Source organism: Hylobates moloch, unplaced genomic scaffold (genome assembly GCF_009828535.3).
Source record: "Hylobates moloch isolate HMO894 unplaced genomic scaffold, HMol_V3 SCAFFOLD_4, whole genome shotgun sequence".
NCBI classification, from domain to species: domain Eukaryota; kingdom Metazoa; phylum Chordata; class Mammalia; order Primates; family Hylobatidae; genus Hylobates; species Hylobates moloch.
The window spans coordinates 100,913,490-101,057,668 of NW_026652279.1; the positions used below are offsets into that span (position 1 = coordinate 100,913,490).

The 144,179-nt window shown below is 45.4% G+C and overlaps 1 protein-coding gene, 1 long non-coding RNA gene, 2 other non-coding genes and 1 pseudogene across 4 annotated transcripts; 2 read left to right on the forward strand and 3 right to left on the reverse strand.

The window, feature by feature from the left end:
* The first annotated feature begins 5,278 nt into the window (after nt 1-5,278).
* LOC116467725 (small nucleolar RNA U13) lies at nt 5,279-5,377 on the forward strand. Its single transcript, XR_004247928.1, has one exon. It is a non-coding gene; the product is annotated as a small nucleolar RNA U13 (small nucleolar RNA).
* A 3,473-nt stretch (nt 5,378-8,850) lies between these two features.
* Nucleotides 8,851-98,561, reverse strand: LATS2 (large tumor suppressor kinase 2). The gene is made up of 8 exons (XM_032150719.2): nt 98,221-98,561; nt 81,536-82,081; nt 27,229-27,361; nt 23,843-25,254; nt 19,158-19,740; nt 17,398-17,580; nt 15,593-15,699; nt 8,851-11,176 (listed from the first exon to the last, which is right to left on the reverse strand). The coding sequence occupies exons 2-8, from the start codon at nt 81,875-81,877 to the stop codon at nt 10,682-10,684; spliced, it is 3,255 nt and encodes a 1,084-aa protein (XP_032006610.1). The 5' UTR covers nt 81,878-82,081; nt 98,221-98,561; the 3' UTR covers nt 8,851-10,681.
* On the reverse strand, nt 74,067-74,201 carry LOC116467764 (U4 spliceosomal RNA). The gene has a single exon (XR_004247948.1). It is a non-coding gene; the product is annotated as a U4 spliceosomal RNA (small nuclear RNA).
* Nucleotides 98,562-106,466: 7,905 nt separating the features above from the next.
* LOC131383297 (uncharacterized) lies at nt 106,467-112,114 on the forward strand. Its single transcript, XR_009213223.1, has 3 exons — nt 106,467-106,626; nt 109,551-109,587; nt 111,971-112,114. It is a non-coding gene; the product is annotated as an uncharacterized LOC131383297 (long non-coding RNA).
* Nucleotides 112,115-132,087: 19,973 nt separating this feature from the next.
* Nucleotides 132,088-132,503, reverse strand: LOC116466408 (small ribosomal subunit protein eS12-like; annotated as a pseudogene).
* Between the last annotated feature and the right edge of the window lie 11,676 nt (nt 132,504-144,179).

The following is a 144,179-nucleotide window of genomic DNA, read 5'->3' on the forward strand; positions in this document are numbered from 1 at the left end:
GTTGACCACACTGGTCTTGAACTCCTGATCTCAAATGATCTGCCTGCCTTGGCTTCCCCAGCACTTTGGGAGGCATGAGCCACCACGCCTGGCCTGGTCTCAGGCATGTTGAATAAGGGGCACTCAACCTGTGCAAAGTTGGGCTTAGAATCAAGGCCCTGGATTCCTCATCGGGGACTTTTTCTCTTATATGGTTCTGCTTCAGGAATTTAAAAACAAAGGGGACAAAGGCATCAATGAAAACTAAGGGACAGGACAAATATGGGTACCTTCGATCATATTGGCGTAGGAGTCAGGGGAAAGTGAAAAGAAGTTGAGGCTTTCACAGGAAATGGGAGATAATAGGGTCACAGGAGGAAGAGGGAAAGTTAACAAGTTGGCATGATTATGCCAGAAGTGACAGGTAGGTTTTATCTCAAATGCTCAGCTCAATCAATTGAAAAGAACTGCTTGACGTGCTGAGTTGGATTTTGAGGCTGAATCTGGGTTCAGCCAGAATGCGTGCCTTGATTGAGTGCTGCTGTCTTAGTAGAGAGGTGGCATTGTGGCAGGCATACCACTATCTGCTATTCTTGTTAAATCTATAAGCAGTCATGACTCTTGTTTGAATGTTCATCCCCTCCAAAACTTATGTTGAAATGTAACTGCCATTGTAACAGTTTTAGGAGGTGGGACCTTTGGGAGGTGATTAGGCCATGAAGGTGCCTTCCTCATGGGTGACATTAAGGCTCTTATGAAAGGGCAAGTTCAGTCTCCTTTGGCCCCTTTGCCCTTCTGCCTTCCACCATGGGCGGATGCAGGAACAAAGCCCTCACAAGATGCTGGCACCTCGATCTTGGACTTCTCAACCTCCAGAACTATGAGAAAATAAGTTTCTGTTCATTATAACTGACCCGTCTGTGGTATTTTGTTATAGCAGTGCGAAACAACTGAGACAATCTTTTTGGAGGCGTTAGTCACCAGCCTAAAGAGACAATCAGAAACAGGTGGTTCTAGTAGGTACCATATAGTCAGAGCAGTGAGGCAGGAAAGGACTACAGCAGTGAGGCTGCTGAGCCATGGGCAGTGCTTGACACACCCTAGGTATTGCCGACTCTGATCCCTAAGGAATGCAGTGTTCTCTCCATTGCCCAAGCGTAACATGACACGTAAGGGAAAGATGAAGACTACTTACATGAGTCCCAGAATTCAGCAAGATGTTTATCAGTGCAAGGATTCATGCAAAACTTGACAACTACCCTCCCATACCTGTGCTATCCCATATGGTAGCCATTACCACATGTAGCCACTGAGCATGTAAAATGTGGCTGGTGTGACTGAAGAATTGAATTTTGAATTAAATTAAATTAATTAATTAATTAATTTTATTGAGACAGAGTCTCACTCGGTCACCCAGGCTGGAGTGCAGTGGCGCGATCTCGGCTCACTGCAACCTTTGCCTCCCGCGTTCCAGCAATTCTCCTGCCTCAGCCTCCCAAGTAGCTGGGACTACAGGCTGGAGTGCCACCATGCCCAGCTAATTTTTGTATTTTTTAGTAGAGATGGGGTTTCACCATGTTGGCCAGGCAGGTCTCTAACTCCTGACCTCATGATCCACCTGCCTTGGCCTCCCAAAGTGCTAGGATTACAGGCGTAAGCCACCACGCCTGGCCTTTATTTATTCGTTTATTTTGAGATGGAGTCTGGCTCCGTTGCCCAGGCTGGAATTGATCTCAACTCACTGCAACCTCTGCCTCCCGGGTTCAAGCGATTCTGCTACCTCAGCCTCCTGAGTAGCTGGGATCACAGGCATGCGTCACCACACCTGGCTAATTTTTGTATTTTTAGTAGAGATGGGGTTTCACCATGTTGACCAGGCTGGTCTCAAACTCCTGACCACAAGTGATCCACCCTCCTTGGCCTCCCAAAGTGCTGGAATTACAGGCGTGAGCCACGATGCCTGGCCTGAATTTTGAATTTTAATTAATAGTTGCCATCGAAATTGAAATTGAAACCCACTTCCACTTCCAGGAAAATGGAGTGCGTGTACTGCTCCTTATTTCTCTTGCTAAGTACAACTAAAACTCCTGGATATTACATATAAGACAAACCTCTCACTGAAAGGTGGAGAGAAGGCAGACCATTTAGGAACCTCAGTGGCTAAGGAAGTACATGGTGGAGAGTGTTCCCTCTAGAACACTCTCCACCGTGTAATTTCTTTTTGCCTCAATATCCCAGACTTGGAATAGAGAAACTGGAAAATCAGAGATAGCAACAAGCAGACAAAAAAAGTCCCCATGAAAGACTGCTTTCTCTAGCCAAAGGACGAGGAAAGAGGTAGAGTAGCCAGGCAGCTCTTGGACAATTACTACTGTACTCCAGGCAATCACCGCAGAGAAAACTGTGGCTCCACCCAACCTGTGCCATCAATGACTGAGTGAGGACTAGGATTCCATCCTTGTAAGGCTGCAATAAAGCACCCTGATGTTCCTGCCTAAGTGATGTCAGAGAACCCCTGGTCGGGAGCTGGGATTTTCCTCCCCATTGGCTGATGATACCTTTCCTGCCCTGTGGGGAGCCTGGACTTCTAGTCTACCCGGTAGTTATGAGATGCCCCTCCCACTCCCTGCTAAGGCAGCAGCAGAGGGGGCCTAAGAGAGTCAGGACTTCACTGACCATTGCTCACTGGCAATGAGGCCACCCCATGGGGCGAACACAGCATGGAAAGCAGGCACTCCCACCCTGGCTCAGCAGTAACAAGCAGCCTCCCCTAACCCTGAACATCCAAAGAGGCTGAGTGGGGACTTTACCTTCCTAGGGAATAATGAGGCAGCATGTCCACTTTCCCTGCCAAAGCAATGTCAACAAAAGTCAGCTACAACAAAGATAAAAAATATACAGTTTTCCATCAAGAATCATTCATCACACCAAGAACTAAGAAGATCTCAAAACTAAGTTAAAAAAAAAAAAATTCAATAGAAGCCAACACTGAGATGACAGAGATGTTAGAATTATCTAAAATTTAAAGTCAGCCATAACAGAAAGATTTTGATGAGCGATTACAAACACTGCTGAAACAAAAGATAAAAAGCGCCAGCAAAGAAACAGAAACTAGAAGGAGGAATAAATGAAAATTTTACTTTTTTTTTTTTTGTGAAAGGTTCTCATTTTTGAGAAACGGTCTCACTCTGTTGCCCAGTCTGGAGTACAGTGGTGCAATCATAGCTCATTGCAGCCTTGAACTCCTGGGCTCAAGAGATCCCCTTGTAACCAAGTACCTCAGTTTAAAAAATATATTTTAATCACTCACTTTCTTTGTTTTCCTTCCTTCCCCTCTCACCCCTTCATTCCTTCCCTCTCTACACTCGCCTCTGGCAATGCATGCTTATCTAATTACATTCTTGCTTAAGAAATCCCAGAGGCTAATCTCAAACAAACCAGGCATGAAGCCCCCACTGCAGAATCCTCCCGCTTAGGGGGAGTCATGACAATTAGTCCACCATCAGCAGGCTGAAGTCAAGATAACGCCAATCAGACCTTTGGACAGGTGATTACCCAAGATAGCCACCAGAACAAGACACATAGGACCCTGCACCCTGCACCATTCCCGCATGTTTCCCATACCAAGTTTCCCTTTGAAAACCCCGTGGTAAATTTTAAAATTTAAGCCGGTACTTTGGAATGCTATTGCCGTCTTCTTTGTTTGCTGGCTCTCCGGTTAAAACTGCTTTTCCTCCCACCTACCCCAACTCCTGTATTTTGGCTGCTGCTTCTTTTTTTTTTGAGTCTTACTCTATCGCTTAGGCTGGAGTGCAGTGATGCCATCTTGGCTCACTGCAACCTCTGCCTCCTGGGTCAAGCAATTCTTGTGCCTCAGCCTCCCAAGTAACTGGGATTACAGGCGTGCACCACCATGCCTGGCGAATGTTTTGTATTTTTAGTAGAGATGGGGTTTCTTCATGTTGGCCAGGCTGGTCTTGAATTCTTGACCTCAAGTAATCTGCCCGCCTCAGCCTCCCAAAGTACTGGGATTACTGGCATGAGCCACCACACTTGGCTCCAAAAATGGAAACTTTAGAACTAAAAGATGGCCAGGCATGGTGGCTCACGCCTGTAATCCCAGCACTTTGGGAGGCTGAGGTGGACGGATCACCTGAGGTCAAGAGTTTGAGACCAGCCTGACACAATACAATGAAAGCCCAACTCTACTAAAAATAAAAAAATTAGCCAGTGTGGTGGCATGTGCCTGTAGTCCCAGCTACTCGGGAGGCTGAGACAGGAGAATTGCTTGAACCCGGGAGGTGGAGATTGCGGTGAGCTGAGATGCACCATTGCATTCCAGCCTGGGCAACAAGAGCGAAACTCCAACTCAAAAAAAAAAAAAAAAAACCTAAAAAACTAAAAGATACAGTAACTGAAATGAAAAGCTCAGTGAATGGGTTCACGAGCAGAATAAAAGGGTCCGAGGAAATAATTAGTGAACCGGAAGCTAGAACAATAGAAATTATCCAATGTAAACAACAGAGAAAAATGGAGGGGGCTCTGGAGGTGGGAGAGCCGAAGCTTAAGAATTACAACAAAAGATCTAGTATTTGTATCAGTAGAGTCATGGAAGTAGAGTTCGAAAGGAGAGGTGTGAAAGAAAAAGCTCTGGAAATAATGCCTGAAAACTCCCCAAATACCAAATTTGGCTATAAAAATAAACCTACAGATTCAAGAAGCTGAGTGAACCACAAACAGTAAAAACCTAAGTAAATCTAAGCCAAGAATCTCCTAATTAAACTTCTGAAAAGTAAGCAAAGAGAAAAGCTTGAAAGCAGCCAGAGAAAACACCTTATCTATCCATAGGGGAAAAATCATTAGAATGACTACAGATTCTCTTGAGAAATCACGAGAGCAGGAGGAAGTGGCACAGCATTTTTCAAGTGCTGAAAGAAAACTATCAATCTGGAATCCTGTAGCCAGTGGAAATATCCTTCAGGAAGGGAGGGGACATGAAGACATTTTCAGGTGAAGGAAACCTAACAGAATGTCACCAATAGACCTCCCTTAAAAGAACAGCTAAAGGAGGTTCTCTAAAAAGAAAGAAAAAGATAAAAAGAAAAAGCCTTAGCACATTAGGAAGAAAAGAAAGAACACGGTAAGCAAAAATATCAGTAAATATGACAGACCTTCCTTCTCTTGAGTTTTCTGAAATGTTTGATAGTCAAAACAAAAAAATTCTAACAGTGTCTGATGTGAACTGAAAAAGAACAACACTGCCATTCGAGTGGTTTTCACTCTGTGACAATAGCCTCCAATCATTTTGTACTTTTTAAGCATGACGATTGGGTTTTCACACTCATGTGGGAGGTGCCTCCCTCAAACTTTGTTACATTGGCACATTACTCATCTGATGTGAACTTAGGAAAAAACTCACAATGACCCATATGCATTTCATCCCAGTGTCCAATAAGATTTTTCTTCTTTTCTAAGGTGAATAAGCTCATTTTGTCCACTCAGTGTAGGCTTCTGTTGGAAATGGAAAATTCTCTTATAAAGGAAAAGCTTTTTTTACTGATGGAAAAAGACTTAACAGGATTAATAATATCAGCATAAGGATCACTTGAGCCCAGGAGTTCAAGACCAACCTGGGCAACACAGGGAGTCCCTGTATCTACAAAAAAAAAAAAAAAAAAAAAAAATATGGCGGTGCACACCTGTAGTCCCAGCTACCCAGCTACTTGAGAGGCTGAGGTGGGAGGATCACTTGAGTCCAGGAGGTCAAGGCTGCACTGAGCCATGTTCATGCTACTGCATTGCAGCCTGGGTGACAGAGCAAGAACCTGTCAAAAAAAAAAAAAAAAAACCAGCATAGTACTACTTACAAATATTGACTTAATATCAAAGATTTTTTTGATTATGCTAATTTTTTTTTCTTTTTTTGAGACAAAGTCTCACTCTGTAGCCCAGGCTGGAGTGCAATGGCATGATTTCAGCTCACTGCAACCTCTGCCTCCCAGGTTCAAGCAATCCTCCTGCCTCAGCCTCCCGAGCAGCTGAGGCTACAGGTGTGTGCCACCACACCCAGCTAATTTTTGTATTTTAGTAGAGACTGGGTTTCACCATATTGGCCAGTCTGGTCTTGAACTCCTGACCTTAGGCAATCCACCTGCCTCGGCCTCCCAAAATGCTGGGATTACAGGTGTGAGCCACCATGCCTGGCCTAATTTTTGTATTTTTAGTAGAGATGGGGTTTCCCCATATTGCCCGGACTGGTCTCGAACACCTGGGTTCAGGCGATCCGCCTGCCTCAGCCCCACAAAGTGCGGGGATTACAGGCATGACCCATGGTGCCTGGCCTTCCCTACTTTTACAAGGCAATAAGTTAGCCTGTTCTTTAGTAGAATGGTCCCCAACATTTTTTGGCACCAGGGACCAGTTTTGTGCAAGACAATTTTTCCATGGATGGGGGAGGGATGGTTTCAGGATGAAACTCTTCCACCTCAGATCATCAGGCATTAGATTCTCATGAGTGCACAACCTAGATCCCTCATATGTGCAGTTCACAATAGGGTTTGTGCTTCTATGACAACCTAATGCACTGCTGATCTACTGATCTAACAGGAGGTGGAACTAAGGAGTCATGCTCACTCACCCACCACTCACCTCTTGCTGTGCAGCCCTGTTCCTAACAGGCCATGGACTGGTACCAGTCAGTAGCCCGGGTGCTGGGGACCCCTGCTTTAATGGATGCTGGACTAAGACAAAGATTCCTGGATCAGAGACAAAGGACTTTATTTTTCATAGCATGGCAGGCAGCATGTTTGCATCAGTTTCCCCTTGTTCCCAAGTCCCACTGGGGCAATGTGGAAGACTCAGATGGGTTCTGCTGAGGTATACTAAGCTTGGGGCATCTTTTTTTATATCAAGCAGCAAGCAAACTTGCTCTTTGTCTTGGAGAGAGACATCATCTTACCCCTTAAAGTTGCTCACTACAAATCCAATCCTGAGAAATGGCTCAGAGAAAGAGCAGTCAGGCCTTATCTTCTTGGCATATTCAGCAAAGTGTGCACGAGGGAGCTGGGGAGAAACTGCTCACATCTGCACAGGGAAATGTGGCAATAAACCTTGCAAATACACCTTACTTTTGACCTAAGAATTGCACCTCTAGAAATCTGTCCCACATAATTACTTTCACGTACACAAATGATGGTTATAAGAGGTTATTTATTCTAACATTGTTTATAATAGCAAAAGGTCAGAAACAACTAAATGTCTAGCCATATGGGACCAGTTTGATTATAATACCCTCACAATGGAACACTATGCAGTAAGAATAAAAAAATCAATTTCTTTATGTGCTGCTATATAGAGTGCCAAGACATACTGTCAAGTGAAGAAAACAAATGCAGAAAAATATGCATAATATTCTCATTTCTGTAAGAGGCAAAAAGTACACATATACATTTTTTCTTGTACATAAACTTTCATTCCTCTATATGTTTTGATTTTTTTTTTTTTTTTTTTTTGAGACAGTCTTGCTGTCTCCCAGGCTGGAATGCAGTGGCGCAATCTCAGCTCACTGCAACCTCTGCCTCCCGGGTTCAAATGATTTTCCTGCCTCAGCCTCCTGAGTAGCTGGGATTACAGGTGCACACCACCATGTGCAGCTAATTTTTGTATTTTTAGTGGACATGAGGTTTCACCATTTTGGCCAGGCTGATCTTGAACTCCTGACTTCAGGTGATCTGCCCACCTTGGCCTCCCAAAGTGCTGGGATTATAGGTGTGAGCCACTGTGCCCGGCCAGTGTTTTGATTTCTAAACCATGTGACTGTACGTATTTAAGGTATACAAACTCTTACATTTTCCAGATTTCTAATACCATCAATCTTTATCATCTATCTATTTATCTATATTCTTTGAGACAGTCTGTCTCTTCTTGCCCAGGCTGGAGTGGAGTGGCACAATCTCAGCTCACTGTAACCTCCGCCTCCTGGGTTCAAGTGATTCTCCTGCCTCAGCCTCCCAAGTAGCTGGGACTACGGGCGTACACCACCCACAACCGGCTAATTTTTTTATATTTTTAGTAGAGACAGTTTCACCATGTTGGTCAGACTGGTCTCGAACTCCTGACCTCAGATGATCCACCCGCCTTGGCCTCTGAAAGTGCTGGGATTACAGGCATGAGCCACTGCACCCAGTCTATTTTTTTAAGACGGAGTCTTGTTCTGTGGCCCAGGCTGGAGTGCAGTGGTGCAAGCTCAGCTCACTGCAACCTCCGCCTCCCAAGTTCAAGCAATTCTCCCTGCCTCGGCCTCCTGAGTAGCTGGGATTACAGGTACCCACCACCCCACCCAGCTAATTTTTGTATATTTAGTTATTTAGTAGAGACAGCGTTTCACCATGTTGGCCAGGTTGGTCTTAAACTCCTGACCTCAGATGATCTGCCAGCCTCAGCTTCCCAAAGTGCTGGGATTACAGGTGTGAGCCACCGCACCAGGCCTCATCAACAATTTAAAATGAAAGGTCAGGGGCTGTAACTGTCCTCTCAGTTTAACATATTATGCTGGGGAATTAGCTCTTATTCATGATTTATTTGATCACCCGCCATATTTATTTGATATCCCACTTAAGCCACTCAGTAATCCTAAGGAGGCATATTTTGTTCCCATTTTACGTTACGTTGGTCACAGAACCACAGCCTGATTTGGACTTCATGTGTCTACCTGGAAAGCCTGCTTTTCCACACCCCAAGCCATTCCTGAGACAGCCCTGTCTGTGCTGTGCAACCCTGGCTCATGTGTCACAGGGGAGGCATGGGAGAGTCACAACACGCTGAGAGGCAAGGACTTACAAACTCCAGTAAGACATGACACCAACTACGGGATTTGGATTCAAAATTTTAATAATAAATTGTGCCAGTAGAAGCTTTTCAAAGGCAATGATATATCAATAAATAATAGTTAAACTGAGTTCCTGAGAAAGAACCTAGCACATGAAAGTATGTCAGAGCGCTGTGAGTAACAACATGGCACGACTATAAAATAGCGAGAATACTGACAGTCACGATGACAGGCACAGCAGACTTCAGAGTATGCCACTCACACAAAATGTAAACCAGTACACAGGAATCTTTATTTTTTTAGTTTAAACATTGATAAACTTCTAAGTGTTGTTGCCTAGATATATACTAAGTAATGGATACATTATGCTAAGAACTTCAAGGAAAAATATGTGGAATAATATAATGAAAATTATGAAGCATCAGATTTTTTAAAAAGCAAAAAAGAATCGAACTTTTTACTCAAATATAAATCACTTTAAATAGGAATCATACTAATTTGAAATAAGGAATATTGTGTTTATCTGTGTGTGTGTGTGTGTGTACACGCACATACATCTATACTTCTAAGAAAATACGTATGGCTTTTTATTCCAATGTCATTTTGAAGAATCTTTGCTTTCTTACAAAGGTTAGAAATATGTATTGTTTAAACCAAGTTAAGATTTGATACTTCAAAGCACACTAAAAGAACAAAAAAAAAGTGAGAGAACCATTAGATCACTCAGTTTCCTGACGGTAACAGAAGAAAACAGGACTAAGAACGTTCACTGAAGCTTTCAGTGTGGGCAGTCTGTCAGTAAAAAGGTAAGTAGTAGGGTCAGAGGTATGGCATTCCACATACCAGCTCTACCAAGAATGAAAGAGCATACGGACTAGAGAAATGGACATGTGTCCGTGATTAAACTTTTTTGGCATAGCTGTATTAATCCCTTTTGATGTACATAAGTTCAGTATATGACAAATGTTTCAGTCCCCCCACCCCCCACACAGAGAATCCAATCACACCCAAGACACACACACAAATCACTTCTCAGTTACACATCTGCATTTCTTTAACAAAACAGTAAGAGATACAATCATAGCGAAGAGGTCACCCGCACAATACATTATCAGCACACTGTCTAGAACACCTCATTTAAAGACACTCAGTAAAAACATATTCACAGGACCTGCTGTGAATGGCAAGATACGGTAATTTTATAATAGAAAAACTCTGCTCATGCAGTACTCTCCACACACCAGACGTCGGAAATCACAGCCACATCATCACCTTGCTCACACTTCCTATTATACTAGATATGCAAAAAGCCAAAAAAAAGCAGCTTTTAACATTGTATCATTATATCACAATTTTGAAATGTGGGAAAAAAAAAAAAAAACCATTGTGTGGATAAAATGGTCTCCGTGACATTGAGCAGAGTGTTATCTTTTTTTTTTTTTTTACATTATTGCACAGAGATTTCTCATCAAATGTTCTTCAGTTTTTGTCTTTTCCTAAACGTGAATAAGTGCTATGGATAAAATACAAATGTAGAAAATAACAGCAGCATGATTTGTCAAAGTTAATCCCTATAATTTAGTAAGAAAAAATGGATATAAACAAAATAAGTGCTCTTTCTAAACTGTATTAAATTTTCAAAAATATTGTTTTAATGCAGTGAAGGTCCTGAAAAGCCTATTGAAAGCAACGCTGAGTCCTGTTTTCAAAAGTGTCTTATTTGGGTTTTCTTGGTGAAGACCAGAATTTCAAGTGAAGTAATCGACGGACTAATTTAAAACAAAACAGCCCTGGGCTTCCCTATTGGCCTGTGAGGGCACCGGCTCCGGGACCCTGACCTGGGAGCAGCGAGTGGTGGGGGTGCCTGGCCCCCATCTACACGTACACAGGCTGGCAGCCTTCAGTCTGATCCACCAGATCAGAGGTTTCTAAATCTGAGTTCTCAGCCTGTGAAGCTTCTGCTCCCGAAGGCTTTGGGCATCGAAAGGGGTAGCCATTGTCATCAAAGAACCTTCGGAAGGTGAACTCGTAAAATGCGTGCTCTGGATGCTTGTTACTGGGCGAGGTGAGTGTGTCCCAGGCCTTGGCGCTACCTTCGCTGGCATCGTTCCAAGGGCTTTCTTCATCTACAGGGTCGAAATTCGAGGTGTCCATGGGGTGGCTGATGGTGGGAACATAGGGGGCTGGCTGCTTCCGGATGTCACTGGAGAAGTCAATGGTGCTGAAGAAGGGGTGGGCCTTCAGGTCATCCGCCCCATTCCGCCCCAGGCGGTGGTCTGCAGAGCAGCACAGCTTCGTGATGAGGTCCCTGGCCTCAGGGCTCAGCTTCACCTGGGCTGGAATGTGGAGCGTGTTCTCCCAGTTGATCACCTGAGGAAACAACAGAACCAACAGGTTAGCTTCTCCTCACACCTTGGGCAGTTCTGGGACAGCATGTGATGACGTGACTTTCAAATAAGTTTAGTTTCACAATAGGAGAGGAGTTAGAATAGACACAAGCAGCAGTTGTTGATCTCAGCAGCCATAAAAAGTGTCATTTCAGTCGATGGCTCACAGCCTGAGGCCAGGATGACCAGTCAAATACAGACAAAAAGATACTGATTTTCTTCTCCCAGAAATACTGTTTAGCCAAAGAATTTTGTGCTTTCCACAAAAATGAAGAGAATGATGGTCTACAAGTTATTTTCTTTATTTTTATTTTTTTGAGATGGAGTCTCGCTCTGTCGCCCAGGCTGGAGTGCAGTGGCGCGATCTTGGCTCACTGCAACCTCCGCCTCCTGGGTTCAAGCGATTCTCCTGCCTCAGCCTCCCGAGTAGCTGGGATTATAGGCGCCCACCACCACACCCGGCTGATTTTTGTATTTTTAGTAGAGACAGGGTTTCACCACATTGGCCAGGCTAGTCTTGAACTCCTGACCTCAGGTAATCAGCTAAAGTTATTTCTTTAGCTATGGCAATGGCTTTCTGTCAAACCATCATGGCACTCATTCAAATACTTATTGTGGTCAAAATATGGCCAACCGGGGTTTTGAAAAACAAAAAGGAAAAATCTCATAGAGAAGAATAAAGCTGACTGACCCCATGTGACCTTACATGCTCAACTGCACAAACCAGCCATCTGGACGTTCAGTAAATGCACTTGTTGTAGAGATGTGTCTACTGTGAAGACAAAACCTAGGGGACTTCTTTATTGTTTACACTTAGAATCAGGAGGAAACAAGGCCAACATGACTGGCTACCAGCTGGGGTGATGGGACAGCGGATAAGACATGGAAGTTAGTGGGTGTGTGGGTGGGAGGCTTGGTTTGAACCTAAGTAGTTGTTTTCATAGAGCTAAAACTGTAGAGCTCCTAGAAGAAAACATAGGGTGAAATCTTCATGATACTGAGTTTGGCAATGGTTTCTTAGACATGCCACCAAAAGCACAGGGAATAAAAGAAAAAAATTGGACTGCATAAAAATTTAAAACTTTTGTGCATCAAAGGACATTACTGATAGCAAAAAGGCAACAAAATGGAAGAACAGATTTCAAAACATATATTTGAAAAGGGGTTAGTACCCAGAGAAAATACAGAACTCCTACAACTCAACAACAATAACAAAACCAAATAACTTGATTTAAAAAGGGTAATGGACTTGAGGAGATATTTCCAAAGATATACAAATGACCAATAAGGACATGAAAATAAGCTCAATATAATTAATCACTAGGGAAATACAACTCAAAACCACAATGAGATACCACCTTACATCCCCTAGGGTGGCTACTACTTAAAAAAAAACAAAAACAGGAAAATACTTATTGAGGATGTAGGGAAACTGAACACTCAGCCACTGCTGGTGGGAATGTAAAATGGTGCAGCCACTATGGCAAACAGTTTGGGAGTTCCTCAAAAAGTTAAACACGGAACGACCATATAATCCGGCAATCCCACTTTCTGGTTTATATCCAAAAGAACCAGAAGCAGGGACTCATACAGTGGAATATTATTCCACCTTAAAAAGGAAGCTACGACATGGATGAACCCTGAGGACGTTACGCTAAGTGAAATAAACTAGACACAAAAAGACAAATACTGCATGACTCCACTTACAAGACGTCCCAAGGCCAGGTACAGTGGCTCCCACCTATAATCTGAACATTTGGGGAGGTCGAGGTGGGTGGATAACTTGAGGTCAGGAGTTTGAAACCAGCCTGACCAACATGATGAAGCCGCATCTCTACTAAAAATACAAAAATTAGCTGGTGTTGTGGCAGGCACCTGTAATCCCAGCTGCTTGGGAGGCTGAGGCATGAGAACCTGGAAGGCAGAGGTTGCAATGAGCCAAGATTGTGCCACTGCACTGCAGCCTGGGATACAGAGCAAAACTCTGTCTCAAAAAAAAAAAAAAAAAGAAGTCCTGAGCATAAAACCAAACTCACAGAGACAGGAAGCAGAAGAGAGGCGAGCAGGCGCTGAAAAGGAGAGTGGGAAGTTTCTGTTTAATGGGTTTGGGATGATTAACACATTTGAAAATAGAGGGCGGTAGCCGGGCGTGGTGGCTCACGCTTGTAATCCCAGCAGTTTGGGAGGCCGAGGCGGGCAGATCACGAGGTCAGGAGATCGAGACCACGGTGAAACCCCGTCTTTACGTCTGGTGGGGTCCCACTACTGAAGGCTGAGGCAGAAAAAGGCGAACCGGAGGTGGACTGCCCACCGAGATCAGAAAATAGAGGGTGGTGATGGTTGCACAATATTGTGAATGTACTTAATGTCACTGAATTATACACTAATTAAAAATGGTCAATAATTAAATAATTATCAAATAATTAGTGATTAAAATAATTAAAATGGTAAATTTTAATTTACCATTAAAATAATTAAATGGTAAATTTTATGTTATGTATATTTTACCAGAATAAAAAAATCTGAATTATCATGTGGGCAATTTAGTGAGTAGCTCAGCAATTCAATTAGGGTGCAGACAATGCCAGATTCCAATTTTACTGTTCCTAGAGTGAAATTAAGCCTTACTTTAGGGTTTTTCTATTTTTCTTTTTTCTTTTTTTGAAACAGTCTCACTCTGTCGTCCAGGTTAGAGGGCAGTGGCGTGATCTCGGCTCACTGCAACCTCTGCCTCCTGGGTTCAAGCGATTCTCCTGCCTCAGCCTCCCAAGTAGCTGGGACTACAGGCGCCCGCCCCCATGCCAGGCTAATTTTTTGTATTTTCAGTAGAGACGGGGTTTCACTATGTTGGCCAGGCTAGTCTCGATCTCCTGACCTCGTAATCTGCCCGCCTCCACCTCCCAAAGTGCTGGGTTTACAGGCATGATCCACTGCGCCCAGCCTTACTAGACAGTTTTTCTAATTAAAGTTATTAATTTAGGCTCCCTGGTGGTCATGGCCACCACGGCATGTGAAAACTCCTAGGATTGTGTGTCAGTTGGTATGTCCACAGAAGACCACAGATTCTTAATTCCAATTCTCAATTCAATCCTTACTAACTCATTTCAGAAAGCAAATGGCTGTCATTTTAAAACTAATAATTTAGTATTAAATGACTGACAGTTATTTAACTACTTTGAATAAATATTAGGAATATGCATAACTAGCCTGACCACATAGCTGACAGTTTGCGAACAATGATATAATATCCAAATAAAGAAACTGATTTCTTTAGATACAGTTGACCCTTGAACAACAGTTTGAGGGCCACTTACACTAGCATTTTCTTCCACCTTTGCCACCCCTGAGACAGCAAGGCCAACGCCTCCCCTTCCTCAGCCCACTCCACATCAAGATGACAAAGATGGAGACCTTTATGATGATCCACTTTCAATTATTAAAATAGTAAACCTATTTTCTCTTCTTTATGATTTTTTTTCTTTAGACAGAGTCTCACTCTGTCACCCAGGCTGGACTGCAGTGGTGCGATCTTGGCTCACTGCAACCTCTGCTTCCTGGGTTCAAGTGATTCTCCTGCCTCAGCCTCCTGAGTAGCTGGGATTACAGGTGCACACCACCATGCTGGACTAATTTTTTGTATTTTCAGTAGAGATGGGTTTCACCATGTTGCCCAGGCTGGTCTTGAACTCCTGACTTCAGGTAATCTGCCCACCTTGGCCTTCCAAAGTGGTGGGATTATAGGCATGAGCCACTGTGCCCAGCCTATGATCCTCCCAAAGTAGTGGGATTACAGGCATGAGCCACTGTGCCTGGCCAGCATTTTCTGTTCTCTAGCTTGCTTTATTGTAAGAATACAGGATCTAATACATATAACATACCAAATATGTGTTCATTGACTCTATGTTACTGGTAAGGCTTCCAGTCAACAGGCTATTAATAAAGTTTTTGGGGAGGTGAAAGTTATACGCAGATTTTTGACTGTGCAGGGGGGTTGGCACCCCAACCCCCCCTTATTGCTGAGGGGTCAACTGTAGTTCCTGGAGTTACATGTGTTCTCTGCAGGGCAAGTGTGGGTGGGGGAGACAGTGGATCTGCAGCACACCTTTGCTGATCCTCACTGTTCTTGCCTGGAAATAACAAGGTGGCAGATGGCCAAGGGTTTAATAGAATTTCAGATATTAAAATGGGTCCAATTCCATGGCTTTGCTTATCAAAATAGAAAATTTAAAAACAGATAATAATTTAAAAAATAATGAGATTTCTTTTAAAAATCCCATCCTATACAACTGCCATTCCTACCCTACTCAGAATAAGAGGGCAAATGCTGACCAAAGATTCATGGGTACATGAGAAAATCAGACGTCTACAGCAAGCAGATGCGAGGTTCCTCTCACATTACCTTCAGCTGGGTTTCTGTGGGAGTAGGTGCCAAAAAGGGCGGCTGCCCCACCAGCATCTCGAAGAGAATCACTCCAACACTCCACCAGTCACAGAGCTGAGTGTACCCTGCAAGACAAAGTTCACTCAATCCCTACACAGGCATGAATTGTCCTCCGAGGTGAATTTCATCAAGATGCTGAACATACAGATTTCCTGTTAAGTGGGAAAGTGCGTTGAAGCATCACACTGTGCAGAGGATGGACCTATGTGAGTACCTGGATACTACTGGGTGGAGTGGCGGGGGTGGGTGGCGGCCATGGCCGCTTAGGTTTTTGTATTTTTAATCATTGTAATAAGAAAATACTTTTTAATTTAAAAAGATTATTTTTATTGTTAGCAAATAGTTACTATCCAAAATTTTATGTTCTTAAAGATCACAAACAGAGGCACCAATTAAAACAACAAACTGAAAAACATAAAGTGCTATAACTCGTGAATAGTCAGGTGAGGGTCCAGGAGGGCTTGCTGGGGGGCTTCTAAGTCAGTTTTGGATGAAGCTGAAGAATACGGAGATGAGGAGGAGGTGGGCAAAACCCACCGGACAATTCACTGTAAGCCAAACACTCCTTGTGTGAGGCCCCTACGGAGCCGGGCCTTCCTCACGGGGCTCCCAGATGTGCTGGGTCAGGGCTGGCCTCCGGGAGGCTGTAGGCTAGGCTTGTTTACCTTTCATTTTCTCCCACTTTTCCTTCAGAGCCTCATGACCTATCAAGCCAGGCTTGTCTTCATGTCACCTAATCCTTGCTAAGTACAAACCGGGATGTTAAGAGGTCAGTCCGGGGGTGCCTGTAGCTGCATATGCCAGGGTAGACCCCTCAGGCCCCTCTGTTATCTCTCCATCCCACCTCTTCCTGTCCAAGTTTGGCAACAGAGGCTGCAGAAAAAACCCAAGCAATGGTTTCTTGAGAATGCTGCACGTGGCAGAGGGAAGTAGACCTTCAATGGACACTAAGGTTATTCACAACCTCTCAAGGTCGTTATTGCTGTGTCTGTGGTCTGAGAAGTTAAGTAACTTGTGCTGGATTACCACAGCTAGCAAAGAAAACCCAGACTTGAACTGGGTCTGGCTGGCTCCAAAGACTTTAAACAACATGTGACGGCAGGGGCTGCCTGTCTCTGGATTAATTACACAGAATCAGATCAACACCCCACCATCACTGTGGACCATGCAGGATCACTGAAGGATTCCTCCTATACTGAACCAGATGTTATATTTGATAGAATGAAGCATCCATCCAGGAGGCAAATGTTATGAGCACTAGTCATTTTACACAACTGGCACCTGCCACTTTTGCTTATGGTCTAGCAGGGAGAATGAGAGAAAAAGGATCTTCCAATGCTGTCACATAAGCACCCAGCTGCACACGGCACAACTCAGCCAGGAGCCTGAGACAGAAGTGAAAGCTAGAGCCCGGAAATATGTGGTCTGGGCAGACTGAGCGGAGGTCCTGTAGCCCTCAGAGTGGTTTCCATCATTTGACTGTGAAAATCAGGGCTAGAGTCATTCCCTTGGGTCTAGATAGAGCCCGAGGGCCAGCAGACACTGGTCTAATGGTGCATGTCTTCCAACCCCCTGAAGCAAGAGCACTTCCAGAACAGGAGGGAGGCTTGTATGTTGCGGAAATTAGTAGTTTTCAGGCTTCCATGAGGACAAAAATATGACTGGAAGCATTAGGTCCTGGAAAGCTAGAGCCAGGGAGACTCAGCTCACAGGTCTGAAGGGAAGGAGACCTCCCGCGGGGTGGCTGGCCGTGGCGCATGTACCTTTGCGGAGGAGCACCTCGGGTGCGATGTAGTTTGGAGTCCCCACCAGTGAATGTGCCAGGCACCTCTGGTGCTGCTTCCGCGCCCTCTGCTCTAGGGTCTTCAGCCTGTCCCCACACCGACAGTTAGACACATCGTCCCAGAGGTCGCTGGGCTCCATGCTGTCCTGTCTGACATGGCTCCCTTCACCCAGGAATCAGGGGTGGTGAAAGAAGAGAAGAAAATATAAAGTGAATTTTCACTCTTCAATAACTCAACACATCCACAGCTTAAAACAGCAAAGTCATTCCAATTAGCTCCTGACATATCAGGACATAAGTCCCCACTGAGCTGCTCCGTACGGACAGCCTGCTGTTCCTAGTTCAGAGACACAGGTGGTGAGGTTGGCGCTAGCACCAAGGTAGAAATGATGGTGAAGAACCATAGGACACCAGGCACCGTGCTGAGCTGGCAGGAAGGCACTGCAGGCAGGAGAGGCCGGAAGAACTGCGGGGACAGCACCCCTAGCACTTAGGCCATAATCAAAAGGTAACAACTGCCTGACACATGTTTTAAGATGAACATGGAAAACTTAGGAGGATTTAAACAACATGAACAAAGGTTACTTCAATGCCAGAAAATGAGAGTGAATTAAACGATTTAGAGTTAGTTTTGAGTTAGAGAAAAAAGACTAAGTGATGATATTAAAATAACTATTTCAAGAATCTGAGCCATAAAGAAGATAATAACCAGCTGTTTTTGGCTTTTCCAAATGGCAGAACTATAGGAAATGGAGTTCAATGATACACTACATAGATTCAGGTTGGCTATAAGAGAGGACTTCTTGGGAGGCCGTGACTCTTTTATTTATTTATTTTATTTTATTTTATTTGAGACGGAGTTTCGCTCTTGTTGCCCAGGCTGGGGTGCAATGGCGCGATCTCGGCTCACCGCAACCTCAGCCTCCCGGGTTCAAGCGATTCTCATGCCTCAGCCTCCCAGTAGCTGGGATTACTGGCATGCATCACCACGCCCGGATAATTTTGTTATTTTTAGTAGAGACGGGGTTTCTCCACGTTGGTCAGGCTGGTCCGAACTCCTGACCTCAGGTGATCCGCCTGCCTTGGGCTTCCAAAGTGCTAGGATTACAGGCGTGAGCCACCATACCTGGCTGAATCTTTTATTTTTTAAGGCTTGCTTTAATGAGGCAGGTGATGGTTCCCCACAAAGGCCCTGTGACACCTTGTAGCCTACTGTCTTAAAAATATAGTAGGCCAGGCACGGTGGCTCACACCTGTAATCCCAGCACTTTGGGAGGCGGAAGCAGGCGGATCACCTGAGGCTGGGAGTTTGAGACCAGCCCGACCAACACGGAGAAACCCTGTCTCTACTAAAAATACAAAATTAGTCAGAGGTGATGGCACGTGACTGTAATCCCAGCTACTCGGGAGGCTGGAGGCAGGAGAATCACTTGTACCTGGGAGGCAGAGGTTGCGGTGAGCTGAGATCACGCCATTGCACTCCAGCCTGGGCAACAAGAGTGAAATTCTGTCTCAAAAAAAAAAAAAGTAAACCTGAAATCCACTAACTTAAAAAAAAATGCGTGTATCATACTATTCCTTTTGGAAGGGAAGGATGTCACACCAATTTATAAAATAATGGGGTGACAGACAAAAATTTCAAAATGATTAGGAGCCACTAGGATGGGAAGTTTAGTTGCTTGCAATGGGGTTAGTGACATCTACACATAGAAAGTGCATGTGGCACACTTAAGACAATACCTTTCTGGTAATATTTGGAATTGTGAGTCCACCTGAACCCAGTGCAGAGGCCGAAATCTGTGAGTTTAATGTGACCATCCAGATCTATCAAAATGTTATCAGGCTTGATGTCTCGGTGGATGAAGCCCATCTTGTGGACACTCTCAATGGCCAAAGTCAGCTCTGCGATGTAGAACCGGGCCAGGTGCTCGGGGAAGACCTCCATCCGGATCAGCAGGCTCATCATGTCCCCACCAGGAATGTAGTCCATCACAAAGTACAGGCTGTCTTTGTCTTGGAAGGAGTAGTAGAGTTTGACCACCCACTCATTGTCTGCCTCGGCCAGGATGTCCCTCTCGGCCTTGACGTGAGCCACCTGATTCCGGTTCAGGACATCCTTTTTCCTTAGGGTCTTCATGGCGTACAGGGCGTGAGTGTCCACCTTACAAGCAAGGCACACTTCTCCAAAGGCACCGATCCCCAGGGTTTTGATTTTGACAAACATAGACTTGTCCATCTTGGCCCTCTTTAACCTGTTGTAATTAGACTCTTTCTGGTAGAGGATCTTCCGCATCTGCTCCTGCTCAGCTTCACAGAGTCCAGCCTGTGTAGAAGGAAAGGAAGGAGGAAGAATCACATTAGAGAAATCCCACGATAACAAATGACTGGGATGGGGATGCCCTGGAACTGAGAGGAACCCAGCTCGTTTTACAGAAAGGAGAACAGAGAAGAATGGGTCTCATATACTACAAAACAAGGTAACAATTGGTTTTGTTTTGTTTTTGAGACAGAGTCTCACTCTGTCGCCTAGGCTGGAGTGCAGTGGTACAATCTCAGCTCACTGCAGCCTTCGCCTCCCGGGTTCCAGTGATTCTCCTGTCTCAGCCTCCCGAGTAGCTGGGACTACATGTGCCTGCCACCACGCCTGGCTAATTTTTGTATTTTTAGTAGAGACAGTGTTTCATCATGTTGGCCAGGCTGGTCTCGAACTCCTGACCCCAGGTGATCTGCCTGCCTTGGCCTCCCAAAGTGCAGGGATTACAGGCGTGAGCCACTGTGCCCGGCCAGTTTTGTTTTTTTATATCCATATATAGACATGAATCTGGAATGAAAAGTTAAGACAAAAAAGAGAGTTCTTTCTCTAGGAGACTTTTGGCTCTAAAAACTAAGGGAAACTTCTATTAACAAAAATCTGTGGAAAAGGGGACCACAGCATTCCTAGAACTCCAAGAGCCATCTAATCTTTCAGTAACTCAGGGAAAATGGGAAAGCAGGAAGAAAAGTCAATGATCAGCATACAAAAATCAGTAGCATACATTAGATAGACTTGCATACGGTGAGAGATAGGGTCTAGTTTCATTCTTCTGCATATGGATACCTGGATTTCTGTACACCAATAATGAATGCCATTTACAACAGCTATAAAAAAAATCTAGGAGTAAATTTAACCAAAGTGAAAGAGCTCTACAAAGAAAACTACAAAACACTGAAGAAAGAAACTGAAGAGGACACGAACAAATAAAAAGAGATCCCATGTTCACCAGCAGAAAGATTTAATATTGTTAAAATGACCATGCTACCCAAAGTAATCTACCAATTAAATGCAATCCCTATCAAAATACCAATGATATTTTTCACATTACTAGAAAAAACAATACTAAAGTTCACAGGGAGCCCAAATACTCAAAGCAATCCTAGGCAAAAAGAACAAAGTTGTTACCTGACTTCAAAATATATTACAAGCCTAGAGTAACCGAAACTGCATGGTATTGGTATAGACCAATGGAACAGAATAGAGAACCCAGAAATAAGTCCACGTATTTACAGCCACCTGATTTTTGACAACGGTGCCAAGAACGTACATTGAAAAAGAGACATGCTAGGAAAACTAGATATCCATATGCAGAAGAATGAAACTAGACCCCAATCTCTCACCATATAGGAATGTCAACTTAAAACAGATTAAAGACCTAGAAATAAGAACAGAGGCTATGAAAATATACTCTAGGACATTGGTTTGAGCAAAGATTTTTATGGCTAAAATCTCAAAAGCACAGGCAAAAAACCCCCAAATTAGACAAATGGGACTACATTAAGCTAAAAAGCTTCTGCAGAGCAAAGGAAACAACAGAGTAAAGAGGATACCTGTGTTGAACAGGAGAAAATATTCACAAACTATTCATCTGACAAAAGACTATTATTCAGAATATACAAGGAACTCAAACAACTCAACAGCAAAAAAAATATCAAATAATCCCATTAAAAAGTGAGCCAAAAGGCCAGGCACGGTGGCTCACGCCTGTAATCCCAGCACTTTGGGAGGCTGAGGCAGGCAGATTACTTGAGGTCAGGAGTTTGAGACCAGCCTGACTAACATGGTGAAACCCTGTCTCTACTAAAAATACAAAAATTAGCTGAGCATGGTGTTGCACACCTGTAGTCCCAGCTCTCAGGAGGCTGAGGCAGGAGAATAGCTTGAATCCAGAAGGCAGAGGTTGCAGTGAGCCGAGATTTCACCACTGCACTCCAGCCTGGGCGATAGAGCAAGACTCTGTCTTAATTAAAAAAATAATAATAATAATAAGGCCAGGTGCGGTGGCTCACACCTGTAATCCCAGTACTTTGGGAGGCTGAGACAGGTGGATTATCTGAGGTCGGAAGTTTGAGACCAGCCTGACCAACATAGTGAAACCCTGTCTCTACTGAAAACATAAAACTAGCTGGGCATGGTGGCGCATGCCTGTAATCCCAGCTGCTCGGTAGGCTGAGGCAGGAGAATCACCTGAACCCGGGAGGCGGAGGTTGTGGTGAGCTGAGATCGTGCCATTGCACTCCAGCCTGGGCAACAAGAGTGAAACTCTGTCTCAAAAAGAAAAAAAAGTGAGCTAATGACCTGAATAGACACTTGTCAAAAGAAGATACACAAATGGCTAAGAGGTGCATGGAAAGATGCTCGTTAACCATCAGGGAAATGCAAATGAAAACCACAATGAAATATAATCTCTCCCCAGTTAGAATGACTATTATCAAAAAGGAAAAAAAAAAGAAACTAAAAATAGAACTACCATACAATCTACCAATCCCACTATTGGGTATTTATCTAAAGGAAAGGATATCAGTATATCAAAGGGATACCTGCACCCCATGTTTATTGCAGCACTATTCACAACAGTAAAAATATAGAATCAACTTAAGTGTCCATCGACTGATGAAGGGATAAAGAAAATGTGGTCTGTGTACACCACGGGATACTATTCAGCCATAAAAAAGAATGAAATCCTGTCATTTGGAGCAACATGAATGGAACTGGAGGTCATTATGTTTAGTGAAATAAGCCAGAAACAGAAAGTTCAGTAAGAACACCACACATTGTTACTGATAATGTGGGAGCTAAAATAATTGATCTCATAGAGGTAGAGAGCAGAATGTTAGTTACCAGAGGTGGGAAAGGGTGTGTGTGTGTTAAGGGGAGATGAGAGGTTAATTGGTGCAAACATACAGCTGGATAGAAGGAACAAACTCTAACTAGCATGACTATGGTTAGTAAAAATGTATTCAGTACTTCAAAATAACTAGAAGAGAGGACTTGAGATGTTTCCAACACAGAAATGATAAATACACCAGGCAATGGATACTCTAAATACCTTGACTTGATCATTACATATCCTATGCATGTAACAAAATAGCACGTTTCCCACAAATATACAAATACTATGTATAAATAAAAAATAAATGGCTGGGCGTGGTGGCTCATGCGTGTCATTCCAGCACTTTGGGAGGCCGAGGTGGGCAAATCACCTGCGGTCAAGAGTTCGAGACCAGTCTGACCAACATGGCGAAATCCCATCTCTACTAAAAATAAAAAAAATGGCTGGGCGTGGTGGTAGGCACCTGTAATCTCAACTACTCGGAACGCTGAGGCAGGAGAATCGCTTGAACCCAGGAGACGGAGGCTGTAGCGAGCCAAGATCGCGCCATTGCACTCCAGCCTGGGTGACAGAGCAAGACTCTGTCTCAAAAAAAAATTAAAAAATAAAAAATAAAAATAAAAAAATAAACACAAATGAAAAGTGTATCTTTAAAAAAATCAGTGAATATGGGACACTGAAAAGAACACAAATCTGGTTTTTAGGCTTTGGAATTACTAGCTTTGTGTGATTTAAATCTGTTACATTTTAATTTAAATAATTTCATCAATAATTACCTTCTTCAGCACTTCAGTGTCAACTAAGGTATACTTAAATCATTAGTTACTAATTAAACACTTAAAAGAATAAATGGAATCACTACTAGATACATTTTTCTTCCAAAATCCCACAATATCAATTTACAAAATCTTAAACTTTGTTTCTACTCATTCAAATGTTCTATTTTTAATCCATGATGAATTTTGTTAAGCGAGGACATACCCTAAAACTTAATTTGCTAATTTACCTACAATGTAAATTGTAGATTACCTACATTACGCTGGCTACATTATGCACAGCTATCTCTGATTCTTCAGAAGAGTCAAGGGGAAAGGAGAAAGGGAGGTCACACCATTTGCAACTTCTCCAAGTTGTTGGCCCCATAACCAGACTGTTGCCCGTTAGCCATGTTGATGGTAAGGGGTATACAGTCGAATCAGAAAAGGGATTGTGCGTGCTTCCTATCGCCAGTAGAGGGAAGAGCCGGGAACAAATAGTAAAAACGAAGTGGGAAATTACTTTGGCCATTTCTTGCTCCAGCTGCAGCCTCCGGTTAACCTTCTGCTGGTAGGTTTTGATGACATTCTCCACATGCTGCTCCATGAAGAACTTAAAGGCGTATGGCGAGTAGCTCTTGATGCGTGACTCTCTCTTCTCTTCGTCTCTGCTGTTTTTGCGGACGGGAACGGGAGAGGTCTGAATCTGCTTTTTATCCTTTCCGCCTTTGTCCCCCTTGGCGCTTTTACGGCTCTTGTCGCCGCCCTCGGGATCGCTGGGGCCCGCACGGAGGCTCTGCTCCATGCCCGCGCACAGGCTGTCCAGGTCGTACTGCTCGGACTTGCTGCGCAGCAGCAGGTGCTTCGGGTAGGGCGGAGGCGGGCACCTCCGGTCTGGGCCTCCGTACTCCACGTCCAGCGGGTAGGCGCCTGCGCCGCCCAGCGCCAAGGCATGCTCCTCCTTGGCGTCCAGGCCCTCCGCGGCCGGGGCGGGGGCCGGGGCAGGCGCGGGCACCCAGGCGGGGTGCGAGGGCCCCACAGCCGTCTGCGGCTCCGGCCTCAGCACACGCACGCTCTTCACCGGGTGCAGGATGTGCGCGGCCGTGACAGCCGTCACGGTGTTGGGGGCGGGTAGGGAGGGCTCGGCCTTGCCGGGCGCACCCGGCCGCGGCTGGTGGCTGTTGAAGGAGTTGGTCCTGCTGGGCACTGGGCAGTCAGGCCGGAAGGCCACGTGTGCGCGCGGCGGCGCCTCCAGGCCCGGCTTCTGCAGGGAGTCCCGGCGGGCCAGGGTGGCAGCCGGCCACTGCTGGACGGAGGTGCTGCTCAATTCATACAGGTCCACGTTGAGGCTGTTCCGCGAGGGAGTGAGCAGGCTCTGCGGGGGGCTGTCGCTGGCGAACACCTGGCTGCGGGAGCCCAGCACATGCAGCTGGTGGGCCGCGGGGCCGGCCTGCTTGTGGTGTGGGTGCGGCACGTAGAGCCCGGCGGCAGGTGGTGGGAAAGCGAGGCCGGCACCTGGCGGTCCTCCCTGGCCCTTCGCGGGCAGGCTGGCGTAGCCCCCGGTCTCCGGCGGCGTCTTGCTCTGGAAGGAGGGGCTGCGCTGCACTCCGTAGCCCAGGGGTTCCCCAGGCACCAGCAGGTGTGGCCGGCCATAGTGCGCGCCCTGCAGCGGGAAGTGTGCCCCTGCTGCCTCTACGCTGGCACCGTAGCCCTTGGGTGGGTGCTGGTGCTGGTGGCCGGGCCCGTGGGGGCCGACTCCGGGGAAGAGGTAGTCCACGTATGGCCGCGGCACCTCCTCTAGCGCCGTGGGGCCGTCGGCGCCGAAGCTTGGGCCCTCATAGGGGGCACCGCTCAGCTGGTGGTAGGACGCGAACGAATCGCCGGTTCCTTCGAAGCTGGGCCTCCGCGTCACCGGGGTTGGCATGAGCCCCTTTCCTGCAGTGGAAAAAACAGGAAGACAGCATCAGAGTGGGTGTGATCAGTGGGTTCTGGCACTTTCAGGCTGGTCCCCACTCTAGCGCTGCCCTCGGGGCTAAGGGTCTTGAACCCTGGGCCCTGACGTGCTGCATTCTGCCTAGCACAGGGTCACTGGACTCCCCTCTGCCCTGCCAGCAGGACCAGTTGCCCTAACGTGTTAGCAGAGTGGAGACAAGCTGGAGGGCACATGGGAGGGCCAAGGGCAGAAGAGAAGACCGCGTCCACATCCTGAGGTGCATCCTTGCCCCCTGGGGACCGCACTGGGGTCACTCTCCTGTCAGGCTAGGGATCCGTCTGCATAGCCAGCTTTGTTTTCAAAACCCTTTCATGCCCAAATTGTGGGAGGCTGAGTTTACCACCGCATGGTTCCCAAAGCGCTGCTCCCTCACAGAAAGGGCAGAACTGTATCCACTGTGCAGCAGCTGCTCCACTTCTCTTTCACCTCTTTTCCAAATTAAAAGATTTTCTAGTTTTTTTGTCTATATTAAAACAAAGCAATATATACACAATAATAAAAACCACACAAAACCCCTCTACAAATATCCAGATTTCATCTGCTGCTACCTTAATCCTGACCTCCATTTTCAACATTTCATCTGAAACAGACACCGGAAGGAAGGTCAAAGGCTCCTTTCATTTCTTTAGGCCAACTGCTCCACTTGGCTCGACTTAGCAGACGGTGCTGAAGGGTAGAAAGGCTGTGCCTTGCCCACAGGAAGACCACCCCGATACCTGGCAGAGTGAAGGCCCTGACAGCCTGGCACTGAGCAAAGGTCACAGGCACACCAAGGCTTTGTTTTCCCTGGGCCCAGAAGACGTCAGCGAATAGACACACCAAAGGCAAGTGCAGAGGGAAATCAGCACGGAACATGGGCCTGGCCTTCCCTTTGAGCTATGCTCTAAGGCCTCAAAACTGGAAGAATTCTGACATGGATGGCCAGCTGGGGGCTATTTAAGGAAGTTCCTTCTCTTAAGAAGAAAACAAAAATGTGTGTCCTTTTAACAAGGGAGATATAACTTACAAAGGTGAGATTTTTCTCACCCACCACATGAAGTAGGTTTTATCCAAGGTCTTCCACAAAATAGGGAACACTCTTGCTAATTACTAGGAATTTGTTTTTTTTTTTTTTTTTTTTTAAATACAGACGAGGTCTCCCTCTGTTGCCCAGCCTGGTCTCCAACTCCTGCCTCCATCCTCTGGCCTCAGCCTCCCAAAGAGTTGGGATTACACAAAACAAACAAAACAAAACAAAACAAAACAACACCAGGCCAGACAATGTTGGGATTACAGGCTTGAGCCACTGGGCCTGGCCATGAATCCTTTATCACACCCCAGGGGCCTCAGGTACCAATCACAGGGCCCATGTGCTTGCTCCATCTTGGGAAAGTAACATTCATCCATAGCCCGTAAAAGGCAGGGATTTGGTGCGGTGCCTCAGGCCTTTCACAGGGGATGCTAAGGGGGACCCAGCGCTCTGCCCACACTGCCTGCCATTGAACCCGCACTCTCAGAGGCTACGATGTGAGAGAGGTGTGTTTTAGAATTGAGGAAAGAAGCCACCCTTGTCAAAGATCCCTCCACAGGCCCAAGAGAAAGTGAAAAGACCATTTTTACACCCACTTTGCTGACCTTTTTGATCTTTCATAAAACAAGCACACACTTTCCCCTAGGTAGGACGTACTAAGGTAATTTCAGACAAGGCTGGATGGGGCAAGCGCCAGGTGTGTCCCATGGTCTACTACTTGGGGCTGCTCCCGCCAGGGCCTGACTGTCAGGGCAGGGCAGGCTCAGCTTGCCTGTTAACTGAACGAGGCAATGTGCCAGGAGACTGGCTCTGGCCAGGCCAGGCCAGGTTGGACCCCTCTACACATGGTTTTGTGTCCTTAAGCCACAAACCATCTTTGCCCACCATGCTGCAGGCCTGAGCTCACCTGGGGAGGTCTGCTTAATGACCCGCACGATCTGCTCATTCCTCGGGTCCAGGTAGCCCATCTTGCTGATGTACTCCAGGGCGGCCTCGATGCTCCTGCTGCCGGTCTGCTTGAGAGCTCGGCCAGCCATCTCCTGGGAGGGAAGTAAGGGAGAGGTAAGTGCATGTCATCCTAAAAGCCACCAAGGACTCCCATCCCCACTCTGTGCTGGGACACTTCGCCTCTGTACTGCTGAGAACCTGCGCTATGCTGCAGGAGACCCTCAGAATGAGTGCCGGTGGCTGTGTGCCCTGCCGGTGCCTGATGGCAAAAGCCTAGCACAAGCCACACCATAGACTATTTAGCCTTATGTCAAGGACATACGGGAATTTTGATGATGGGCCTGAGACTTAAATTCTGCTTCTCCTCAGAAAACTTCTGTGGTTGGACTGGTGAGTTCAGGATGAACCTAAACCTAGAAACGTTTAAGGGGAAGAATTGTGGGAGTCAGGGAACCTGGCTTTAACCTCAGCTCACCTCCAGGCTAACTTTGGGACTAGGAAACCTGTCCCCAGGGAGAGGGTGCAGCTGCCGAAGAGTCATATATTACACGCCTACTGTTTACAATGCCCCGTGCTGGCTATAGCAGCAGAGGACTGGCCCTTAGAGATCTGACTCGTACAAGAAAGAAAAGAGACACAACAGGAGCCCATGGAGCCACACCGGCCCAAGGACAGGCCCCTCAAACTGCTTGTGGGAAGAACACAGAGACTGGTGGCCACCACGGGAGAGGGCAGGTAAAATGGGAGAGGGCCACAGGAGAAAGCCTCCTTCCACCCGAAAGATGAGGTGGTGGCATGGCTAGCTGTTCCAGACTTTGGGCAGGTGGAGAGCCCTGGGAGAGAAAAGGCATTCCTGGCAGATGGGACAGCCAGAGCAGAAGCCTGGGGAAAGATGGGCCCATGGCAGCAGCACGCAAGGGTAGGTAGAGATGGGGGGATAGACCCACAGATGGGGGCCAGGCTCTCCGGGGTTTTGCTCCTGTCTGCAGGCATTCGAGGAAGCTTTCAAACTGGGACATACAGCATCAGCAGGTCAGGCTGGGGGCAGCTGTGGGTGCAGAGGTAGAGGCACAGATGGAGGAGACAGAATAGGCAGGAGGGTGCAGAAGAGATGCAGCCCAGTGGGGCGGGGCGGGGCAGTGAGGCTCTGATGAAGGTGCCCCCTTCACATTTCAGGACAGCTCTGCAGAGCTGTAGGCAAACAGGGAGGGTGAGCACAGAGAAAAGAACACCATTGAGGCTGGCTCTGGGACAAGGGCAAAACAGGCAAAGGCCACAAAAAGGGCTTCGGCAGGAGAAGGGAAGGCTGAGCACTCTGAAGGTCAACGAGGAGGGCAACCAGGCAGGAGGAAACTGAAAATGTAGAACGGGGTCCGGAAAGGAGTCCACAGTTACCCAGACAGCAGAGAAGAAAGGGGTGGAGATGGCTGGGCGTGGTGGCTCACGCCTGTAATCCCAGCACTTTGGGAGGCCGAGGCAGGTGGATCAAGAGGTCAAGAGATCGAGACCATCCTGGCCAACATGGTGAAATCCCGTCTCTACCAAAAATACAAAAAATAGCTGGGTGTGGTGGTGCGTGCCTGTAGTTCCAGCTACTCGGGAGGCTGAGGCAGGTGAATTGCTTGAAACCTGGGAGGTGGAGGCTGCAGTGAGCCGAGATCACACCACTGCACTCCAGCCTGGTGACAAAGTGTGACTCCAACTCAAAAAAAAAAAAAAAAAAAGAAAGGGGTGGAGATGCAGAAAGACCCCGGACAGTGGGGGAGGCTGTCCAGGGCTGCTCTGCAGCAGAAAGCCTGGCCATGGTCACAGAGCCACTCTGCAGAGAGAGACGCAGCACTGAGTGTCCCCCACCTCTGGACAGGGCATTGTGGTGCCCATGATCTGAATCACACTCAGCTGTGTGTCTGTGGTTCCCTTAGGACAAGAAGAACCTGGCAGAGCCTGAAACCATGTTACTCATGGTTGCATATGCCCACTTAACACAGTGCCTAGAACAAATTAAGCACTTATTGTCCATATATGATGGTCTAATACTGAATCAAGCTTTCCAGTCCTGGCCATACGCCAGCAGAATGGCTGTAAACTGTGCCTGTGTTCTTAGCGATGCAGGCAGGGGCATGGCAAGATGGCAGGGACAGGGAAGGGGCTGCAGAGGAGCATGAAGTGGAAGGCCTGGGGAGGTGCCGCCACATGGGCAGGCCACGTTGCAGGGGAGGGACATGAAGTGACAGATTGGAAAATGGTAATAAGAACAGACCTGTTTGTTAAAGTGGCGCCTGGACTACCAGAAAGGGCAAGTGTTTACAACCTGGAAGAGTTGTAGAGAGAAGGCAGCGGCAGTTCCGAAGGGAAGTGCTTCCTGGCCTCACCTGGGACAGGAGATAAGACTCCCACCACCGCCTACTTCACAGCTGTGCTATGCGATGAGATCATGTCTGCGAAGACTCAACAGCTTGGAGGAAGACATGATATAAGACCACATCTTTGTGGGATCACCCTGGAGCTTTTGGCGCCCATTAAAAATATGTGCCAATTGGGGCCGACTCTAACCACAAGCCTTTCCATCAGCACTAACTGTTCAATTGCTTCGTCTGAAACGTGACCATCGCTCTGTCTCCTGCAGGGTGAATCACCAGCCTGTGCTCATTAACCCAGTACCTGCTGACTGCCAAGGAAGGGACACCTCCAGGACAGACTAGGTCAATGTGGATGTTCTCAAATTCTCTCCCTGTTTATGGAGCACCCACTACTCAAGATGTGTATGTTTATTGTGCATCAAATCTAGGAACTCAGAAAAATCAGCAAGGAGACCACAAGTGAAGACTCATGTTCAGAAGGGAGTTTGAAGTCCTAAAAGTGAACCATACTCATGAGCCAGCTTGTTTATAAATAAACCCTTCAAATAACCCATGTCCTTTGAGGCTTGCCCTTGTTATCTGTCCATCAACCCTTCTTTAGCAAGTAAGTAGTTCCTATCTGTATATTAACTCTCAGAAGATGCTACTGTACATATACATAGAGCTATGTTTTAAACACTGAAGGAAATGGGAATCCACTTCTAAATCCATCAGAAATACATGACCTCTGGGCACAAACAAAGTACATGCAGAGTCACAGAGTGAAGACAAGCGCACAGTCTGGGGAATGGCAAGAGGTCAGAGCCAGGACGCGGGAGGAGTGTGTCAGAGAGATGCAGCTGAAGCCTGGCCAAGGAGCTTGGCCACTCACCTTCCTTTCTTAAGAATGTATGGAGACCAAGCTGGATGTGGTGGCTCACGCCTATAATCCCAACACTTTGGGAGACTGAGGCGGGAAGACTGCTTGAGCCCGGGAGTTTGAGGCCAGACTAGGCAACGCAGTGAGATTCCGTCTCTACAAAAAAATAGCTGGGTGTTGGTGGCACATGCCTGTAATCCCAGCTATTCAAGAGGTTGAGGCAGGAGGATTGCTTGAGCCCAGGAAGTAGGGCAGCCTGGGCAACAAAGTAAGAATGTGTCTCAAAAAAGAAAAATAAATAGAATAAAGTATTTTTTAAAAGAAGAATGTACAAAGATCATCATTTAAGGGTCCTTATCTAGAATCGTCGGTGGCTATTCCAAAAGATGGCAGGATGGCGCAGTGGTACAGGGCGCAGATAGGGAGGCCACACACCTGGGTTCACCCCTCCCCTCTGCCGCTTAGCAGCTGTGTAACCTTCAGCAAATCATTTCCTTACTTTGAGTGCCTGTTTCCTCATCTGGGAAATAAGGCTAATAGGTTGCTCTAGGGATGAAAGGAGATGTCATGCTTTGGCATCAGCATCACTTAAGGGTTAGCTGTTACAGTTCACAAAGGTATCTTATGTGTTTCTGGGAAAAAACATAAAGACTAATTGTAGATTTTATGCATGTTTGATATTTAATGGCTCTAATGTTTTACTGTCTATTCTTCTTACAATAATTATACAAAGAAATGTAATGAGTTCTTTTCACCAAGCCTCAATAGACACCTCCAATTTCTTCCAGCTTACCTCAGGCTGCTGTGTAAACATTATCCACATCTATGCATGCCAAGATGTGGAAAGGCTGAGCAGCCCTGCCCCAAAGCAAGAGTGAAGCTGCAAGCCAACTGAAGGCGAGGACAGTTCAGGTATGTGTTATGGTGTCTAGCGTGTAGAAAGAGATCAGCAGATATCTGTTCAACGAATGACTGAGTGAGTGACTGAGTTAGACTGTGACATAGGATAGATGAAAGGAAGAAAGAGCTGCAAGCAGGGAGTGAGAAGATACTGCCTGTTCCACTGGGCAGGCTGCCCTGGTGTGTGGAAGATGGAGATAAGGTACACAGCAGAGACACACCAAGGCACAGGCTAAAGGGAATTTCAAATCAACATTAACAACAGCAGCAACTTCCAAGTTTTACTCCATTATCTAGTTTGCACATGTGCCATTCTTCAGGACAGCCTCTTCTACAGAAGTTCACAAAATCTTAATGCTCTTTGAATGTGTGTGTCATGCACTATTTACCAATTACTAATTATTTACAGAGTAATGTGGTAGGCTAACAAGACTTTGATGACTTTTTGTCACCTAGCCACATGCAACAAGAAAATCCCTCACACACTAAATTTTTCTCCTAAAACCCTTAAGAAAGCTTAATTTAGGAAAGCTTAATTTAGGATTGGGCTAATGTCTCATAGAAAAAGGATGCTAATCCATTGAACTTGGTTACCACGCCCATAAATTAAGCCTTCTCTTCTAGACAGATATCAATGCTGGAGTTGAAGCCATCATATGGGCACCAGATTTGGCACAAGATACCCGCAGTGTTCAACACTTGCTTCATCACTCCATGCCACCTGCTGCAAGAGTAAGATGACTCAACATGTGCAAAACCCAATCTCCTGCCTCCAACTTACCTGTTCTCTCAGGGCTCCCAACCTTGGAAGCATCTTGACTTTGAGATTTCATTCACATCTCACATTCAGTCCAGAAGCATTTTTTTTCTACCTACATTAGAGTGGTAGAAGATTCTTTTTTCTTTCCTTTTTTTTTTTTTTTTTTTGAGACAGAGTCTCGTTCTGTCCCCCAGGGTGGAGTACAGTGGCGTAATATTGGCTCACTGAAATTTCATCTCCCAGGTTCAAACAATTCTCCTGCCTCAGCTTCCCAAATAGCTGGGATTACATGCATGAACCACCACACCTGGCTAATTTTTGTATTTTTAGTAGAGATGGGGTTTCGCCATGTTGGCCAGGCTGGTCTCAAACTCCTGACCTCAGGTGATCCACCTGCCTCAGCTTCCCAAGGTGCTGGCATTATAGGTGTGAGCCACCGCGCCTGGGCTGATAGAAGATTCTGGATACTTTGAAGGCAGAACTGATACTATTATTCACACTCCATATCAAATTCAGCAAAACCTACCATGGCATAAACTCTATGCCTTACAGTTTGGGGAGCCACAATGGTTATAAAGTAAGAGTCTGACAGGCTCTTACCTGGAGCCCTTATCTGCTACCCTGTGGGCTATTCTTGCAGATTCATAAATATTAAATGAAAAAGTATTTTGTCAGACTTGCTGTAGAATAGAAGCTAGTAGGGCCAAATACTATGGCACAAAGGACAGATACCCCGAGGGGCCTGGCAGCCTCATCTCTTCTGGAGAGCAGTGACATGCACTGCAGTGGGCTATTCTCAGCTTGGGGTGGTGGCCCTGGACCAGATAGAAGGAATTCTTCCCACTCCATGAAAGCAGAGCTCCTCAAGAGGTTTTCTGCCTCATGGCTAAAACTAAGAGATTGGGGAGGGATTGAGAAGGGCAAGACAAACTGAGGTTTCACTAGTTTACTGCTGCTACTGACAGCTCTTGTAAAACTCCAATTTAGGTGGTGAATTACATATGAATAAAGCAGTTTTGAACATCTGTACCTTAGGTATCTTTCCCAAGAGATTTTTCCTCTTACATTTTGTCAACAAATTGGTGTTCACTTAAAACTGGACCTAACCACTACGAAGCCTAGAAAACATGAGATTTGCCCATATGCTATCTGATATAGAAAGGACTGCGAAAGAGGCACTTTAACAAAACGGCGAGGTGGCTGAAAGGTGGGACACCTGCCAGTATCAGGCCCTGCCAGTATCTTAAGGCTGGTCCTCTCAATTGCAAGGACCACACCCCAGCTCCAAACCTCCCCATGGGATGGTCCAGGCCTCTGTTGCAGGTACATTACCATTTAATGATCTCTGCTGTCCCTCGGGGAAGCTAGCTAGCCTCACCCAGCTCTCCAGCTGCTGACCAGCTGCCAGACAGCCTAGCATGGGCTCCTGACACACCCTCTGCTCTCTTGGCTTGGTCCTCCTCTACTAGGCACAGGGCTTACGAGGATGGGTGAGAATTGGAAGACACTCCTTCAATCTACCGCTCAGCTCTTAGCAAGGCAGGAGCTGGGCTTGCAATGTCTAAGCAGCAGAAGTATTTCACGTGCATTGCCATGTGAATGCAAGTAATTTAAATGCAGTGACAATTATTATGTATGAGGGAAGGAATTTCCTATGGAGATCCTCCCCCACTCAGCCCTTCCTGGTAAGGAAGCATTTTTCAAGCCTTAGCAAAACCATATCCTAAAGTTTTAACATTCCAACTATGAGGTTTGGCTGAAAAAGAAATGGAGCACTCTGGCCCTATCGTGTCTGCGTGGGCCTCTGTCTGTGTCTGCCTGTCTCTCAGGCTTCCTCAGGTAACGTCCACTTCAGTTGTAGCTGAGGCCTGTAATCCCAGCGCTTTGGGAGGCCAAGGTAGGATCGCTTGAGGCCAGGAGTTCAAGACCAGCCTGGGCAAGACCCGCATGTTTGTAAAAAGTAAGAAAATTAGACAGGCATGGTGGTGGGTGCCTGTAGTTCCAGCTTCATGGGAGGCTGAGGCAGGAATCACTTGAACCTGGGAGGTGGAGACTGCAGTGAGCTGAGATCATGCCACTGCACTCCAGCCTGGGAGACAGAGCAAGAGAGCCTGTCTCAAACAAACAAACAAAAATTAATTAATTAAATTAAGAAAAAACAAAGACTGAGGGAGAGAAGAGGAAGAGAGGGGCCAGTTGGCTGGCAGAGGAGGCTGCACTGTCTCTGGAGGGATCCTGTGCCTGCTTGGAGGATTGCCAGCGGGCTGGTCTTCAAAAGAATCTCTGACCCAAAGGCCTAGAATTTTTGACGAGAACATACGAGCCGAGGAGCTGGAATTTCCAAAGGGTGTTCCAACCCCACCCCCACGGAAAGGCGCCTGGAAGAATGAGGCCCCTCCTGGCCCAGGGCTCCTCTAACCGCCCCACCACTGCGTGCCCCTCCCCTGAGAGCGGCGTTCCCGGGGATCTTAGGCAGGTGGGACCCCAGGACCTTGTCAATGCAAGGCGGGGCGGGGCCCAGCAACCTTGGGCTGGTGGGGCAGAGCCCTGTGACCTTGTCCACAAGGGGTGGGGGCCGCAGCGACATTGTGCACACGGGGCCCCGCGACATTGTCCACAACCTTGTGCATGCGGGGCGGGGGCCCTGGAGACGTTGCCCACGCAGGGCAGGGGTCCCGGTGACCTTGCGCACCCAGCGCAGGGGCCCTGGCGACCTTTTCCACGACCTTGTCCACGCAGGGAAGGGATCTCCGCGACCTTGTGCACGCAGGGTGGGGGTTCTGGCGACCTGGTCCACAACCTTGTCCACCCGAGGCAGGGGCCCCGGCGACCTAGGGCAGGCGCAGCACGTGCCGTGTGCGAGCCAATTGTGGCTGGAAAACAGGTGGAGGACAAATGGAAGAAGTGGCCTTTGGAGTTTAAATGTCTGTGTGCTTGAAGAAAATGAGTCGCCACCTTGCGCGGATGCAGCAGAAGCTCCAGCCCCAGCCGTGGCCGCCTCTGACTGCTGGTGGTGCCGCAGGCCCCCGAACCTTGGTACACCAGACACGCGCCCGGAGGACACCTGCTAGGCACATATAGGTATAAACCATACGTCTTTTTGAAACGAATGAAGAAGAAATTTGGCATAATGTCTTTTTTTGTTTTGTGTATTTTTAAGGGCCATGCTAATCTGTGTATCGTTCCAATTTTCATATCTGCTGCGGAAGCGAGCACTTTTTTTTTTTTTTTTTGACAGGGTCTTGCTCTGTCACCCAAGATGGAGTACAGTGGCTCGATCAGGGCTCATTGCAGCCTGGCACTGCTGGACTTAAGCAATCCTCCCATCTCAGCCTCCTGTAGTCAGGAGCCAGTATGCTCGGCTAGTTTTTTAAAAAAATTTTTTGTAGAGATGGGCTCTCACTGTAACCCAGGCTGGTCTCAAACTCCAGAGGCCAAGCCATCCTCCCGCCTCAGCTTCCTAAAATGCTAGGATTATGGACATGAGCCAGGGTGTCTGGCCTTAAATTTGTTCTAAAATAAAATGAACATGAAAAATCCCTGGCCTTGCCAATGATCATGAGACCAGCCTGGACAATGTGGTGAAACCTCATCTCTACTAAACATACAAAAAAAAAAAAAAAAAAAAAATTAGCCGGGCATGGCGACACACACCTATATAGTCCCAGCTACTAGGGAGGCTGAGGCAGGAGAATGACTTGAACCTGGGAGGTGGAGGTTGCAGTGAGTCAAGATCTTGCAACAGAGCAAGTCTCCATCAAAAACAAAACAAAACCAAGAAACACTGATAAAATAAAGAGCATTTTATAACTATTGTTAGCACCAAAATAAAATCAAAAATTACAAAGATAGGCCGAGCGTGGTGGCTCATGCCTGTAATCCCAACACTTTGGGAGGCTGATGTGGGCAGATCACAAAGTTAGGAGATCGAGATCATCCTGGCTAACATGGTGAAACCCTATCTCTACTAAAAATATAAAAAATTAGCTGGGAGTGGTAGCATGCGCCTGTAGTCCCAGCTACTCGGGAGGCTGAGGCAGGAGAATCACTTGAACCCAGGAGGCGGAGGTTGCAATGAGCCGAGATTGCGCCACTGTACTCCAGCCTGGGTGACAGAGCAAGACTCTGTCTTAATAATAATAATAATAATAATAATAATAATAATAATAAAGATAAATGGACTGGTAAAACTATTCTTGGTCATGTATAAACCAAAAATATTCAGGGGTGAATATTTACTATCAAAAGTTATTAAATTTTTTGTATCCCGATTTAGTGATTTTACTTCTTGAAATTTATCCTCAGGCTAAAATAATTCAGTTTTAAAAAACTGATTTCCATAATGATGTCTGTCAGATTTAGGTATATCAGCCCCTCAAATAGGAAAGTGTGGGATGGGAGTTGGAGGCCACATGGCCACTACTAAACTATAATTATAAGTAATATAGTCCTTAGAATACACTTACCACAGCCAGAAATAATACTTTCTATAAGTAAAACTCTAACAAATCTACCACTGTTCTAGATGCTGAGTATGTAGCAAAAATAAGTAAAAACAAAATAGGCAACTTTCAATAGTGTAAACAACATGAAAAAATGGTGATTGTATAAAATGTTACATCTCTTGGTAACTATGTACACAAATCAGTTATGCCTATCAACAAGGGCTTGATTAGAACACGAAAAAAATTAAAGTATGACTTAATTTTATGTTGAAAGAACAGCAATTTCTTTTTGTTAAAGAGAGTATGACAATAAGATGCTTACACATATATCAGATTCCATTATAACAAAACTGCCTGTACTATCTAGCTACATAATTGTGGACAGATCACAAAAATTCTCCAGGTCACAGTTGTGTCCAATAAAATGGCAAGATAAGAATATACAAGCTAATCCCAAAGTTCCTTTTATCTGTAAAATTCCAGGATTTTTTTTTTTTTTTTTTTTTTTTGAGACAGAGTCTCCCTGTGTCGCCCAGGCTGGAGTGCAGTGGCGCAATCTCGGCTCACTGCAAGCTCTGCCTCCTGGGTTCACGCCATTCTCCTGCCTCAGCCTCTCCGAGTAGCTGGGACTACAGGCGCCCGCCACCACGCCTGGCTAATTTTTTTATATTTTTAGTAGAGACGGGGTTTCGCCATGGTCTCGATCTCCTGACCTCGTGATCCGCCCGCCTCGGCCTCCCAAAGTGCTGGGATTACAAGCGTGAGCCACCGCGCCCGGCCAAAATTCCAGGATTTTGAGGGATGTTTGCTAAAATAAGACTTTTGTCACAATTGAGATAGGTGAACAGAGGTGAGCATATTCCACAGAAACTTAATATACCCAAAATTCCCTATTAGTACACACACATGGCATGGTTTCAGGGGTCCTGGATCCTATATTTCTATTCATGTGTAACAGTGCTACCAAAAAAAGGGCACTAAAAAATTTCTCCCATCCCTGTATGTACGGGCTGCAGCTCCCAGTGTGAAGCGGAATCTACTTCCCCTCCCTTGAATACTGGCTGGCCTGTGATGTTCTCTATCAATGGAATGAAGCAGAAGTGCTGCTGTGCCAGTTCTGAGCTTCACCCTCAAGAAGCCTGGCTGCTTCCATTTTCAGTCCTCAGATCCCATCATAGCTGGAGACAGATCCAGTTAACTGTGTTGCAGTTCTAACCCATGAGTGAAGCCCTCTTGGGTATTCAGCCCCAGCTGAGTTCCCAGTGGAATGAGCTACATGGAACCCCAGCAGATACCACATGGAGCAGAAGAACTGCCCAGCTGAGCACAGCCAACCCACAGAGCCATAAGAAATAATAAGCCATTATTTCACTGGCATGCGCCTGTAGTCCCAGTTACTCCGGAGGCTGAGGCAGAAGAATTGCTTGAACCTGGCAGACGGAGGTTGCAGTGAGCCGAGATAGCACCACTGTACTCCAGCCTGGGCAACACTCAGAGTGAGACTCTGTCTCAAAAAAACATTAATAATAAAATAGTAACAAATTTTAAAAAGCCTTTTTTTTTTTTTTTTTTTTTTGAGGCAGAGTCTCGCTCTGTCGCCCAGGCTGGAGTGCAGTGGCACTATCTCGGCTCACCGCAAGCTCCGCCTCCTGGGTTCACACCATTCTCCTGCCTCAGCCTCCTGAGTAGCTGGGACTACAGGCGCCCACCACCATGCCCGGCTAATTTTTTGTATTTTTAGTAGAGACGGGGTTTCACCATGTTAGCTAAGATGGTCTTGATCTCCTGACCTCGTGATCCGCCCACCTTGGCCTCCCAAAGTGCTGGGATTACAGGTGTGAGCCACTGCGCCGGGCCAGAAAGCCATTATTTTTAAGTCACTAAAAATTCTGGGATGGTCTGGGATGGTTGGTTACACAACAGTAGATAATTGATAACTGGTTCTACTTTGCTCTCTGCTATGTATAATCTGGATAAATATGCCCATCTTTTTAAAAATTAATTAACTTTTTTTTTTTTTTGAGACAGGGTCTCACTCTTGTTGCACAGGCTGGAGTGCAGTGGTATGAAAACAGCTCACTGCAGCCTTGACTTCCCAGGCTCAGGTGATTCTCCCACTTCAGCCTCCAGAGTAGTTGGGACTACAGGTGCGTGCCACCACACCCAGCTAATTTTCTGTATTTTTTAGTAGAGATGGGGTTTCGCCATGTTGCCCAGGGTGGTCTGGAACTCCTGAGCTCAAGCAATCTGCCTGCCACAGCTTCCCAAACTGCTGGGATTACAGGTGTGAGCCATGATGCCTGGCTCCAGCCTCTAACTCCTGGGCTCAAACTTCCTGCTTCGGCCTCCCAAGTAGCTAGGATTACAGGTGCAGGCAATCACAGCTGGCTAACTTCATTCTTTAATTTCTTTTTCATTTTTAGAGAAAGGGTCCCACTATATTGCCTAGGCTGGTCTCAAACTCCTGGCCTCAAGCAAACCTCCCCACCTCGGCCTCCCAAAGCGTTGGGATTATAGGCATGAGCCACTGCACCCGGCCTATTTTATCTTAAGTTTTGAATGGTTTGGTCTCCTCGGTTTTTTTTTTTTTTTTTTTTTTGAGACAGAGTCTCGCTCTGTCACCCAGGCTGGAGTGCAGTGGTGCGATCTCAGCTCACTGCAAGCTCCACCTCCCGGGTTCACGCCATTCGCCTGCCTCAGCCTCTCCGAGTAGCTGGGACTACAGGTGCCCACCACCACGCCCGGCTAATTTTTTGTATTTTTAGTAGAGACGGGGTTTCACCGTGGTCTCGATCTCTTGACCTCGTGATCCGCCCACCTCGGCCTCCCAAAGGGCTGGGATTACACGCGTGAGCCACCGTGCCCGGCCAAGGTCTCCTCAGTTTTTGTTCAAATAAACTCAATTGCTGTTAAGATCATCAAGTTTTCTGAAAAGGTAAATTTTCATAGGTAAGATGACAATTATTAACACAAAGATTTAACAAAATGCTTAGAAATAATATTTCTTCAAAAAATCAGACTGTTCCATTATTGATTGCTGGTGTGATCAGTGAATTTTGAGAATCTAAATAAATACATATTTTTAAATTTATTATTATTATTTTTGAGAGGGGTCTTGCTCTATCACTCAGAGTTCGGGATGGAGTGCAGTGGGCCCAATCTGTGGTCACTGCAAACCCTGCCTCCTAGGTCCAAGCAATCCTCCTACCTCAGCCTCCTGAGTAGCTGGGACTACAGGTGCGCCACCACACACAACTAATTTTTGTCTGTCTTTTTTTCCTTTTTTTTTTTTTTTTTCTTTTAAAAAAAAAAAAAAGACAGAGTCTTGCTCTGTCTTCCAGGCTGGAGCGCAGTGGTACGATCTTGGCTCAATGCAACTTCCACCTCCTGGGCTCAAGCAGTCCTCCCGCCTCAGCCTCTCAAGTAGCTGGGATTACAGGTGCCTCGCCACCACACCCGGCTAATTTTTGTATTTTTAGTAGAGATGGGGTTTCACCATGTTGGCCAGGCTGGTCTTGATCTCCTGATCTCAAGTGATCCAGCCACCTCGGCCTCCCAAAGTGCTGGGATTACATGCATGAGCCACCGTACCAGGCCTAATTTTTGTCTTTTTGATAGAGAGAGGGTTTTACCATGTTGCCCAGGCTGGTCTCTCCTGGGCTCAAACAATCTGTGCATCTCAGCCTCCCAAAGTGCTGGGAGTACAGGCATGAGCCACTGCACCTGGCCAGGAGTGTCTTTTTAAATAATCTTATATCTTTTAAGGCCCTAAAGTAAATAATTGGTTGGGTTAGTATTTGACTACAAAATTACTGTTATTAATGTTTAAATGCTTTTGTTTTAAAGTGTGCTAAACTCTTAGCTATGGCTATTATTACTAGGTCAAATCTCCCTGTGAGAAAAACATACCCCAATTTTAAAAAGCAGCACACAAAGAACTTTCAAATGAATATAACATACAAAAGAATATAACATTCAAAAGCACTTTAAAATGCTTCTGTAACGGTGGCCGGATGCGGTGGCTCACGCCTCACCAACCCGGCACTTTGGGAGGCGGAGGCAGGTGGATCACCTGAGGTCAGGATGTGAGACCAGCCTGACCAACATGGTGAAACCCTGTCTCTACTAAAAATACAAAATTAGCCGGGCATGGTGGTGCATACCTGTAATCCCAGCTACTTGGGAGGCTGAGGCAAGAGAACCGCTTGAACCTAGGAGGCGGAGGTTGCAGTGAGCTCAGATTGCACCATTGCACTCTAGCCTGGGCAACAAGAGCGAAACGCTGTCTCCAAAAAAAAAAAGCTTCTGTAATGCAAGGGAGAATCAAATTTTAACAGTATACATCCTGTTCAGTCCTAGTCTAGTGTTTTGTACAGCATTACTGGGCACTGACCAGCACATGTGTGTGTCGGCATGAACTTGGGTGTGCACACAGCATGCTGTTCTGGGCGTAGGAAACCAGCAATGCAGTGGGCTTCCTGGCCCCCTGCCTCCAACCTGGCAGGCACACGTCTGCTTTGGCAGGAAGCGCTTTGCTCTAACGGCACCATGGGGCTGTTCAACAGTATCCTGAATCCAAGGGGTCTGAGAGCCAAACCCAATGTGAGATTGCACAACAGCTTCATGAGGAAAGATTTTCTGTCTCCTTCTAAAACCTATACCAACCAAGACATTGCTGTTTTTAAGGACAAAAGGTACACTAAAATTTGGTTTATACAAGTCACCAGGAAAATAAGTAATTACACAAAATCCACAGAGGGAGTCATCATGTGCCAGGCCATGAGCATGACTCCAAGGGACAGAGACCAGCCCCGGCATTCTAAATGCTGGGGGAAAGCAGCATAGCCAGGAAGCCTTCAGCAGAGAGCACAGGAATGGGGCACTTCATGGGAAGGACCATGTTGGTCCCACAGAAGATGCAATTCTAGGAAAATTCTGGGAACCATCAGTCAAGAGGGTGTGGTGTCATGACTAGGTAGAGGCCCATGTTTTCCCAACACAAAAAAGGCAGCCCAGCACTAAGTTAGAGAGACACCCACTTTAAAAGAATGAGCTGAAGGTGGTCAGATGGAGGGCAGGGCTGCGGGCTGGGGTAGAACTCAAAAGGAGGCTCAAAAAACTGTCTGGTGAACAGAAAAGATTGCACACAGAGAAATCGGAGAAAGAAAATCACTTGACCTTGACAGGGTGTAGTGTAAGCCAGAGGGATGCGGCCTCTAGCACTCCTACTGGGCAGGGCTCATGCTGGCCAGGGCTACACTGACCCAGGCAGAAGTGGGGCTTTCTCTGCCTTCCAAGGTAGGTTCAGGTCCAGGGTCAAAAAAGGGCTTGCCAAGTTCCTCTGCAAGCTTCATTCTGAACTTCCAGTGTTTTTCTGACAGGAAGAGTAATAAGATATGGGTAAGACAAAGCCCTGTCTGCTGGAGCTCTAGCAGCAGAATTAAGAAAGGAATTAGTTGGGGTTTTAATTCACACTCTTAGAACACTACCTTAGGAGGAAAAAGATCTTCATAAAGGAAAGGAAAACCTGTAACCAGAGCGCTTTGGGAGGCCAAGGCAGGAGGATCACGTGAGGCCAGGAGTTGGGAGCTGCAGTGAATTATGATTGTGCCACTGCACTCCAGCCTGGGTGACAGAGTGAGACCCCTACTCTACTTAAAAAAAAAAAAAAAAAAGGAGGCCAGGCGTGGTGGCTCATGCCTATAATCCCAGCACTTTGGGAGGCCGAGGCGGGTGGATCACCTGAGGTCAGGAGTTCGAGACCAGCCTGACCGACATGGTGAAACCCTGTCTCTACTAAAAATACAAAATTAGCCGGGAGTAGTGGTGCATGCCTGTAATCCCAGCTACTCGGGAGGCTGAGGCAGGAGAATCGCTGGAACCCGGAAGGCAGAGGTTGTGCTGGGCCAAGATCATGCCATTGCACCCAAGCCTGGGCAACAAGAGCAAAATTGCATCTCAAAAAAAAAGAAAGAAAGAAAAGGAAAAAGGAAAGGATTCAGCTTCTGCCTCAGCTTATCATGGACGAGGGAGAAAAAAAAAAAAATCACAGCAAGCAAGGTGGTGGGCCAGAGCCTGCAAGAGGCTGGGACAGCTGTCATTAGCGAGCAGAGGAAGAAGACCAGGCCCAAGACACCCATGCAGCTCTAACAGGTGGCCACTCCCCCGGCCCTGATCTCCAGCACCCACTGTGTACATACATCCCTGAAAAAAGCGAGCAGACAGCCAGCTTAGCCCTGCGGAGACTCATAGTGGCACCTAAGTTATATGCTATGATGAGACTGAGTTTATAAAGGACTAACTTGTGCCATAATTGAGCATTAATAGTTAGCCAAAAAATAAGCCAGAATCATCAGAGCTGAAGCATGAACAGCTTAAATGTGACTCCAGAAGAGCAGACTTTTTCTGTTTGGGCTCCAAGCCACTCCTGGCTCCTGAAATTAAGTAGGCTGAGTATGTGTGAAGACGCTGCTCTTCACTTCCACACAAAGGCTGCCTGGAAAATTCTGCCGTTGTCTCCAACAAAAAGATCCACTTACTCGACAATGGCACATAGGCGTGCCTCACTGCACACACCGGTCTCTGACTGTGGGGCTTTAGGAGAGTAGCTGTGCGTGTTTGGGACTTAAGAGAGTAGCTGTGCATGTTTGGGGGCTCTGGGGCTCTCCGTGCCTCCCACAGCTCGCTCTGCTGTGGACAGGCAGCCCGTGAGTGCCCAGGGAAAGCGACATTTGGATGCAGACTGAACAGAGCTTGCTTCCCTGTGGTTATTTTTTAAATGCTGTCAAGTAGGTTGGAAGATCTGGCAAATTATAGGTTCACCCAAGAAGGAAGACAGTAATCTGCTACTTTCACAAAGTGCCCTCAAAGAGTCACTGACAAGGTAATTTGGTAAAGTATATAAATATTTTAGTTGTGAAGTATGGTAGCAAAAACTGAAATTCCCTGGCTATGCAGTTTTTATGTATTTTTCTGAAAAAGTTACAGTGTAACTTTGAAATAGATACATATTATGGGTTTAATTTTTAAGTTATATTTCCAAAGGCTCAGAATCTCTGTAACAAGTTTCCATTTTCCAACAATGCTTTAAAATCCAACCATTTTGTTTAAAACTTGGCTGTTACCCTATCAGTTAGAATTTATTCTTTTAGTCTATGTTTCTGACAGTGGAATGTCAGGACATGCATCCTCCATACTGATTATAAACCAGCAGGCTTTTTCTTTCTAAATGCCAAAAATTGTGTCTACAGACCACAGCCTGTTTTCCAGGCACTGAGATATAAGGAGGCTGAGCCAATAATCAGGTTTCTTCCAATCAGAGCCAAGGATAAGGGAAGGAGTAGTTAGTCGTAGGGGTTATATATATATATATTATTTTTGAGATGGAGTCTTGCTCTGTGGCCCCAAGCTGGAGTGCAGTGGCGCAATCTTGGCTCACTGCAGCCTCCACATCCCCAGTTCAAGCAATCCTCCTGCCTCAGCCTCCTGAGTAGCTGGAATTACAGATGTGCATCATCACACCCGACTAATTTTGTATTTTTAGTAGAGACAGGGTTTGCCATGTTGGCCAGGCTGGTCTCAAACTCCTGACCTCAAGTGATCCACCGACCTCAGCCTCCCAAAGTGTTGGGATTACAGGCGTGAGCCACCATGCCCAGCCCTGACTTCTGTTTTAAAAGGCCCACTCTGGCTGCACCGTGGGGAGCCAGGTACGAGGGGAGAGGTAGGCGAGGAGCTGACAGGCCAGTAGGATGCCACAGAGGCGCAGTGGTGCTCACTGCTGCATTGCCAGCTACTGTGGGACAGACACTCGGGCGCCGCATCCGGGGTGGGTGGCGGCAGCTCTCCCGGGACTCCTGCTGGGGTTCTCAAGAGGCACCCCCTGCTCTCACAGGACCTCTTTGGCTCCTACTGCTCCAGACTACAGCCTTGGGTGCGGGGTGGGGTGGGGTCTCCTCAGTGGGGACGGGCAGCCTGCTGGGTGGTGTTGGTAGAATGACTTCAGACTGAGACACAAACAGCCAGGAGCCATGCGTGTGGTCCCTCCTTCTCAGAATAATGCTAAATGTAGGTATTTATGTTTCACCAAACCAGGAGACTGGTTTGGTCTCCTGAACATTATGAACATTTATGAACATTTCCCAAGTTCATAAAGGCAGTGGTAAAGTCTGAATTCAAAACTTAAATAGTCACAAGAAGTCCAATGTCACCAGCAATCATAGAACTTCACTGAAAAAATAAGGGAGCATTTCACACCCATTAGATTGACAAATACTTTAAATGTCTGACAACAGCAAGTGTTGGCAAAGTTAGAGAGACACTGCATTTTGATAAACTGAGGAAAGGTGTGTAAATTGGTACAATCACATAGGAGAATATTTTGACCTTATCTAGTAAAGTTAAAGATGCTGAAATCCTACAACCAAGATTCCACTTCCACCCCCTAGGTAAGTTCCCCAACTTTGCAAGAGGAGACAAAAAGAATACTCACTGTACTTATGTCTGTAGTGGAGAACTGGAAACTATCTAAATGTCCATCACCAGGAAATCGCAAAATCCATAATGAATGGAAAAAGCAGGTTGCAAAATCACGTTGTATAGAGTTTTAACAGCACAACAAAGGCTCAGGTTGTTCATCCCACCGCCCATGCTCTTTCTTCACAGTCTTGCCCCCTTGTCCTGCCAGCGATTTGGGCCAGACACTGAGTGCATATTCACTGTGTCTGGCAAATAGAAACTGCTCAGTCACGTGTGGTGAGTGATGAATGAACAAACGAACGAATGAATGAATGAAGAAGCAAATGTGCAAAGGTACAGCTCTTTTGTGTCTTGGCTCCCCCACCACGTGGTCAGCTCTTGGAAGGCAAGAGCAAGCATGCTGCACATCTGACCCGGAGCCTTGGAGCACTTTGCAAAGTGCTGAACAGCCATCTCTCCCCGACACCTGCTCCTCTCCTCTCCTCTCAGAAGCTTTGCAGAAACTATTCCTGCAAACTGATTCCAATTTGCTGCTGGACCATTGGTCCCAAACGATTCCCATACTCTTTGGGCCCAGCAAGTCATGTCTGGGAATTTATACTTATCCTAAGGGTAAGCTAAAACAATTAACAGACTGTTAAGTAAAAATAGAACAACAAAAATGTAGGTAACAAACACATATATGTGGGATTTCCAGGTATATGTGGTGCATTAGCCACACCAAATCACTCTTACTATTCTTAATTTTTCATCATAGCTGTTACGTAACAATCACAGTGTAAGAAGAAAATTCAATACCTTTTAAAATACGGAAACCAGATGGAGGAACAGCTGCTACCTCCACATAATAGACGACAATACACCAAGTACATGCTGTGAGCCCACAGGGCGGTGAGGATGAGGTATGGGTGGAAAAAGAGGCCTCCCTGGAGGTCTGTATGAGATCAACTGGGTCCTTAGGTGTCCCCAGGCCCCCGCCAACACCAAATCAGACCACAACACAGTGAAGGCAGACAGCAAAGAAATAACGCAGAAGGGCCAGGCGTGGTGGCTCATGCCTGTAATCCCAGCACTTTGGGAGGTCAGGTGTTCAAGACCCCAGCCTGGCCAACATGATGAAACCCTGTCTCTACTAAAAATACAAAAATGAGCCAGGCGTGGTGGTGTGTGCCTGAAATCCCAGCTACTTGGGAGGCTGAGGCACGAGAATCGGTTGAATGTGGGATGCAGAGGTCGCAGTGAGCCAAGGTCGTACCACTGCACTCCAGAGTAGGCCATGGAGCTAGACTCTGTCAAACAAACAAACAAACAAACAAACAAATAAAAAACCCACAAAGGAATAACACAGAGAGTTAAGTGAGCATGGAAATACTAAATCAACCACACTGGCTTCAACTCTCCTCCCCTGCCAACCCCCACACACCCTAAAGATCTGAAGATCTCCTCTGGTAAAACCGAAGGGCCCCAGGGACAAGCCTCCAGCCCTCCACCTGGTCACCCTACAGCAAAGCCCCCACCCTACAGGCCCCACCCTATAGTCCTTCCAATCAGCTTTTAGTACATCACTCCCAAACATGAAGAGCCAAGAGTGCTGAATATTCAAGGAAGTTTTCCAAACAAAGCCGGAACAAACAAACAAAAAATCAAACAGTGCATATAACATGACTGTGTTTTCATAAAATTACAGCAGTAAAAAAAGCACTGTCAAAGACACTGTGAACTCTGGAAGAGCCAATCCCTCAAGATGAATCCTGAGCAGCTAACTGGGCCTTAGTTGAAATTAGAACCAAGTGGCCATTTGCTGACTAGTCATCACACATGTACTTTGAATTCCTAGAAAACCCACACCTCTGCTTAACTTGGGGACTTTCATAGCTGCCTGTTCCTGTTTACCCTGCCTGAACCAATCAATAAGGTGTGACTTACATTGACCAATCAGAGCTCAGCAAACATCAACCAATCAGAACTAAGCAAGTTTGACTCCTTCATTTGCATAAATGGACCTGAGTGAGAACATGGACAGAAACTTTATAAAACACAAACACTCCTTAGATTCTCTGGAATGTACCTTCAGTTTACATTGAAGGTTTGCAAACTGCTCATTGGAGTAAAGTCTTTTTAAATTCCTTTCCAGAAAACTTTTGTTCACACATATATCAACATGGTAATGGTAGCTACCTCATAGTGATGTTGGCATGTTGATTTTTGCAGAAATGCATGCCAATTAACCATGAAATCATCTTAAATCAGGACCATGGCCCTTCCTACCTCCTCTCATCTCTTTCTTGGCAGTATTTTGAAATACCTGCTTTTCCTCACTTGTCCTGAATCAAAAACTGAAACTAGCTACCAAAGAAGGTGAGTATGTATCAACTTCTGGATGAAAGTTGGGATCCACAGGTCCCCTCCACCCAGTCCACAGGCCTTAGACCTCCATGAAATCTGGACTCTGATACTTTGCTACAAATGATCTAGACGTATATTTCTCATGCTAGGAAACTCATGTTTTTAAACTGGTCACTGTATCCACAGGTGGCAGAGAGCTAGGAAACTAAAAAGCAGAAAATATACTTTACAGTTCCTCAGGTCCAGCAACACTTTCTCTGAGAAAATGGTAATTTTGCATGGCTGAGTGACACCATGTGATGGATGACTGAACAGTGTTCTCATCACATGCTACTGGTGGAGACTTTGCCTTGGCCTAGGAATTTAAAAAATCTATTCTGCTTCTTTCCTGACTCTGGAAAATATAGGAGCAAAATACCAGCTGGCTGTTGTAGACTTAACAGTTTCAAAAATGATAGAATGTATTAATACAGTCATGCATTCCTTAAATATGGGGATGTTTTGAGAAATTCATCATTAGGTGATTTCGTTGTTGTGTGAACGTCATAGAGTACTTACACAAACCTAGATGCTACAGCCCACTACACACCTAGGCTAGATGGTATAGCATATTGTTCCTGGCTACAAACCAGTACAGTCCTCACTTAACATCGTCATTATGTTCTTGGAAACCTGCAAGTTTAAGCAAAATGATGTCTAACAAAACCAATTTTACCATACAGAGGAAGAATGTGCAAACTCCACACAGTGGCCCTGGCCAGGAATCATTTTTTTTCTCATCAATGCTATAACAAAATGATCTTAAATGAAGCATGTTATTCAAACACCTGTTGCACAGCCTGAGATTGTAGTGAATACTGTAGGTAACTGTAACAGAATAGTGTCTGTGTATCTAAACATCTCTAAACATAGAAAAGATAATGTAAAAATATCATATAAAAGATAAAAAAAATGCATGTCTATATAGGACACTTAACACGAATGGAGCCTGTAGGGACTGGAAGTTGTGGAGGGTGAGTCAGTGAGTGAGTGGTGAGGGAATGTCAAGGCCTAGGACATTACTGGACACTTTAAAAGACCGGCAGTGCCCAGCGCTGTAGGTTTGTTTACACCAACATAAACCACACATGCATAAGTATGAATTGGGCTATGATGTTACGGCTACAAAGTCATTAGCTAACAGGAATTTTCCAGCTCCATCACAATCTCATGGGACCATCATCATACATGTGGCCCGTGGTTGCCTGAAACATCGTTATGTGGCACTTGACTGTATTTATTACCAGGTGCTTCATTCAACTAGGACCTTTTCTAGTCAAATTTTCTACCTAGTAGTGTTCCTATCTTATGATTCTTGTCTCCTTGAAAATGCTATTCATGGCTCTGTTGGATGGTAAACAAGTATGGTATAAGCTCTTTGCAGATTTTTTAAGGGAACAAGCAGAATGAGAGGAAGATGGAATGAACAGCGCTAGCACAGGGCAGGAGCTGTGCGAGAAGCTGTGTGTGATTGGGTGAATCACAGCCCCACCACCTCCTAGGAAATAAGGGTTCCTAACCACATTTCGAAGATGAACAAACTGAGACTAAAACAGATTAGCTTTTTACCTAAAGTTACAAAGATAACATGGATGAAAATGGAGAGGTAAGGAGGTGGGAAGAGATAATGCTCCAAGCACTTGTTTCTATTGCAAAGCAATTAGTTAAGGTATTGAGACCTTTTCCAACTCAGTAACTTCGTGGTCTCTGATGTAGTATTTCCTTCATTCAGAACTGGTGCTGAGGAATACCAAGCAGTGGAAGGCTCTGTTCTAGGCACTGGGGATGCAGTGGTGACAGAGCAGATGAACATCCCTGTGCTCATGGGCATGCCACCCTGGTGCTGGGGTATGTTCTTGTATATGAAAGTTCTCATGTGCTTGCCTGCTTGGGTGAGTTAGGCCCATCTGCTGCGGTGACCGTGAAGCAGGCTGCCTCCCAGGTTACCAACAGCTGCTCACCAGTTACAGCCTTGCATGTTCTGCCCAATCGGACCTGACAGCTGTCCTGGCTCAGTACTTATCCTGGCTCGATGCCTAATAATAATCTCATTTCTTGGACTATGACTAATGTGCATGAGGGAATATTAATGATTATACCTTATAAAAGTAAAAATTAGTGTTTGCTGATTCCAAAGTCTGTGGAAAAAGTCCAATTTTCTGTAGACAAGATCCAAACGGCCAGGAAAGGCAATGGTAGGGTTACTTGGAAGGCTGCACACAGCAAGGTAGAAAGTCCTGGCCTTTGTTTAAAGGGCTTGACAGAGTTCCATGTTATCTACATCCCTTTCCCGTTTATGTTGGAACATTCTCTTTATTTACTCTCTTAAATGTCCTTTTTCTTGTCCTCCCGTTAAATTTGTACAGATCACTTAAAAATAAAATAAGGGCCGGGCACAGTGGCTCAAGCCTGCAATCCCAGCACTTAAGGAGCCTGAGGCAGGAAGATCACTTGAGGCCTGGAGTATGAGGCCATCCCGGGCAACACAGCAAGACCCCATCTCTACAAAACAATTTAAAAAGGAATTAGCCAGGTGTGACCACACATGCCTGTGGTCCTAGCTACTCAAGAGGCTAAGATGGGAGGATCGCTTGAGCCCAGGAGATTGAGGCTGCAGTGAGCTATGATTGTACCACTGTACTCCAGCCTGGGCAACAGAGCAAGACTCCCAACTCTAAAACGAAAGAAGAAAGAAGAAAGAAGGAGAAGAGGAGGAAGAGGAAGAAGAGAAGAGGAGAAAGAGGAGGAGGAGGAGGAGGAGGAGGAAGAAGGAGCGAGAAACAAAGAGAGGGAAGGAAGGAAGGAGGAAAGGAAGGGAGGGAGATTAAAATGCCAAAGAATGTAGGAAAAACAGATAAAAGTTTTTTAAAAAGAATAAGAACAGGGTAATGTGAGTTGGGGGCAGGGGGAAAGGTGCGCAGGTCACTCCAGATGGACGACAGGGCTCTCCCAAACCCAAGGCCTTTTCTTCTTGTTCTCCCACAGATGACAGCAAACCAGGGAGGACAATTAGCAATGCAGCCAGCCACTCTCTCAGGCTAAACCACATCTCAATACAGACACATGAGCCAAAGACAGCCCTGACAACCAGGGTCAACAAACCAAAGGACCCACTCCTCACTGCCACCGTGGTTTGGCTTAGCCGATCCTGAAGTATGAATAAAGCACGGCCTTAGCTAAGGAACTGCCATAAAGGAAGGATTTCTGAGTGAAATGTATATGCTAGATAATATTTTTTTAGAAAACTACACACCGGGAAGGTTTTATGGCAATGCTGAGGATGGATGCTAGGAGGACATGAGAAGGAACGACGCTGACCATCCATGCAGCAACTGAAACAAGCTCTGCTGATTTCACTGAAGTGGAAAAATCTGTTTATGCAGCCAGCACTGCTGCCATCAGCGTTAAAGTCCAATGTGAGCAACAAAAATAAATATCACAGGGTCAAGGAAAGAAGAAATATGATACCTTTTTAAAAAAGAATGTTTGTTGAGTGGTTTAAGTTCACAGATTCAACCAAATGGAAACTCCTTTCTCAAAACTCACAAATACCATGCAACATTCTTTTTCCAGCTGGGATGATTTAAACTATTCTAAAATCTTGTCTGTTTTATGACAAGTTAGTTTTGAAAGAGGTACTGACAGCATGTTTGTTGGCAGGTTGATGAGCCTTGACTGTGAACTCCGGGAGGGCAGGCCAGGCCTAGTGCGCTCACCGCCGTATCCCTGGGGTCCAACACATGGCCTGGCACTGCTGGCACTCATGTGTGGGCTGAGGCAATAACTAACACTGATACAGAATTCTTCTTGAGTGTCACATGTACAGTGTTCCAGGGAAACTGTGTAACTCTCTTGGTCCAGTAATATTTAGATTCCTATTAAAATGAGCCATCTTGTACTTTGTCATGAATGGTTAGATACACATTTTCTTACTCTTCTTCCAATATCAAATCTTTTGTTCTGAAGGGTCCTGACATCAGCCTCTGGTGTGAGTGGGATTTGGGCTGTTTTGTTGTGACTGTCAGGATCCCGCCCTGGAAGAAGGCTCACATTGCAGACACAGGAAGGACAAGGACCCTAGTGGAGACTGGACATCATACTCCCTTGTGGCACAATTTCTGCTGTGTATTTAAAGACATGTCCAATACATAGTTAAGAACAGCTAACAGTATAATTATCCACACTACACACACTGATTCACCACAAAACCCAAGGAAAACTTACTCATAAACTTGTCATAAGAAGATAAGCAAAATAATTTGGCTTCACTAATGCCCAACTTTTAAAAGTTTCCTAGGTAGTTGTTTTAAATAGGATATGGGGAACTGTGAAAAATTAGTTTGATTTTTCACAACCAGCAGTTTGCAAAAAGCTCCATTTACCTCTTTGTATCAGTTCATCCCTTACTTTATTTATTTATTTATTTATTTTTGAGGCAGAGTCTCACTCTGTCACCCAGGCTGGAGTGCAATGGTGCAACCTCTGCTAACTGCAACCTCCGCCTCCCAGGTTCAAGCGATTCTCTCATCTCAGCCTCCCGAGTAGCTGGGATTATGGGCACCCAGCATCATGCCCGGCTAATTTTTGTATTTTTGTAGACATGGGGTTTCACCATGTTGGTCAGGCTGGTCTTGAACTCCTGACCTCAGGTGATTTGCCCACCTCGGCCTCCCAAAGTGTTGGGATTACAGGCGTGAACCACCATGCTTGGCCTATTTTTATTTTTTTGAGACGGACTCTCACTCTGTCACTCAGGTTGGAGTGCAGTGGTATGATCTCGGCTCACTGCAACCTCTGCCTCCTGGGTTCAAGCGATTCTCAAGCCTCAGTCTCCCGAGTAGCTGAGATTACAGGCACTCGCCATCATGTCTGGCTAATTTTTATATTTTTGTAGAGATGGGGTTTCACCACGTTGGCCAGGCTGGTCTTGAACTCCTGACTTCAGGTGATTCACCTACCTTGGCCTCCCAAAGTGCTGGGATTACAGGCGTGAGACAGCGTACCCGGCCTATTTTTATTTTTTTTGAGACAGACTCTTGCTCTGTCACCCAGGCTCAGTACAGTGGCATGATCTCAGCTCACTGCAACCTCAGCCTCCTGGGTTCAAGGAATTCTCTTGCCTCAGGCTCCTGAGTAACTGGGATTATAGGTGCATACCACCATGCCTAATTTTTGTATTTTTAGTAGAGACAGGGTTTCACCATGTTGGCCAAGCTGGTCTCAAACTGCTAACCTCAAGTGATCTGCCTGCCTCGGCCTCCCAAAGTGCTAGGATTACAGGTATGAACCACCGTGCTCAGCCAGTTCATTCCTTTAAAAATGGCCAGAAAGCTCTCTGAGACTTGATATGAAATTTCTTACACTTCACCCCAGCCAACCCCCAGGAAACAGCAGCTCTCTGCTGCAAATACCGAGGCGCCAAGAGCAGCCTCTCAGGCAACCCAGAGCAAAAACCAAGTGCTTCTCCAAACCAAGAGCAGGCGACTGATTTGTTAATTTCCCACTGTGAAATTCATCAGAAAATCTCTCACTAATAAAACTCCACAGAACACCTGAACTAACTCTCTTTATCACGGCAGAGTCCTTAACTGCCTATCTTGTTCCCATTGTTAAGTCCGGTTCCCCAGAGATAAGTAAAACCAACTTGCCCGATCCATGGCCATGCATCTGTTCTCAGACATAAGAGGGATTACAGCATCAAATCACTTATGAGAAAAAAAACATTCATAACAACTCCCACAGAGGAAAATATGGCAGAACCAGAAACAAATTCATTTTCATTAGTGTTTCTTACCCAGATTTCTAAGGACTGGGAAGCATCCCAGTGGTGGTTACTGGAGGTGACCAGCCATGAACAAAGCGCCTGGCACTTGAATGGCAGCCGGCACAGTGCAATAAAACGGAGGATGGCCATTAATCATCCAACTGTGCAGAAAAAGTTAGCATTCCATCTAGAGCTGTGTTTTATTGATGTTTGGTAGTTTTTTTTCTTTTGTACTACGACTCACAATTTCATAAAAACACTTCCCTTACATAGAGTGATGTGATCCTTTTTCTTTTTTTTGTTTTTAATTTTTGTAGAAATGGGGTCTTGCTATGTTACCCAGGCTGGTCTCAAACTCCTGGCCTCAGGTGATCCACCAGCCTCAGCCTCTCAAGGTACAGGGATTACAGGCATGAGCCACCACGCCCGGATGATTCTTTACATTGTTACGTGCAACCCACAGAACTGATTATTTGATCTACTGAAGGATCTTACTGTGTAGTCTGAAAACCACTTCACTAAAAAATGCTTGGGTGTCGTCAGCAACCAGTACCTTCCCTTCAAAAGATGACTCTTTTTTTTTTGAGATGGAGTCTCACTCTGTCGCCCAGGCTGGGGTTAGCGGCATCATTTCAGCTCACTGCAGCCTCCATCTCCCGGGTTCAAGCGATTCTCCTTTTTCAGTCTCCCAAGTAGCTAGAATTACAGGTGCCCACCACCACACCCGACTAATTTTTATATCTTTAGTAGAGATGGGGTTTCACCATATTGGCCAGACTGGTCTTGAACTCCTGACCTCAGGTGATCCGCCTGCCTTGGCCTCCCAAAGTGCTGGGATTACAGGCGTGAACCAGCACGTCCAGCCTGATTCATTTCTTCATACTAATAATGTGAGACTATCCCTTCAATTAGGTGCCATGGTTTTCTTTATATCCTCTAAATTTAAAGCTACCATGTGGAAGTGGGAAATGTGAGGCCAATTTAGTTTCATTCTTCTGAGTCAACGTCACTCAGCTTCAGTAACACGTAGGATCACTGGCTAGTTTTGATCTGAGACTTTTAGGTAGAATATATGTAAATTGACCATTCAAGAAGGTCTCTAAAACCTAAGGCATTCCTTCAGGCAGGTGTAAAATACTTAGAATTCACTTAGAAAGTAAACACTTAATTAAAAAATACTGTATGAAAATAAGTGAAGGCAAGTTTCCTTCACACTTGGGACAGACCACACTACCCTACACAGGACATTTGTGACGTGGGTGTTGGGCGAGGTATGTGGCAATACTGACGGGCATGCTACTGTCCATCTGGCAAGATGAGGAGACAAGGCGTTGACATGGAAAAACAAAATTCTGCCCTGAGGCAGATGAAAAGTACTGCATGAGGCAGCTAGAGTTCAGAAGGTGAAGGGCTGGCTTCAGCTGGGTCCACCTGGCCTTTGATGAAAGGACAAGCAGGACCACCCTGGCAGACCACACCCTGCTTGCGCAACAGGGCCAGGAAGACTGTGGTCACTTCCCTGATGTCCTTCACCCAGGTGCCTGAGAGTGACATGCTGTTTCATACCAAGACTCTCAAAGCCTTCTTTTCTCAGAGTCCCTCTTTTTTTTTTTTGACACGTTGTCTTGCTTTGTCGCCCTGCCTGGAGTGCAGTGGCTCGATCACGGCTCACTGCAGCCTCCACCTCCTGGGTTCAAGTGATTCTCCTGCCTCAGCCTCCTGAGTATATAGGCATGCAGCACCATGCCTAGCTAATTTTTGTATTTTTAGTAGAGAAAGGGTTTCAGCATTTTGGCCAGGCTGGTCTTGAACTCCCGACTTTATCTGAAGTCTTGGCCTCCCCAAGTGCTGGGATTACAGGTGTGAGCCACTGCGCCTGGACCCGAGTCCCTCTTTACGACTAATTTTCCTTTCTAGTCTTCTGCAGCCACTCTCTTACGCCCCTGTCCTGTAAGTAGCCCAGTAGCTCTGTGCGTGGGAACCAGACATCCTAAGTTTGAATCCTGGACCAGCTACCTTCTCCCTGTGTGGTCTAAGGGAGTTCCCTAATTGCTCTGTTTCCATTTCCTCCTGTGTACCTAATTTGTAACACATCTTAAGCACGTAAGACAGTGCTTGTTACCTGGTGGGCACCCAGTAAATGTTAGCTATTATATAGTCACAATATACAGCTGAAAGGTTTTAAAAAATGAACTGTACATATTAAATCACTTTGTATTCTCACTTGGATTTGTTATTATTATTATTAGAGACAGAGTTTCACTCTTGTAGCCCAGGCTAGAGTGCAGTGGCGCAATCTCAGCTCACTGCAACCTCTGCCTCCCGGGTTCAAGCGATTCTCCTGATTCTCCTGCCTCAGCCTCCCAAGTCGCTGGAACTACAGGTGTGCGCCACCACACCCAGCTAATTTTTTTTTTTTTGTATTTTTGTATTTTTAGTAGAGACAGGGTTTCACCATGTTGGCCAGGCTGGTCTCGAACTCCTGACCTCAGGTGATCTGCCTGCCTCAGCCTCCTAAAGTGCTGGGATTATAGGTGTGAGCTACCGCATCCAGCTGGATTTGTTATTATTTTTAATCTCTCTCAAAAAAAAAAAAAAAAAAAAAAAGGCGGCTGGGCGTGGTGGCTCATGCCTGTAATCCTAGCCCTTTGGGAGGCCGAAGCGGGTGGATCACCTGAGGTCAGGAGTTCCAGACCAGCCTGGCCAACATGGCAAAACCCCATCTCTACTAAAAATACAAAAATTAGCTGGGGGTGGTGGTGCACTCCTGTAATCCCAGCTACTCGGGAGGCTGAGGAAGGAGAATCGCTTGAACCCAGGAGGTGGAGGTTGCAGTGAGCTGAGATCATGCCACTGCACCCCAGCCTGCGTGACAGGAGTGAGACTCCATCTAAAAAAAAAAAAAAGCCCTAAACTCATTTGTCTTCTCATTGGCATACTTTTCTAGAGAACAGGGAACACAGATTTTCATGCAAATGGCACTCCACTTTACGGAAGTGGTTGAGGAGAGTGGATGTACATCCTTTCCTTTCTAGACAGCTCCTAAAGTCAGTCAGTTCACATGAAATATACCTGAAAACACACCACCAATTCCTACTGTGACATAGGGAAGCCTGGCAAGATTCTTCATCAAAGCAAGGAGCTTCTGACGTGAGCAAGTCTAGCTCTCTACTACATCAGCCAAGTGAATATCTGAAAGTACATGCCCCCTTTCAGAGCCTGCACGAACAATTCTATTATTATTCTATTATTTGCCATTAAAAGTAATGACAAAAACCTCAACTGCTTTTGTACCAACCTAATACAACCAGAAAGAAAGCCAAAGCCTCACTGCACTGCCTCTAGGCACAGGGCAATTTACCCAGGAAGTACCCAAGGGAAGTTAGGCCAGGAAGTAAACTTTTGTAACCAAAATAGCATTTTTAATTTACGAGACCTTACATCTACTTACTAAGGAATGTTAAGGGAAAAAAATCACATTAATTCCTCTCAAGTACAGCTAGATGGCCACAAATGTTGTCCTGCTTAAAACGCAGGACTTCAGACTGCCTGCATGTAGTCAGAATTCCTGCCATCCATCAAACAGCCAGGCCAGGTCTGCCTCTCTCCATGTAGGGACGCTGTCTGTCCAGGGGCTAAAAGGTTGAAAATGGCTTTTTTCCACTAGGAAGGCTGTGGGGCCATAAGCTGACACCTACCCTACATGGACCAGGCAACCCTGTCATGCAAGCAGGCCTCTCTCCCAAAGGCACTACCATCCTGCTGTTATGTGGCACAGATGAGCACACCTACTACGTCACAATGCAGTGTAGCCACGCCAGACTGGACCAAGGACACACTCTTAGCCTTCTCTTCTCTCCTCTCCAAATTCACTTTATTATCTTTAAGCCACACATCCATGGTTGGGAAAGTGTCCTTGATTCGTCAAAAATCAAAAGGCATCTCCTGGTATGCTGTCTGGGATTTATTTTAAGAGTCTGAGAGGAAGAGAGGTGGGAGGGGTGTAGATGAAACAAGACAGGCCGTGTGTGGGTCACTGTCAAAGCTGGTCAGTGAGCATCTAGGAGTTCATTATTTCATTGTTTACTTGTGAATATGTTAAACATTTTCCATAATTAAAAGCTTTCTTGGTCAGGTGCAGTGGCTCACACCTGTAATCCCAGCACTTTGGGAGGCTGATGCAGGTGTATCACTTGAGGTCAGGAGTTCAAGACCAGCCTGGCTAACATGGTGAAACCCCATCTCTACTAAAAATACAAAAATTAGCCGGGTGTGGTGGTGCGTGCCTGTAATCCCAATTACTCAGGAGTCCCAGGCAGGAGAGCTGCTTGAACCCAGGAAGCAGAGGTTGTAGTGAACTGGGATTGTGCCACTGCACTCCAGAGCCTGGGCAGCAGAGTGAGACTCTGTCTCAAAAAAAAAAAAAAAAGCTTTGTAAAAGGCATTTCTGATATGCACGTTTAAGGTTCCAGAGAAAACAAAACCCTCTGCCAAGTTCTAACTCCAGTGTGTTTAAATTTCACATTGTTAAGACGTTCAGGTTTCTTGTCAGCATTGTTCAAAGCTGCCCATGGTCAGCAGCTTAATTTTTGAAGAATTGAGGACACCTTCCCAACCACTGATGTGTGGCTTAAAGATAATGAAGTGAATCTGCAGAGAACAGCAAGGCTAAGAGCATGCCCTTGGTCCAGTCTGTTGTGAACAGTGCTGCTCCTGGGGTCCACACTGCAGTTACGCACTGTAGCCCTCACAGAGCCCCAGGGCACCTTTCACAGTGCCACAGAGACCAGTTCTGTCACCAAGCAGCACAGGGTGAAAGCTCCTCAGACTTCTCAGCGCTACAAACTGTTCTGACAGAGAAAAAACAAAAATCTTTACATGGACTATCTGTTTCCACACTTTCTCCTTAGAGGAGCTGATTTTTTTGTGACTGAACTGAAAGTATAGTGGGCCCTGGGTGAAATGGAAAGATGAAATAGGAGAGAAGACTATTTTCATGGGTTCTCAAACTTGTGGAGGAGCTTTGAAAGATACCAATGCCCAGAATCCACCCTGGACCAATTAAATCAGAACTTCTAACAGATGTGTATGTGTGCCTTTGTGTGCATACATGTGTACATGTGTGAAACTATGTGTGTGAATATGTGCATGCATGTGTGCCTATGTGTGTGGACATATGTATATGTGCGCATGCATGTATTTGTGCATGTGTGTGTGCATGTGTGTGAATATCTGTATATGCCTAAGTGCATGTACTGAGTCAGGACTGAGAACCATTGCTCAAGGCCATGCATGTACCTAGATGGTCTCGAATTCCTCAAACACAACCCCCACTAGCCCCGAAAGCCTAAAATCCCTAACATCTCACTTTTGGGCTGCACAGTTAGAAGGTTCTTCCTGTATCCTGCAAAGATTGGTCCAGGTGGACCTTGGACCCACTGGCCCTTGTTCTAACCACACAAAACACATCTTGTCCCTCATTCAAAATGTTTGAAAGATCAAATGAACTGTACTAAAGTCAGAGGAAAGCTTTTTGTTTATCGTCAGGGTGCTTTTAGGAATCCCGCGTTTACTGCCTGAGCCGCAGAAATGTAATACTGAAGGGGGAGAGAGATGAGGACTATGAAGCAAACACACACAAGGCCAATTTAGATATGAGAGTGGGGATTTATGTGTTTTTATAAAACTGGAGTGGATATAAACAGAGCTATCTACCCTGCAAGAGAATAAAAGATCCTCATTATGTTCATGAAGGGATTTTGCAGATTATTTCCTGCTTTAAAGGAAATAATCATGTTTCCTAGAACACATCTATAATCTTGATCATATACAAATAAGCAATAAAGATTCCCCTTCTTCACTCTCCAGTGGACACTTGGGCAAGGGCGTTTTGATTTTCTCTAATTAGCCAGGAAAGAGGGTGTGGGGGAAGCCGCCCTCACCCTGTAGTCCAGCCCAGCAATCCTGCTGCATGCACGCGCAGAGCCCCAGGGGGGCAGTGTCGCTCGAGCCGGGGACTCCTTTCCAAAGATCGCTCCCGGCATCCATAGCGCTGCACTGAGGGCTCTGAAGGCCAGGGAGTGGGACCAGCTCCCATACAGGAGACGCAGCTCAGGGCTTCTACATTTCCAGGAATGCTAAAAACCCAATTTTCTTAATTCTTTTTTTTTCTTTTTCTTTTTAGAGATAGGGTCTCACTACGTCCCATCCTCCTGCCTCAGCCTCCCGACACACTGGGACCACAGGCGCTCGCCCCCTCGCCAGGCCCAATTTTCAATGTGAAAGCTCTTGGTTCTTAAAAGTTGGAAACACATTTTTAAAAAACTTGTAAGACACTGTGTGGGTAGAATAGAACCCAACTGCAAGTACACGGACCCCTGCACTTCCCGTCCTTGGCCTCTGTTCTCGAGGCGGGGCCGGGACTCTCCACGCTGCCGGAGAGCCCAGACAGCATCTGAGATTGAGGATCAATAACACAGCAAGGTCTTAGGATTTCAAAAGGATGGGAGGGAGGTCCACCGAATGACACATTTTCTATGATTGGCTTAAAAAAAAAACAAAAAAAAAACTCGGCCGGGTGCAGTGGCTGACGCCTATAATCCCAGCACTTTGGGAGACCAAGCCGAGTGGATCACCTGAGGTCAGGAGTTCAAGACCAGCCTGACCAACCTGGAGAAACCCCGTCTCTACTAAAAATACAAAATTAGCCGGGCATGGTGGCGCATGCCTATAATTCCAGCTATTCAGGAGGCTGAGGCAGGAGAATCGCTTGAACCCAGGAGGCAGAGGTAGCAGGGAGCTGAGATCGCACCACTGCACTCCAGCCTGGGCAACAAGAGTGAAACTCCCTCTCAAGGAAAAAAAAAAAAAAAACACATAACTCAGGGGGCTTTGGAAAACAAGCAGGCTTCCTCAAGAAGGGCCTCCCAGGGAGTTTACAGACCTTCCCCAGAAAGGTTAAAGTGTCTCGCTGTGCAAAAAAAAAAAAACCCAGCTTGAAAAATAACAGGAATGGGCTGGGCGTAGTGGCTCATACTTGTAATCCAAACACTTTGGGAGGCTGAGGTGGAGGGATCACTTGAGGTCAGGAGTTCAAGACCAGCCTGGCCAACATGGTGAAACCCATCTCTACTAAAAATAAAAAAAAATTAGCTGGGCATGGTAGCACATGCCTGGTAATCCCAACTACTGAGGAGACTGAGGCAGGAGAATCATTTGAACCTGGGAGGCGGAGATAGCAGTGAGCCGAGATCGCACCACTGTACCCCAGCCTGGGTGACAGAGTGACTCTGAATGATAATAATAATAAATGATAATAAATAATATAAAAGTTAACCCTTTTTAGGTTGGCTTAACTTTCTCAGTGGAGTTCAGTGGCGGTTCTGGCCAGGGCATATCTAAAAGTTGAGGACGGCCCTGCGGGAGCTCTTCCTGCATAGTGCCTCACTGATGACATCTCACCTTGAGGGTCATCACTGACCAGCACCATGCTGTCCCACAGAAATATAACTCGAGCCACATGTGGAATTTTCCATTGTCTTATACCCACATGAAAAAAAAAAAAAAAAAAGAGTACTGATGTTAAAAGATGTATATTTCAACCCAATACATCCAAATATTAACAATTCAACAAGTAAGCAATGTTAGAAATACTGACATTTTATATTCTCTTTTTTGCACTATGTCTTCCAAATCGGGTGTGTATCCTATACTCACTGCACACCTCAATTGAGATGAGCCCCATCTCAAGGCCTCCACAGCCATGCATGGCCTGGGGCTGTCCCCACAGGCTCAGCCAGGCCCAGAGACACACACATTTATGTACAGCCCTGTAGACCAGGCTTCCCCCACCATAACTTTTTGCCTGGTTTTGTTTTTTGATTCATGGATTTTTATATATTTAACAGGTTACTAATTATAATCAATATTCCTTTATGGCTGATCTACTACTTGCTACTCCCATGAAGTCTGTAAGACACTTTTAATGAGGTATAATTTATGGTCATGGGGCCAGGTACGGTGGCTCACCTGCGGTCAGGAGCTTGAGACCAGCTTGGCCAACATGGCGAAACCCCGTCTCTACTAAAAAAAAAAAAAAAAATACAAAAATTAGACGGGTGTGGTGGCAAGCACCTGTAATCCCAGCTACTAGGGAGGCTGAGGCAGGAGAATTGCTTGAACCCAGGAGGCGGAGGTTGCAATGAGCCGAGATCATGCCACTGCACTCCAGCCTGGGCAACAAGAGCGAAACTCCGTCTCCAAAAAAAAAAAAAAAAATTATGGTCATGAGTGAGGAAGAGTTTCTGGTTGGCATCTGAGGGGCTCGGACATGGACATGGGATCATTTTCTGGAAGACCTGTGGAGGGTTTCTTGAAAGGAACAGTACCAGCTTGTTCAATAACTCTATCTTTTGGTGTCATGTAGGATGGATCACTTAGGTTTTATCCCTCTTCGTGACACATGAGGTAGTATGCCATGAAACTCTGTCTCATCGTCATTAGGTCTGCACTCATTGACCCAGACAGGTTCAGATCTTGATTGACACTGCTCACAACATTATCCGGACATACTAAATGTATGCTGGTCAGCTGGTTCACACATGGTGAGGTCTCCCGTCCTCAGCACAGAGGAGGAAATGAAATTCTTGCTGTGACCCCTCAGTGTTCCAGGCCAGACAAAAGCAGAGCTGTGGAGATGCTACTGATGGCCATGCGGCCCTGTATGTCTGGGTTGATTTTTTCACCAACAGTGACTCTCTGACTAGGACTAGATTAGGAACCCTTGTTACAAGGTTTGTTTAAAGTACAGCCTGGTTTTGGCCTTGATTTTGCCTGATGTTTTAGAAGAGGCTCTCCACCCAAGACCTAGCCTGACCATCCTTAAGCCACCTCTGAAAGCACTGGCCATAAAGAGGGCTGCCCATGAAATCAACACCAATCCCTGGAATACCCATCGGATGCCCCACCCTCCTCTAGGCATAAGAAAGAAGGAAACGAATTATTTGCATCCACTGTAACTGGACCGTTCAAGTATGAAACATGTATACACCAGTAAAATCACCATCACAACAAAGATACAGAATATTTCCATCAATCCCCAAATTTTCTTAGTGCCCTTTTATAGTACTCCCTCCCTCCACCCCAACCTAAGTAACTAATTATCCACTTTTTGTCATATGAGTTACCATTCTCTAAACTACTAAATACATAAAACTGTGCAGTATGTACTTTTTGTGTTCAGCATCTTTCATGCAGCATGATTTTCAAGTCCATTGATGCTGTTGTATAAGTGGTCCCTCAGGTTTCTTTGTTTTGGTTGGTAGTATTCTATTGTAGGGATGTGCCAAAATTCATCCATTCAACTGTTGATGGACACTGGGGTCGTTTAGTTTTTTGCTATTATAAATAAAACTACTGTAAATATTTGTGTACAAGTCTTTTTGTAGACATGTTTTCATTTCTCTTAAGTAGATACACAGGAGAGGAATAAATGAGACATATGGTAGGTATGTTTGACTTAAATTGTTTTGGCCTGGCACCATAGTTCATGCCTATAATCCCAGCACTTTGGAAGACAGAGGCAAGAGAATTGTTTGAGCCCAGGAGATGGAGACCAGCCTAGGTAACATAGCAAAACCTCATGTCAATTTTTAATTTAAAAAACATTAGTAAATAAACTGCTTTACAATTCTATGTGAATTTTAAGAAAATTCCAATTGCTGCACATTCTCACCAATACTTAGTATTATCAGACCTTTATACTTTAGCCTTTCTAATGAGTATATAGTAGTGTCTCATTGTGGTTTTAATTTGCATTTCTCTGATGATGAATGATGTTGCGTATCTTTTCATGTGCTTATTTGACATTCCTGTATATATTTTTTGTGAAGTGTCTACTCAAATCTTTTGCCCATTTTTAAAGGTTTGCCTTTTTATTATTGAATTGTAGTTCTTTATATATTCCAAATGTGAGTCCATTGTCAGATATATGTATCAGTAATATTTTTCTCATTCTGTGGATTGAGTTTTGTTGTTTTAATGTCCTCTGAAGAGTAAAGATTTTTCATTTTGTAAACATCCAATCTACCAGTTTTCCTTTTATGTCCCATGAATTTTGTGTTGGATCTAAGAGATCGTTGCCTTTCTCAAGGTTGCAAGATATTATCCTATGCTTTTTTCCCCAAAGTTTTTAGCTGTAAGTTTTATATTTAGTTCTACAATCCATTTTGACTTAATTTTTGTGAATGGTGTGAGGTCAGAGTAAATGTTAATTTTGACTCATCAGGCTATCCAGTTGTCTCAGCACCATTTGCTGAAAAAACAAACAAAAAACCTCAACCTCCGCCCTTTTCCTCATTGAATTTTCATGGTACTTGTGTTGAAAATCAATTGTAGTAAGTCCCATTAAGTGTAGGTCTATTTTTGTACTCTGTTCCACTTACCTGTCTATCTAGTCTTATGCCAATGCCACACTGTCTTGCTTAGCTTTAGAGACTACCCACAATAGTCTAGTCCAAAGTCAGGTCTAGCAGTTTTGAAAGTAAGGTAGTTTAAGGACTCTACCTGTGTTCTTTTTTAAAACATTGCTTTTGCTATTTTAGGTACTTTGCAGTGCCATATGAATTCAGAATCAGCTTGTCAATTTCAATTTAAAAAATAAAAATAAAGTAAACCTGCTGAGATTGTATTTGGATTCTGCTGGGTCCATAGATAACTGTGAGAACTGCCGTCTTAACAGTATTGAGTCTTCTGATCTGTGAACATTCTCCATTTATTTTGATATTTAATTTGATCGGCAATGCTTTGCAGTTTTAAGTGTACAGATCTTGCACATATTTTGTTAAATTTATCCCTAAGTATTTTGTATTTCTAAATACTACTGTAAATGAAACTGCATCTTAAATTTCAACTTTCTGGAGTCTCGTTCTGTCACCAGGTTGGAGTGCAGTAGCGCGATCTTGACTCACTGCAACCACCGCCTCCCGGGTTCAAGCAATTCTCCTGCCTCAATCTCCCAATTAGCTGGGACTACAGGCATACACCACCACGCCCTGCTAATTTTTGTATTTTAGTAGAGACGGGATTTCACCGTATTGGCCAGGATGATCTCGATCTCTGGACCTTGTGATCCACCCACCTTGGCCTCCCAAAGTACTGAGATTCCAGGTGTGAGCCACCACGCCCAGCCAAATTTCAACTTTCAAGCGTTCGTTGCTAGTTCACAAAAAAACTACTGATTTTTGCATACTGACCTTGTATCCTGTGACCATGCTAAATTATTAGAGGAAATTATTAGTTCTGGTAACTTTTAAAAATAGATTCCTTAAGGTTTTCTATAAAAAGGATCATGTCAAATGCAAATTGTTATACATCTTTTCCAATCTGTGTACTTTTATTTCTTTTTTCTTTCTTTACTGCACTAGCTAGGACCTCCAACAGAAGATGAAAGAGGACATCACACTTTATTACTAATCTTAGAGGCAAGTTATTTGGTTTTTCACCATTACATGTTGATGTTACCTGTGGATTTTACACAGATGCCCCTCAGCAAGTTGAAGAAGTTGCCTTTTTTTCCTAGTTTGGTGATAGTTTTTGGTACAAATGGCTGGTGGATTTTTCTGAAATGCTTACTTACTCTATCTATTGAGATGATGAAATGGTTTTATTCTTTATTTTGTTGATATGATGAATTATATTGATTTTCTAATGTTTAACCTTGTATATCTGGGATATATCCCAGTTGATCCTGATGTATCATCTTCTTACCAAATGCCATTTACTAATATTTTGGTAAGGATGTTTGGATTTATATTGCATTTATAAAAGATATTGGAACGCTGGGTGCGGTGGCTCACGCATGTAATCCCAGGACTTTGGGAAGCCAACGCAGGCGTATCACGAGGTCAGGAGTTCGAGACCAGCCTGGCCAATATAGTGAAACCCCACTGCTACTAAAAATACAAAAATTAGCCGGGTGTGGTGGTGCACACCTGTAGTCCCAGCTACTCAGAAGGCTGAGGCAGGAGAATCACTTGAACCTGGGAGGCAGAGGTTGCAGTGAGCCAAGATTGCACCACTGCACTGTAGCCTGGGCAACAGAGCGAGACTCTGTCTCAAAAAAAAAAAAAGAAAAAAAAAAGATATTGGGGCTGGGCGTAGTGGCTCACACGTGTAATCCCAGCACTTTGGGAGACCGAGGTGGGTGGATCATGAGGTCAGGAGATGGCAGGCAGATCATCTGAGGTCAGGGGTTCGAGACCAGCCTGGCCAACATGGTGAAACCCTGTCTCTACTAAAAATACAAAACTTAGCAGGGCACGGTGGCACGCACCTGTATTCCCAGCTACTCAGGAGGCTGATGCAGGAGAATCGCTTGAACCTGGGAGGAGGAGGTTGGACTGAGCCGAGACTGAGTCACTGCACCCCAGCCTGGCGAAAGAGCTAGACTCTGCTTAAAAAAAAAAAAAAGAAAAAGTAAAAAAATCCACCCCCATGATCTAATCATTTCCCACCACGCCCTATCTCCAACACTGGGGATTACATTTCAACATGAAATTTGTGTGGGGACAAATATCCAAACTATACCAACAATCTACTTAAATGTTAATTTTGAGTTACGCTAGAAAAGGAACTCTGCTGGCCGGGCGCGGTGGCTCATGCCTGTAATCCCAGCACTTTGGGAGGCCAAGACGGGCGGATCATGAGGTCAGGAGATCGAGACCATCCTAGCTAACACAGTGAAACCCCATCTCGACTAAAAATACAAAAAATTAGCCAGGCATGGTGGCGGGCGCCTGTAGTCCCAGCTACTTGGTAGGCTGAGGCAGGAGAATGGTGTGAACCCGGGAGGCGGAGCTTGCAGCGAGCTGAGATCGTGCCACTGCACTCCAGCCTGCGCGACAAAAGCCAGAGACTCTGTCTCAAAAAAAGAAAAGGAACTCTACAATAATATATTTCCATTTAACTCCCCCAACTGATAGAGTTGTATATCAGATCTATAGGTATGATAAACCTATCAATAAAGTATTGTTTTTACTTCAAATATTGATGTCTTTTACGGAGATTACAAGAAAGAAAATAAAAAATTAGTATTTTATACTTATTGATATCTACTGTTTCTAGTGCTCTTCATTCCTTCCTGTATATCCTTTAGCATTTTTCCCCCCATATCCCCACCCCTTTAGTATTTCTTTTAATATAGGTCCCCTGGTGACAAATTTTCTCAGATTTTTGTTCCCCCGGAAATGTCTATACAACACTTTCATTTCAGAAGGACAGTTTTGCTAGATATAAAATTCTCGGTATATTTTTTTCTTCAGCACTTTGTGTCATTTCAATATTTGCAGCATTTATACTGTCTGATGAGAAGTCAGCTTTTAATCTTATCATTCTTCTGTATGTAACATCATTTTTCTCTGGGTGCTTTCAAGATTTTGTCTTTGGCTTTCATTAGCGTAAATATGATAGGCCTAGGAGTTGTTTCCTCTGTGTTCATCCTGCTCTTCGTTTATTAAGCTTCTTAGATCTGTACATGAATGCTTTTCACCACATTTGAGAAGTTTTAGCTATTATTGTGTCAAATGTTTAGGTATTTCCTTTCTATTTGTCTTCTTGGATTCCAATTTCACATATACTGGACAACCTCATATCATCCCACAAGTCACTGAGATGTCTGTTCAATTTTTTTCTATGATTTTTGGATTGGGTAATTTCTACTGATTTATATTTCAGTTTACTGGTTCTTTCTATTGCCATACCTAATGTTATGTTGAGACCACGTAGCCAATAAAAATTTTTTCACCTATTTTGCTTTTCAGCTTAGAGTTTCCATTTTTGTAGTTTCCATTTCTCTGTAAAGATTTCCTGTCTGGGGCTGGGTGTGGTGGCTCATGCCTGTAATTCCAGTACTTTGGGAAGTTGGGGAGGGGGAGCAGGGGATCACTTGAGCCTAGGAGTTTGAGACCAGCCTGGGCAAAATAGTGAGACCCTATCTCTACAAAAAAGTTAAAAAGTGAGCTGAGCATGGCGAAGTGTGCCTGTAGTCACAGCCACTTCAGAAGCTGAGATGCGAGGATTGCTTGAGCCCAGGAAGGCTGCAGCGAGTGAGCTGTGATGGCACCCACTGCACTCTGGCCTGGGTGACAGAGCAAGACCCTGACTAAAAAATAATTTTCTGTCTGTGCAGCACTAACCCTGCATTTTCTCTTAATTCTGACACATTTCCCTTTCATTGTCTGAACATATTTTTAATAGCTTTTTAAAAAATTGTTTAAAAAACTAACAAAATTTGTCATTTTAACCATTTCATGATAGCTGTTTAAATTTGCTGTCTGCTAAAACCAACATCTGGTTCCTCCTGGTGCTATTGACTGCCTTAGTTCCTAAGGGTCTCACTTTCCCTTTTCTTTCCATGTGCAGTAATGATGGATAAAAACAATATTGTTGATAATACGTTGCAGCAACACTGCATTCTAATGGGTTAGGTACTCTGTTTTATAAGTAAGAGCTATGTGCTGCAATTTGACTAAATTCACATACAAACTGATCTCTGCTCTGTTCTTATGGCTTACCACTTTTTATTTTATTTTATTTTTTTGAGACAGAGTCTCGCTCTGTCACCCAGGCTGGAGTGCAATGGCGCGATCTCGGCTCACTGCAACCTCTGCCTCCCCTGGGTTCAAGCAATTCTCCTGCCTGAGCCTCCTGAGTAGCTGGGATTACGGCGCCCGCCACCATGTCTGGCTAATTTTTGTATTTTCAGTAGAGACGGGGTTTCGCCACGTTGGCCAGGCTGGTCTGGAACTCCTGGCCTCAAGCAAATCGCCCACCTCATCCTCCCAAAGTGCTGGGATTATAGGCGTGAGCCACTGCACCCAGCCTTTTTTTTTTTTTCTTTTTAAAGCCCATCAGCTATCATTAGTATTAGTGTATTTTATGTGTGGTCCAAGACAATTCTTCTTCTTCTAATGTGGCCCAGGGAAAAGATTGGACACCCCTAATAATCCCTAAGACCCTGAGAGACCTACCATGGTTCCCTGGATGGTACCGACACAAACGGGAATTCAGAAAAGAAAGAACTTAGCGGGCACTGGGATGAATGGCCGTAGAAGGCCACAAGGATGGGTCGTGAAAGTGGGACTCGAAGGGTGGACCACGGCTGGCTGGGGAACGCACTCCAGGGGGCGACAGCATGAGCGAACCCAGTGTGGGAGAAAATCTCACAGCCTGGTGGCAGGGGAGGTGCAGAGGGCAGACCCAGTGAGAACAGGGAGGCTGGGCCGGTACAAGAAATAAGTGGAGATCAGATTGGAAGAGGATGGTGAGGACAGTGGTTACCAAGACACTTGCCATTCAGGAAAAGTTCACCGGGGGAATTGCTGGGTCAGGGAGAATACAGGTATAGTAGAACAGGGTGTTAGCAACAAAGACACTTAAGAGAAAAAAAAAAATAGCAGGCCACTGGAGAAAGTACTCATTAACAGAAAGACTGGAAGTGGAGCCTAGAGCCAAAGACAACGTAAGCTAGGAACCTTTTGTTAGACCAGACCTGGTTGAGAAAGAGAAACAGGGAGGATGGGAGAGAATAGGGGGTAGAGGGGAGACAGAACACACCTTCCTGGTGTAGAGGAAAGAATCTGGAAACTACCAAGGAAATCCTGAAAGGAGGACTCAGCTGAGTCCCTGCTGACTTGGTTTCTCTTTCTACTGTGACCTCAGACACAGAGGTAGAGATGTGCACGGGAAGACTGGAAACAAACACACCAAGCTCAATGCAGAAATACCCAGTCACAGGGTGGGGCTCCTTACTCTAACAGTTCCATCCTAAAACGCCAGAAAAATAGTGGCAACACCAAAGCAGGAGAGTTGAATTAAGCCACTTGGCATGGAGAAGGTGACAGACACACACGGTATCGCTGAAGGCTCTTGTAAGCATCTCCAAGGTTGACAGCCGGCACAGAGTACAATTTGTTCCACTACACTTGGCCACATTCTTGGGCCTACTAGATGCCAAATGCCACTAGCTTTACAACAGCTCTCTGCTGACTAAAAGCTTTTATAAGCCAAATGAAGTTGCTTCCAATTTACATTAAATGTGTACTTCTTGGCTGGAGAAATTTGTCACTGTTAATCATTTACTTTTGTACAAAACAACCTTTATTTCTATGACATGATTAATAATTCTTCTAATGTCATAACCACCCAAATATATATCAAAACCACAAGGACACACACATTCCACAAGTTTGAGCAAATCTTCTCCATGTGATTTCTGTGGGACAGGGGACCAGTCGCACCCGGGCTGGTAGGACAATGATCTTATTATTAAGTAAAGCACGTCACAGCACCAGGAAGCCCAGCTCTCCAGCAACTTCACAAATTTCTGAGCACTAATGACACATGGCATTGTGGTCAGACTGCCACCTCTGCATACCAACCACGGACCAGTTACTTTACATTCTTTCTGGTCAGGGGGACGACTCATAACATAAGAGCAATTATCATCCCAAGTGTGTGGATGAGGACTCCTGAGGCTTAGAAGTATGCCCTGGTTGACACAGCCAAGGTGACACATGGCTACACCATGCTTTCTAACCAAGGTCCAGCTTCCCTTTCTTCCTTACTAACAGTGGCCAATTGCATTAGGGGTGGCCATGTGCCCAGCTGAAGTACACATTTCCAAGGCTGCTTAAACCCCTGTGACCAAGTAACTGGGTCCTGACTGGGGAGGTGTTGCGGAAGCTCTTTGACAAAAGAGCCAGAGCCAGAGCCAGCGCATCCTTCCCTGGCTCAGACCTGGAACACCACTGCAGAGGTGCTGTCTGGTGCACGCCAAGATGGAGTCACTTGCTAAGGGTGGCAGACAAAGAGAGAAGGTGCCTATTCCTGATGACGCTGTGGACTGCCGTGCCACCACAGCCTGCTCATCTCCAGCATCCTTCTTATTCTACCTCTGGGGGTTAGGCCTCTGCAGTGGGATCAGCTACCAGTAGCTTGATTTAGTGCTTCTGTCTGCTTCTGACACCTGGGGCCGCTGCTGAGCCTACACAGCTAGGCTCCTTGCTGGGGGAGGATACAGGGGGGAGAATTTCCTGCCGTTTCCCACAGTACAGGAAAGTCATCAAGAACTCTTAGGAAAAAAAAGGCATCCGCTAACAAATAAGTCAATTATAGAAGATTACAAATTGTAAAAATTTAACTATGAAAAAATCTCTCTTCTAAATACACTACTACAAAATAACTATATCTAAGATGGGGTTGAGCACAGTGGCTCACGCCTGTAATCCCAACACTTTGGTGGGCCAGGGCAGGAGGATCACTTGAGGCCAGGAGTTTCAGACCAGCCCGAGAAACATAGCAAGACTCTATCTCTATTGACAAGAACAAACCAAACCAAACCAAAGCAAAACAAAAAAAGCAAGAAAAGAAATAACGAGTAAAACCTAATATATAAAAAATTGCATGATGAATGTGGCTTTAATTCAAGAGCTATGAATTTCTGGCAAGTAAATTTTAAGGCCAAAATAAAGAGAAGCTGGGTAGTGACTATGATAATGGATGTGGCATTCTTTTTTTTAATTTTGAAATTCATCATAACCCTATTAAAAATAGTTTCTAAAAGAGAGCATTGTTAAATGTCATAAAACATTCTATTTCCTTGCTGGTTTTTCCCCTATTTACATCCTTGTTGGTTTTCTCTATTTACATCCACAAATGGTTTGGCAATGACAGAAACAGTTTAAATGAAGCCCCCACACAGAAATGCATGCAGACTGGAGACCCAGAACTCGGAGCCCCTCTCCCAGGGCCCCATCCATCAAGCCAGGCAAAATTGGGGTTCCAGGCAACAAAAACCATCAATCTTGACTGTACACGAGTTCCCGCCTAGATCTCTACAACCACATGACAGCAAATAATCTCAGCAGTAAACTGTTTGGTGTGACACAACAGGTATTAAGTGAACAATATTCATGATCTCCAATATTTTTCACATTATAGCCCACATAAAAAATGCTGATATCTGTACTGCACACTGGGATAGAAGAGCAGGTTGCTCGCAGTGGAGGGACCCAGCTCCCAAAGGGCTGCAGGGACCAACACCACAGCATACAAGTAGCCAGTGATTCCTAGAGCCCACCTAAGGACCTGCGCCACTCACAAAGGTAAGTTATTCAGGGAGCAGAGAAAAGGTATTTCCTCAAAAGCCCTCTCCCCCTTTTTTCGGGGAACAGAGTCTTGCTCTGTCGCCCAGGCTGGAGTGCAGTGGCGCGATCTTGGCTCACTGCAATCTCTGCTTCCCAGGTTCAAGTGATTCTTGTGCCTCAGCCTCCTGAATAGCTGGGACTACAAGCATGTGCCAGCACAACTGGATAATTTTTGTATTTTTAATAGACGGGTTTCACCATGTTGGCCAGAGTGGTCTCGAACACTCGACCTCGGATGATCCACCCCTGCCCCCCCAGCCTCCCAAAGTGCTGAGATTAAAGGCGTGAGCCACCGCACCTGGCTTAATTTTTGTATTTTTAGCAGAGATGGGGTTTCGTCATGTTGGCCAGGCTGTTATCAAACTCCTGACCTGACAAGATCCATCCGCCTCAACCTTCCAAAGTGCTGGGATTACAGGCGTGAGCCACTGCGCCTGGCCAAAAGCCCATTTTAACAGGAAAGTGGGTCCAGTCTCAGGCACTTAATAAGAGTCTCCCCACTCACTGCCAAAATGAGAGCTTTCTAGTACTTAAAACTGGAGAACCATTACCACTTTCTATTATGGCACACACCCATTACTGCAATTAAGAATACAAAGCCCAGCCCTTGCAGTGGCTCACACCTGTAATCCCGGCACTTTGGGACGCTGAGGTGGGCAGATCACGAGGTCAGGAGTTCAACATGGTGAAACCCCGTCTCTACTAAAAATACAAAAATTAGCCCAGCATGGTGGCGCGTGCCTTAATCCCAGCTACTCAGGAGGCTGAAGCAGGAGAATTGCTTGAACCCGGGACACAGAAGTTGCAGTGAGCCGAGATGGCGCCACTGCACTGCAGCCTGGGCAACAGAGCAAAACTCCGTCTCAAAAACAAATAAACAAGCAAACAAACAAAAATGCCAACTATTAAACTGACAGTTGCTTCTAGTTTTTAGTAGTAGTAGTGATAATATTCATCGTTGGCAGGGTTGGAAATATAAATTCAACTGAATGATTTTTAAAAACCCACTTGGCAATACAAATAAGAATGGTAAAAATGCTCTCAACATTTACGCTGGTAATTCCATTCCAAAAATGTATTCCAAGGAAGTCAGTAATATCCATAAGAATGTGTGGAGAAGAATGTTCATGACCAGCTCTTTACAATAAATTATGGGACATCTATTTGAACAATGGAATACAATGTAGATGTTAAAAATCATATTTTAGGACTGGGTGTGGTGGCTCAGACCTGTCAGCACTCTGGGAGGCCAAGGCAGGTAGATCACCTGAGGTCAGGAGTTCAAGACCAGCCTGGCCAACATGGTGAAACCCCATCCCTACAAAAATACAAAAATTAGCCAGGCATGATGGTGAGTGCCTGTAATTCCAGCTACTCAGGAGGCTGAGGTGGGGAGAATCACTTGAACCCCAGAGGGGGAGGTTGTAGTGAGCCAGATCGTGCCATTGCATTCCAGCATGTGCAACACAGCGAGACTCCATCTCAAAAATAATAATAATTTTATAAATCATATTTTAAAAGACTATTTAATGGAATGAAAATGTTTATGACATAATGCTTGTCTCTGTGCTTCTCTGTCAGGTGTTTTTGAGAGCTTGCAGAGTTCTGGGTCTTAGAAAGTGGCGACTAGAACAAAGCCACTCTCACAGGCCTTAAAATCTACACAGGGAGACACACAACTACTTAACAGCAGATTCTGATAAACACTGGGGGAGAAAATTATGGTGTCATGGGAGAGAATGAGGGACCTAATTTTGACTGGGGGCTCAGAAAAGGGTTTTCAGAATCACAGACCCAAAGATGAGCCCTGAGGGAGAAGTGGGCCTGGTCCCGCAGCCGGGCCAGCACTGGGCAGCCTGAGAGACAGGCAGAGTGGGCAGGGCCAGGGTCTGCCAGGGCAGGCAGGGCCAGGGTGGTCAGGACCAGGGCGGGTGTAGGGCCAGGGTGGGCCTGCCAGCAGCTGGGATCCTGCAGGACCCAGGTGGGTCCTGCCTGCCAACTCCTGGGCACCATCCTGAGGCCTCTAGAGAAAAGGTTTCCAGAAGGGAAATGACAGAATCTTCCCTTTTCAGAATGAGGGGGGCCAGACACGGTGGCCCACATTTGTAGTTCCAGCTACTTGGGTGGACTGCTTGGGCCCAGGAGTTCGAGGCTGCAGTAAGCCATGATATGCCACTGCACTCCAGTCTGGGTGACAAAGCAAGACCCTGTCTCAAAAACCAAAAACCAAAACAAAACAAATCAGACTGAGGAGGGTACTGTGCAGGGAAGGCCGGAGAAAGATGCAGAAGGGGCAGCCAGGAGCCACCAAGATCCCAGGAGCAAAGGTGGAGCCTGTACCGGGGGCAGGAGAGGCCAGTGCATGAGGTGCTTCCAAGGAGAACTGACTGGGGTGATCTGATGGGCCACAGGACCTCAATTCTGTTACACAAAATGTGTGTGTGTGGTATATGTATTATATAGTTTAATATATAATTCCATCTTTTTTTTTTAATTTAAAAAAATAGACAGGGTCTTGCTGTTGCCCAGGCTGGCCTTGAACTTAATAAGCTCAAGCAATCCTCCAGCCTCAGCCGACCAGAGTGTTGAGATTACAGGTGTGAGTCACTGCACCCCACCTATTATATCTCTCTTTCTTTTCAGTCTCTGTAGAGACTGTCAAAAATTGCCAGTGCTGACTACATTTCAAGTTGTTATGGCGAGGTATTGAAAAGTTTCCAATTAGCAATAATCGCACCTTGGACCTCATTGGCTATGATACTGCCACTGTGCAAAGCTTTATCATTTTTGTAAGTAGAAAAAAGTTGTCCAGTTTTATACCAACATGTTAACAGCAGTCTTACCAGAAGGCCGAGGCGGGCAGATCACCTGAGGTCGGGAGTTCTAGACCAGCCCGACCATCATGGAGAAACCCCATCTCTACTAAAAATACAAAAAAATTAGCCGGGCGTGGTGGCGCATGCCTATAATCAGCTCCTCAGGAGGCTGAGGCATGGCGGATTGCTTGAACCCGGGAGGCGGAGGTTGCAATGAGCCGAGATCGCCCCACTGCACTCCAGCCTAGGCACAGAGCGAGATTCCATCTCAAGAAAACAAAAACAAAAACAAACAAACAAAAACTAGGAGCAAGGCTTAAGGGGGGAGGGGATTATGATACAGAGGGGTATGCTTTGCTTGTGTCTTGTCCAAGTAATTTAAATTCCTACATTAAAAAGGTATGTGGTGTGCCTTTTGGAAGAGCCAAATTTAATTTGAAAGCCACTAAGAAAAAAAAAAGGGGAAAAGGCAAGGAACTGCTACACCCAAAAGCCATTGTAATACAATTTCCTGTTACATGACCGACATTCCTAAACTTAAGTGTTTCTTTCTTCCTTCTCCTCTTATTAATATTTCAGCCCGAGTGTTCAGTAACACCAAACGGTGGTTCCCTTTCAAGAGGAAGTGAGAAAGAGGAAAGGTACATGTTATCTAAATTCCTTTTATCTTTTTCATTAGCAAAATATCTTTAGTACAATGAAGCAATCCTGTGGCAGGATCTTGTCACCAAGACGAAGGGCTGGGAGATTAGTGTTACCATTTCTCTATTGCTTTTTTGGTGATGCATATTGTTAGAATTAAGCCAAATAAATATCCCGAGGAGATCTGCATTTCTGGTTAGCATCTTTTCCAGTGTCTGACAACTGAGGTGAGGGTTTTGGCTGGACTAGTAGACAGAACTTTCACTGGTGAGCAAGCACTGATTGAGCACATGCTCTGCAGCAAGGGAGGCCTCGTGGGCACAGAGGGATAAACTCCCAAGATCCAGGCCTCCAGAGACACCGCCTAAGACAGGGAAAGCAAGACAGGAACGTGACAATCTGCCAACACAATGCCCAATGAATGCATGGAGCATCCTTGGGGTTAGAAATAAATTTCTGAGGCCAGGCCAGGCAGTTCACACCTGTAATCCCAGCACTTTAGGACGCTGAGGTGAGTGGATCCCCTGAGGTCAGGTGTTCGAGACCAGCCTGACCAACATGGTAAAACTCCATCTCCACTAAAAATACAAAATTAGCTGGGCATGGTGGCGCATGCCTGTAATCCCAGCTACTTGGGAGGCTGAGGCAGGAGAATCACTTGAATCCGGAAGGCGGAGGTTGCAGTAAGCCGAGATAGCGCCATTGTATTTCAGCCTGGGCAATAGGAGCGAAACTCCGTCTCAAAAAAAAAAAAAAAAAGAAAAAAGAAAGAAATTTCTGGCCAGGCATGGTGACCCACACCAGTAATCCTAGCACTTTGGGAGGCTGAGGCGGGCGTATCGCTTCAGACTAGGAGTTCGAGACCACCCTGGGCAACATGGTGAAACCTCGTCTCTACAAAAAATAGAAAAATTAGCCAGACATGGTGATGTGCCCCTGTGGTCTCAGTTACTTTGGAGGTTGAGGCGGAGAATTCCTTGAGCCCTGGTCAAGGCTACAGTGAGCCGAGATTGCGCCACTGCACTACAGCCTGGGCAACAGAACTTGTCTCAAAAAAAAAAAGAAAAAGAAAAAGAAAGAAATGTCTTTGCTGTGGAAGTTTGAATAGGAACAGCTCGTATCCAGGTGGAAGAACCAGGAAGAGCCTGTGTAAAAAGGAATCTGAGTGGAATCACAGCAGATACTAGAATCCAGATAGGTGGTGATACTTCCAACCAACAAAATTGTATGTCAGAGAGCCCCAAAGTAAGCAAGCGGAAGATCTGTCTGGGAGGCCATGCTGTGTGGCTGAGACACTGCAGAGAGCTCCTCTGTAGAGGGGAGCATGTGGGGAGGATAAGACCAGGGTCTGGGAGGCCCCGGAAGCTGCAGCAGAGCCGAGGCGGGAGTCGGGCTGGCCAGCTGCCAGGGACGTGGGGGGCAGCCATGTATGGATGCCCAGGGAATGAGAGGAGGGGAGAGGGACCCTGATAAACTCTATGCCCCATAGACATGAGGGAAAGGAGAAGCAACCCCTATGAGGATGGAAATGAGAAAAGAATTCTTATCTGAGGAATCTGAGTCCTTTTAAATTATTAGGCCCAGAGAGACATTAAACTGAGAGAACAATCACATTCTACTTCCCCCTTGAGGCATGTGTTCACCTTTTTTTTTTCTGAGGCGGAGTCTCGCTCTGTCGCCCAGGCTGGAGTGCAGTGGCGCAATCTCAGCTCACTGCAAGCTCTACCTCCCGGGTTCACACCATTCTCCTGCCTCAGCCTCCTGAGTAGCTGGGACTACAGGCGCCTGCCACCATGCCCGGCTAACTTTTTGTATTTTTAGTACAGACAGGGTTTCATCATGTTAGCCAGGATGGTCTCAACCTCCTGACCTCGTGATCTGCCCGCCTCGGCCTCCCAAAGTGCTGGGATTACAGGTGTGAGCCACCATGCCTGGCCCACTCCCTTTTCTTATTAAGCAGATCGCCCCTGATTCACTGAGCGGCTGGCATGGCCACTATTCTCAGGAAGGCTGCCTCTCAGTGCACATCCTGACCACTGGCTGTCTTCTTTATGCCCTTCCTTATTTGATATAATATAATCAGTTTATCAGTTTGTTTGTTTACATTTCTTCCCTATCCTCATTCCATTAAAGTTCTAAATCACTTAAACATGATAAAACGGGGGGGGGGGGAGGCGGGGGAAGAACTGGATTAATCAGGATTAGGAAATTACAGCTGACACAATATTCAGGACGAAGAAAATGTATCAATGCTGAGCCACAGACTGGGCACCCCTCAGCAGATCAGAGGGAGGGTGGACAGGCAGGATACAGGTCATCCACAGAGAAAAAGCACACGCCAGTTTCTCAAGGAAAGCAGAACCCTTTCCTAGCACTCGCATCCAAACAAAGTTCTCACATAAGTCTTCCTAGAGGGGACACCACGTGATAAAGTGCTTTGCTATTCTAATGGGTCCAGGGGCCATGGGCCTCCCCTGGGAGTTACTGAATTGGAACCTCACTCTCACAGGACTCATAGGAACCATCTTGAGTGCTATAATTAAGAGCAGTGAGTGCAGTGAGCTGATGATACCCCCCCTACACACATCATGCAGATGTTCCCCCTATAACCCACTGCAACCAGGTAGAAAACAAGTCCCAGGCTTCCGTGGAACAGAAATATTTTTCATATTTAAATGCAAATTTAAATGATCACTTATGCCAATAACTATCCAAATGCTCAAAATATGATAACCAAAAAACTTACCTTTCCAATTCCTTAAATCTATATTTAAAGAGCAGCTCCTCCCATAAGAAATATTAATCCAGTGGCCTAGTTTTTTTCTACAGGAATTTTTGTAAGTTTTCAGTAATTAATGTGCAAAAGATTAATAAACATATCATTTGACATACACATCATATCCTTACACAGAAAATACCCTTGTCTTTTACTTTTTCCAGAAATTTCCATTTTAAAGTATTTTAATTAAAAATATACCCAAACATGCTAGTTACATGGGTGGGTTTAATATGTAAAAATCCACTATGCTGTGTGCTTAGAAATTGTGCACTTTTAAAATAAATTTTACTTTAATAAAAAGTTAAGGTTGGGTATGGTGGCTTGAACTTATAATTCCAGCACTTTCGGAGGTTAAGGCAGGCAGATCACTTGAGTCCGTAAGTTCCAGACCAGCCTGGGTAACATAGTGAGATGCCATCTCTAGAAAAAATTTTGAAAACTGGCCAGACGTGGTGGCACGCCTGTAGTCCCAGCTACTTGGGAGGCTGAGGTAGGAGGATCGCTTGAGCCTGGAAGGTCGAGGCTGCAGTGAGCAGTGACCTCACCACTGCACTCCAGCCTGTACAACAGAGCAAAACCCTTTTAAACAGACAAAACAGTAGGAGTGGCTGGGCATGGTAACTCAAGCCTGTAATCCCAGCACTTTGGGAGGCCGAGGAGGGCGGATCACAAGGTCAGGAGATTGAGTCCATCCTGGCTAACACGAAACCCGTCTCTACTAAAAATACAAAAAATTAGCCAGGCGTGGTGGCACGTGCCTGTAATCCCAGCTACTCAGGAGGCTGAGGCAGGAGAATTGCTTGAACCTGGGAGGCAGAAGTTGCAGTGAGCCGAGATCGCGCCACTGCACTCCAGCCTGGGCTACAAAGCGAGACTCCGTCTCGGAAAAAAAAAACAAAGAACAGTAGGAGTGAAAGGGGTAAAGCTGCAACAATAAGAACTCTCGGCCAGACGTGGTGACGCACGCCTGTAATCCCAGCACCTTGGGAGGCCGAACGAAGCAGGCAGATCACTTGAGGTCAGGAGTTTGAGACCAGCCTAGCCAACATGGTGAAACCCAGTCTCTGCTAAAAATACAAAAATTAGCCAGGCGTGGTGTTGTGGGCCCCTGTAATCCCAGCTACATGGGAGGCTGAGGCAGGAGAATCGCTTGAACCCAGGGGCCCAGGTTGCAGTGAGCCAAGATGACGCCATCGCACTCCGGCCTGTGCGACAGAGCAAGACACTGTCTAAAAAAAAAAAAGAACTCTATTATACTGAATTCAAATCATCTTTTTAACAAACTGATACATACAACTCTAAAGGTACTGTTATCTTTTTCTCTCTTATTATTTGGGTTCACATAATGACTTTCCTACCTGAATTTTCTGAAAGCAAATGCATTTTTTTATCCAGACCAAGAAAAGTGTGAGGGGAAAGGTGGAGGGGAACGGTGGAGGCACAGCTGTTTTAAGTTATAAAGTAACACCACACACCAAACTGACTCAATTATTTCAAGGGCATTAAATATGGTAAATGGAGGCTTTTCTGCTAGCAATTAACATAAATTAAATGTTGATGGAAACTTCATCAGTGTCATGATCCTTACTTTTATTATATTTGTGTGTTTCTGTATTGGAAACAGCACTGGCTTTATTACTTCTTGCACTATAATTATCACTAATGGATTTTACCCTAATAAGATCCCACCTGTATATGGGATTATTTGCTTGACTTGTTTCTTTTTCTCACAGCTGAAACATAACTGCAAACAACACAGGGGCTTGGCTTGCCTCCTTTGTCTGCAAGTGATTTACAGGAGAAGATTTTAAGCTCTGCTGTTGGCCTGAAAGTTTCTCTGCAATCTTACTCCAGATTTCCCCAGGACTGCTCCTTCCCTACTTTCAAAACTGCTGGGTTCTGTATGTCAAGGGATAATGCTTGGCAGCATATTTAACTTCATGCTTTCACAATGAGAATGGCTGTGCCTTTGCTGTCAGCTTCACTGCTGAAACACTCTGCACCACATTACTCATGACCCTGTGCTTTATCAAAGCAGCTCGACATAACAATCCTCACTATATACAAGTTAATCCCAGTATGGCCCAAAGTATCAAGGAAGCCCTCTACAAAACAGCAGGATTCATTTCACAAACATCTCCTCTGAGAAATGTAAATTCCCTATTTAAGGTCTATGGTAATAAACTACAAGAGGACTGAGAGTGGTTTTGGAAATAACAAATAACACTGTTAGCCTTTTCCTATGACTGTAACACCAGGAGTATGTAATTAGGTTATTTCTAAGAAACCAGAAGTGCTCGGGCCATTCTGATGTGCTTTGAGCATGAAATCTTACTACTTTTCCAAGGTACCAAAAATATTTAGCTTATTTCCGCTTCAAGCAACTGTAATTTTTTTTTTTTTTTTTTTTTTTTGAGACGGAGTCTCGCTCTGTCCCCCAGGCTGGAGTGCAGTGGCGCGATCTCGGCTCACTGCAAGCTCCGCCTCCCGGGTTCACGCCATTCTCCTGCCTCAGCCTCCCCAGTAGCTGGGACTACAGGCGCCTGCCAACACGCCCGGCTAATTTTTTTTTTGTATTTTTAGTAGAGACGGGGTTTCACCGTGTTCGCCAGGATGGTCTCGATCTCCTGACCTCGTGATCCGCCCGCCTCGGCCTCCCAAAGTGCTGGGATTACAGGCTTGAGCCACCGTGCCCGGCCAAGCAACTGTAATTTTTAAGATGACAGATTGTAATAAAGCACTGGCTTTCATGAATCATTTCATAATGCAATTATGTTTTACTTGTTACATTTCACTAATTACATTTTTACCTGGTTGGACACTAGTTCCATTTTATATGATCCTGTCCCTCAATTTGGATTGTATTCAGGTATATGAATTGCTAAGAGATCATAAATGTATGGCTATGAGGTGTAGGGGTGTGTGTGTGTGTGTGTTTTAGAGATAGGGTCTCGCTCAGCTAACCAGCCTTGGAGTGCAGTGGCTATCATAGCTCACTGCAGCCTCAAACTCCTAGGCTCAACGATCCCTCCTGCCTCAGCATCCCATGTAGCTGGGACTACAAGTGCACACCACCACGTCCAGCTTTTTATTTTTTGTAGAGATGGGGAGTCTCGCTATGTTGTCCAGGCTGGTCTCAAACTCCTGGCCTCAAGTGATCTTCTTGCCTGGCCTCCCAAAGTGCTGGGATTACAGGCATGAGCCACCACACTCATCTCTGTAAGTTGTGTATTAATGTATAACTGGTGCCACCTCCACTAATGTATCCTTTAATCCTAAACAACTGAAAAGCGAGACTGTGTTGCCACAATTTCGACAATTTCTCAAGCTTTTTCTTTCTAGTTTTTCCCATTTCCTGAACATGTTCATAGTTACACCCCCTGTAACAGCATATACACTATTTTTTTAAATAGGAGAAAACCGAGTCAGAGCATAGCCAATGCATGTTGCTCAACCCTCCCATTTCTAGAAAAAAAAAAAGCACAAACCAAAACAAGAAAAGGGAAGCCAGTCTCTTTCCATGATAGCTCAGAATAACCCGAATAAACACCAAAAAAAGGGGCTAAGCATGAAAGCCCTTTTCATCTCCACAAGAACAGATCAGAAAATACATGTTACAATTTCAGGAGACCTCGGCAACTTCTGGAACTTGCCTAAAAAGGAAAAGCAGCTCAAAAGACCCTTTTAGAGAGAAGGTAGAGAACCTTCAATTGTGAGTTCAATTATGTGTTAAAAGGGCCTTGGGTTTTTAACCTAGAAACACTTGTATAAGTAGTAACCAATTCAAAGCCTTCAAGTAGTTGCCAAACCATTCTGACTGCCCCAGCTGTCCCATGGCTGCCTCTGCACATGGCCCTACGGAGGTCTGTACCCACCTGGTCGCATCCTGCGTTCACCAGTTCCTGCAGCATTTGCCGGTTCACTTCTGCAGCTGCAGAGGTGCCCGATTCATTAGCAAAAGGCAACAAGGAATATCTGATTTCCCTCAAGGCTTTCTGATAAGGTCCGAACTTCGGGGTGGCTCTCATCTGCTGCTGCTGCCTGGTGGCATCTTTGCTTCCCAGGACTTTGGCATCCAGGGAAGTGTCACTGTTTGGTCCCGCGGGTAGCCCCTGAGCCGAAGACTTGGATGGCTGCTTTAACCCCTCACGAATCTCCTGCAGTCGCTGCCGGCTATTTCCAGAATAAGTCGTGGCAGGAAAAGTCTTTGGCCTCATTGTTAGTCCAGTTTCCTTTTACCATAAATACAATCTTCTTAAAGTGTTTTATTATTTAAAAAAAAAAACTGTCAATAGTATCAGTTTGTTGTAAACATACTTTCAAAATAATTTCCTTTTGAAAATGTTCTTTCCTTCCATTTTTGTAGTTCCTATAGAGAACCTAAAATTTCCCAAAGTCTTCATTTTGAAGATCATCACTCTCTGAAAAAGAAAATAAATGGGATAGAAATGTTCATTTGTCATTTTCACGCAATGTTAATGCTACTTTTCAGAAATAAACAGTGATCGTGGAAGTATATACCGCTTGGAAAGAAAAGAAAGAATGCATCACCTCTCAGAAATGACAAAAATACTGTTCAACCATGGTTAGAGCACATGACATCTACGGCTGTCCCAAAATGTTTCCTGTAATACGTAATCTGCAATAAAGTAAATTGCTATAAATATTCAACTCAGGGCAAGAACAGTAGTATTAACAACTGACAGCTCATTTAAAATACTTCATTATAATAAAATTTTATTTTGAAACCCACAGCTTGAGGAGTATTTAAATTTTCTACATGGGATCTTGGATTTCTGGCTTGTTCCTAATAACTAATCCACTCCTTGTCCTTCATCCCCATGGCTTTACTAACCTCTCCCCCCTCACATGAGATGTGGTCCTTCCATATCTTCAGAAAACTTTCTGAACTTTTCCTTATAAAACCCTCCCAATTTTCCTAAAAGACACCACAAAGCCTGTCACATTAAAAATGTCCCATGTTGCAAATGTTTCAATTGCAGTTTCCACACACACATTATGAGACTTTGAAGGTAACTACTTCCTTCGTTTTTTACAAGGTGGCCACTTACCAGCATTTTGACCTAAATAGTAAAATTAAAATATCTTTCTTGTAGCAATTGATACTGACATGGAAGGGGACTGGTAACAGCATGTAGGCAACTTCTCAGAGTGCACCACGGCCACATGAACATCAAATGATCATGTGGGTAAGAGTTATTAGTACAGAACTACGACTGCAGCATGGAAATGGCCTCGTTATATGGAACGTGATGTCACAAAGGCACTTTCCAATAGTAAATTCTACCCACCCCAGGCCTAGTTCATGGCCTACTCTGCTGTTCTTTGATTCAGAAAGCAAAATCCAGCCCAAGTCGACACCGCCCTCAGCAGCCAGCACAGGTCACTTGTCACAAGGGTGGGTGACCCTGGACCAGTCCCTTCACCTCCCTCAGCCCCACTCCCTGCTATGTAATAGAGACGGATGCTTAGGGCAGTGGTGAGCACTGGGTCAGATGACAAGGGTGCCAGGCCCTGCAGTACTTGGAACACACAACATCCTCCCTATTCTTCACCCCATGATGACTGTTTATATAACCAGGTGCTCTAACCCAGGCAAGGTGCCCGCTGGTGGGAAAGGCAGGGCCAGCACCCCACACCGTGCCAAAGCCCCTAGTGGCTGCCCCTTCCCTCACCCACTCCCCATTACTCCACAGAACTCAATGAGCAGATTTTGAAGGATAATCATTTTGAGTTTTAATAAACGAAGAACAACTGATCCAAAAAGAGTACCCCTTAAACGGGGATGGGCAGAGGGATCTGGATGTTTAACTTCCGTAACGAACTTTATAACTGTAAACCGTGACCCTGCTTCACAGACTTTTTCAAGTGGATTACAAAAAAAAAGGATAGCTAATATTCACCCAGCCTTACTATGTGTCAGGTGCGGTTCAAAGAGTTAATTTACATAGATCTATTGCACAACCATACGCAGTAGCAAACACTAAGAGACGACATTTGAATTCCTAGTCCTTGCTTAGATGGGAAGGGGATTGTAAGCGTTTTAACTATCCCCTTTCTCAACATAATTGTGAGAAGATTCCATTTAGAAGGTAAAAGAGAGACTAAATTTCTCCACATGAAATCCCTATTTTAATACACAATATAATATAGTAAAGTCACTGAAATGACAGTGTTAAGACTGTGCAGATATCAAGCTATTAGATCCAGGGACAGCCGAGATCCCCTGGGGCCTGTACTGGCCACATACCAGAAGCCTAGAGCTCTGCTTAATTGGTGTAAAATGGGGCATATTGCAGCCACACTCATTTCAGTGACTTTGTGCTCTAAGCATCTGTTTTGAAATACCTAACTTTGTAAAACCGTAACTTCACATTCCGACAAAACCGGAGAGGTTCTCAAGGTGATGCCAAGCAGTATGGAGGATCCTAGGAGTGACTCGGTATGTCTGGGAAGAGGCAGTAGAGTTCTTTCTTTTCCTATAGGAATTCACACAAATCACTTTGTTTCCAATCTTAAGTTTTCTTCCCTTTCTTTGGAAACTCAAATAGAGAAAACACAGCCATACTATCTTCACAAGAACAATCAATGCAAGGGAGGGCCTGACAATATGCAGAGTTTCTTCATGCTCAAAATACATTCACTCGGCCATGTACTCATCTAGCCCATCCACCCTCTATCTACCATACAAACATTTATTAAATACCTACTCAAGGCTGGGCGTGGTGGCTCACGCCTGTAATCCCAGCCACTTTGGGAGGCCAAGGTGGGTGGATCACCTGAGGTCAGGAGTTCGAGACCAGCCTGGCTAACATATAGTGAAACCCTGTCTCTACTAACTAAAAATAAAAAATTAGCCAGGCATGGTGGCGGGTGCCTATAATCCCAGCTACTTGGGAGGCTGAGGCAGGAGAATCACTTGAACCAGGGAGGCGGGGGTTGCAGTGAGCCCAGATCGCACCATCGCACTCCAGCCTGGGCAACAAGAGCAAAACTCCGTCTCAAAAAAAAAAAAACAAAAAACAAAAAAAAATAAAAGAAACCTACTGAATCTCAGGCACTGACAGGATAAATGAAAACAAAATCTTGGCTTCAGCAAGTTTACTGTCAAGTGAAAGCTGGGGTGAGGCAGGCAAATAAACAGCTTCAAAAAAAGAGAGATGCCCGGAGAATAAAAAAGAAAGAGCTCTAAGGTAGAAATAATTAGACCTGAGTGTCAGGAGGAATGGAATTCCAGCTAGAGGGAACAGCATATGCAAAGAAGCCTTTAGGCTCCACCCACCACATTCAGGTCTGTGCAATGCAGGCTCTTCCTGGAGACACAGGAGGTCAAAGGACTGGGGGGTGCTGGGGGTGTCTCGTGGGATGAAACCATGGAGGTATCCAGAGGCTCAATTCCTGGCCATGTTGAGTCTGGACTCAGTGCAGAGGATGGGCAGCCACTGCCTATGATTCAGCTAAGGGGTGACATGGCCTGAGTGGAAGGTGAGCTCAGAAGGGACAAGTGCAACACTTCCTGGGTGAGGAGCAGCAGCCCCGGGGAGCAAGGGGAAGGGGTTTCAGGTCTGGAATGAAAGGCACAGATGGGGGATGGTGGGGAGGGGTGCTGGCATCTGCATATAGGACACTTGCCTAGCCAGTGGCCTGCCTGCTCAGCCATGAAATGGAGCTACCAGGTGAGTGGATGGCTGAAGGCCCTCCCGGCTCACTCACATTCCTTAGAGGAGCAGCCACCTGTGATATGTCTCTTTTTACCAGCAGTGACATTAGCAGGGCACAGAAGGGGCAAGCTGCTTTTCCCTCAGCTATGAAAGGGCAAGAGCCACAAGAGACAATGCAGACTGAAGAAAAAGAACCATGAGAAAGTTCTATGTTAAAGCCAGGATGCAGGGATGTCCTCTCCCCCATCACATAAGCAGAGCGAAGGGAGTTGGGGGTGGCTGAAGGAGGTCCTGGTTGACTCTGAGGCTGGAAAGCTCTCTCTGGAATCTGCTCTAAAGAAGGGAAGATGGCCGGGCGCTGTGGCTCACGTCTATAATCCCAGCTCTTTCGGATGCCGAGGCAGGCAGATCACTTGAGGTCAGGAGTTTGAGACCAGCCTGGCCAATACAGTGAAACGCTGTCTCTACTAAAAATACAAAAATTAGCCAGGTGTGACAGCACACCCCTGTAGTCCAGCTACTCGGGAGGCTGAGGCAGGAGAATCCTTTGAACCCAGGAGGTGGAGTCTGCAGTGAGCTGAGATTGTGCCACTGCACTCCAGCCTGGGTGACAGAGGGAGATTCTGTCTCATAGATGGATAGATAGATAGATGATAGATAGATAGATAGATAGATAGATAGATAGATAGATAGATAGATACATATAGATAGATGGAAAGCTGCTGAAAGCCAGGAGGAACAGTAAGCCTTTTGGGGGTGGAGGGGGTAGGAGCAATCCACTTATTTAACATCTATTTTTTCAAGTGCACAGATTGTAAGATTGACATATGTTCACCAAGAGAACACACTCATGTAAACAGCATCCAGATCAAGAAGTGTATCATTATCACAACATCCAGATCAAGAAGTGTAGCATTATCACAACATCCAGATCAAGAAGTGTAGCATTATCACAACATCCAGATCAAGAAGTGTAGCATTATCACAACCCCAGAAGCCCCCAGGCCCCCACAGACCAAGGGGAACCCTCAAGGGGAACCACCTTCATGTCATCTAACACCAAGGATTAGTCTGACCAGTTTTTGAACTGTATATCCAAGGAATTACGCAATCTCTACTCTGTAGTTGAGCACATTTCGTTCAACACTATATTTGCAGATTCATACACGTAGTATATATATAGCAGAAGCCTGTCAGTTGTCATTGCTGAGTAATATCCCCTTGTATGAATACACCGTAACTTATGCATCCATTCTACCTAATGGACGTTTAGGTTGCTCCTGGTCTGGGCTATATAACAAATGGCACCGCTGCCATTCAGGCTGCCATGGCTCCAGACCCAGAGCTGTGAGGAGCTGCAGCGTGGGTGCTCAGCTCAAGGCCTTGCTTCTACCGCCGTGCCAAATACTTCCCAGTAAAAATACTTGCTGAACAGTGACTGGCAGAGCCCCTGGAGAGACTGTAAAAAGGCACCCCTTCCTCAAGAAGTTTTTTGTTTCTATATTATTGTACAGCACCAACAACTCTCCCTGGGGAGCTTTCCGGAGCCCTGTGGGCAAGAGGCCCTGGCCCACGCATAGACGTGCCTTGATACCACAGCCACGTGAGGGGGGGTGGGAAAAGGCTGAGTCAAATGGAAGGCGTGAACGGGACCTCTGAGGCATAAGAGAGAAAGAAATGGTCTTAGTGCAAGTCACAGAGGAGGGTGATCATGTGTGCCCTTTAGAAGATGTGTGACACATACGCCATGTCAGGGCAGGTGAGTCTCTACTGCCACCCAGGTCTTCTCTGAGTGGCTAAAAGTCTCCAAGCAGACTGCACATGCCCTCATATAAATGTGTATACATGTCATGTGAGACAAGCCCTCTTATATGTAGGGCCCTTGAGCAGTGCACAACCTGAACACCCACACAAGGTGACCCTGTTACTTGGTCCTGAGGATGCAGAAAGACTGATTTGCCTCTGACTTTAAGGAGCTCATAGCTCAAGATGGGAAGGCAGAGGAGAAAATTAATTATTTAAATACACTATAGGGTATGTGTCACAGTGAAAGTTTGCCCAAAGAATTATGGGGATCTGAAATACAGAGCAGTTACAGGATAGAGAAAAGTGGGTGCATTTAATAGCACTAAAAGGTAGAACCCATAGGAGTAAGTAACGTTCACTGGAATGGACTGATATGAAAGATGAGCCCAAGTTTCTGGTTTGAAAATGGGGCCAGTGGTGGTGCCATTCTCTGAGCCAGGAAACCTCACCTGTCTGGGCAATGCGGCCCACCAGGAGAGCAGCGTCAGTGGTGGAGGAGGAAGGCAGTGACCGAAGGTGAAAAAGCACAGGGCAGGCTGGGTCCAGTGGCTCACACATGTAATCCTGGCACTTTGGGAGGCCAAGGCGGGAGGACTGCTTGAGCCCAGGAGCTGGAGACCAACCTGGGCAATACAGGGAGATGCCATTTCTAAAAGTAATTAAATAATTAGCCAGGTGTGGAGGCACACCTATGGTCCCAGCTACTCAGGAGGCTGAGGTGGGAGAATCACTTAAACCCAGGAGGTAGAGGCTGCAGTGAGTCAAGGTCACACTACTGCACTCCAGCCTGGGAGTCAGAGCAAGACCCTGTTTAAAAAGCACAGGGCAGGGAAGCTCACTGAGAACTGGGTGCGCAGTGCTAAAGTGGCTGGAGGTGGGAGGCTTGGGTCCTTCCCCAGCTCTGGCACTGAGCGTGTGGTCTGAGCCTGTCACTTAACCTTGCTGAGTTTCGAGCTCCTGCACGGTACCAAGGGTCTAACACCCGCTACTGTCTACCTGACAGGCTTGCCTTGAGGATCACAGTGGTGCTGTGTGTGACAGCAGGCTCAATCTGTAATGCATGATATACTGATCAATTATCATCATTACTAATTAAAGATTTATAATAAGTTAGGCAAAAAAGGTTTAATGAGGCCAGGAGATAAGACCACGGAAAAATTACCAAACTGAACACAGAAACAGGTATTTCATGCTTGCTTCAAGTGACTCCTCTTTTTTTTTTTTTTTTTTTGAGAGAGTCTCACTCTGTCACCTAGACTGGAGTGCAGTGGCTCAATCTCAGCTCACTGCAACCTCCACCTTCTAGGTTCAAGCGATTCTTGTGCCTCAGCCACCCGAATAACTGAGATTACAGGCGTGCACCACCACACTCGGTTAATTTTTGTATTTTTAGCAGAGATGGGAGTTTCACCCTGTTGCCTAGGCTGGTCTCGAACTCCTGATCTCAAGTGATCCACCTGCCTCAGCCTCCCAAAGTGCTGGGATAACAGGCGTGGGCTACCGTGCCCAGCCGGGTGACTCCTCTTTAAATCAGTGTTTGAGAATGATGCTTAGAAAGTTAAAGTAGCTTTCTTTTAACTGTAAAGACAGAAAAGCACAGAGAAGAAAAGCTTAAGTCATTCCTCTCTGAAACGTGCCTGCAGCCAGGTGCCAGGTTGCTCACTTCTGAGCAGCATCTGAGCCTCAAGATGCTGACTGCAGCTCAAACACCAGGTCTGGGTTGACTCTATGATCCTGTGTATGTCAAAGGCACCAATGCTTCCTGTCCTCCCCAACTTGCAAAACCTTTCTCTCAGCTAGAAAAACCCAACCCTGGGCCGGGCACGGTGGCTCACGCCTGTAATCCCAGCACTTTGGGAGGCTGAGGCGGGCAGATCATGAGGTCAGATCAAGACCATCCTGGCCAACACAGTGAAACCCTGTCTCCATTAAATATACAAAAATTAGCTGGGCGTGGTGGCACGAACCTATAGTCTCAGCTACTTGGGAGGCTGAGGCAGGAGAATCGCTTGAACCCGGGAGGCAGAGGATACAGTGAGCCAAGATCATGCCACTGCACTCCAGCTTGGCGACAGAGTGAGACTCTGTCTCAAAAAAAAAAAAAAAAAAAGCCCAACCCAACCCCACCCGCCTGGCTCACTCCTACTCCTAAAACCTCAGCCTAGAACCTCTCCCACAGAAGGACCTTCCTGACCTTCCCAATCTAAGGGACCATACATGTTCACTCCCAGCGCTTCCCAAAGCACCATCACTGGCTGGTGTGCTTCCTCTTGAAGAACCTGATAGCACCATGAGGGCAGGAGCATCCTGTTTGGTTTACCCCCATCTACTCCCAGGCATGCGCACACAGGCCCACGCAACATCTGTTGAAAGACACAGGTAGTCACTCAGCACCGAGTCTGCGTCCTCTGTTCCACACTGAGGACAAAGCCCGCCAGTGCCACCCCAAAGGTCTAAGGTGATAAAGGAGAACGAAGCCTCAGTCAACAGCAGCACTTTCTCTGAAGTTTAACATGCAGGTCTAAATGAAATGTGGCCGAGGGAGGTTCACATAGAACAAAAGTCACAGGACTATGGCATATTATTCAGCTATAAAAAGGAAGGAAATCCTGTCATATGCAACAATAAAGATGCACCTCAAGAACATTATGCTAAGTGAAATAAGCCAAACACAAAAAGGAAATATTGTATGATTCCAGTTATGTGAGTTACCTCCAGTAGGCAAATTCGTAGAGACAGAAAGAAGAGAGATTACCGCCGGGCGCGGTGGCTCACGCTTGTAATTCCAGCACTGTGGGAGGCCGAGGCGCGCGGATCACAAGGTCAGGAGATCGAGACCACAGTGAAACCCCGTCTCTACTAAAAATACAAAAAATTAGCTGGGCGTGGTGGCGGGCGCCTGTAGTCCCAGCTACTCAGAGAGGCTGAGGCAGGAGAATGGTGTGAACCCGGGAGGCGGAGCTTGCAGTGAGCCGAGATTGCGCCACTGCACTCCAGCCTGGGCGACAGAGCAAGACTCCGTCTCAAAAAAAAAAAAAAAAAAAAAAAAAAAAGAAGAAGAAGAGAGATTAATTACCAGAAGAAAGGGGAACAGGGAATTTTTATTTAAGGGGTACAGTTTTTGTTTGGGATGATGAAAAAGTCTTATGTATAGACAGTGGTGATGTTTGCAGTAATGGTGCATTTAATGCCACTTAACTGAACCGTATACTTATGAATGGTTAAAAGGATAAACATTATGTATATTTTTCCTCAATTTTTAAAAATGGGGAAAAAAGTCTCCTAACTATTCCTATTTAGCAAACTCGTGTTTGAACAACGGCTCCCTTTGTAAACATAGCTACACGGCTGGGTGCAGTGGCTCATGCCTGTAATCCTAGCACTTTGGGAGCCGGGGGCAGGCAGATCACTTGAGGTCAGGAGTTCAAGACCAGCCTGGCCAACATGGCAAAACCCCATCTCTACTAAAACTGCAAAAATTAGCTGGAAATCACTTCAACCTGGGAGGTGGGGGTTGCAGTGAGCCGAGGTCATTCCACCGCACTCCAGCCTAGGCAACAGAGCAAGTCTCCACCTCAAAAAAAAAAATTAAATAAATAAATAAACATAGCTACACAATCAGAAGACTGGACCTAGGGACTGGGTAGGATATAGCAGGGCAAAGTCTCCACGTTAAGTCCAAACCCTAGGGCAGCTGTACCTCCCCACCCCACTGGCCCTCCACCACACAGATACTGACTCACAGCAGAGCCATGCTCCTAGAGACAGTTGGGGTGTTAAGCATCTGTGGGTGCCACAAACATTCAAATAATAACATCAACCAGGGTAGTCAAGTCTGGACATTTCTATGTCGATGTCTGTTTATACCTGAGCAAAGAAATACTAAGTGGCTGTGCCCTTAAACAGAAGCCAGATCAGGAGTCCTGGTTTTTCTTTCTTTTTCCATTTCCCCCCTCAACATTTGCTTAAGAAAAATTTCAAACATACAAAAAAGTTGAGAGGATTATTCAGTGACATCCCTAAACCTACCACCTGGTTTCGTTTGGTACGGAGGGACCCCACACCCTGTTCTGATTTTTTCTCCATCTCCCACCATAGTGAGGCACCAGTCTAGGGATACCACAAGGGCTGTCCCTGTCTTAAGTGGATATGCAAAACAGTACCTACAGATAAACCGTGTTCTTGCCAGAGTACTTTAGAAAGGATGAAACGTTCCTTCAGTTTCATAAAGAATGAAAGCATTTTTTTCAGCTTGAGACTGTGTATTTTAAGCTTTAGTTTGAAGACAGTTGATCTCATGGCCAAATTATGAACTTCTGAAAGAATTTTCATGAGAATACTCATCAGTCAAGACTGCAGCTGGGGCCGGGCGCGGTGGCTCACGCTTGTAATCCCAGCACTTTGGGAGGCTGAGGCGGGCGGATCACGAGGTCAGGAGATCGAGACCACGGTGAAACCCCGTCTCTACTAAAAAATACAAAAAAAAAAATTAGCCGGGCGTGGTGGCGGGCGCCTGTAGTCCTAGCTACTCGGAGAGGCTGAGGCAGGAGAATGGCGTGAACCCGGGAGGCGGAGCTTGCAGTGAGCCGAGATCGCGCCACTGCACTCCAGCCTGGGCGACAGAGCAAGACTCCGTCTAAAAAAAAAAAAAAAACAAAACAAAAAAAAACGCTGCAGCTGGAAATGAACAACTCTGACATACTACTATACCATTTTAATGAGACTTCACATATGGGAAATTTTTCTTTCATCAAGAGTTTTATAAATATGACCCTCATGGATGTGGACTTTTAAAAAATGGGGATATCAAGCAAAGTAAATCTAACTTTGGAAATTTCTTTGGCATCACCAATTGATTTAAACACACTTTAAGAAACTACAAACGCTGGAATTTTAAAACCGTAACAACTCACAAAACAAAAGCACCTCATTTTCTAAATCCAGAGCTGAGACAACTACTAAATCCCATGCTTAATATAGGTGGCCTGTGTAAACAATGTGAGAGCAAAATTTTAAGCATGCCTTTAATTTGGTCCTACCAAACCCAATTCCAACCCTCAATCCAATCCTGGAAAATGCTATCAGATGTTCAAGAATTTTTATTCTAATTTCTCCTAGTGCTTCACAAACCCACACTGGCTGCCAAACACACATCAAGCACCAACTAAGGAACCAACCAAACCAGTGTCTCATGGGACCTGCACTAATGACACACGTTGGCATTTTCTGAAGCAGGATTTTTGAACCTAAAATTCCAGCTATTATTTAAATCATATCCCTACTATAATTAACTAGCAAAGCTGAAACTAAATCAGGCAGACGGGCCAGGCCTCCAGCCAGATGCTAAATGTCAGAATCATAAACCACTATGTGGATGTACCATTCCAGCACTGTCAGGCCAGGAAGCCACAGGCCAAGGACTACCTCTCATAATGAGGGTCTTTGAGGAAGGCAGTAATTGCATTCCTCTGGGGATCCAGGAAAACACACTTTAGAAGAATTCCCACTCTCCAATAGCAGCATCATCACAAGGCCTCAGAGAATTTGGCATTGCCATGTGTACTGGGCATTGTGCTGGACACTGTAAGGTCTCACCCAGGTAGAATTGGGTCTTTTTTTGGGGGGCGGGGGGTAGGGTCTCACTCTGGTTGCCCAGGCTGGAGTGCAGTGGCAAGATCTGAGGGGGAGTTTCGCCATGAAATGGGGTTTCGCCATGTCACCCAAGGCTGTCTCGAATTCCTGGACTCAAGTGATCCCCCTGCCTCGGCCTCCCAAAGTGCTGGAATTATGGGCATGAGCCACCATGCCCAGCTAGGGTATCACTTCTACATAAGCTTACATTCTCGGGGAAAAAGACACCATCACATTCTCTATTAGACAGCTTTGTACATGATGTTTTTATGATATACATTATGCAAATATAAATGGCATAAAAAAACTGAGCTACAGAAGTCTGTACTCAAGATATTGCAACATAGAGTGACCAAGCTGCACATACATTATTAGTTCTTTGCAGCATTCCTAATAGCAAGCGACCCAACAGGATAGGCCGGCCATCTTACATTCAATTTCATAGCCCGGCAGGGGTTCTCAATCGTTAAGAAAGCCTTGCCGGCCGGGCGCGGTGGCTCACGCTTGTAATCCCAGCACTTTGGGAGGCCGAGGCGGGCGGATCACAAGGTCAGGAGATCGAGACCAGGGTGAAACCCCGTCTCTACTAAAAAATACAAAAAATTAGCCGGGCGTGGTGGCGGGCGCCTGTAGTCCCAGCTACTCGGAGAGGCTGAGGCAGGAGAATGGCGTGAACCCGGGAGGCGGAGCTTGCAGTGAGCCGAGATTGCGCCACTGCACTCCAGCCTGGGCGAAAGAGCAAGACTTCGTCTCAAAAAAAAAAAAAGAAAGAAAAAGAAAAAGAAAAAGAAAGCCTTGCCTCCTCTGCACCCCTCCAAGTTTTGGATATGCCCCAGCTAGGGAGTTAGAATACCCCTCCCGTTTGAGAATCACTGCTATGGACTGAAGTAATAAATACTGTGACTGTCCAAAGAATCCCTGCCTACTTCCATGGAGGAGCACAATTCTTCAGGAAGGTGTTGAGATTATTTGGAGAAGGTATCTTAGAGAAAGGGATGTTTCACCAAAATTAGAAAGGCTGAAAGGCTATGATTTGATGGAGAAAGTGTGAAGCTATTCTTGGAGCCTGGAACTTGCAATGAAAAGGCTCAAATGTGGGAGAGAAAGATGAACAAAACAGCCAAAAAATATTGGGGAGGGGGCAGGTGTCGTCCGGGTACATTTAATGAGAAAAATGAGTGAGACTCCCGAGTAAGAATGGAGTTAACTAGTAATGAACCATGTTGGCCCTTAGCATTCCTGCTCAAGATAACTGCCTAGAGGCAGGGAGGCTCACTATTCCAAACAGAGGCCCACTCCTTTCAAAATCCAGCTTACATTCTTAAGATCCTTACCATCCTAACTGATCAAAGGTCTATAGGATCTAAACTACACTACAAGATTCTAATAATCAGTGTTAACAAGAAATACAAACCACAGCTACAAAATATGGGATTTTTTTCATTTTTCTCCCAGAAAAATTCCCATGTATGTCAAATATTGTCACACAAAAAGTATTTCTGAATTAACTTAAAACACTTGTCACAATTGACTTGACATGATCTAGATGATAACCAACAAAGTCTTCCCAGGGTGAACGGCAAACATTAAACAATGCCAAATTTCCATTCTAATTTTAACATCATAACCAGTGTCTTTATTTCCAATATTACCCTGCTGTTTTCATACTGAATAAATAAAACTAAATAAAAATAATCACGTAACAGGCCGGGAGAGGTGGCTCATGCCTGTAATCCCAGCACTTTGGGAATTGCTTGAACCCGGGAGGTGGAGCTTGCAGTGAGCCAAGATTGTGCCACTGCACTCCAGCCTGGGCGACAGAGCAAGACTCCATCTCAAATAAATGAATACATAAGTAAATACATAAATAAGTAAATAAATAAATAAAAATAATCATGTAACATTAGCCTTAAAATACTGAGAGAACAGCTAACAGTGAAATGAACATCCCAAGCAGGGCTGCCCTCATACTGGGGCCATCACAGGACACTCTATGTAATAAAGCCCATTACAGAGCGGCAGTGACCCAGTATACAATGGGAACGATGCCCCTGGACTTGTGTAATTCGAAGGCCCACTCTTTCTAGAGGAATTACTAAGCAATAGACTTTTTAAAAGGAAGAAGATTCAGAGAATGTTTAGAGCTAGAAGTCAGTCACTTCAATCAAGCCTTACCCTTCTTTCTGTTCATCAGGATATTTCAGTATTTTTTAGAACAGATTCAGTCAAGACAGAGTCAATGCATTTGAATTTAACTTCTGTATTTCTTCACACCAACTGCTTTTAAAAAGTCAGTAAGAAATACTGTTTAGAAGTTTCACATGATTTTAACTACAAAATAAAATACAAAAGCAGCTTTTCAAAAATGGTGTTGGTATGGTTTTTCCAATACAAAAAAGAACACCTCTACCCCCTAACCCCAGCTTCCCGAAATCCCTCCTCTGTTTATGGTCAATTTATCAGCTTCAACCCCCACCCTACCCCACCCCTCGGTGGAGTTTAGGAGCCCAGGGCTGGCTATTTACAACATAGCATTTAAAATAACAAGGAATCTTATTGTAAAATCATTCCCCTCCCACCAAAAGAAAGTCCCTCCCACCACCCCTGTGATTTGCTAAGGAACATGTACAGCTCCAATTTACACTTAAACTATTTCAAACTCGATGGAGAAGCCAGAAGAATCCCTTCCAGTTCTATAATTCAATGATTCTAGTAATTCACCTTTGTAATTTTGCAAGACGGGCTAGCCTCTGCTCAGATACCTTAAACTGGCTGAGATTTGGAAAGTTATTAAATGTTCATCAACTTATTTTCAAAGGAATGCTGATATATTCATTACACTATTATTATTATTATATTCAGTGCCTTCTATACCTGCATGAGACAAAATTTTGTGAGACACTGACTTGTTAATTACAGTTAAATAGACATCATAAACAGTTTATACGTTCTCATTCTGGAATATTTTTTCTGTTACTACCTTATTACAACAGTTGTTACGGAAAAAAAAAAAAAAAAAACTTAAAACATGCAAAGCAGCTTACCAAAAATATACATCAAGATTTAGTACAAATTTCCTAATAATCAGCCATGAGTTACTTTTTCCATGATTAAGGGAAGGCCCCTCATCTTCTAAGTTAAAATTTTAAGCAGAACACTTGTGCAAGATCACACATTTTTGTAATTTCCCATTCAAATTTCAGTATATTTGTTTCTTATTAAAATATGGGCAAACTTTCCTTTAAAAATGTACATATTTGTTGAATACTTTGTGAAAAGAGCTGTTCAGCTATTAATTTGAATTATTTACCGGCCAAATGTATACTCTATGGCTTGGTAGTTAAGGTGAAATAATTTTTTTAATGCTATTACATTAAAAACACTCTTGGCTGGGTGCGGTGGCTTACGCCTGTAATCCCAGCAGTTTGGGAGGCCGAGGCGGGCGGATCACAAGGTCAGGAGATTGAGACCATCATGGCTAACACGGTGAAACCCCGTCTCTACTAAAAATACAAAAAATAAGCCGGGCATGGTGGCACACGCCAGTAATCCCAGCTACTCGGGAGACTGAGGTAGGAGATCGCTTGAACCCAGGAGGCGGAGATTGCAGTGAGCCGAGATCGCGCCACTGCACTCCAGCCTGGGCGACAGAGCAAGACAACGTCTCAAAAAAGAACCAAACAACAACAACAACAAAAAACACTCTTACATCCAACATAGAGAAGCGTGAAAATGTAAAAAGTTCTTGTTCAAAATTCTTGTCAGGTGGGGCAAGGTGGCTCACGCCTGTAATCCCGGCACTCTGGGAGAGTGAGGCAGGTAGATCACCTGAGGTCAGGAGTTCGAGAGCCAGCCTGGCCAACACGGTGAAACCCGTCTCTACTAAAAAATACAAAATTAGCTGGGCTGGTGGCGCGGGCCTGTAATCCCAGCTACTTGGGAGGCTAAGGCAGGAGAATCGCCTGAACCTGGGAGACGGAGGTTGCAGTGAGCCGAGATCGCGCCACTCCCCTCCAGCCTGGGAGACAGAGCGAGATCCTGTCTTAAAATAACAACAACATTTTGTCAACAAAATCTGCAAGTTAAGTTCTTTCATGGTGATCCTCGCAAAATAGCATTTCTCATCCAAAGGCCTCAGAACAGCCGCCAGCCGCCGAGCTAACTCGGGACCCTGTTACCGGCTGCTTGGCGCCCTGGTCAGGTGGGTTTTATCTTCTTCAGGGTCCATTCCTCGCCTCGCCCCCCGCTCCCAACCCTCGGGACACTGGAGACTTGGATTTCACAAACAGGTTTGCTCCAGGTCGCACTCCATCCCCGAGTGAAAGCTGCCCAGAATTTCTGGAGTTGGGCTGGAGTGTTGAAGTTCTGGAGTGATGGCAAGATGTGAATGATGTCAGAATTCCCATCTCCAGAGTCCGGCTGGGTAGCTAAGCGCAGGTGAGCTTGCATCAGAAGAGAAAGCCAAGCCCCCCACACGTCGCTAAACTAGGGCACAGGAATGGCGTGTTATGCAACGGCCGCCGCTCGCGTGGCCACGAAAGCGCTCCTGCCGCTCGGGCCGCGTCCCGCCAAGACCGTGAGCAAACTAGCACAGTTGGCGCGGCAGCCGGCCGGGAGACGCCGAGCAGGGCCTGGCCGCCCGCAGCTCGGGAGAAACGGCGCCCCCAGGGTCCGGTGGCCTCTGAGGGGCTGACTGGCCCGTGGGCCGGCGGCGCGGCCGCGGGGGACCAGGTGGGAACCGCGCGGCCGTGGGTGCGGCGGCGCAGCCACCGGGGGGCTGAGGGGCGGCGCGGCCTCGACTGCGGCACGGCCGTGGGTCTGTAGGCTCGAGGGACGACGGGGCGGCCGACGGGGGCCAACAGGGCGGGCTCCGAAGGACTGATTGGCCCGTGGGACTATGGCGCGGCCGGGAGGACGGCCCCGGCTCCGTGGGACCGCTGCGCCGCCGGACGCGGGGGTCCCGAGGCTGTCAGGGGCGCCTGGCCGAGCGTCTAGTGGAAAGCCGAGCCCCCGGGGACAGCGGAAGCAGAGGCGCGCCCGGCGCTACGGCCTTTCGGCTCTAGGACACCGCCCCCGGGCCGCGCCGCCCCTGCCCCGCCGGGATCCCGGTCGCCCCCGTCGCCGCACAACAAAGCGGCGCAGCCCCGCTGCCCCCGCCCGACGCCGGCCTCCAACTTCCCCGGCTCCTCTGGAACCGGCTCCGCGGGCTCTGTACGGCCTGGACTACGCGCTGCCGGGCGGGGGCGGCTCCGGGCGGGCGCGGACCGTGGGGGCAGGGCGCAGGGCTCCGTCCGGACAAACTTCCTCGGCCGCCCCGCCGGGCGCCCTTCCCGGAGCCTCGGCCCCCGGTAGGTGCGCGGAGCCGCAGGGCTCGACCGCTTCGCGGAAACTCTCGCCACCCTCCCGGCTGCCGCCCCGACCCCAGCTCCCAGCCCCCTCACCTCCAGGGGCGCGGTCTACACCCTCGGGGGCGTCCTGGCCCGCGGCTCCCGGGCCTCGCGCGCCGGGAGACCGGGCACTGGTGGCTGGAGCTGCTGCTGGCCCCGCAGGGACGGGGGAGCCCCGGGCGGCGGCGGTGGCGTGGACGGCGACTGCTCCATCTTCCCGGAGCGCTCACGCCGCGGTTCCAAAGCGCAGACCCAAGTGGGACATTCGCTACATTGTTGGCATTCCACGGGCGTCACGTGACCCCGCCTCCCGCGTCACTCTCGGCCGCATACCAGTCCGGGCGGGGCGCCTGCGGCCCCTGCTCCTCCGCGGCCGCTCCGCCCAGCCCCGCCCGGCCGCGCTTCCTGCCTCCGGCCTCGACCGCCACCTGCCCACGGCCTCCCTGCTGGCCTGCGGTAGCCCGCCGGGGCCTCTCGGACCTATTTGACTCGCTGCTATCCTCCCCCAAACTTGAGTATTTGCCCTCTCGACTGCATTTGTATTAAAAGTTGGTAACTGTCGTTAAAGCCACTATTCTTAAGTATCTCATTCCAGTCTTGGTGGAAAAAAAAAAAAAAAGTTAGCAGGCCTGAAGGAGCCACCAAGTTACTAACTAGGGGCTGGACACTAAAACTAGGGGCAGAAAAGGACAGACGGCTATTGGGACAGTGGAATCAAACAATTAAGAAGAACGTTTGCCAGGAGCGGTGGCTCACGCCTGTAATCCCAGCACTTTGAGAGGTCTAGGCGGGCGGATCACCTGAGCTCGGGAGTTCGAGACCAGCCTGACCAACATGGAGAAACTCCGTCTCTACTAAAAATACAAAATTAGCCAGGCGTGGTGGCGCATGCCTGTAATCCCAGCTCTTCGGGAGGCTGAGGCAAGAGAATCGCTGGAACCCGGGAGGCGGAGGTTGCGGTGAGCTGAGATAGTATCATTGCACTCCAGCCTGGGCAACAAGAGCAAAACTCCGTCTCAAAAAAAAAACGTCTGATGCACACCCAAATTTAATCTGATTTAATTTAATCAGCCTCCCCTCCCCGCGTACATTTTGTTTCTGAGAAGTATTTTATGGTGTAGGGAATAGTATAGTACCATATATACCAGCAAGTGAGGTCGTGGGTTTTGAACAGCTTCACTATCCATTTGAGGACTGTGGATCTGGTACAGGGACAGAAGCAGGGATGGTGAAAAGATTCAGAGTAGAAATAATAGACTGGAAGCCAAATCCTCAATCTACTTACGGCTCTCCTAACATCATACTTCCTACCACCTACATCTGTGGCAAGTGATGCTGAGGGTCAATATAGTGTTTAAAGTCAACTCGATTTCTTCTTTAATTGACAAACTCTTGTGAAAATTTTAAATTTTACTCTCATGGGAAACAGTAATAAAGGTCATTATCTGTGCACTATTTTGACAGTGTCACCCAGCCTTCAGTCCCTGGTCCATCGTCCTCCCCTCCTTCCTCTCTTTCAATCTCTTAAGGCCTCAGCTCTCTAGGGAATCTTCTCAGATCTCTGTTTTCTCTCTTCTTTGGGCTCTGATAATCAAACTGTAATCCCTCCCTGCCAGCAGAAGTGTGCAAAAAAAAAAAAAAAAAAAAAAAAAGAACGAGAAAAGAAACCATCATCGTGCAGCTTAGAATTCAATTTAATTTTTCGATAGTATCCTGTGTGCTACCCAGATATCTTGCACAGTACTGGGAGCAAAATAAGTCTCCAGCCAATATTCTGCAATTGAGCGCTACTGGCATTACCTATGTACTTTTCCACATTTTTTCCTTTTTTTCTTAGAGACAGAGTCTCACTCCATTGCCCACGCTGGAGTGCAGTGGCACAATCATAACTTACTGCAGCCCACATCAGCCTTGAACTCTTGGGCTCAAGCCATTCTCCTGCCTCAGCCTCCAGGGTAGCTGGGAATACAGGCACACACCACCATGCTTGGCCTTCTTTTCACTCTTAAGCTGACTATACTTTCTCCACCCCAACCCCAAGCCACATGGCTGCTAATCTTTTTTTGTTGTGTGTTTAAAGATCCTGCTCCTGCTCTGCCTTCAAAGATGTAAACATAATTTTAAAAACACTTGTGAAATGAAAAATATTATAAAATAGATTTAATGGACCTTAAAATTTGTGCATAAAATACCTAATAAAAATGTTGCAGTTACAGTGATCATTTCAGCATTGTTTGCAGTAGTGAAAAATTGAGAAAAACCCCAAATGTCCAGTCAAGGGGTAGGAAAATAAAAGGTAGATATCCAAATGATGGAATATACACAGTAGCTAAGTTAATGAACTAGCTCTGTAGTTGTAAAGGATAAATGATGGTAGAAAGAATTCAAAAGCAGTGTGGAGTGAAAAAAAGCAAGTTGCAGAACTATGTATACACTGTAATACCATATTTGCAAATAATCAAAATCCCATAGAACCTAAAATGATTACATACTTTATATAAGTATAGACATAGAATGCAATATCACACACGAAATTCATGACAGCTGTCATTTATATTAGAGGGAAGGAGGAAAATTAAGCGGAGAAAAAAAGTGAAGACTTCAAGCTTTCTTTTATTTAAAAAAATGGAAACAAAACTGTCAAAATCTTAAAAGTTGTTGGTTCTGGGAGGTTGGGTTCAATAATGTGTGCTGTATTATTCTTTGTGCCTTTTTTAAAAAACATTTAAATTATATATATATATATAGAGAGAGAGAGAGAGAGAGAGAGAGAGACAAATTGGAAACAAGTTTCCAAGATAGGGAGATAGGGGCTTGGTTGGGAAAGCTGACACACTCAACATGGAAGAAGGTTGTGATTAACGATTTGTGTTTATTAACATGGAGTCATTCGTTCCTTTTCATTTTTGTTTGTTGTTGTTATGTTTGGGTTTTTGTTTTGTTATTGGTACCTGCTGTGAACCATGTGCTAAAATAAAAAAACCCATGTTTGGGTTTTTGTTTTGTTTTGTTTTGTTATTGGTACCTCCTATGAGCCATGTGCTAAAATAAATCATACTTGTGATAACATGGTAAGCAAAACCATAAGATTTATCCCCTGGTGGGGTTTATAATGTAGTAGAGGTGTTCAAGAAAAACAACATGCTGGGCATGGTGGCTCATGCCTGTAATCCCAGCACTTTGGGAAGCTGAGATGGGTGGATCACTTGAGGCCAGGAGTTCCAGACCAGCCTAGCCAACAGAGTAAGATCCCATCTCTACTAAAAACAAAAAAAAAGAAAGGAAAAACAGCAACAATATAAGTTTATTTAATATGTCTATACAATAAACTATGTACACATATATATTTTTTAAACTATTTTTAAAGCCCAGAAAATTACACAACCAAATGTTAAAAGTGGTAGTCTCTGGATGTAGTGTAGTGATTCTGAATGACTTTGTCTTATAATTCCTGATACTTCTATAGTAGGATAGTTAACATAATTTTTTTTCTTTTCTTTTTTTTTTTTTTTTTGAGATGGAGTCTTGCTCTGTTGCACAGGCTGGAATGCAGTGGTGAGATCTCAGCTCACTGCAACCTTGCAACCTCCATCTCCCGGGTTCAAGCGATTCTCCTGCCTCATCTTCCGGAGTAGCTGAGATTACAGACATGCTCCACCCTGCACAGCTAATTTTTGTATTTTTAGTAGAGATGGGGTTTCACCATGTTGGCCAGGCTGGTCTCGAAATCCTGACCTCAGGTGATCTGCCTGCCTTGGCCTCCCAAAGTGCTGGGATTACAGGCTTCAGCCACCATGCCTGGTCCAGAAAATGTTTTAAAGTAAATCACTTAAGTAAGCACATCTACATAATGTATCTAGCTGAGAAGAGGAGAAAAAGAGACAACACAAGACCAGTTGAGCATAGAACAGTAGTAACAAAATTGGAGTGTATAAATTAACTGACATAGTATATACATATGCGTATGTGTGTGTCCTTATTCTATACCAAGTATTGCTCTAAATTTGTATATTATATCGTTTAATTCTCAAAACGACCATGTTATTCAACCCATTTTATAAAAGACGATCCTGAAATGCAGACGGCTCAAGTAACTTGTCCAAGATCAAAGAGCGGAGATACAGACCTTCATAGATCTAACTCCAGAGCTTGGAAACACTGAATTATAATGCCCTCTCTAGATAATCTTAAGAAGTCATGAGGCTGGGCGCAGTGGCTCACGCCTGTAATCCCAGCACTTTGGGAAGCCGAGGTGGGTGGATCATGAGGTCAGGAGTTCGGGACTAGCCTGGCCAAAATGGTGAAACCCTGTCTCTACTAAAAATACAAAAATTAGCTGGGCATGGTGGCAGGCACCTGTAATCCCAGCTACTCGGGAGGCTGAGGCAGGAGAATTGCTTGAACCCAGGAGGTGGAGGTTGCAGTGAGTGGAGACCAAGCCACTGCACTCTAGCCTGGACAACAGAGCAAGACTTCATCTCAAAAAAAAAAAAAAAAAAAAGTCATGATTACAACATACTCGTAAGTAAGGAAACTGAAAACAAATTAACTCCCTTATACTTCCTCTGAAAGAGGAATGGACTTTGTGGAGTGAGGAAGAGGGGAACTCAAAGACTTGTGTCTCCAGCCTCAGCCAAAGCGGAGAATGATTCCAGGCCTAGCAGACACAGAGAATCCACTTGCTCGTGAGGCCTCTGCAGTTGTGAAGCCAGGGTAGTGTAGGAGTTCTCTCCCTGAGGCTCCTATAGAATATCACCTATGGCCGGGTATGGTGGCTCACACCTGTAATCCCAGCACTTTGGGAGGCCCAGGTGGGCGGATCTGTTGAGGCCAGGAGTTCTAGACCAGCCTGGCCAATGTAGTGGAACCCTTTCTCTACTAAAAATACAAAAATTAACCAGGCATGGCGGTACATGCCTGTAATCCCAGCTACTCAGGAGGCTGAGGCACGAGAATCGCTTGAACCCAGGAGGTGGAGGTTGCAGTGAGCCGAAATGGCGCCACTGCACTCCAGCCTGGGCGACAGAGCCAGACTCTATCTCAAAATAAAATAAAATAAAATAAAATAAAATAAAATAAAATAAAATAAAATAAAATTTGCCTAACTACAGAAGAATGTTCTCTATGGGAAGTAGCATAAAAATAGAATAGGATCAGATCATGCAAGACCCAGACAACTGAGAAGAAAATGAAACACTGACTTGTTCCATTTGTTTTGGAGTCGTTTTATATCCATATACAGTAGTTTATGTCCTTAACTAAATTATACATTCCTTAAGAACAGAGAAGATATTGTCCCCCAAAAACCATATGTAAAGCACATTTTAATGGTAAAATTCAAGGCCAGGTGTGGTGGTTCACACCTGTAATCCCAGCACTATGAGAGGCTGAGGTGGAAGGATCACTTGAGTCCAGGAGTTCAAGACCAGCCTGGGCAACATGGCAAAACATTGTCTCTACATAAAAATACAAAAAAATTAGCCGGGCATAGTGGCACATGCCTGTGGTCCCAGCTATTTAGGAGGCTGAGGCTGCAGTGAGCCATGAGTGCTCCCACTGTACTCCAGTCTAGGTGACAGAGGTCCTGTCTCAAAAAAAAAAAAAAAAAAATTGCACTTAATACATTCAATTTAACAGTTTTGGGTTTTTTTTTTTTTTTGGTCTGTTTTTTTGTTTTTTGTTTTTTGTTTTTGTTGGGTGGGGGAGAACATGGGCGTATGCCATCCCACAAGGCTAATTTTTTTGTATTTTTTGTAGAGATGGGATTCTGCCATGTTGCCCAGGCTGGTCTTGAGTGTTGGGATTATAGGCATGAGCCACCGCACCAGGCTTTGTCTGTGTTTTGAGGAATTGTTGTTGTTGTTGTTGTGGTTAGTTATTATGAAATGTGTATCTATTAGTCTGTGCCTCCAGTTCCTGAAACAGAGCTCTTAATATCCTTGTATATAGGGGCGCTAGGAGAATCTTCTGTTCTGATATTTGGTCTTTGACCCCAATTCCTGACACAGAGCTCCTGAATCCCTCAGAATTTCCTGGGCAATAGGAGCATCTTTGTTCCAATCAGGTGACTGTTGGTGGCTCCTGGATGGAGACTGGTTGCCAGAAGCACCAAGTCATGATTAGACTCTTGGAACTTTCAGCCCTATCTCCCATCCTCCAGGAAGGGGAGAGGGGCTGGCGATTGAGTTAATAATCATGCCAACATCATAAAGCCTCCATAAACTGCAGTGTTCAGGAGCTTCTGGGTTGATGAATATATCTGCATGCTGGGAGGGTGGCACACTCCAGCTCCATGGGGACAGAAAGTCCAGCACTCAGGACTCTTCCAGACCTCAACCTATGTATCTCTTCTGTTCATCTGTATCCTTTATAGTATCTGTCATTAACCTGTAAATGCAGGTGTTTCCATGAGTTTTATTATTTTTATTTTTATTTATTAATTTTTTTGAGACAGAGTCTCGCTCTGTTGCCCAGGCTGGAGAGCAATGGCATGATCTCAGTTCACTGCAACCTCCGCCTCCCGGGTTCAAGTGATTCTCCTGCCTCAGCCTCCTGAGTAGCTGGGATTAGACGTGCGGCACCATGCCTGGGTAATTTTTGTTGTTTTTTAATTGTTTTCAGTAGAGATGGGGTTTCACCATGTTGGCCAGGCTGTCTCAAATTCCTGACCTCAAGTGATCTGACAGCCTTGGCCTCCTAAAGGCATGAGCCACTGCACCCGGCCTCCATGAGTTTTATAAGCCATCCTAGCAAACTAATAAAACCTGAGAAGGGGTAGTGAAAAGTGATTTACAGCCAGTTGGTCACCAGTATAGGTGACAACCTACTATTGGCATCCCAAATGGGGGCAGTTTTCTAGGACCGAGCCCTTAACCTATGGGGTCTGCACTAACTCCAGGTAGATAGTGTCAGAATTGAACTGAATTATTCTAGGACACCCAGTTAGTGTGTGATGGGAAAAACCCACACGTTTTGGTGACCAGAAGTGTGTTGAGTGTTGAATGTGAATGTAGAAGGAAAAACATTTTCCTCAGTTGGTTTTTCCTTTAGAGTTGTTTTGTCTCTGTTAGGGAATGAGCTATTTTTTTCTCTGCTATTAAGAATCCAGCCTTTAGTAATATATCATACCTTATTAATTTTCAACTTTTAATCTATTAGCAAAGAAACATTGCTTAGCTTATTAAAATTATATGTAAAGTAAAAACTAATAGAACTTCTTATCCCTAAAACCTTTGTTTCTATGCAGAGAACTAGAACTTTCTGACAGCTATTTCAACTATCGAAAGATCTTTTGCTCCCTCAGTTCCTAGACATTTTCCACAGAGTTTATAATATCGGACGTCAGATTTAGGGAAAAGTGGAGTATTACTGTTTTGTTTTTGCTTTTTTGAGACAGGGTCTGGGTCTGTCACCCAGGCTGGAGTGCAGTGGCACGATCACGGCTCACTACAGCCTGGACCTCCCAGGCTCAAGGGATCCTCCTACCTCAGTCTTCCCAGCAGCTGGGACTACAGATGCATGCCACCACGCCTGGCTAATTTTTGTATTTTTTGTAGACACTGTGTTTCGCTATGTTGTCCAGGCTGGTCCCGAACTCCTGGGCTCAGGTGATTTCTGCCTCTCGAGGTGTTAGGATTACAGGCATGAGCCACCTCGCCCAGCGAGTATTATTATTATTATTATTATTATTATTATTTGTTTGAGACAGCATCTCATTCTATCACCTAGGCTGGAGTGCAGTGGTGCAATCTCAGCTCACTGCAACCTCTGCCTCCCATGTTCAAGTGATTCTCCTGCCTCAGCCTACTGAGTGGCCGGGACCACAGGCCTGTGCCATTACGTCCGGCTAATTTTTGTATTTTTAGTAAAGACAGGGTTACGCCATGTTGGCCAGGTTGGTCTTGAACTTCTGAGCTCAAAGTGATCTGCCCGCCTTGGCTTCCCAAAGTGCTGGGATTACAGGTGTGAGACACCGCACCTGGCCTATCTTGTATTTTTAAAAAGCCTTTAATAGGTTTTGCCACTAGTCTTCTTTCTTAATTTAAATTGTATTTTTAAATTTGTGGTAAAATATACATTACATAAAATTTACCATCTTAACCATTGTAACCATTAGAAATTCTCATTTTGTACAATTATGAAAACAATTTGGGTACCGGGGAGAAAATCTTCAGTATTAAACTTCAATTCTTATGCATGTTTTCCAATATTAAAATCATGAGACTGTACATTTTCCTCTGATTTTAATTTATTTCTAATTGCTTTGCTTTTAGCTATTTTGGAAAACCGAATCTCCAGGAAAATACAGCAACAGCCTCTAATGCCTAGTTAGGGAAGGCCCAGGGTTCCAGCAACTTTCCAGGGCAACCACCTGACCAGTCCCCGCAGACCTCCCTTTCCAGCCACCTCCAGAGACTCCAAGTGTAGTTTCATTCTCCAAATAGCCACTCTGCTTCTCAGGTGAGTAATAAAGTATGTGGTTGTGTAAGTCAGAATTGCTCAATAATTTGAGACGATTCATTCCCAGAAAAGCTCAAAGATACACTATGAAGATACAAATCACATTCTGCATTTAAAGAATTCTTGTGTTGACACTTACGTTAGTAAGAGAAGAATTGCTAAAACAATTTTCTTTCTTACCACATCCCCCGAAAGCTTACTCTTTCTGCTGAGTGAGCTATGACAGCAACACCAACTATTTACTTATTTCTCATTACGTTTACAGTTGGCTGCAACTTCCATTTCATTTGCAGACCTGAGCAGAATGCTGCTTTGTCTATAATTAAAAGAAACATCCCGCCGGGCGTGGTGGCTCACGCCTGTAATCCCAGCACTTTGGGAGGCCGAGGCGGGCGGATCATGAGGTCAGGAGATCGAGACCATCCTGGCTAACACGGTGAAACCCCGTTTCTACTAAAAGTACAAAAAATGAGCCAGGCGTGGTGGCGGGCACCTGTAGTCCTAGCTACTCGGGAGGCTGAGACAGGAGAATGGCCTGAACCCGGGAGGCAGAGCTTGCAGTGAGCCGAGATTGCGCCACTGTACTCCAGCCTGGGCTACAGAGCAAGACTCCATATCAAAAAAAAAAAAAAAAAGATCCCATTGAAAAGGTGAAGTTTTAATTCTATATGCTCCAAAACCTTCCATTTAAATTTTTTATCAAACATTTGCAGTAAACATTGGTACAACTTGCTTTAGGAGCAACAGGGTAAGGCCCAAACTCTCATCTCAACAAAAATCCATTTCTGTAACAAAATTAATATTTTCAAAGTCATCTGAGTTAATCTAAATTGACAATACATATTTAATTGTGTAACTGTAAAGGAAACATTTTCATGGTATGTTTTTAAACTTTGAATTTAAAATTAACTACTAAATGTTGTTTTGGTTGTTATTTTACAGTTCCTTTTAAGACCAGTTTTTTTTTGTTTTTGAGATGGAGTCTCGCTCTGTTGCCCAGGCTGGAACGCAGTGGTGTGATCTCAGCTCACTGCAAGCTCTGCCTTCCGGGTTCACGCCATTCTCCTGCCTCAGCCTCCCAAGTAGCTGGGACTATAGGCGCCCGCCACCATGCCCGGCTAATTTTTTTTTTTGTATTTTTAGTAGAGAATGGGGTTTCACTGTGTTAGCCAGGATGGTCTTGATCTCCTGATCTTGTGATCCCGCCTCGGCCTCCCAAAATGCTGAGATTACAGGCGTGAGCCACCATGCCCGACCTTAAGACCAGTATTTTGCTTTATCAGCCGGGTGCAGTGGCTCACGCCTGTAATCCTAGCACTTTGGGAGGCCAAGGCGGGAGGATTGTCTGAGCTCAGGAGTTCGAAACCAGCCTAGGCAACACAGTGAAACCTGTCTCTACTAAAATACAAAAAAAAAAAAAATTAGCCGGGTGTGGTAGTGGGCGCCTGTAGTCCCAGCTACTCGGGAGGCTGAGGCAGGAGAATTGCTGAACCCGGGAGGCAGAGGCTGCAGTGAGCCAAGATCATGCCACTGCACTCCAGCCTGGGTGACAGAGTGAGACTCGTCTCTTAAAACAAAACAAAACAAAACAAAACAAAACAAAAAAACAAAAAAAAACCCCTCAGTATTTTGCTTTATCACCAGAGCTGATAAATAAAAACGAGTGAGTTATCTTCGCCTGCTTGATAAATGGTTTGATAATGAAAACCATGATGAGATTATGATAAGGTGATTCACCTGCAGAAGTGGAAGCCAGCCAGTAACCAAGAGGCTGCCAAATTTCAGAAAGCAAAGGGAAATCTACACAAATCAGGACGCAGTCTCTGCAGATTGTATTTGATAGTTGGTAAGCCCAAGCCAAAAAGAGTTCCTGGGTTTGAGGGTGGAACTTGAAAAATGTCCTAGAGCTAATAGCCTTCAGAAAGACATTGGTGGGAGGAAGAACTAATGTTTGAGGTAAAGATACTTGGAAGGAGAAAAGGACAGAACAAAGTCACAGAGAAAGCCTGGTATTTGAGGCATGCAGATAATGGACTTCTGAGAGAGTAGGGAGGATGTTAGAGAAACAGGGAAATGAAGTAAACAAAGAAGTAGACAGATGAGATGGCACAGCTCTGTGATTATGTACAGTCAAACTAATACTTGGGGAGTAAGCTGTAAAAATTATTTCGGAGAGCCCGGCGTGGTGGCACATGCCTGTAGTCCCAGCTACTTGGGAGGCTGAGGCAGGAGGATCACTTGAGCCCAGGTCCAATGAAATGGCTATTTCCTGCATAGGATCTGTCCCCATACCCTGCTTGTGCCTTTCTAGGCCTGGATGTCCCCTCCCCAGTTTCTCTTTTGGTTGAGATCCTTCTCATTTGCAGTAGGCAGAATAATAGCCACCCCCAAAGATGTCCATGCCTTAATGACTGAAACCTGTGACTATGTTACCTGACTTGGCAAAAGGGGAGTTGTAGATGTGGTTGTGGTTACAAACCTTGAACGGGGGAGACTATGCTGGATTATTCAGGTGTGGCCCAGCGTAGTCAAATGGGTCCTTAAAAGCAGTAGAAGGCAGAAGGGGAGGCTAGAAAGATGCAACAGCAAAAGAAGGCCTTGACCCTGCTGCTAGTTTTGAAGATGGAGGCCACAAGCCAAGGGATGCAGCAGCTTCCAGAAGCTGAGAACAGCCAGCAAGAAACACTCCCCAGTCCTAAAACCACAAAGAGCTGAATTAGGCTAAAAGCCCAACTAGCGGGAACAGCCCCTTTGCTAGAGCCTCCAGGAAGGGATGCAGCTCTCCAACTCCTTGGTTTTAGTCCAACGAGATCCACATTGGGCTTCTGACCTACAGGACTATAAGATAACTAAGTTATGTTGCTTTCATCCACTAAGTTTGTGGTTCAGTAGTCCCTCCTTACCTGTGGCTTTGCTTTTCACAGATTCAGTTACCTACTGTCAACCAAGATCAGAAAATAGGTGAGTACAATACAGTAAGACATTTTGGGAGAGAGAGACCAAATTCACGTAACTTTTATTACAGTATATTGTTATAATGGTTTAATGGTTCTATTTTAGTTTTAGTTATTGTTTTTTTCTTTCTTTTTTTTTCTCTGAGATGGAGTCTCACTCTGTTGCTCAGACTGGAGTCCAGTGGCACAATCTCAGTTCACTGCAGCCTCTGCCTCCTGGGTTCAAATGATTCTCCTGCCTCAGCCTCCCGAGTAGCTGGGACTACAGGTGCGTGCCACCATGCCCAGCTAATTTTTATATTTTTAGTAGAGATGGGGTTTCACCATGTTGGCCAGGCTGGTCTCAAACTCCTGACCTCAAGTGATCCGCCCATCCCAGCCTCCCAAAGTGCTGGGATTATAGGCGTGAGCCACCGCGCCCGGCCAGTTATTGTTGTTAATCTCTTACTGTGCCTAATTTATAAATTATCATAAGTATGTATGTATAGGAAAAACATAGTATATATAGGGTTCAGGGCTATCTGCAGTTTCAGGCATCCACAGGGGGATGAACGTATTCCCTGCAGATAAGGAAGGAAAACTGTATTTGTTACGGCAGCAACAGGAAACAACTACACCATCCTTCACGGCCTGCTTCTCGCTCAGTGTCTCTGAGAAGTTGTTCTTGATCTTAGCCAGGAACAGCCCCCTTTGCTTTTTCCTGAATTCCCAGGGGCTCTGTGGGGCTTCTGCCCCCCTGAGAAATGGTCTGGTGTCATGATTCCTTGTAGACCTGTCTCATTAGAGTTTTAGCTCTTTGAGGTAAGAGATTAGGATGTAGGCAGGTATGGTAGCTGCCACAGTGTCCAACCCCTTGCCTAGTACATAGAAGCCACTCAACAAACTGTGTTTTACATAAAAAGGTGGACAAATGGAAGCCTCCATAAACACGGCAGAAACAAAATAACTGTAGTTGGTACAACCTTTCTCTTCTCTTTTCCCACAGGTTAGTTATTATTATTTTATCTCTGAAATTAGAAGCCATTTCTTTACTATCTATTGTCTGTGGCCCCAAAATTATTTGAATACTTCCTGTTAACAAGAAATGTTATTCTTGTCACATAATTAGTTATATTTCATGTGTTTCCAAAGAAGAGGACCTTAGAACTTTAAGGAATTAATAATAAATAAGAATGCCTGCTTGGCCGGGCGCAGTGGCTCACGCCTGTAATCCCAGCACTTTAGGAGGCCAAGGCGGATGGATCACCTGAGGTCAGGAGTTCGAGACCAGCCTGGCCAACATGATGAAACCCCATCTCTACTAAAAATACAAAAATTAGCCGGGCGTGGTGGTGCACACCTGTAATCCCAGCTACTCAGGAGGCTAAGGCAGGAGAATTGCTTGAACCTGGGAGGCAGGAGTTGCAGTGAGCCAAGTTTGAGCCATTGCACTCCAACCTGGGTGACAGAGCGAGACTCTGTCTCAAAAAAAAAAAAAAAAAAGAATGCCTGCGGCTGGGCATGGCGGCTCACACCTTTATCCCAGCACTTTGGGAGGCCGAGGTGGCCGGATCACTTGAGGTCAGGAGTTTGAGACCAGCCTGGCCAACATGGTGAAACCCCATTTCTAATACAAATAGAAAAATTAGCCAGCTGTGGTGGCAGGTGCCTGTAATCCCAGCTACTCAGGAGGCTGAAGCACAAGAATCACTTGAACCTGAGAGGCGGAGGTTGTAGTCAGCCAAGATGGCACCACTGCACTCCAGCCTGGGAACAGAGTGAGACCCCATCTCAAAAAATAAAATAAATAGAATGGCAGGGTGCGTGTTTCACGCCTGTCATCCCAGCACTTTGGGAGGCAGACGTGGGCAGATCACTTGAGGCAGGAAGTCAAGACCAGCCTCCCCAACATGATGAAACCGCATCTCTACTAAAAAACAAACAAAAACAAAAACAAAAACAAAAACTGGGCATGGTGGCCTACATCTGTAGTCCCAGCTACTGGAGAGGATGGGGTGCGGGGAGGACAGAGGCTGAGGTGGGAGGATTGCTTGAGCCCAGAAAGTAGAGGCTGCAGTGAGCTTCAACTTGGGCGACAGAGTGAGACCCTGTCTCAAAACAAAAGAAAGAAATTTAAGAAGTCAAGACAAAAAGAAAATATTTGTTAAACATTTTAAACAGCTGAAACTACACTAAAAATCACAACTCAGAGTGAAACTAACAGGTTCGTTTTCTAAGGGGAGATCCGACATGATAGATGTTTTTCCCAGCCTGTCTTCTAAGCATCCACATCACACTCGCAGATGGCTCTTCCATCTGACAAATCGTGTACTAATTATTTTTCAAAATGTGTATGAGTTGAAGATCTCTCTAATGACTGTGCAACTATTCAAATGTTGAACACAACTTAGCTGGAGAAATCTGGAGAAGTCTGGCTGGGAAGGGAAGAAGAAGCAGGAAAACAGGGCTAAGCCAAGACGTGCAGCTGGAGCAGAAGGAGTCAGAACCGGCTGGCAGAGAGCGCTGAGCTCCCAGCAGGGGAAGAAACCAAAGAACATGGAGGCTCCTGCGACGAGAGGCCTGTAGGTTTTGGGCGCCCACCCTGCTACTGTAGAATGGTTCTTGGCAATAGATTTCTCAATGTCCTTCTCCAGTTTAATTTTTTAATAACTGAGTACAGTTAAAAATAGAGTAAGATCACAGTCTCCCAAGCCCAGTTCCTTTTTTATTTGTGGGCCGCAAGAGGAGTCGAAAGTAAGAGCAAGGACTGGGGGGTACCCTGTGTGTCCTGGCATCACTTCACGGAAGGTAAGGCCATGTCACCACATCCCCAGTACAGGGCTGGCCCGGCATGGTATCCGCAGGAAACAGTGATCGAGCCCCCTCCTTCCTCCTACGTCCCCACCGCATCCTGGGCAACATTTTCTCTCTTAACTAATAACCGCTGAGTATTTGTATTTTTCAGGGAACCTCAGGAGACGTAAAGCCTTTAAGGTTTAAAGGACTGAATCTCTTCCGGTGCAGTTTCTGGAATTATAAGTATTTTTTTTTTCCTTTCTTCATTCATTCATTCAATACGTATGTTTTGAATTCCAGGCATAGCGCTAGCCATGGAGACCATAGTGGTGGGCAACGCAGACACGACCCTGTCGTCACAAAACTCAAAGTTTAGAGAAGACAGACGTAATATAATCACAGAAACGAATATGTGCTGCGAAGCAGTAGGAAGTGCCCCGCAGTCTGATTCCCCTAGCAGAGAGACTGGCCTTGTGGCGGGGGACCCCCGCGCGTAGGGAGGGCCGGTGCGGCGACTCCTGGCGGGTCGCGCTGTTGGTGTCCGGGGCGCGGAGCCTGCGCCAGCTCCACAAACGCGGTGTGGACGTCTGAGCCAGTCCGCTCTTGCTGGACGGCTCCCCATAGTTTAGCCCAAAAATCCCCCTCTGGGTGGCGCTGGCAGGCGTGATTTAGGGCCACAATTAGGTTGGACGAGGAGTGGGGACTTGCCCCGAGCTGCCTTTGCAGACCCGGCGGCGGCGTTCTACCCCGAGGCTGCCCGCTTGGCTGCGCGGCTGAGGCGAGGTGAGGACCCAGCCCGTCCCCAACTCTCCTCACCCCTCCGTCCCCCGCTCGCCTCACCCCTCTGGCCCCCGGCCACCTCGCCTCCGCCCCCCACTCTCCTCACCCTTCCGCCTCGCCCGCTCCCCTCACCCCTCCGGCCCCCACCCTCCTCACCCCTCCGCCCCCCACTCTCCTCACCCCTCCGGCTCCAGCCTGCCCCACCCCTCCGCGCCCCCCCCCACGACCCCTCCGGCCCCTGCTCCCCACACCCCTCCTCCGGCCTCACCCTTCCGCCTCGCCCCTGGGTGGGGACCTGCCCGGGCGGCTTCCCCATAGGCCAGTGCCGGGCCCGCGGTGCTTCTAGCGGCCCAGGGAAACGTTTTAATTTTCATTTCTTTTAAAATAAAAATAGATAATTGAATGTGATAACATTGAATCTATAATAATAAAACTCCAGTCTGGGTCATGTTCGCCTTTATACACTAAGTCGTGAAACCACTTACATCTTCAGGAGGAAGGGCACGTGGAGGCTGCAGTCGTCGCACAGTGCAGGGGCAGAGGGGCAGTGGCTGAGGCTGCCGGGAGGAGAGGGGAGGCCCGGGGGTGGGGGGGCGGCCCGGCCAGGCGCTGTGAGAAGGGAAGGATGGAAGTCACTGGAAGGCTTAAGGGGGCGAAACTTGATGTTATAAAGAGCACGCTGTGGCCGGGAGCGGTGGCTCACGCCTTTAATCCCAACACTTTGGGAGGCCAAGGCGGGGTGATTGGGTGAGGTTCGGAGTTCGAGACCAGCCTGACCAACGTGGAGAAACCCCGTCTCTACTAAAAATACAAAATTAGCCGGGCAGGGTGGCGCATGCCTGTAATCCCAGCTACTCAGGAGGCCCCGGCAGGAGAATCGCTTGAACCCGGGAGGCGGAGGTTAAAGTGAGCCGAGATCGCGCCATTGCACTCCAGCCTGGGCAACAAGAGCGAAGCTCTCAAAAATAAATAAATAATAAATAAAAGAAAGAGCACGCTGAGACGGGGCTCACACCCATAATCCCAGAACTTTGGGAGGCAGAGGCGGGCAGATCGCTTGAGGCCAGGCGTTTCAGACCAGCCTGGGCAACATAGCAAGACCCCATCTCTACAAAAAATACAAAAATTCCCCGGGCATGATGGTGCGGGCCTCCAGTCCCAGCTACTGGGGAGACTGAGGCTGGAGGATTGCTTGAGTCTGGGAGGTTGAGGCTGCAGTGAGCCGAGATTGCTGCTCTGCACTCCAGCTTGGGCGACAGAACCAGAACCTGCAAAAAGATAAGAAAAACAAAAAACCAAAACCGCACTCTGGCCACTGAGTGGGAGCAGCAGGTGTGGGGAAGAGGCAAGTGGAGGTAGACAGAGCCGAGAGGTCCCATGGCAGCTGAGCACCGAGGATGAGGGCTTCTCAGGGCAGGCCCTGGTAGTCAGCTAGGGAAAGCTCTGCCAACATCGGGGCCTTAAACAACTGGAGTTCACTCCTCTCACACTTATGGAGGCTGGAAATCCGGAACCAAGGTGTGGGTAGGCTGGGCTCCTGTGAGGCCAAGGGAGGATCTGTTTCAGGCCTTTCTCCTAGCTTGACGTCTCCTGGTCATCTCAGGCATTACCTGGCTGGCTGGTTGCTGTCTTCTCCCTGTGACTTTCTCCTTTCTTTCCTTTCCTTCCTTTTTCTTTTCTCTCCCTCTCTCTTTCGACAGGGTCTTGCTCTGTTGCCCAGGCTGGAGTGTAGTGGCCCAATCTTGGCTCACTGCAGCCTCTATCTCCTGGCCTCAAGTGATCCTCCCAACTCAGCCTCCTGAGTGCTGGGATCCCAGGTGCGTGCCACCGCACCTGGCCCCACCTTCCCTTTTGAATGTCTTCGGGATGCAGCCTTGGCACTTTCTCTAGCCATCCCCTCCTTTGGTTCCCAGGCCCAGCTCTCCCTCCTCCCTCAAACCGGATCCAGCCCTCCTGCACCCCAGCCTGTGTGCAGCCGCAGGAGAGGAGTAAGCCAGCCTTTCCTGTGCGGTGCTCTCTGCATAAGTTTAGTGGTGGGGACCAACACGCAAGCTGGCGCTTTCCGTGCGAGCCCAGCATCAGGCAGAGGCCCAGGGCCAACCGGACTCTGAACAAAGGGAGCCGACAAATGAGAAAGCAAAGGTACCTCAGAGACTACGAAGCCCTTCAGATGGAAATGGTCATCTCCCAACAGCCTCCCTGGACCTCTGCCTGCAAGCCCGGCCCACACATCTTGGACCCAGGCTGGAGACACAGACAGCCGGGTGGTGATGCCCACGCGCAGCTCCACGACCCCGGGGAGCCTCTGCCAGGCCGGAACCTGCGCCAGACTTCTCTGGAACCTTCTCTCCAGGACGCTTTTCTGTGGTTCCTGAAAAAGGGAGTCTACGTGAATTAATAAGTGAAGGTGAGGGAGGGAGGAAGGAAGGAAGGAAGGAAGGAAGGAAGGAAGGAAGGAAGGATGGAAGGAAGGGGGGGGACAGAGGGCCTTACCTCCTACTTGACAACAGCTCTATGGCAGGGATTATTTTAGTCTTGGTTCCATCCCAGCACCTAGAAAAGGGCCTGGCAAGTAGGAGGCGATCAATAAATGTGATAGAACTATTGAAATTAATGACTTTCTAAAGAACCAACCAGGCAAGTGACGTGAACTCATGGTTCCTTCAGCTGCCCAGGAATGCAGTGTATGTGTTTCTGTTTATTTTCCAGATGGTTTTGATTCTTAATACGTTTTCCCACTTATTGCTCTGGAAGCTCCCATTGCTCGTCTTAAAACTCCTCCCAATCCTGCCACTTCCTTCACGAAGCCTTTGCTGATCTTATATTGCAAGCATATGGCCTCTGGTCTGGGAGGCAGCTGAGTATCTGGGAAAGACCCAGGCTTTGGAGCCAACATATTTCGCTAGTTGTGAGATCTTAACCAAGTTTCTTAAAACGTCAAAGGCTTGTTTTTCTCATTTGTAAAGCAGGTATTTATATCTGTTTCTTAGTGATATGAGGATCAAATGAGGTAGTACATGTGAAGTCCCTGGCATGTGGTAGGTGTTCATTGAATAAATAAACCTTTTATCCAAAGAAAAATTGGGAAGAGCTGGAGCTTACCAAGTATCAACAGAGTGAAAAGAATATTTTAGAAGGAAAGATAAAGCCAATAACCTTTTTGTGAATTTTAAGTCTAATGAATCAAATTATTAACATCAAATTTGGGGAGGGAAATGCATTTCTACAGAAGGTAATGGCACCATATGCTGCCAATTAAAGCCTATAGCTGTGCGTTCCTAGGATTGTGAACAGAACATCTAAAAAAAGGCATTTATGATCATCTTAAGTAAGGCATAGTTGTGACAAACATCCCGTTGATATTGAATAGTTTTAAAAATAAAACTACTTAGCTATATTAAATTCTGCATGCTGTACGTGCCAGAAATCTAAAAGAATTTGGGGACTTTGAATGGAATTTCCCTAACCTTAGGAAGGAACACCACAGCTTGAACATCACCACTGCCAACTGTGGAATTAATTCTAAGCCATTCTAGGGCCTGAAACTATTTTGTTTGGCGAGAGTAGAGCAATGTATTATGGAGGATCTCTGAAATTCAGGGTTCTGGTTCAGGGATAATCCTAGTTTTTCTTTAACGCTATCATACAAAGAGAAGAAACATAGGATTTACAGGTTAGACTGGAAAATACGAGAAGATGACTTTGAACCTGCTGGTATCCCATGTATTATGTTACCACTTCACCCTTTTTGGAGGTTTGTTTTTACATCCATCACGTAATTAACTGAATTGATCAAATTCGTGCTATCCTTTGTCAAGAGAAGACCTATGCACACACACCCACATGTGTGTGTGTGTGCGCGCGACGGCCTCTCTCTCAGCTGGAAATTAGAGGTGAGAGTGGTTCAGGCAGGCAGCTCCCTGCAACATGCTCTGTGAGGCAACATCCCGTTTGGTCAATTCACATACCCAAAAGAATGTGTCACTGCAAAACTCAGAATGTCAGGAAACTGAGACTATGGGTGAGGAGAAATGGTCAAATGATTTCAATTCCTTCCTTGAGAAGCAATTCCTCACACCACGGAGAATGCTTGGAGGAATTTGCTCTTTCACTTCAGGAAACGGTCCTCCCATCTAATGGGCATTATCACAAATGCCAGTGGGCTGACCCAGGACAAATGCCAGTTCGAGGGGCTCAGCCCTGAAAATTCCCTGGCAGTGCTGGACGTTAATCTGCAATGAAGTCATCACATGTGAGTTCTACAAAAAAGTACAAATGACAAAACACTGACATACAGGCTTTCATTTGTGTAAAAAACAAACACTTGTCTGCTCAGCTGAAAACAAATCTCATATTTAAAGTTGCGTCCATTGCTCCATGCTAAATGCTGAGCATAAATCTGGGCAACGCAGGGGTAATAAAATAGCCATTTAGGTGAAAGCTCTCCTAGACTCTTTGGCATATAGTTACTGTGTTCTTTAAAATGCCTTCAAGATCCCATAATAATATAATACTTAGTTTCTGTAGGTGTGCCAGTTAATAAGATTGTCTAGGACTGGATGTCAGCCAGTAGCATCTACTGAGCACTTTTGTGCCAAGGGACTATGAAGTGAACGAGCAGAATAGACTGATGGAGAGAGCCCCCCCATAGGAGAGAGGTAATGACAGGATGCTTTTTATAGAGCAACAGAACAACAAGAAGCTCAATGTAATACGCTGACAAAGCAAGGGCTTAAGTGCTCAGAGGATATCATATAGAAATCCAGGGCTCTGTTGGACTCTAAAGTTCAAATGGGGCCAGCTGTATAGAAAGCACAAATGAGGAACTCAGGGGCAGCTCTGGTGGACAGTTTGCCTGGTTTAAACACAGGTTCCTGGGCTTGGAAACATGATTTTAAAATAGCAACCCAAAAATTAGCTTCAGAGAGCTAGCTATTTCACCCACAAAATCCGGAAAGCAGAAATAAATATTTTTTCTTATTGAATTCTAAAAAGAAAAATATGCTTTTGTTAAACTGCTATTGGTAAGAAGCAAAAAAATAAAAAAATCAGTCTGTGTGACTTTGCACAGTTAACTGATACTTGGTTTGAAGACAAATTACCACTTAAGGTTGTGGTATTTAATAGTGATAAGACAGAAGGTATGAACAAGTGGAATATGAATTTAAAAATCAATTCAACGATTTATGCTTGACCTCACAGCCTTGTTTGTTTGTTTGTAGAAGTAGTCTAATTATTGACTGGTAAATTAATAAAATTTACCATTCCCAGCAAATAAAATATACAATAGGTTAATATATAAACAACTGTGCTAAATCACAGCTTTTTGTGAAGGTGAAGGGAAAGGCTTCATCATCACTTCCTGAACACAGGTCTGGGTTCGCCAAAGGGAGCCGACAAATGAGACAGCAAAGGCACCTTTCTCCAGTATCCTAGACTGGGATACGAGAACCTCTGTTCATTTGTAATTCACAGACTGGGGCTGGAATCTTCGAACAGTATTGTCTGTAGGCATAGTCGGAGGAGCTTGTTAAAAAAGCAGATTCCTTAATCACTTATCTCAGAGATTCTGAGTTCAAAATCTGTGATGGCTCGGGCCAGGCGTTGTGGCTCACGCCCGTAATCCCAGCACTTTGGGAGGCCCAGGTGGGCAGATCATGAGGTCAGGAGATCGAGACCATCCTGGCTAACACGGTGAAACCCTGTCTCTACTAAAAATGCAAAAAATTAGCTGGGCCTGGTGGCAGGCGCCTGTAGTCCCACCTACTGGCGAGGCTGAGGCAGGAGAATGGCGTGAACCCGGGAGGCGGAGCTTGCAGTGAGGCGAGATCGCGCCTCTGCACTCCAGCCTGGGTGACAGAGTGAGACTCCATCTCAAAAAAAAAAAGAGGCGAGATGGCGCCACTGCACTCCTAGACTGGAGTGCAGCCATGCAATCTTGGCTCACTGCAACCTCCGCCTCCCAGCTTCAAGCAATTCTCCTAACTCAGCCTCCTGAGTAGCTGGGACTGCAGGTGCACACCACCACGCCCGGCTAATTTTTTGTATTTTTAAGTAGAGACGGGATTTTGCCACGTTGGCCAGGCTGGTCACGAACTCCTGACCTCAGGGCATCTGCCCGCCTCAGCCTCCCAAAGTGCTAGAATTACAGGCATGAGCTACCACGCCTGGCCTTTAGTGGAAATTTTAAAGCATTCACAAAAGTAAAGAGATTAATATTATGAACCCACATGCCCATCACCCTGCTTCAACAATTAACAACTGATGGCATATCTTCGTTCATCTATACTTCTTGCCTGCCTCCACTACCCCATTATTCTGAAGCAAATCTCAGGTATCATTTTTGTCTGTATTTCAGTATTTATTTCTAAAAAAATAAGGACATTAAAAAATAAAAGATATCCAGATTAGAAAGGAAGAAGTAAAATTATATTGATTTCATGTGACATGATCTTCTCCATAGAAAACCTAAATAATACACATGTACACACACAAAACTATTAGACCTAATAAATAAGTCCAGTAGCAGGATAGAAAGGCAATAAGTAAAAATCAATGGTATTTCTATACACTAGCAATGGAGCAATCTTGTCTTAGTCCATTTTATGTTGCTATATCAGAATAAATGAGACTGGGTAATTTATAAAGAAAAGAGGTTTATTTAGCTTATGATTCTGCAGGCTGGAAAGTTCAGGGGTATGGCACTGGCTTCTTGTGATGACTTTTCTGCTGTACCGTAACATGGTAGAAAGTCAAAGGGAGGCCGGGTGCATTGGCTCACGCTTGTAATCCCAGCACTTTGGGAGACCGAGGCGGGTGGATCACGAGGTCAGGAGATCGAGACCACGGTGAAACCCCGTCTCTACTAAAAAATACAAAAAATTAGCCGGGCGTGGTGGCAGGTGCCTATAGTCCCAGCTACTCAGAGAGGCTGAGGCAGGAGAATGGCGTGAACCCGGGAGGCGGAGCTTGTAGTGAGCCAAGATTGTGCCACTGCACTCCAGCCCGGGTGACAGAGCAAGACTCCGTCTCAAAAAAAAAAAGAAAGTCAAACGGAGAGGAGGTTTGTATGGAAAAGGGACCAAACAGGAGAAGAAACCTCATTTTATAACAACCTGGTCTCATAAGAACGAATCCATTCCTGAGAAAGCAAGAACTCCCTCGCTGGCCTTAGACTATTGCTGAGGGATCTCCCCCCATTACGTAAACACTTCCCACTAGGCCCCAGCTCCCAACATAGCCACATTGGGAATCAAATTTCAACATGAATTTTGGCAGGGACAAACCGCATCCAAACCATAGCTAATCTGAAAATAAAATTAATAAAAAAATCCACATGTTAACATCAAAAAGAATAAAATACTTAGGGATAAATTAAAGCAAGAGGCACGAGACTTGTACACTGAAAACTGCAAAACGTTTTTGAAAGAAATTAAAGTACATAGACCTAAATAAATGGAAATACATCTTTGTTCATGGATTGAATAATTTAATATTGTTACAATGAAAGTAATTCCAAAATTGATCTACAGATTCAATGCAACCCAATCAAAATTCCAAATTTTGAATTATGGAAATGGATAAGCTGGCCCTAAAATTCATATGGAATTGCAAGGGACCAGAATAACTAAAACAATCTTGAAGAAAAAAGTTGAATTATTAATTTCAAACTCTACTACGAAACTACAGTAATCAAGATAGTATGGTACTGGCATAAGAATAGAATCAATGGGCCAGGCACGGTGGCTCACGCCTGTAATCCCATCACTTTGGGAGGCCAAGGCGGGCAGATCACAAGGTGAGGAGATCAAGACCATCCTGGCTAACACGGTGAAACCCTGTCTCTACTAAAAATACAAAAAATTAGCCGGAAGTGGTGGCACCTGCCTGTAATCCCAGCTACTCGGGAGGCTGAGGCGGGAGAATCGGTTGAACCCAGGAGATGGAGGTTGCAGTGAGCCGAGATTGTGCCACTGCACTCCAGCTTGGGCAACAGAGCAAGACTCCGTCTCAAAAAACAAACAAACAAAAAACAAACAAACAAACAAACAAAGAATCAATGGAATCAAATTAAGAGTCCACAAATGAATCCATACATCTATTGCCAATTGATTTTTCTTTTTTTTTGAGACGGAGTCTTGCTCTGTTGCCCAGGCTGGAGTGCAGTGGCATGATCTTGGCTCACTGCAACCTCTGCCTCCCGGGTTCAAGCAATTCTCCTGCCTCAGCCTCCTGAGTAGCTGGGACTACAGGTGTGTGCCACCACGCCTGGCTAATTTTGTGTATTTTTAGTAGAGACAGGGTTTCATTGTGTTGGCCAGGACGATCTCTATCTCCTGACCTTGTGATCTGTCCGCCTCAGCCTCCCAGAGTGCTGGGATTACAGGCATGAGCCACCATGCCTGGACAGCCAATTGATTTTTCATAAGGGCACCTAGACAATTCACTGGAGAAAAAAAATAGTCATTTCAACAAATGGTGCCAGGACAACTGCATATCCACATGCAAAAAAATGGAGTTAGATCCTTACTTGATACCATGTACAAAAATTAACTCAAAATGGATCAAAGAACTAAACATAAGAGCTAAAGCTATGTATTAGAGTTCTCTAGAGGGACAGAACTAATAGGATAGATGTATATATAAAGGGGTGTTTATTAAGGAGTATTAACTCACACGATCACAAGGCCTCACAATAGGCTGTCTACAAGCCGAGGAGCAAGGAAGCCAGTCTGAGTTCCAAAGCTGAAGAACTGGGAGTCCAATGTTCGAGAGCAGGAAGCATCCAGCATGGGAGAAAGATGTAGGCTGGGAGGCTGAGCCAATCTAGTCTTTTCATGTTCTTCTGCTTGTTTTTATTCCAGCCTTGCTGGCAGCTGATTAGATTGTGCCCACCCAGATTGAGGGTGGGTCTGCCTTTCCCAGTCCACTGACACAAATGTTAATCTCCTTTGGCAACACCTTCACAGACACACCCAGGAACAATACTTTGCATCCTTCAATCCAATCAAGTTGGCACTCAGTACGCACCATCACAAGGTATAAAACTCATTAGAAGAAAACATAAGGGTAAATCTTTGTGACCTTGGATTTGGTAACGTTTCTTAGATATGATAGTAAAAGCACAAGCAACAAAAGAAAACATAGATAAATTAGACTTCTTCAAAATTCAAAGCTTTTGTACATCAAAGGAGTGTCAAGAAAGCACAAAGACAGCACAGAATGGAAGAAAATATTTGCAAATCATATTTAGTAAGGATTAGTCCTCAGAATATATAAGAAATCTTACAACTCAACAATAAAAAGACAAATAACTCAATTAAAACATAAATAAAGATGTGAATAAACTTGTATAGAAAAAATATATAAAAATAGCAATAAGACTGGGCGTGGTGGCTCATGCCTGTAATCCCAGCACTTTGGGAGGCCAAGGTGGGTGGATGACCTGAGGTCAAGAGTTCAAGGCCAGCCTGATCAATATGGTGAAACCCTGTCTCTATGAAAAATACAAAAAAATTAGATGGGCCTGGTGGCACACACCTGTAGTCCCAGCTACTCAGGAGGCAGAGGTGGGAGGATGGCTTGAGTGGGGAAGGCAGAGGTTGCAGTGAGCCAAGATTGTACCACTGCACACCAGCCTGGGAGACAGAGCAAGACCCTGGCAAAAAAAGAAAAGAAAAGAAAAAAGGAAGGAAGGAAGGAAGGAGGAAGAGAAAGAAAGAAAGAGAAAGAAAGAAAGAAAGAAAACCAAGTATCTTTTCCAGCCACAATGATCTATCGATCAATAGCGAAAGGAAAACTGGAAAATTCACAAATATATGAAAATTCAAAAACATACTACTGAACAACCAATGGATCAAAGAAGAAATCAAAAGGGAAATTAGAAAATTAATCTTGAGACACATAAAGTTAACAAGTGAATCTTGAGACAAATAAAAATGAGGCCTGGTGTGGTGGCTCACGCCTATAATCCCAGCACTTTGGGAGGCTGAGGAGGGAGGATCGTGAGGTCAGGAGTTTGAGACCAGCCTGGCCAACATGGTGACACCCTGTCTCTACTAAAAATACAAAAAAATGTAGCTGAACATGGTGGCACGCATCTGTAATCCCAGCTACTCGGGAGGCTGAGGCAGGAGAATCATTTGAATCCGGGAGGCAGAGGTTGCAGTGCGCTGAGATCCTGCCATTGCACCCCAGACTGGGCAACAGGGCGAGACTCTGTTTCAAGAAAAAAAAAAAGAAAAGAAAATGAAAACACAACATACCAAAACTTATGGGATGTAGCAAAAACAGTACTAAGGGGGATGTTTTTAGTAATAAATGCCTATGTTAAAAGGAAGAACTATCTCAAATAAACAACGTAACTTTATACCTCAAAGAAATAGAAAAAGAACAAACTATCCAAAGTGAGAGTGGGGCAAAAATAAAGAATAGCACAGAAATAAATGAAATAGAGAATTTAAAACAATAGAAAAAATAACAGAGTTAAGAACTAGTTTTTGAAGAGGTAAACAAAACTGACAAATGTTTAGCTAAACTAAATTAGAAAAAAAGAGAGAACACTCAAAATCAGAAATGAAAGAGGAGGCATTACAACCGATGCCACAGAAATGAAAAGAATCATAAGAGATTACTATGAAAAATTATATGCCAACAAATTAGATAATCTAGAAGTGGAGAATTTTCTAGAAACCCACCAAGACTGAACCATGAAGAAACAGAAAATCTGATCAGACCTATAACTAATAAGGAGAGTGAATCAGAATCAAAGTAAAGCCCTGGATCAGATGGCTTCACTGGTGAATTCTAGCAAATATTTAAAGAAGAATAAACACCTTCTCAAACTCTTCCAAAAAATTGAAGAGAAAGGAATACTTCCAATTTCATTTTATAAGGGCAGCATTACCCTGATACCAAAGCCAGACAAAGATACTACAAAAACAGAAAACTACAGACCAATATCACTAATGAGTAGGGATGCAAAAATCCTCCACAAAATGCTAGCAAACTGAATACAACAATACATTAAAAGGACCATACACCATGACCAAGTGGAGTTGGTCTCTAGGATGCAAGGATAGTTCAGCACATGAAAATCAATTAATGTGATATACCACAATAAAAGAGGGAAGAGTAAAAGCCACATGTCATCTTAACAGAGGCAGAAAAAGCATTTGCCACAATTCAGCACCTTTCATGATAAACACTTCCAACAAATTAGGAACAAAAGAAATTACCTCAATGTAATAATGGCCATACATGAAAAGCCCACAGTGAACATCAAATTCACAAGGCAAGGACACCTACTCTCCTCACTCTTCTTCAACATAGTACTGGAAGTCCTAGCCAGAGCAATTAGAACTTCACAAAAGAAATAAAAGGCATCCACATTAGAAAAGAAGAGGTAAAATTATCTCTGTTTGCAGATGACATAATCTTATATGTAGAAAACACTAAAGGCACCCCCCCCGACCCGCAACACACACACACACAGAAAACTGTAGAACTAATAAATTCTATAAAGATGAAGGATAAAAAATAGACATACAAGAATCAATTGCATTTTTTTTTTTTTTTTTTGAGATAGTCTTGCTCTGTTGCCCAGGCTGGAGTGCAGTGACATGATCTCCGCTCACTGCAACCTCCGCCTGCCGAGTTCAAGAGATTCTCCTGTGTCAACCTCCTGAGCAGCTGGAATTACAGGTGCACACCACCATGCCCAGCCTAATTTTTGTAGTTTTGTAGAGATGGGGTTTCACCATATTGGTCAGACTGGTCTCGAACTCCTGATCTGAAGTAATCTGCCTGCCTTGGCCTCCCAAAGTGCTGGGATTATAGGCATGAGCCACCACACCCGGCCATCAGTTGCATTTCTATACACTAACAACGATCTATTTTAAGAGGAAATTAAGAAAACAATGCCATTTACAATAGCATCAAAAATAATAAAATAGAAATAAACTAAAGAGGTGAAAGATTTGTGTACTAAAAACTATAAAACATTGATGAAATTAAAGGATACATAAATAAATGGGAAAAAAATCTCATGACCATGGATTAGAAGACTTAATATTGTTAAAATGTCCATACTACCCAAAGCAATCTACAGATTCAATGCAATCCTTATCAAAATCCCAATAGCGTTTTTCACAGAATTAGAAGAAAAATCCTAAAATTCCTATGAAACCACAAGGGATCTGGAATAGACAAAACAATCTTGAGAAAGAAAAAAGCTGGAGGCATCACATTCCCTGGTTTCAAAATATATTTTAAATAAACAATTATTAAAATAGCATGGTATTAGCATAGTGACATAAATATAGTGTAATGGAACAGAATAGAAAGCCTGTAAATAAACCCCCCCATATAGGATCAACTGATTCTCAACAAGGATGCCAAAAATTCACAATGGGGAAATAATAGTCTCTTCAATAAATGATGCTATAAAAACTGGATATCCTCATACAAAAGAATGAAACTGAACCCTTAACTTATATCATACACCAATATTTTTTTTTTTTTTTTTTTGAGACGGAGTCTCGCTCTGTCGCCCAGGCTGGAGTGCAGTGGCGCAATCTCGGCTCACTGCAAGCTCCGCCTCCCGGGTTCACGCCATTCTCCTGCCTCAGCCTCTCTGAGTAGCTGGGACTACAGGCGCCCGCCACCATGCCCGGCTAATTTTTTTTGTATTTTTAGTAGAGATGGGGTTTCACCGTGGTCTCGATCTCCTGACCTCGTGATCCGCCCGCCTCGGCCTCCCAAAGTGCTGGGATTACAAGCGTGAGCCACCGCGCCCGGCCTCATACACCAATATTAACTCAAAGTGGATTAAATAATTAAGCATTAGACCTGAAACTGAAAAACTTCTAGAAGAAAACATAGGGAAAACCTTCATGACATTGATCTTGGCAATAATTTCTTAGATATGACACCAAAAGCACAGGCAACAAAAGCAAAATTAAATAAGTGAACTACATTAAACTAAAAAGCCTCTATGCAGCAAAGGAACAACAACACAGTAAAAAGTCAACCTACGGAATAGGAGAAAATATTTGCAAACCATGTATTTGATAAGGGGTTAATATAAAAAATATATAAGAAACATCTTCAATGCAATAACAAAAAAACAAATAACCTAATTTTCAAATGGCCAAAAAAAACTTGAATAGACATTTCTCCAAAGAAGACATAAAAATGGCCAACAGGTGCCTAAAAAGATGCTCAACATCACTAATCATCAGGGAAATGAAAACCAAAATTACAGTAAGATATCACCTGGCACCTGTTAGAATGGCTATTTTATATTTATTTATTTATTTATTTATGTTAATTTTTGAGACAGGGTCTCACTCTGTTGCCCAGGCTAGAATGCAGTAGTGCAGTCTTGGCTCACTGCAGCCTCAACCACACCCAGCTAATTTCTTTTGTTTTGTATAGACCGGGGTCTTACTATGTTGCCAGGGCCGATCTTGAACTGATCTCAAGCTATTCTCTTCCTTTGGCCTCACAAAATGATGGGATTACAGGCTTGAGCCACAGCACTTGGCTAAAAATGTCTATTTTTTAAGAGATAAGAGATAAGTATTAGTAAGGATGTGGAGAAATTGGAACCATTCCACACTGGTGGTGGGAATGTAAAATAGTGTAGCCACTACGGAAAATCATGTGGAGTTTCTCAAAAAGTTAAAAATAGAACCACCATATAACTCAGCAGTTCCACTTTTGGATATTTATCCTAAAGAGTTAAAATTAGGATCTTGAAGAAATATTTGCTCTCTTACGTTATGGCAGCTCTATTCACAAAAGCCAAGATGAAGAAAGAGCCGGGCATGGTGGCCAGTGCCTGTCATCCCAGCTACTCGGGAGGCTGAGACTGGAGAATTGCTTGAACCCAGTAGGACAAGAGCAGCCTTGGCAATATAGCAAGACCCCTCTCTCAAAAATAAAACCACCAACAAAACAAACAAACAACAAATAGATGTGGAAACAACCTGATGTCCATCAATGAATGGATGGATAAATAAAGCATGATCCATACATACAATGCAATATCACTTAGCCTTTAAAAAGAAGGAAATCCTACAGTGTATGACAATATGGATGAAGCTCAAGGACGTGAAGCTAAGAGAAACAAGCCGGTCACAGAAGGATAAATGTGGCACGATTCCACAACATGAGGGATCTAAAATGATCAAACTTGTAGAAGTGGAGGGTAGAAGGCTGGGTGCGGTGGCTCACGCCTGTAATCCCAGCACTTTGGGAGCCCGAGGCAGGCAGATTGCCTGAGGTCAGGAGTTCAAGACCAGCCTGGCCAACATGGTGAAACCCTGTCTCTACTAAAAATATAAAAATTAGCCAGGCCCGGTGGCGGGTGTCTGTAATCCCAGCTACTTGGGAGGCTGAGGCAGGAGAATCACTTGAACCCAGGAGGCGGAGGTTGCAGTGAGCCGAGATTGTGCCACTGCATTCCAGTCTGGGTGACAGAGCAAGACTTCATCTCAAAAAAAAAAAAAAAAAAAAAAAAGCAGTGGAGAGTAGAATGGTGGTTGCCAGGAGCTGCAGGAGGAGGAGATGTGGACTTGCCCTTCAAAGGGTATAAAGTTTTAGTTATGCAGGATGACTAAGTTCTAGAGATCTGCTGTACAACATTGTGCCTGTGGTTAACAATACTGTATTGCATGCTTGAAAATCTGCTAAAAGAGTACAGCTTATGTTAAATGTTCTTACTATAGCAAATAAAAGCTAATCAGAGGGTGTCAATCAGCAAGCACCTTTACTTTAAAATGCATTTAATAAAGTTAACAGGACTTTCTTTCTTTCTTTTTCTTTCTTTCTCTCTTTCTTTCTCACTTCCTCTCTCTCTCTCTTTTCTTTTCTTTTGTCAGACTCTCGCTCTGTCACCCAGGCTGAAGTGCAATGGCGCGATCTCCACTCACTGCAACCTCCGCCTCCCAAGTTCAAACAATTCTGCCTCATCCCCCCACGTAGCTGGGATTACAGGTGCCCACCACCACTCTTGGTTAATTTTTGTATTTTTAGTAGAGACAAGGTTTCACCATATTGGCCAGGCTGGTTTCTTGGCGAGGCTGGTCTTGAACTTCTGACCTTGTGATCCGCCTGCCTCAGCTTCCCAAAGTGCTGGGATTACAGGCGCGAACCGCTGTACCTGGCCCCCCCCCTTTTTTTTTTTTGAGATGGAGTCTCACTCTGTCGGCCAGGCTGGAGTGCAATGGCGGAATCTCGACTCACTGCAACCTCTGCCTCCCAGGTTCAAGCAATTCTCCTGCTTCGGCCTCCTGTGTAGCTGGGATTGCAGGCACCACCACCACGTCCAACTAATTTTTGTATTTTTAGTAGAGATGGGGTTTCACCATGTTGGCCAGGCTGGTCTGAAACTCCTGACCTCAAGTGATCCACCTGCTTCGGCCTCCCAAAGTGCTGGGATTACAGGCGTGAGCCACTGTGCCTGGCCTCTTTTTCTTTCCTTCTTCTTCTTCTCCTCTTCTTCCTCCCCTCTCCTTCCTTTTATTACACACATTATGTTCATCTTGAGCGTGGAAAAGCTTCCAGTTAGGTTGTACAGCCAGCAAAGGAGAAGCAGGGTTTATTTATCTATTTATTTATTTAATGAGATGGGGGTCTCACTATGTTGCCCAAGCTGGTCTGGAACTCCTGGGCTTAAGCAGCCCTCCTGCTTTGGCCTTCCAAAGCCCATACCTGGGATTATAGGCATGAGCCACTTTGCCCAGCCCAGGAGCAGTTTATCATGCATTTCTGTATAATCGGCTAAGGTGAACTTTAGTGCAATACATTTGTGAAACATCTACTCTTGTTTTGGTACCACAAAAATACTGAGGCTCATACCAAAAGTGAGGAATTTGAGAATTATTGTCTTTTAATAGAAAAGGATATTACTGTAACAATGAAATACTAGCAAATCACCAGGTCCAGATGGGAGGCACGGTGGAACATTGAAGGAGGTGACAGAAAAGAACTGAGGCAGATGCCTCCTCTTCTGGTCTGGTTTCTTGAGCAACTGTTGTTTTCCATTGTCCTGCACTTTGCCATCATCCCTTCATCCAACTCCTCTGAATTCAGAATAATTGCTGAAGTCTGTCTGGCAGATCCTTAAGAGGAGTTTCCAATCTTTATATGCTTCTGAAATAAATTTCAGCAAAACACCTCTCAGTCTGGCTAGGCAGGGATCCTGAGTCTTTTCTGAGCCATGAACCCCTTTGACAGTCCAGGGAAGTCTGTGGACGCTTCTCAGAAGATTTTCTAATGCATAAAATAAAATACATATGATTTCGAAGGAAACCAATGTTATTGAAATAACCACGATCATGTGTATTAGTCCATTCTCCCGCTGCCAATAAAGACATACCTGAGGGTGGGTAATTTTAAAAAGAAAGAGGCTTAATTAACTTACAGTTCAGCATGACAGGGGAGGCCTCAGGAAACTCACAACCTCGGTGGAAGGGGAAAAAGTCGTCCTTATTCACAGGGTGGCAGGAAGGAGAATGAGTTCCAGCGAAGGGGGAGGCCCCTTATAAACCATCAGATCTTGTGAGAACTCACTACCACAAGAACAGAATGAGGGAAACGGCCCCCATGATTCAATTACCTCCCTTGTTCCCTCCTAGGACAAATGGAGATTATGGGAACTACAATTCAAGATGAGATTTCCGTGGGGACACAGCCAAACCATATCTTCATACATTTTTAAAATCTGGTTATGTAGTGATATGTGTGTGTGTGTTTATTCATGCATTAGGATCTGATGGGAGATCTAGCAACTTCCATAGTTTTGAAGTAAGATTAACCATAAATGGTATTTGAAGAATAACTACAACAATTATAATGTCATATGAAAATATCTACGATTTTTCTGGGAGACAAAGTCACAGGTACTGCTAATATACTTGGATGTGCTGCCTACATTCATAACAAAAGAGAATGCTGAATTTCAGCTAGAAATCCCTAGACTTGTGTCCCTTTCATGAAGGGGCAGCCTGGTGAAAGGCTTAATGTAGGATTAAATATTAGGCATGATTACAATATATGGCAGGTCATTTGGTTTCCTTCCAAATGTAATGACATTTCTGGAGTAATCAGTAAATATTTTTCAAAAATTTGGAAAAAGGAGAAGTCTGGCTAACAAAAGAAGGCTTTAATAAATCCTAACCAGATTTCAAAAAAAAAAAAAAAAAAAACCCAAAAGCCATGTATTTTTGCAGTCAATGCTTAAAAAGGGATTTTAGGACAGGCACGGTGGCTCATGCCTATAATCCCAGCACTTTGGGAGGCCAAGGCAGGCAGATCACTTGAGGCCAGTTCGAGACCAGCCTGGCCAACATAGCGAAACCCTGTCTCTATTAAAAATACAAAAATTAGCCGGGCATTGTGGTGGGTGCCTGTAATCCCAGCTACTTGGGAGGCTGAGGCAGGAGAATCGCTTAGGAAGTGGAGGTTGCAGTGAGCTGAGATTGTGCCACTGCACTCCAGCCTGGGTGACAGAGCGAGACCCTGTGTCAAAAACAACAACAACAACAACAACAACAACAACAAAAAACCAAAAAACGGATTTTAAAAGTAGTAGCAGTAAACAGCTGAACTTCTGGTGAAGCAACCACACAAATTTTCCAAAACTAATTGGATATCAAATAATCTGTTTTCTACTGTTATAATTGACTTAACTAGATCGTAGAGCTCCTAGGTTCATTTTGGTAGGTAATGGTAACTGCCAAAGAATTCTGAAGTGATTAGGATTACCTATTCTCCCATATCTCACTACCAGCTTATAAGGAAAGCAAGTCTCAGCCCAAATTCAGACACGCACACACACATAGTTATTAGACATTTATTAGCAAAGCAAGCACAAAACAGTTCATAAAACCTATTCTGTAAGCTTAAAAAAGTTCTAGCACTCTCTCCTTTTTGTTGCTCTGTCCAGACCCTTGCTGTGGTAGTTGCAACAACATTCCTAGGATGCAAAGTTTGGCCCCTGGGCTGAGTAGCCCTCACAACTCAGGCCAGACCCCAAAAGTACAGTCTGCAGGCCTCTCCACTCTTTGCAAGAGACCAATCCATACTCAAATGTTTTTAATTTCACCAAATGGTGCCCTATTTCTATCATTTATCTTGCCAAATAACAAGACACTATTTTTGTCAATAAAAGCCCATTTTTTATACCCAATATGTTTGTTAGAGAAGTTGAGGTTGCTGACGGATACAGAGAACAGAGGGACCAGTCATAACCACCTGAAAAGGATCTTCCGTCTGATGTGATGCTAGCTGACCACTCCTGCACTATGCATTCTTCTCTCTGCCCCAACATTTTATTACAAAAATTCAACAGAAAACTTGACAGAATAGTACAATGAACACCAATATGGCACCAGCTACATCAAGAGTTCTCAAATTTTAACTAGTCCCAGAATCACCTGGAGAGCTGGTCAAAACACAGATTGCTGGGCCTCCCCCAGAGTCTCTGATTCAGTGGGTCTGACCTGAAAATGTGCATTTTTGTTTGAAGTTTTATTATTATTATTACTACTATTATTTTGAGATAGACGGAGTTTCACTCTGCCACCCAGGCTGGAGTGCAGTGGCACCATCTTGGCTCCTGCAACCTCTGCTTCCCCAGGCTCAAGCAATCCTCCCACCTCAGCCACCTGAGTAGTTGGTACCACAGGCCGGCACCACCATGCCCAGCTAATTTTTTGTATTTTTGGTAGAGACAGGGTCTTGCCATGTTGCCCAGACTGCTTTCAAAGTCCTGAGATCAAGTGATCCGCCTACCTCAGCCTCCCAAAGTGCTGGGATTAGAGGCATGAGCCACCGCACGTGGCAAAATGTGCATTTCTAGTAAGTTAGTTAGCTTCCTTCCTTCCTTCCTTCCTTCCTTCCTTCCTTCCTTCCTTCTTTCTTTCTGAGCCAAATATTTATTTCTTCATTTCTTGCATTTGAAGCACTCTTCAAGGGACATCCTTGGCCTGAGACTCCTTGCCACAGTCCTTAACTACTACACAACTGCAACCAACCACTTTATGGGGTTTCCCCTCTCTGTCAATTTTACAGAGGCCTACCCATTCCCCTAGTTTCTTGTCATCAACCTTAATGAAGTTGATTCGGTGTTTAGCACAAATGGCTTCCACCAACTTGACATACACAGTCTCATCACAGTTGGATGCAAGCACATAAAGATGGGCTTGGCGCTTGTCTAAGGGTTTGGCGCTTGTCTAAGGGTTTGGCAGCTTTGCGAATTCCACGTGCTAGGCCATTGTGGATGAGGGTGGTCTTCAGCACCTTTTGTAAAGCAGTATTAATGTCCATTACACCTCCAGCAGCAATGCCTTCCTTGGCCATGGTGGTGGGTTACCGGTGAGGCCGAATCTTGATCTCACCCCAGCCTCTGCCTCCACATGACTCCGCAGCAGCAGGAAAAGGGTGCATTTCTAGTAAGTTTCTAGGTGATGCAGATGCTGTTGGTTCCTGCACATCACTTTGAGAACCACAGACCTTGGTACTGGTTTTGCTGTATTTATATCATCTCACATCTACCCACTAATCCCTCCATCCACCCATTCATCAGTCTTTTTTTCTTTTTTGACGGAGTCTTGCTTTGTCGCCCAGGCTGGAGTGCAGTGGCGCAATCTCGGCTCACTGCAATCTCTGCCTTCCGGGTTCAAGCGATTCTCCTGCCTCAGCCTCCTGAGTAGCTGGGATTACAGGCATGCGCCATCATGCCCCGCTAATGTTTGTATTTTTAGTAGAGACAGGGTTTCACCATGTGGCCAGGCTGGTCTTGAACTCCTGACCTCATGATCCACCTGCCTCAGCCTCCCAAAGTGCTAGGATTACAGACGTGAGCCACTGCGCCCGGCAGGGATTTTTTTGGGGGTAAAATTTACCTACAGTGAAATGTGGTATTAAAAATGTTCTAATTGGGAGGCCATTAGATCGTGGTGGGGGGACGGGTCTTAGCAGTTTAAGTTCCTAGTAAGCAAACAGAAGCCCAGTGTAAAGAGTGAAAGAGAACTAGAGACTTAACCAATCAGAAACCACCAACTAACCTCTAACTAGGGCCTTTACACTTTAACCAATTAGATATGCTTTCTTTGTCTTGCTTCCTGGAACACTTTATAGAGGTTTCCTCTGCCACCCCTCCCAAGGGAATGCTAAGCTGCTTATGGTTTCATGCTGTCCAATTCATGAATTGATGAATGCTCAAATAAACTCTAAAATTTAAATGTGCCAAAAGTTATCTGTTAACATTGGACTGTGCAGTCTTTTTCTGAAGTTTATTGAAATATAACTTACATATGGTAAAATTCACTTTTTTTGCATATAATTCTATGAGTTTTGGCAAATACATACAGTTAGGCACCAAAATCAAGACACACAGCATTTCCCTTGATAAAAAATGTCCCATGCCTGTAATCCTAGTATTTTGTGAGGCCGAGGTGGGCAGATCACTTGGGTCCAGGAGTTTGAGACCAGCCTGGGCAACACAGTGAAACCCTGTCTCTACAAAAAATACAGAAATCAGCCTGGTGTTGTAATGCTCACCTGTAGTCCCAGCTACTTGGAAGGCTGAGGTGGGAAAATCGATTGAGCTTGGGAGGCAGAGGTTGCAGTGAGCCAAGATAGTGCCACTGCACTCCAGCCTGGGTGACAGAACAAGACCCTGTCTCAAAAAAAAAAAGAATCATTTAATAAAATATAGTAATTTTTGTAAACAAGGAAGAACATTTAATGCTGGCAAATGAGGCTGCCACTCTCATACATTAGTCTTGAAGGTTTGGACTACCTTTCTGGAAAGCCATTTGTCATCAGGATATTTAAATGTTACAGCTTTATAAATAAAATGTGCCATCATGCCACTATGTAGTAAATAACTGCCCCAACTTTCAGCCCTTGACAACCACTGATTTGTTTTCTACCTTTATAGTTTTGCCTTTCCCTGAATGTCACACTAATGAAATCATACAGCATGTAGCTTTTTGAGTCTAGCTTCTTTCACTTAGCATACTGCATTTTGAGATTCAGTCATGTTACTGTGTGTATCTGTAGTTCATTCCTTTTATGCTGATAGCATACTGTTAGCTAGAACTTCTTATAATTAAATTTGAATCCGATTGGCACACACATGATATCACAAGGTTGACTGAAGTATTTTATTTATTTCGTTTTAAAATATTTTGATACTAGAGACCTCTCTATGGCAGGTTTGAACTTCTGCCTCAAGTGATCCTTCTGCCTCAGCCTCCCGAAGTGCTGAGAATATAGGCATAAGCCACCGTGCCCAGCCTTTTTTTTTTTTTTTTTAAGACAGGGTCTCACTATGTTGCCCAGGCTGGAGGGCAGCAGCACAATCATAGCTCACTGTAACCTCAAACTCATGGGCTCAAGTGATCCTCCCCACTCAGCTTCCCAAAGTGTTGCGATTACAGGAGTGAGCCACCATGCCTGGACAACTGAAATATTTTAAAGTAAATTACAAAGCCAGGTATGGTGGCTTGCTGCTATAATCCCAGCACTTTGGGAGGCCAAGGCAGGAAAAATGTTCGAGACCATCCTGGGCAACATAGTGAGACCCATCTCCATAAAACATTTTTTAAACATTAGCTAGGCATGGTGGTACATGCCTGTAGTCCCAGCTACTCAGGAGGCTGAGGTGGGAGAATAACTTGAACCTAGGAGGTCAAGGCTTCAGTGAGCTGTGATCATGCCACTGCACTCCAGCCTGGGCAAAAGAGTGAAACCCTGTCTTGAATGAATGAATGAATGAATGAATGAATGAAGTAAATTACAGCTATCTTCACACCTGTTGGCATGATAATGCCCATGTGCTGGACTCTGGCCTTAGTCATAGCCTGCCTCTCACCTTCCCTGCTGCCTGGTGATGTTTGCTGCTCTGCAGCCTGTGATTTCCTTAAAATGACTTAATGCAGCCTGGCGCTCTGTGTACTCTCTCCACCCTCTCCTAGCAACTCTTGGGGCAAATGTTTTTTATAATTCCACGGGTTGCCAGCCATGCTGCCTGAAATTTAGGTAAACTCCCCATGTAATCATAATATTACCCTTTCTCTTGGACCAATTTCTCCTTCTCTTGAACCAATTTCTCCTTCAAGTCAACACATTTCTCCTTCTCCTTTTTTTTTTTTTTTTTTTTTGAGACAGAGTCTAGCTCTGTCGCCCAGGCTGGAGTGCAGTGGCGCGACCCCGGCTCACTGCAACCTCCACCTCCCAGGTTCAAGCCATTCTCCTGCCTCAGCCTTCCCAGTAGCTGGGACTACAGGTGCCCACCACCATGCCCAGCTAATTTTTGTATTTTTAGTAGAGACGGAGTTTCACCATGTTGGTCAGGCTGGTCTCGAACTACTGACCTCAAATGATCCACTCGCCTCAGCCTCCCAAAGTGCTGGGATTACAGGCATGAGCCACTGCGCCCGGCCAAATTTTTGTATTTTTAGTAGAGATGGGGTGTCACTATGTTGGTCAGGCTGGTCACGAACTCTTGACCTCAGGTGATCCACCCACCTTGACCTCCCAAAGTGCTGGGATTACAGGCATGAGCCACTGTGCCCGGCCCATTCAGTCATTTTTTAAAAAGGGGAAAAAGAGTGAGATTAATTTTAGGAATATACTTTATTTAACCTAAATTATCATTTCAACATGTAATCAATATCCAAAAAAGTATTGATTTACTTCCTGTTTTTTGTATTAAGTCTTCAAAATCTGATATATATCTTAACCTACAGCACATCTGTAATAAAATTCAGACTAGCCACATTTTAAGCAAACAAACACCACATGTGGCTAGTGGCTATCATATTGGACTTCATCAGTCTAGAAGCAATCATTAACCAGGACCCCCTTAGTGGAGAGGGGAAAGGGTTGGGCTGTGAGTAATAACAATAACAACAAGAATAATATTTTAGAGCAAGTTTGGTTGTGCAGAGACTTTCATAGACATTTCTCGTGTGGTCTTTGTAGTACTGCTGTGAGATCATTATTTTCACCATCATGGTTTTGCCATAAGAAAATTAAGGCTCTGTGGCGTGAAAGTGGCTTGCTCAAGGATGCTCAGTAGGTGTTACAGCCTGGCTTCTCTTCCCACACAGCCTCCCATTAGACAGAGAGACCCTTCAATCTAGGTGCTGCTGAGGAACATGAAAGCAAGTGGGACACCACCTCAGTCATTTCAGATGATACACCCCAAGGAGGAATGCTCACATGAAAATGCCAAAAGGCCAGTGGACTTTAATGCTCATAAGAATCTCCAAGGCCGGGCATGGTGGCTCACGCCTGTAATCCCAGCACTTTGGGAGGCCGAGGCGGGCGGATCATGAGGTCAGGAGTTCGAGACCAGCCTGGCCAAAATGGTGAAACCCCGTCTCTACTAAAAATACAAAAAATTAGCTGGGGGTGGTTGCAGGCGCCTGTAATCCCAGCTACTCGGGAGCCTGAGGCAGGAGAATCGCTTGAACCCGGGAGGCAGAGGTTGCAGTGAGCCAAGATTGCGCCATTGCACTCCAGCCTGGGCAACAGAGTGAGACTCCATCTCAAAAAAAAAAAAAAAAAAAGAATTTCCAAGACACATTTGCTTATGATAAAGATTGTTGCGTCCCAAACCCTGGCATGTTTGTTCAGTAAGGTTCAGGTGGGAACCCCAAAATCTGCATGCTTGTTTAGAGTTCCAGGTGATCCTGATACAGGTAGTCCTAAGAACCACAAATTTGTATACACTGGTGTGGAAGAAGATACTGGACCTTCAGCCACAGGTCCAACTGATGAAATGAAATTCATGGCAGCTGTTCAGAAAGTTGTTTGACCTTAGGCAATTCAAGAAGCCTAGAGAGGTGGTATGTGCACAAAGTGGAATACTACAGAATTATAAAACATCATGCTGTAACAGATTTAATGACATGTCAAGATGCTTGTTAGGAGGGATGTGGTGGCTTACGCCTGTAATCCCAGCACTTTGGGAGGCCAAGTTGGGCAGATTGCTTGAGCTCAGGAGTTTGATACCAGACTGGGCAACATGGTGAAACCTGTCTCTACTAAAGATACAAAAAAATTAGTCTGGCGTGGTGGTGCATGCCCGTGGTACCAGCTACTCCGGAGGCTGAGGTGGGAGGAGGAGGTTGCAGTGAGCTGAGATGGTGCCACTGTACTCCAGCCTGGGTGACAGTGAGACCCTGTCTGAAACAAAACAAAAGAAACAAACTAACACACACGCAAACAAACGAAACCCCCAAAATGTATTTTATATATTGTGTAAAAAGGAGGTTACTAGATTTATTTTTTATTTTTATTTTTGTAGTATGTTATACTCTAATGAAAAATTTTTTTAATCACACCTGTAATCCCAGCACTTTGGGAGGCCAAGGAGGGCAGATCACTTGAGGTCAGGAGCTCAAGACCTGCCCGGCCAACATGGTGAAACCCCATCTCTACTAAAAATACAAAAATTACCTGGACATGGTGGCAGGCGCCTGTAATCCCAGCTACTTGGGAGGCTGAGGCAGGAGAATGGCTTGAACTGGGGAGGCAGAGCTTGCAGTGAGCCGAGATTATGCCATTGCACTCCAGCCTGCACTCTAGCCTGGGCAACAAGAACGAAACTCCATTTCAAAAAAAAAGAAAAGTGTTTTAAAAAGGAGATTACCAAATGTTACAGTTTCATTCTATATTCGTAGAAAAGGTTATATATATATGTTATTTATTATATAAAATTATACATTTAAGGCAGAGCGGTGGCTCATACCTGTAAACCTAACTCTTTGAGAGGCTGAGGTGGGAGAACTGCTTGAGGCCAAGAGTTCGAGACCAGCCTGGCAACAAAGTAAGACTGCGTGTCTAAAAAATAAAAATAAAAATAAAAAATAAGCCCAGTGTGGCGGTGCGTGCCAGTAGTCCCAGCTGCTTGGGAGGCTGAGGTGGGAGGATCTTGAGCCCCGGAGCACTCTAGCCTGGGTGACAGAGGAAGACTCCATCTCTAAAAAATAAATAAATAGATAATATGCATGTATTGATAACTTCAAGATAGATACCGGCATGTGTGCCTGTGTCTGTATATATGTAATATTAAGGACATTTTCTTGAAAACGAAAGCATCTTCTGAAGGAAAAAAGAAAAGTTTTAATAAGGTCAAGTAGCTCTTCCAGAGCAAGCCTCCCCTTGCTGCGGTGCAGGGACAAGTATTGACTGCTGAGGACTCCCAGCTTCCTGGACACCTCGATGCCCCTACGGCACAGGAAGGCCCTTCTGGGTGGTGACCTGGCTCAGCTCTTCTCAGAGAAAGTGGGGCCCATCCTGCAGGCCCGGGAAGCTTCAGTGGTGGAGAATTAAAGCAAATGGAAAAGCATCTTCCGAAAAGATGTGCTCTCCTGTCATGCTGTCCTGAATTTGTAACCCAAATCTTCTCAGACAGCTTTAGACATTAGTGAAAGCATCAGTCTTAAGAAAACTTGTTCATGTTTCCAGGGAAATGTCTTATTTTCATGCACAGGTTAAAATTCCATACATTTCTGACAATTAAATGTCAGAAATCTATCATTTTTTCTCAATTTAAGGAAAATCTTTGTTAGAGATTCAACTGTGTCCCCAAAAAGGTTGGAGTTCTAACGTCCAGTAAGTTCAGAATGTGACCTCTTTTGGAAATGGGGTCTTTGCCGAGGTAATCAAGAAAAAATGAGGTCAATCCAATATGACTAGTGCCCTTATAAGAAGGGGATATTTGGGCCGGGCACGGTGGCTCATGCCTGTAATCCCAGCACTGTGGGAGGCCGAGGCAGGCAGATCACCTGAGGTCAGGAGTTCGAGACCAGCCTGGCCAACATGGTGAAACTCCATCTCTATTAAAAATACAAAAAAATGGGCCAGGCGCGGTGGCTCACGCTTGTAATCCCAGCACTTTGGGAGGCTGAGGTGGGCGGATCACGAGGTCAGGAGATCGAGACCACGGTGAAACCCCGTCTCTACTAAAAATACAAAAAATTAGCTGGGCATGGTGGCGGGCGCCTGTAGTCCCAGCTACTCGGAGAGGCTGAGGCAGGAGGATGGCGTGAACCCGGGAGGCGGAGCTTGCAGTGAGCCGAGATCGTGCCACTGCACTCCAGCCTGGGTGACAGAGCGAGACTCTGTCTCAAAAAAAAAAAAAAAAAAAAACAACAACAACAAAAATTAACCAGGCATGGTGGTGCACTTGGCAGGCTGAGACACAAGAATTGCTTGAGCCCCGGGGTGGAGGTTGCAGTGAGCCGAGATCGCCCCACTGCACTCCAGCCTGGGCAACAGAGTGAGACTCTCACTCAAACAACAACAACAACCAAAAAAAAAAGAGGCTATTTGGACAAAGATAGGCAGAGACAGGGTGATGTTTGTACAAGCTGAGCAACACCAAACATTACCAGCAACCACCAGAAGCTGGGGGAGAAGCCTAGAATGGATTCCAGTCCCAGTCGCAGAAGTCAACCCTGCCCATACTTTGATCTTGGACTTCCAGCCTCCAGAACTGTGGGGGGAATAAATGTTGTTTAAGCTACCCCATGTACAATGGCACTTTGTTCTCACAGCCCGGGCAAACAGTACATTTATTCTGTCTTGAAAAAAGTATTATAATGGTAATATATGCTCATTGTAAAACATTTCAGAAAATGAAGGAAAGTATGTGTTTGTCCATTTGGTTGTTATAACAAAATAAACATGAGAAAATTATTTCTGGCATTACTGGAGGCTGGGAATTCCAAGAGCAAGGCATTGGCAGATTCCATGCCTGGTGAGGGTCCACTTCTTGGTTCCTAGACAGCCCTCTCCTCACTGTGTCCTCACATGGCCAAAGAAGTGAGGGTCTCTGGGGGCCTCTTTTTTTTTTATTATTCAAACAAGTATAATTCTCAAGTTATCACAAAATTCCCCCCCCCAAAAAAATTTACAATCAGCAAAATAGCTTCCTTATTTCTCATGTATCATTTTCATATAATTCCATGGTTTCACTAATATTATATGTTACAATAAGCCTCCACTAGTCCCTCAAACCGATGATATAATCAGTCTGTACAACCTAGCCTAGAGTAAAAAACTGAAACCAAGATTCCCAACGTTTTTCATAGCAGCTGGGCACACTTTGGTGACCCCAATGAGAAACCTCTCAGCAGCAGCCAGGAGCTGTTCATCTTCCGGAAGCAGGGCCTGTGGCAGCCTGACAGGGAGAGGCCAGGGGGCCCAAAAACGCAATTTGTTTCAAGGCAAACCTGAGGGAGGAATTTGGTCCGGGAGGAAGAGAAAACTAGCTTCTCAACCACCCCAAACATCGGAGTGTCAGGAAAGCAGTTAGCTGTCAGGGCACACTGTCCAGCCCGGACACAGCAGCTCAGCCAGTCACAGCTCCACCTCCAGCTTCTACAGCAGCAATTTCCAGTGGGAAAGAACACCTCATCTCCCCCTCATGTGAAAGATAAAATCGTAAAGCAAAAAAAAAGGTCAATGCTCGCATGAGTGGTGTCCATCCTGACCTGAGTCTTGCACTCCCTGCTGCCCCACCTGGAGCCGGGGGCTTCAGCACCTCCACAGGGACCCTGAGTCTACATTGCTCAGAACTGGCATCTGCATGACCATGAGGTCATGCTCTGCAGCAGGGTACCACCTAAAAACCTGTGTTCAGATATGTGGCTTGCACTGAAAAAGTGACCGTGTAACTCAGCTGCGGAAAGTTCCAGTAGTATCCATGGTTTCTTAAAAGTTCAAACTGTAAAATGTATGTGACAAGTCAAGTTTTCTATGTTAGGAGTCTGGTGGTGGCAGATCAAACCTTAGGTCTTAGAATAAGGCTTTTCGCATTAGATAATCAGAGACGAGCACTGGTTGGGAAGGAAGAACTACCCAGAAGGTCTTCCCAAGGCTTAATGGATGCTTCCATTTTAAGAATGAGAGCAACTTCCTGGGACACAGCACTCAGGTCCTACATTTCTTGTCCAGGAAGATATTTCTAGTGCTCTTCAATTGCATGTCTCCAAGATGAAATCCCACCTCAACAGGGGTTAAAAGCAAAAACATTCACAACCAAAGGTCACCCAACCCAACAGAAAATAGCTCTATCATTCAACCTTCACATTCTATGTTCAAGTTTCAAAGACATTGCAGGGGAAAAGTTAGATCTTGTGGAGAACTAATGTGCAATCTTCACTTTCCCTGAACCGAGTCGACATCATGGTGTTGTCTTTGGCACATACAGTCTTTGAATAATAGTTGATGATCTTGCCATCCAGTTTATACTGATAGGGAATGCTCTCGTAGGGCTTGAGGTCAAGGTCCACCATAGACACGGAAAAAGCAAACCTGGACCTTGATGAAGGGATGACAGGCCTTTGATCGGATCTGGCATCCTGCAGACAGGGAGAGTGCGATCATGATGGAGCAGTCCTTGGCAGTCATGGCGATGCGGTACTGCTGCACCTTGAGGCCGAGGAGGGCAGATCACTTGAGGTCAGGAGTTCGAGACCAGCCTGGCCAACATGGTGAAACTCCATCTCTACTAAAAATACAAAAATTACCTGGGCATGGTGGCAGGTGCCTGTAATCCCAGCTACTTGGGAGGCTGACGCAGGAGAATGGCTTGAACTGGGGAGGCGGAGCTTGCAGTGAGCCGAGATTATGCCATTGCACTCCAGCCTGCACTCCAGCCTGGGCAACAAGAACGAAACTCGGTTTCAAAAAAAAAAGTCTGTCACAGTAACGACAGACAGTCATGCGTGACATCACTCGAGAGAGGAATAAACCCACGTTTTGGCTTAATCTCTACACACAGAATCGGCCGATGATGCTCCGCAAAGTGGTAGGTCTGAAGTCTGGTTAAACGGAGAAGGTACATAGTGTAAGCAGTGAGAGTGTCCAGGTCCTTGTCACAGCGAGACTCTGGTCTTTCAGGTTGTATCTTTATTTTATTTTTATTTTTAAAATTTGTTTGAGATGGAGTCTCACTGTGTCACCCAGGCTGGAGTGCAGTGGTGCAATCTCGGCTCACTGAAATCTCTGCCTCCCGGGTTCAAGCGATTCTTCTGCCTCAGCCTCCCGAGTAGCTGGGACTACAGGCACGCATCATCACGCCTGGCTAACTTTTATATTTTTAGTACAGGTGGGGGTTTCACCATATTGGCCAGGCTGTTCTTGAACTCCCGACGTCGTGATCCGCCCACCTCGGCTTCCCAAAATGCTGGGATTACAGGCGTGAGCCACCGCGCCCGGCCCAGATTGTATCTTTAAACGAAGCTGTTTCACAAACTCTAAAGGTGGCTGAACAACTTCCGCACAATGAACGTAGTTGTTCTCCCCCAAAAACTCCTTCATGACATTTTTGCGAAAGTCCACTATGTCCTGCAGGTGCTGAAATATCTCTTCCGAGGTCTTCTTCCTATTTGGAGGAAACTTCAGAAAACGCAGCAAGACACAGCGCTGCACATGTGGTAGGCACTCCCATTAATTCGCGTCCATTTGCCCCTCTTCCATGCCCTGGCGCAGCCCTGGCGCCTCGCGGGCTGGGACGCGGGAACGCGAGCTGGGGCTCGGGAACGCGAGCTGGTGGCTGCCCGCCTCGCTGGGCACCAGCCGCTGCCATCGGGGGAGGAGTGCCTGTCAGCTGCCGCCACCCACTCGACCCCGCCGCCGCGACTCGCAAGCTGTGGCCCCTTGGGGCTTCTTTTATAAGGGCACAAATCCTACTCATGGAGGCTCCACCCTAATGACCTAATCACCTTCCACAGGCCCCACCTCCTGCTACCATCACACTGAGGGTTATGATTTCAACACGTGAATGGGGCTGGGGTGACGCAAACATTCACACTGGAGCAAAACGTAGAAGGAAGAAAAGGAACATCACCAGTGCTACCACCAAGAGACTTACTCCCATGTGCACTCATTTGCCCATTCAGCAAATCTCTGATGGAGCAGGTGCCGCGCTGGAGGCCAGGGAGGGGCGGTGCAGCAAACAGAGGCCTCGGCTTTGAGGAGTCAGGCAACAGAGAGCAGTCAATCCACAAACATACCAGGTAGCTTAAGTGCGAGGAAGAGAGAGGAAGCAGGCATGAACCACAGCGCCCGGCCCAGAATTTACATTTTTAAAGTTTGCTACAGTTGTCTAGTGACCTTCCAGAAGGTCATACTGATTTGCCCTCCACACGGCACTCAGTGGGTGTGCTTGTTTCCCTACATGCTTTCTTTCTTTTTTTTTTTTTTGAGACGGAGTCTCGCTCTGTCGCCCAGGCTAGAGTGCAGTGGCGCAATCTCGGCTCACTGCAAGCTCCGCCTCCCGGGTTCACGCCATTCTCCTGCCTCAGCCTCTCTGAGTAGCTGGGACTACAGGCGCCCGCCACCACGCCCGGCTAATTTTTTGTATTTTTAGTAGAGACGGGGTTTCACCATGGTCTCGATCTCCTGACCTCGTGATCCACCCGCCTCGGCCTCCCAAAGTGCTGGGATTACAAGCGTGAGCCACCGCGCCCAGCCTCCCTACATGCTTTCTAGTGCTATGTCCAGAAATCCATCTTCACCAGTCTCATTTTCACTGGCACTAGCCAACAGAGTTTAAAAAGGAGATTTGGGCGGGGCGCGGTGGCTCACACCTGTAATCCCAGAACTTTGGGAGGCCGAGGCGGGCGGACCACGAGGTCAGGAGATCCAGACCATCCTGGGTAACACGGTGAAACCCTGTCTCTACTAAAAATAAAAAAGTTAGCCGGGCGTGGTGGCGGGCGCCTGTAGTCCCAGCTACTCGGCAGGCTGAGGCAGGAGAATGGCGTGAACCCGGGAGGTGGGGCTTGCAGTGAGCAGAGATCGCGTCACTGCACTCTAGCCTGGGGGACAGAGAGAGACTCCGTCTCAAATAAAAAAAAAAAAAAAGGAGATTTGGGGCCAGGCACAGTGGCTCATGCCTGTAATCCCAGCACTTTGGGAGGCCGAGGCAATCGAATCACTTGAGGTCGGGAGTTCAAGACTAGCCTGGCCAACATGGTGAAACCCCGTTTCTACTAAAAATATAAA

Excerpts from the sequence above, each read along its gene's own strand:
- LATS2 (XM_032150719.2), bottom strand. The coding sequence starts at position 81,877 with ATGAGGCCAAAGACTTTTCCTGCCACGACTTATTCTGGAAATAGCCGG. Across the intron at positions 27,362-81,535 it reads TGAACGCAGGATGCGACCAG|GAGATGGCTGGCCGAGCTCT; the intron begins GTGGGTACAGAC and ends CTTCCCTCCCAG. Across the intron at positions 15,700-17,397 it reads CGAGGTGCTCCTCCGCAAAG|GGTACACTCAGCTCTGTGAC; the intron begins GTACATGCGCCA and ends TTTGTCTTGCAG.